This window comes from Petromyzon marinus, chromosome 48, assembly GCF_048934315.1.
Source record: "Petromyzon marinus isolate PM22_M1 ecotype Great Lakes invasive population chromosome 48, UKy_Petmar_22M1.pri1.0, whole genome shotgun sequence".
In the NCBI taxonomy this organism is placed as follows: Eukaryota; Metazoa; Chordata; class Hyperoartia; order Petromyzontiformes; family Petromyzontidae; genus Petromyzon; species Petromyzon marinus.
In genome coordinates, this window is record NC_133714.1 from 9357117 (window position 1) to 9501295 (window position 144179).

The following is a 144179-nucleotide window of genomic DNA, read 5'->3' on the forward strand; positions in this document are numbered from 1 at the left end:
GTGTGTCTGTGTCTGTGTGTGTCTGTGTGTGTCTGCCTGTCTCTGTCTGTGTGTGTGTCTGTGTGTGTGTTTGTGTGTGTGCCTGTCAGTGTGTCTGTGTGTGTGTCTGTGTGTGTGTCTGTTTGTGTGTGTCTGTGTGTGTGTCTGTATTTCTGTGTGTGTGTGTCTGTGTGTGTCTGTGTGTGTGTCTGTCTGTGTGTGTGTCTGTGTGTGTGTCTGTGTGTGTGTATGTCTGTGTGTGTCTGTGTGTGTGTTTGTGTGTGTGTGTCTGTGTGTGTAGCAGTTAGCGCGCTGCGCTATGAACCTGGCGACCCGGGTTCGATTCCAGCACACGGTCAACACCAGTGACGATTATCTGAACCGGTCCCAGGCCTACCCTAGGTCGACTCAGCCTCAAATGAGTACCTGGTGCGGTGTGTAAACATCGTCACTAGGGAGACAAAGGCGGTCGGGCATGGTGCTGGCCACCCACCCCCTCGTGTACCGTTCCGGCCTTCATAGTTGCTCGCTAACGGCACTTGCCCCTAGAGTCTGTTAAGGCTATACGGGGGATCTTTGTCTTTGTCTGTGTATGTGTATATCTGTGTGTGTCTGTCTGTGTGTGTGTCTGCCTGTGCCTGTCTGTGTATGTGTGTCAGTGTGTGTGCCTGTCTGTGTGTGTCTGTGTGTGTGCCTGTCTGTGTGTGTCTGTGTGTGTGCCTGTCTGTGTGTGTCTGTGTGTGTGTGCCTGTCTGTGTGTGTCTGTGTGTGTGTCTGTGTGTGTGTCTGTGTGTGTGTGTGTGTCTGTGTGTGTGTGTCTGTGTGTGTGTCTGTGTGTGCCTGTCTGTGTGTGTCTGTGTGTGTGTCTGTCTGTGTGTGTGTCTGTGTGTATGTCCGGCAAAACAACTCCCTACCTCCTCGCGGTGCCGGACGGGCAACTCTGTCGTGGACAGTGCTGTGGGGGGAGATCCAATTTTGATTGGCTCCTTCCCTCATGGCAAATGTGTCCACCACAGGGGCTAAACGGGGGCTCTGGACGGGTGCGAGGGGCTGGTAACCCCTCCACCTTCATTTAATTACCACGAAACCACGAGTTAAACTGAAATATGTAACTAATAGGCTTGTGCCGGAGGCCCCGGGGGGGCAGGCGTCTATGACGTCTCCTGGCCAAACCCCAATTGGCGGAGCCAGGAGATTGAATATCTACCCTCGGGGCTCCTCCAGAAACAACGAATAGCCACTACGGGTGGCCACGTGGAATGTTCGAACGCTCACTGCGGAGGAGAGGCTGCCACTCTTCTGTCGGGAGCTGGACCGGTACCGCCTGGATCTCTGTGGCATTCAGGAGGTCCGGTGGACCGGCTCTGGCTCCTGCCACCATGAGGGGTGGACAGTTCTCTACTCGGGGCAGCAGACTGCCAACCAACAGGGTGTGGCTCTTCTTTTGAACAAAAGAATGAAGGGGGCGTGGGAGCGTGGCGGTGAGGTGTGGGAAGCTGTAAGCCCCAGGCTACTTTGGGCTCGCCTTCCCATCAACCGGAGGCGAGGAATGGTGGTTGTGGTTACTTATGCCCCCACCGAAGATGAACATCCGTGGAGGGATGCAGGCAAAGCCGATGAGTCAGATGCCTTCTATGACCTCCTGTCACAGGTGCTGGCTAAAGTGGCCCCTCGGGATACAGTCATCATGTTGGGTGACTTCAATGCCCGAGTTGGTCATGATGCTGGCACCTGGTCTAAAGGTATTGGAGGGCATGGGCCAGATTAGCTCAATAACAACGGTAGGAGGCTGCTAGATTTTTGTGCAGCCCATGGACTTGTAATTGCCAACACGCTGTTCCGGCATCGGCGCATCCACACAACATCATGGATGCATGCCGGGTCCAAGCAAGAACATCTCCTGGACTACATAGTGACGGACCAGCGGATGCGAGCCCATGTCCTTGACACCAGGACCTACTGTGGAGCTGATCTGCCCTCTGACCATCGACTAGTCATCTGTAAGATGCGCCTGCCATTCTTCCACTCCGGTGGTGGGTGTACACCCAGGACCCCATTCCAACCTAAAGTGGCTTGGTCTCAGTTATCTGATGAAAGTTGCAAGCGAGAATTTCATCATCGCTTGCGGCTGGGATTGGCATCGTCCCCGACTCCTCCAGATATCGAGGGTAAATGGGCGAGGTTTAGGACTGTGATTCATGCAGCTGCAATGGCTGCTTTGGGTACGCGGTCCAGACCTCCCCAAAGACCCTGGCTGACAGAGAAGGTGTTCAGGATGGTTGAGAAAAGCGACAGGCCCACTGTCATCGGCTTCAGATTCCCACGTCAGAGAATGAGGAGGCTTACCGCAGCCTTCGCTCGGAGGTTCGGAGAGCCGTGAGGCGCTGCAAGGATGGGTGGTGGTCGCGGGTTGCTGAGGAGATGGAGTCTACCTCAGTGGCCCGTGATCACAAATCTCTATTTAACTCCATCAAAAAAGATATCTGCAGCGCCACACTTATTACTATCATTAGGGGAAAAAACGGTGATCCAATCTCCGACCCCCAAGAACAGGTTTGCAGATTAGCTGAGCATTTCTTTGAGGTCCTGGGGGAGGGACAATCCCTCAGCCAGGAAAACATCGTGGCACAAAGTGAGGATGACCCTGATGAGGCTGCGGTACCTCAAATATTGGAAGAAGTCACCCCCTGTGAGTGGCTGGCTGAGGTGCCATCTGTTGAGGAAATACTGAAGGCGATCCGGAGTCTGAGACCAGGAAAGGCAGCGGGCAGAGATGATCTCCCAAGCGAATTGCTGAGGGAGGGTGGCGTTTGTGCACAGACTGCCCTATATGACATCATAACAACAGTCTGGACCACTGGACGGGTTCCGCAGGATTGGAAGGATGCCCTGGTTGTCCCCCTTTTTAAGAAGGGGGACCGCACAGACTGTAACAACTACAGGGGCATCTCACTCCTCAGTGTGCCGGGAAAGGTCCTGGCAAGGATTATTCAACATCGCCTTGCCAGGCACGCTGAGGAGAGGCTTGCGGAGCCCCAACGCGGTTTCAGGAAAGGGCGGTCCTGCACGGATGCCATATTTTCTGTCCGTCTGCTACAGCAGAGGTGTAGGGAATTCCAACAAGACCTACATCTCTGCTTTATTGACCTGGTCAAGGCCTATGATACCATCAGTAGGCCTGGGCTCTGGGTTGTTCTTCGTGCTTTTGGAGTACCTGACCCTTTGCTCACGATCATTAAGGACCTTCATGATGGTGAGCAGGCCCGAGTAAAACTACGTGTCCGGGAGTCAGAGCCATTCCCTGTACACCTTGGGGTGCGACAGGGATGTCCTCTGGCTCCCACATTATTTAACATCTATTTTGACCACGTAGTTCGTTAAGCCTTCAATAGCTGTACCGGGGGAATCTCCATATGGTACAGATATAATGGGAGGCTGATCGATGCCCGGGTGCAGTCAAGGGATGGCTCCCTATTGCTCAACCAAGTTATGTATGCTGATGATTTGGTAGTAGCTGCTCATTCAGAGGAGGAGTTGGAGACGCTGCTGCTGAGACTGGAGCATGCCACTAAGAGGTGGGGCCTTATCATCAGCCCCACCAAAACTAAGCACCTGCCTGGGTATTTTGTACCATCGGACACTCCACCCCTACAACTCCCAATCGGTGATGGGGCAGTTGTGGAGAGAGTGGAGAGTTTCCCATACCTGGGCAGTGTGCTTATGACTGGCTCCAGTTTAACAGCAGAGGTCTCACTCCGAATCAGTCGAGCGGCAATATCTTTTCATCGGTTGCGTAACGCTGTGTGGAAGCTACCTGGTCTGTCGCTCCGCACTAAGCTTCAGGTCTTCTCGGCCACGGTCATTCCCTCCCGTCTCTACGCTTGCGAAACGTGGACCCCCCTAATGGAACATCTTCGCCGGTTAGAAACATTTAGGCTGGCCTGCCTACGATCCATCCTAGGTTTAACCAGACTGGATTGTGTGAGGAGCTCACAAATCCTTGAAAGATCTGGGCAAGGTCCCATCGGTGAGCTCCTCCGGCGGGCAAGGCTGCGATTCCTGGGTCATGTAGCCCGCATGCCCAGCCACCGCATGCCGAAACAGCTTTTGTTCGGCCGGATTGAGGGGGCTAAATGGGCGCGGCACGGGCTAGAGAAGAGATGGAGTGATGTGGTACAGGAGGACGTTGAGCTGAGTGGACTTGCCAATGACTGGTACCAGCGATGTCAAGATCGGCCTCTGTGGAGGAGGCTCGTGAAGGACGCTACTGGGCAGTTGGAGGTAGTTGCCCTCCAACAACAACGGAGGGCGAAGGCGCGACGCTCACAACAACGAGCGGAGCGCCGGGTGGCTGAAGCACAGCGGGTTGGCACAGTAGGGGGCACAGGTGGTGCATCAGCCAGTCATCTCAGTCAGTCGACCCGTGGCACCTGGGTCTGCCCCGTGACCTCCTGCCAGCGGGCGTTCGACACTTCACGTGGCCTCAGGGTGCACATAGCCTGGCACAAGCGTCGTGGTGACGTCACCGTCACCTAGTGGCGAATGGCGGTTGTTGTTGTTGTCTGTGTGTGTGTCTGTCTGTGTGTGTGTCTGTGTGTGTGTTTGTGTGTGTCTGTGTGTGTGTGTCTGTCTGTGTGTGTGTGTGTGGGGGAGCGGTGGTATAGCGGTTAGCGCTACGCTGCGCAAGGAACCCGGCCCACCCGGGTTCGATTCCCGCTCACGGCCAACACCGGTGACGATTATTTGAATCGGTCGTGGGCCTCCCCTAGGTCGACTCAGCCAGAAATGAGTACCTGGTGCGGTGTGTAAACATTGCCACTGGGGAGACAAAGGCGGTCGGGCGTGGTGCTGGCCACCCACCCCCTTCGTGTTGCGTGCCGGCCTTTATAGGTGCTCGCTAACAGCACTTGCCCCAACAGTCTGTTAAGGCTATAGGGGGAAATTTTTCGTGTGAAAGTGAGAGTATGTGTGTGTGGGGAGTGGCAGTTTAATGGTTAGCATGCTGTGCTACCAACCTGGCGAACCGAGTTCGATTCCCGCTAAGAGGCCAAAAACACCGGTCCTGGGCCTCGCCTCGGTCAACGCAGCCTCAAATGAGTACCTGGTGCGGTGTGAAAAACATCGCCACTCGGGAGACAAATGCGGCCGGGCATGGTGCTGATCATTCATCCTCCAGGTGTGCCGTTTCGGCCTTCATAGGTTGTCGAACTTGCCCCAACAGTCTTTTAAGGCGATGCGGGGATCGTTGTCTTTCTCCCTTTGTTTACGTGTTGTATGGGGAGTAGCTTAGCGCACTGCGCTATGAACTGACCACCCACCCCCTCGTGTGCTGTGCCAGCCTTAATAGGTGCTGCTCGCTATCGGCACTGCTCAAGGCTATACGGGGGATCTTTGTCTTGGTACGTGTTTGCATGTGTGTGAGTACCAGCGGTGTCAAGATCGGCCTCTGTGGAGGAGGCTCGTGAAGGATGCTGCTGCTGAGGAGTTGGAGGCAGTCGCCCTCGAGCAACAACGGAGGAGCGACGCTCACAACAACGCCGGGCGGCTAAAACGAAGCAAGTTGGCACAGCCGTAGAGGTAGTGCATCTTGTAAGTCATCTCAGTCAGTCAACCCGTGGCGCCACCTAGGTCTGTCCCGTAACCTCCTGCCAGCAGCAAGCCTTCACGTGATAGTCTCAAAGTGCACCTAGCCTGGCACAAGCACTCTCACCAGTACGTCATTTTTAGATTAAACCTTTAGGGTTTAATTGTACCACGGAACATTGATGCACGGTGTGCTTATTATATTATTATTGTTGTTGTGGATTTCTCTTCTAGATATTTTATACAGGTGCTGTGTACTCATTGTTTTTTTCGGTAAAGTCACCTATGTAGAAATACCATAAAATTATATTAAAACAAATCAATCACGACGTTTCGACCGCAACACAAGCGATCTTCATCAGGTGTAAAAAACAAATAGCGAGGGAGCACATAGGGCGACATCAACGCAACACATAGAGAGCGTTAAACTGCACGGAGGTAAATACAACAAGAAGATGAGAGACGAGAATTCAACAAACCTAAGCAAAATGTATTTATTACGTGCTGTGTATTTCAGTAAATCTGTAATTGTATTGAATATTCCTCTTGGGGCATCAACTCGGTAGCTATACCATTACCAACAGCTACAACTATTTATTTTGTCTTAAGTTGATGCAATGCACGAGCCCCCTGAGGCTGTAATAATATTCGGTTTTAGGTATTTCACTTCAGCTGATAATTTTTTTTTATCAACTTCATGTCAAGCCATCACAACATTCGTACACGGTACAGGTTTTCACATCGCCATTCCGCAACGGTTTGGGGAGTAATTGCGTAGTTCAGACCTTTTGCCAGGCCTACTGGACATCTATGAAAAAAATAGCTTCATAGCTCATCGGATTCCTCCAGGATAACATAACGATTGTGATTCTGCAAATGCCGATGTTAAGACCGAAACAACAGGAGGATTTCTCCACAACTCCGGCTATCGCCTGATGATGCTGGTTGTTGTAATTACCGGCGAAACGTCATGACACTCGAATTGTAAATGTTGTAGTCGGTTCACTCTCCAACACACCGGTGTGCTGTATTCGTAACGGATTTCCACGCTTTGTTTACGTGACAAACCTTACTAATTGACTGTCTTGGGTGGTGAATGGAGATTTCAGTTTCATTTATTAGGTATAGTCCTGTTAGCCATGAGGCTCTTGACTCGGGTGCAACCGCAACAAACAAAAACATGAACAAAGAACATCTTAAAGTGCCGACGCGCAACAGAAACATCCAGGAAAACCAGTAAAATCTTCCAGAAAAAAAGCACCGTATATCAACGCTGTATGCAAAAATTGCAATGGGATGCACGTCGAGCAATAACAACCATAAGACAATTTATATAAAGTTATCAGGCTAACTCCGTACTTCAACAAACATTGCTTAACCGTACGTTTTCAAAATCACCAAAATAAAGCTATAAAAACAATTCAACAGTGACCATAGGAACTGTGATTCAAATTTAACAATAAACGATATCCATAACATGTACGACCAAACTTTGCAGCCAAAGCTGGCAGCATGAGTCACTCCATTTATATTTACGCGATGAACCCCCCCCCCGACCCCCCCCCCCCAAAAAAGCCCTCTCTTTTAGATATTCGGTTTGATTCCATTGAGGATTGTTTGGCACGTGGCAAACGGTAAGCTGTCGGGACCGCCCACTGACATCACACTCGGCCATTGTCGTGTCACGTGTTCACCTCGCAGCCACAGCAGCTGCAGCGCGTGGCAAGCCCCCTGGCGGTCACCCACTCAGACGCCGTCCCCCTGTGGCTGCTGAGATCCGACCGCATGGGACAGACTCCCGTTTGCGTTTCGGTCATCGGCAGCGATGCCGACAATGTTGCGATTTGTGTGGTTTTTTTTTGGAGATTGCAAAGATTTTGTCACGGGATGGAGGAATATCGATGTTATTATTATTATTATCGTGAGATAAAGTATTTGAAGGGGGATTTAGTAAGTGCAAGTCAACTTACTGAAACGCGCATGGAATTTGAAACAGAACTTTCCTGATAAGGGACTTGTTTGCTTTGGGGGGATTTTGAGCACTCTGACCTCAGCGAGGCAAATACTGCATAGCCTTGTCAATCATACCCGACCCGAGCCTGAGCTCACTGCAAACCTTGTTTATGGTATAAATTATACCAAGGGACTGCTTTAGCAATACAGGGACTCCTCTACTTACGAACGAGTTAAGTCCCAGAGGTCTGTTCGTAAGTCGGTTTGTTCGTAAGTCCAATTTTACTTCTGTAGATTCCAAACATGTTGTAGGGCATCCACACTAAACACGGGGAGTGGCTTTAAAAGTTGCATTATCTCCTGTGGATGTAGATGCCACTGGTTCTTCACGTTCTGTAGATGGAGATGCCACTGGTTCTTCACGTTCTGCAGATGTAGATGCCACTGGTACTTCATGTTCTGCAGATGTAGATGTCACTGGTTCTGCACGTTCTGTAGATGTAGATGCCACCAGTTCTTCACGTTCTGTAGATGGAGATGCCACCGGTTCTTCACGTTCTGCAGATGTAGATGTCACTGATTCTTTCACATTCTGCAGATGTAGATGCCACCGGTTCTTAACGTTCTGCAGATGCCACTGGTTCTTCACGTGGCACCTACAAGACATACAGAAAGGTTTGTTCGCATCTCTGAAAGTTAGTAAGTCGAATGCTCGTAAGTAGAGGAGTCCCTGTACAACCTTCTGATTGGGTGGAACCAACCTGTGAGCCCCAGCCCGGAAACACCGTGGAGTGAAACGATTCCATGCACCACGACGGAACATCTGCAATGCGACATTAGGTCCACCCCACTTCGCCTTCTCAATTCAAATTCCTTACGCGGATTCTACCTCACCAGCCGAGAAATAAATCCGCCATTACGCATCCTCATCCTGCCCCAGATGCCTTCCCGACACGATGCAATGATGTGAAGGGGCCTTTTGGTCACCCCGAATATTAAAACAATCCCAATCCGAAACGCAGAACTCGCGTACTGCAACAGAATGACCGCTTCTAGATTTAAAGCTTTTGTGACTGCAAGGATCCATACTCTTTGGTTCTATTCGGTAAAGTCACGTAGGTAAATAACAAAACAACAATAATCACGACGTTTCGGCCACAACACAAGCGACCTTCATCAGGTGAAGGGACGAGCCTGTCTGGAGGACAGCGCTGTCCTCCAGACAGGCTCGTGATTATTGTTGTTTTATTATTTACCTACGTGACTTTACCGAATAGAACCAAAGAATGACCGCTACCACGCATACAGAATATCACCGGCAAGTATTGTTTTTGTCCCGTTACATTTTTTGACAAACCCGATGCATTCACGCCATCATATTTCCATTGCAGAGCAGACGAGGCACAGTGTGTATTTTACTGTCATTTGCTATCAAGCTGCCTGCCTTCTGGGAAACCACCGAGAGAATCGTTATCGCTGCTCGTTCGTTTGTTTGATCGAGATAATGCCATCGGGGGTGGGGAGGGGTGGGGGGGTATGTGGGAGGGAGTGTAAAGATCTGAAACAGTTGTTAAAGAGTCTGGCAAACGCAGGGCACCGCCGCAGACTGGTGAACGCGCTGGTAAGAGTCGACTACTCCCGTGTGCTTTCATTCACGTGCTTCCCGTGTAACGGCATCGCAGCCACGCAAGGCGTCGTGTAGTGAGCAACGTGCACTCAGCGGTGTGGTCCCAAGTACGGTCTATCAAACCCTCGTGGCCGCCACAGCGTGGTGAGGCCTTCGTCCAGCAATGGATTTACAGAGGGCCTTAGCTAACGATTAACGTGCTTCTATTTTTTTTTATTAGTAACCCTCACAGTCGGTTTTCCCTCCATCGGGATCCATACCACGTTGCTCGTCTGCTGCCACTTTGATTCCAGCCGGTGGGGAGAAACACATTTTGACTTCTGCAGGGTAATGAAAACATCTCGCACAGTGGCTCACAGTGGAACGAGAGGGAGGCAACTTTATTTATCGATCTATCAAGAGTTGGCGTTGCGCTGCGGTTGACCAGAATGTAAACTGCATCCTCAGTTGTCGCATGCTGATCGTACTTCTGGCTTCACCCTTCATTTTTAAACTTGCACATAGAGCGTACGACGGTGACATTCTTCTGTTGTTGTGGCGTGCCCGTGATTAAACGAGTGCAGTTGTTGCTGCAATCAGGCGCCCGGTGGCTATCCAAGGCCCAATCGTTCGTAGGGGCTCAGGCGCCGGCTATTACGGGCGGGGTGGATATTGGATACGGGGCCCATGTCGCTCCTTGCAGGAGGGCCCACGGGCCGTGTCAAGGTGTCGCTGTTCAAATGCGCATCAAAGTGGTGCTCACCTCCGCTGCGCCATCCTCAGCAGGTGGTGGAAATTCGACACTTTATCCGCCGCAGAGGGATGATGGGGCTAAGTTCCAACCCTCGACCAGGGTTTGAACTCGCAACCTTCGAAATCGCGAGCACGCTTGCCCGTGCTGCCAACCCCCCGGGGCCACCTCGCGCTATCCGCCCGGTTGCAGGTGCGGGAATTTCACAACTCTCTTGTGTGATCCACCAACCCTAGCGCCCAGAGCGCAGCGTCGCGGGCGGGCGCCACCGCCACAGTAAAGAAAGCGGAGTACAGGAGCCAAACGCACCCAAAACGGTAACTCGCAGGATAAATCATGCAAACAAACGGAGAGCAAACGCGGTTTAATGCTCTTTGGTTCTTTCGGTAAAGTCACGTAGATGAAAAAAAACATGAAAATAACTCAATTAAATCACGACGTTTCGGGCGCAACACAAGCATCCACTCGTGCAGCGCCCGAAACGTCGTGATTGAATTTGATTGACTTTAGTTATTTTCATTTTATTATTTTCACCATTGTTTTTTTTAAATTCTTCATCTGCGTGACTTTACCGAAAGAACCAAAGGACATGGATCTTTGCAATCACGAAAACTTCAAATCTTGAATAAGCGCGGTTTAAGATTAAGAAAACGAGACGCGACGCGCGGTTTGTGCATCTCGGCGAAGTGCTACACGGTCTTGATAAGCGTCCTGAAGCGTCGCGCGTCCGCTGGTGCGTCTCCCTAGGAAGGATGTCGGCACGCGCCGTGAGGAGCATCGTGGCGTGGTGCGCGCTGGTGGCAACCGGCGCGCCTCTCAGCACAGTAGGTGCGAATGTGGGGCAGTGGGAGAAAAAAAAAAAAGAATCGCACGCACAGCACGCACACCGTACGGTCCCCAGTTACGCTCTCTCTATCCACTGGTTGGACTTTTTTTTTTCTCTATATATATGTGGAAAGGACAAATGTTTACCCAAATGTCGTTCGGCTTCAGAACTAAGAAGGGTCCACGGGTTCCCGTTCCTCGTGCTCTCATCGACAGTTGCGAGCATCGCATGCCACAAACCGGCAGACATCGTGCACGGGAGCTGGAGCTGGGTAAACAACACCACCGTCGCGTACTCGTGTCAGCTTGGGTGAGTGGAATTCATGCAACGATCGCGTTGTGCATCTGTGATGGGCCTTGCATCATCGGTACGAGTCTTCCGTAGGACAAGCTGGGCTCCCCGTTGGATTGACTCGGTTACAATGCGGGGCCCAAAGCTACGAATCGTGTAAAATAGATCGTGTCTTCTTTGGTTCTTTCGGTAAAGTTACGTAGAATGAGAATAAAATAATAAAATAAAATAACACAATAAAATTCTCACGACGTTTCGGCCACAACACAAGTGGCCGAAACGTCGTGAGAATTTTATTGTGTTATTTTATTAATTTATTATTTCATTCTCATTCCACGTGACTTTACCGAAAGAACCAAAGATGAATCCTTGCAGTCACGAAAGCTTTAAATCGAAATTTAGATCGTGTCTGTATTCAAGTTCACCAACGTCCATTATACCTGAATGACGGTGCCAGTGTTTGTATCCGAGACAAATGAGCAGGGCCTCTGCCTCTCACCTGCACTGCCACCGCCCTCCCTAGCATCTCACCCAGGCACGGAATAGCGCCGGAGGACGAGAGGGTGGATGGGCGCCGACGTGAGATTAAGTAACTCCGAGTTCGCGACCAGCACGTCGCACCTCGTGGCTTTTGACATTCCTTGAAGCCGCCGGTGTTGGAACCGTCGCCCGCGTGCAGAATGGTCGACGGGACACCTCCTCTACGAGCGGAGGCTTTAAGACGAGCCACGGGAGTGCGATTGTGGCCACGCGACTCAGACAAACATTGGGACTCGTGCAGTAAACCCACGGTGGTTCTGCAAAGGCTTCAGCGGGAGGAGGAGGAGGAAGATCGGAACGACAACGAGCTGTCTCTCTCTCTCTTCTGAAGCCCCCTCGTCGTGGCCAGCAGGAGCACACATCGACTTTGGCATTTAGCTTCTGAACACATCGCCATCGTAGTTAAAAAAAAAATGTTTGAATGTCAAATAGAGAAGTAACAGAGATACCACAATTAATAATGATAATAATAATGATGATGTATTGTGCCCATAGTGAAACTGAAGGTCTCAGAGTGCAATTGCTTTTTGCAGGAATAGGATGACCAATTCATGGAATTGACCAAACTTTCTCAGCTACAAAAACTCCCTGGAAAAGTAAAACATCTTCTTTAGACTTGACAAGGCGTCTCGTGAATTGACGTATAAATGAGCAGCATTGTAATAATGATTTACAACAACAACATTATAAAGTCTTCAGCTTGTCAGCACGGGCGATCGCCCTCGGTGCTGCATGACGCGATGTGCATTGTGTGTGTGTACTGTGTGTGTGCACTGTGTGTGTGTACTGTGTGTGTGTACTGTGTGTGTGTGTACTGTGTGTGTGTACTGTGTGTGTGTGTACTGTGTGTGTGTACTGTGTGTGTGTACTGTGTGTGTGTGTGTACTGTGTGTGTGTACTGTGTGTGTGTGTACTGTGTGTGTGTACTGTGTGTGTGTACTGTGTGTGTGTGTGTACTGTGTGTGTGTGTACTGTGTGTGTGTACTGTGTGTGTACTGTGTGTGTGTACTGTGTGTGTACTGTGTGTGTGTGTACTGTGTGTGTGTACTGTGTGTGTGTGTACTGTGTGTGTGTGTACTGTGTGTGTGTGTACTGTGTGTGTGTACTGTGTGTATGTGTACTGTGTGTGTGTACTGTGTGTGTACTGTGTGTGTGTGTACTGTGTGTGTGTGTACTGTGTGTGTGTACTGTGTGTGTGTACTGTGTGTGTGTACTGTGTGTGCACTGTGTGTGTGTGTACTGTGTGTGTGTACTGTGTGTGTGTGTACTGTGTGTGTGTACTGTGTGTGTGTGTACTGTGTGTGTGTACTGTGTGTACTGTGTGTGTGTACTGTGTGTGTGTACTGTGTGTGTGTGTGTACTGTGTGTGTACTGTGTGTGTGTGTACTGTGTGTGTGTACTGTGTGTGTACTGTGTGTGTGTACTGTGTGTGTACTGTGTGTGTGTGTACTGTGTGTGTGTACTGTGTGTGTACTGTGTGTGTGTGTGTACTGTGTGTGTGTACTGTGTGTGTACTGTGTGTGTGTACTGTGTGTGTGTGTACTGTGTGTGTGTACTGTGTGTACTGTGTGTGCTGTGTGTGTGCTGTGTGCACTGTGTGTGTGTGTACTGTGTGTGTACTGTGTGTACTGTGTGTGTACTGTGTGTGTGTACTGTGTGTGTACTGTGTGTGAGTACTGTGTGTGTACTGTCTGTGTACTGTGTGCTGTGTGTGTACTATGTGTGTACTGTGTGTGTACTGTGTGTGTGTACTGTGTGTACTGTGTGTGTGTACTGTGTGCACTGTGTGTGTGTACTGTGTGTACTGTGTGTGTGTACTGTGTGTATACTGTGTGTGTGTACTGTGTGTTTGTACTGTGTGTACTGTGTGCACTGTGTGTGTACTGTGTGTACTGTGTGTGTGCTGTGTGTATACTGTGTGTGTGTACTGTGTGTGTGTACTGTGTGTACTGTGTGTACTGTGTGCACTGTGTGTGTGTACTGTGTGTACTGTGTGTGTGCTGTGTGTATACTGTGTGTGTACTGTATGTGTGTACTGTGTGGGTGTACTGTGTGTACTGTGTGTGTACTGTGTATGTGTGTGTGTACTGTGTGTGTACTGTGTGTGTGTACTGTGTGTGTACTGTGTGTGTGTACTGTGTGTACTGTGTGTGCTGTGTGTGTGCTATGTGTGTGCTGTGTGTACTGTGTGTGTGTACTGTGTGTGTACTGTGTGTACTGTGTGTGTGTACTGTGTGTGTACTGTGTGTGGGTACTGTGTGTGCGTGTGTACTGTGTGTGTGTACTGTGTGTGTACTGTGTGTACTGTGTGTGTGTACTGTGTGTGTGTGTGTACTATGTGTACTGTGTTTGTACTGTGTGTGTACTGTGTGCTGTGTACTGTGTGTGTACTGTGTTTGTACTATGTGCTGTGTGTGTACTGTGTGCTGTGTGTATACTGTGTGTACTGTATGCTGTGTGTATACTGTGTGTACTGTGTGTGTACTGTGTGTGTGTACTGTGTGTGTGTACTGTGTGTGGGTACTGTGTGTGATGTGTGTGTACTGTGTGTGTGTACTGTGTGTGCTATGTGTGTACTGTGTGTATACTGTGTGTGGGTATTGTGTGTGTACTGTGTGTGGTTACTGTGTGTACTGTGTGTGTACTGTGTGTACTGTGTGTGTACTGTGTGCTGTGTGTGTACTCTGTGTACTGTGTATACTGTGTGTGTGTACTGTGTGTGTACCGTGTGTGGGTACTGTGTGTGTACTGTGTGTGTGTACTGTGTGTGTACTGTGTGTGGTTACTGTGTGTACTGTGTGTGTGTACTGTGTGTGGGTACTGTGTGTACTGTGTGTGTACTGTGTGTGTGTGTACTGTGTGTACTGTGTGTGCTGTGTGTACTGTGTGTGTACTGTGTGTGCACTGTGTGTGGGTACTGTGTGTACTGTGTGTGTACTGTGTGTGGGTACTGTGTGTGGGTACTGTGTGTACTGTGTGTGTACTGTGTGTATACTGTGTGTGTACTGTGTGTACTGTGTGTGTGTACTGTGTGTGTACTGTGTGCTGTGTGTGTACTGTGTGTGTGTACTGTGTGTGTGTACTGTGTGTATACTGTGTGTGTGTGTGTACTGTGTGTATACTGTGTGTGTGTGTACTGTGTGTGTGGGTACTGTGTGTGTGTGTACTGTGTGTGGGTACTGTGTGTGTGTGTACTGTGTGTGAGTACTGTGTGTGTACTGTGTGTACTGTGTGTATACTGTGTGTACTGTGTGCTGTGTGTGTACTGTGTGTACTGTGTGTATACTGTGTGTACTGTGTGTATACTGTGTGTGCTGTGTGTGTACTGTGTGTACTGTGTGTGTACTGTGTGTACTGTGCGCTGTGTGTGTACTCTGTGTACTGTGTGTATACTGTGTGTGCTGTGTGTGTACTGTGTGTGTGTACTGTGTGTGGGTACTGTGTATACTGTGTGTGCTGTGTGTGTACTGTGTGTATGCTGTGTGTACTGTGTGTGGGTACTGTGTGTACTGTGTGTGTACTGTGTGTGTACTGTGTGTACTGTGTGTGTGTACTGTGTGCTGTGTATATACTGTGTGTATGCTGTGTGTACTGTGTGTGGGTACTGTGTGTGTACTGTGTGTGTGTACTCTGTGTACTGTGTGTGTGTACTGTGTGTGGGTTCTGTGTGTACTGTGTGTGTACTGTGTGTGTACTGTGTGTGTGTACTGTGCGTGTACTCTGTGTGTGTGTACTGTGTGTGTACTGTGTGTGTACTGTGTGCTGTGTGTGTACTGTGTGTGTACTGTGTGTGTAATGTGTGTACTGTGTGCTGTGTGTGTACTGTGTGTGTGTACTGTGCGTGTGCTGTGTGTGTACTGTGTGTATGCTGTGTGTACTGTGTGTGAGTACTGTGTGTACTGTGTCTACTGTGTGTACTGTGTGTGTACTGTGTGTGTACTGTGTGCTGTGTGTGTACTGTGTGTACTGTGTGTGCTGTGTGTGTACTATGTACTGTGTGTGTACTGTGTGTGCTCTGTGTGTACTGTGTGTATGCTGTGTGTACTGTGTGTGGGTACTGTGTGTACTGTGTGTGTACTGTGTGTGTGTACTGTGTGTACTGTGTGTGCTGTGTGTGTACTGTGTACTGTGTGTGTACTGTTTTTACTGTGTGTGTACTGTGTGTATACTGTGTGTGCTGTGTGTGTGTACTGTGTGTGGGTACTCTGTGTGTATTGTGTGTGTACTGTGTGTATGCTGTGTGCACTGTGTGTGGGTACTGTGTGTACTGTGTGTACTGTGTTTGTACTGTGTGTGTGTACTATGTGTGCTGTGTATGTACTGTGTGTGTATTGTGTGTGTGTACTGTGTGTGTGTACTGTGTGTGTGTACTGTGTGTGAGTACTGTGTGTGTACTGTGTGTGTGCTGTGTGTGTACTGTGTGTATACTGTGTGTGTACTGTGTGTATACTGTGTGTATACTGTGTGTGCTGTGTGTGTATACTGTGTGTGGGTACTGTGTGTACTGTGTGTGTACTTTGTGTGTACTGTGTGCTGTGTGTGTACTCTGTGTACTGTGTGTATACTGTGTGTGCTGTGTATGTACTGTGCGTGTGTACTGTGTGTGGGTACTGTGTGTACTGTGTGTGCTGTGTGTGTACTGTGTGTATGCTGTGTGTACTGTGTGTGGGTACTGTGTGTACTGTGTGTGTACTGTGTGTGTGTACTGTGTGTACTGTGTGTACCGTGTGCTGTGTATATACTGTGTGTATGCTGTTTGTAATGTGTGTGGGTACTGTGTGTACTGTGTGTGTACTGTGTGTGTGTACTGTGTGTGTGCTGTGTGTGTACTCTGTGTACTGTGTGTGAGTGTGTGTGGGTACTGTGTGTACTGTGTGTGTACTGTGTGTGTACTGTGTGTGTGTACTGTGTGTGTATTGTGTGTGTGTACTGTGTGTGTGTACTGTGTATGTACTGTGTGTGTGTACTGTGTGTGTACTGTGTGTGTACTGTGTGTGTGTACTGTGTGTGTACTGTGTGCTGTGTGTGTACTGTGTGTGTGTGTACTGTGTGTGTGCTGTGTGTGTACTGTGTGTATGCTGTGTTTACTGTGTGTGGTACTGTGTGTACTGTGTGTGTACTGTGTATGTGTACTGTGTGCTGTGTGTGTACTGTGTGTACTGTGTGTGCTGTGTGTGTACTATGTACTGTGTGTACTGTGTGTGCTGTGTGTGTACTGTGTGTGTGCTGTGTGTACTGTGTGTGCGTACTGTGTGTACTGTGTGTGTACTGTGTGTGTGTACTGTGTGTACTGTGTGTGCTGTGTGTGTACTGTGTGTGTACTATGTGTACTGTGTGTGTACTGTGTGTATACTGTGTGTGCTGTGTGTGTACTGTGTGTGGGTACTCTGTGTGTACTGTGTGTGTACTGTGTGTATGCTGTGTGCACTGTGTGTGGGTACTGTGTGTACTGTGTGTACCGTGTGTGTACTGTGTGTGTGTACTGTGTGCTGTGTGTGTACTGTGTGTGTGTATTGTGTGTGTGTACTGTGTGTGTGTACGGTTTGTACTGTGTGTATACTGTGTGTACTGTGTGTGTACTGTGTGTGTACTCTGTGTACTGTGTGTGTATACTGTTTGTACTGTGTATACTGTGTGTACTGTGTGTGTACTGTGTGTGTGTGTACTGTGTGTACTGTGTGTGTACTGTGTGCTGTGTGTGTACTCTGTGTACTGTGTGTATACTGTGTGCTGTGTGTGTACTGTGTCGGTACTGTGTGTACTGTGTGTGTACTGTGTGTGTACTGTGTGTGTGTACTGTGTGTGTACTGTGTGTGGGTACTGTGTGTGGGTAGTGTGTACTGTGTGTACTGTGTGTGTACTGTGTGTGTGTACTGTGTGTACTGTGTGTGTACTGTGTGTGTACTGTGTGTGTGTACTGTGTGTGGGTACTGTGTGTACTGTGTGTGTGTACTGTGTGTGTACTGTTTGTGGGTACTGTATGTACTGTGTGTACTGTGTGGATACTGTATGTGTACTGTGTGGGTACTGTGTGTGCGTACTGTGTGTGTACTGTGTATGTGTACTGTGTGCTGTGTGTGTACTGTGTGTACTGTGTGTGCTGTGTGTGTACTATGTACTGTGTGTACTGTGTGTGCTGTGTGTGTACTGTGTGTGTGCTGTGTGTACTGTGTGTGCGTACTGTGTGTACTGTGTGTGTACTGTGTGTGTGTACTGTGTGTACTGTGTGTGCTGTGTGTGTACTGTGTGTGTACTGTGTGTACTGTGTGTGTACTGTGTGTATACTGTGTGTGCTGTGTGTGTACTGTGTGTGGGTACTCTGTGTGTACTGTGTGTGTACTGTGTGTATGCTGTGTGCACTGTGTGTGGGTACTGTGTGTACTGTGTGTACCGTGTGTGTACTGTGTGTGTGTACTGTGTGCTGTGTGTGTACTGTGTGTGTGTATTGTGTGTGTGTACTGTGTGTGTGTACGGTTTGTACTGTGTGTATACTGTGTGTACTGTGTGTGTACTGTGTGTGTACTCTGTGTACTGTGTGTGTATACTGTTTGTACTGTGTATACTGTGTGTACTGTGTGTGTACTGTGTGTGTGTGTACTGTGTGTACTGTGTGTGTACTGTGTGCTGTGTGTGTACTCTGTGTACTGTGTGTATACTGTGTGCTGTGTGTGTACTGTGTGTGTACTGTGTCGGTACTGTGTGTACTGTGTGTGTACTGTGTGTGTACTGTGTGTGTGTACTGTGTGTGTACTGTGTGTGGGTACTGTGTGTGGGTAGTGTGTACTGTGTGTACTGTGTGTGTACTGTGTGTGTGTACTGTGTGTGTACTGTGTGTGTACTGTGTGTGTGTACTGTGTGTGGGTACTGTGTGTACTGTGTGTGTGTACTGTGTGTGTACTGTTTGTGGGTACTGTATGTACTGTGTGTACTGTGTGGGTACTGTATGTGTACTGTGTGGGTACTGTGTGTGTGTACTGTGTGTGTACTGTGTGTATACTGTGTGTGTACTGTGTGTGCTGTGTGTGTACTGTGTGCTGTGTATACTGTGGGTACTGTGTGTACTGTGTGTGTGTACTGTCTGTACTGTGTGTCTACTGTGTGTGTACTGTGTGTATACTGTGTGTGTGCTGTGTGTGTACTGTGTGCTGTGTGTACTGTGGGTACTGTGTGTACTGTGTGTGTACTGTGTGTGTACTGTGTGTACTGTGTGTGTGTACTGTGTGTGTACTGTGGGGGGCTGGGTGGGGAGGATCTTTGTCTCTGTGGCCCAACTCCCCCAGTGTAAGCAAACATTCTGATTCTCACGGCGCAGATCCCTGCTGGGAGGCCCGGTCACGCGCACGTGCAAGTCAGGCAAGTGGTACCCGACCTACCCGCCCCAATGCACGGGTGAGTGTGCCCGCTGCCAGCCGCACAAGGACCATGGCCAAACGCCACTCTAACGTGGCCTCGTCCGGGCGGTGGCGGTGGCTGCTCACGCGGCTGCCGCTAATCCAGCACAGTGGAGGCGGGCAGGGTAGGTGGATCGCGTAAATGTCGTGAAGACTCCCTTCCCGTGGGCTTCGAGGAGGTGCCATAACCCTGGCCCGCATTGTTCCCCCCGTATGGGATGCAGTGTTGCTCCCTCGCACATATGGAAATCACTAATTGACCGATAACACCTTAGTACATAGAGGACTGCAGAACTTGGGCATTTTTGGCGTCGCATCACCGCATGGCTGCCTTCCTGCCTTCTCACGAGGGCGAAAGGGAGCTGTTCTGCCGCATCCACCACTCGGATCTTTCTCCACCGTCTATGCCACTAGAATTATCCCCACCCGTCTTGTTTTTAGTGTCCCAATTTGTGGGTCCAAATATCCCAAATTTAGAAAATCACCCTCCTCAATCGCTCAAATGTAATTATCCATAGCAATCATTGTCCCCCTCTACATGCAGATGAATTCCCCAGATCCCTCTTGCAATTTGAGACTCATCCCCGATCTCTTGATTTCTCACCTGGCTAAGCAAAATGAAGCTGACCAGTCGGGGCTGGGTCCTCTTGCTCTGTGCCAGACAGACTCGCGCCCGACGCGGGGTGCACTATTGGACGGTCGCGGTCCGGCCAGAGGGGCACTAGGCCGAGAGTGGCTCCGAGTTCTCACCCTGGATCTAGGGGACCCAGCGTCAGGGGAGATGCTGCTCCATACCGCGCATCCGCTTGCAACAGGGTCCTGTCCCTGCAGAGTGCTTGATGCCACCCCACCACCCACCGCCCCCCCCCCCCCCCCCGAGAGCAAAGGGGTAGTACCAACGCCACGACTGAAGTTAAAAAAAAAACCAAGCCGATCGTCTCTCCCGAGTCGTACCGAACAAGTTTCGATGCGGAATTCCAAACGCTGGCTCGGGGTGGTGGCGGTGGTGGGGGTTGGCGGAGAGAGGGCATCGATCGGTGCCGATGTTTTTGTTCGTCTGTTTGTCCTCCTGCTCCTACCCCTCCTCTTGTCCAACAAGTCGTGTGCCAGCGTCCTCCCGTCGACTCAAACGCCGACATGAGCGTGCTGGCGTGGGAGAAGACGTACTTCACCTCCGGGGAGACCGTGAAGTTCACCTGCCATGATCGAAATGAGTACACGCTCTTATGCGACAGGGGCAGGTGGCGGACGATTGGCAGATTCCGAAGGTGCAAAGGTAAATGTAAGGTGAACGTTTTAAAGTGTGAATAATTTTGCGCAGCGTGGCCGCTCGTCATCGAACGAGGACGGTCGCCGCGTCGCGCGCTATCGGATGCCACCGGAGCTGTGCGCTTTTTTAAATCATCGGCGAGATTGAAAGTTCACTTCTAAATTTTAGTTTATTTGCCAGCGTTTGGAATTCCGCATGAAAGCAGCGGAAACTCGTCCGGTCGACGGGGGCGAGACGATCAGCTTGGTTCTTTGACTTCAGTCGCGGCACCGGCACTACCCCTTTGTCCTTGGGGGGGGGGGGTGGGTGGGGTGGCTCAATCAAGGCCGTAGCCATGAAGTCAACATTGGGGGGGACCAAATCTTCCAGGGGGTCTGGGGGGGGGGGTCTAAATTTGAAAACGAATTTCCTGACATTTCCTGCCTAAAATGTTTTTTACCTTGTTCCATGGCAGAGATTAGGGACTAATAAAGTACAACCATAACCACAATCATATGAACAAAAATCTATTTTATAGAAATATATTGGGGGGGGGGGGGACATTTGGAGCATATTTTAGCATATTTGAATATATATTATAATTACGGCCTTAGGCTCAAGGACTCTGCAGGGACAGGACCCCTTGCAAGCTGATGTGCGGCATGGAGCCGCATCTCCCCTGACACTGGGTCCCCCAAATCCAGGGTCAGAATAAAGAGCCACTCCCAGCCTAATGAAGTTCAACGTAACATGCATACACGCCGTTAGAATGATTATTATTAAACTTGATTTGAAGCTTTCGTGACTGCAGGAACTACTCTTTGGTTCTTTAGTTAAAGTCACGTAGAAAGAAAATTAAATAATAGAGTACGACGTTTCGAGTGCAACACAAGCAATCGTCATCAGGTAGAACTACATTCGAGAGAGAGACAAAACACAGACACGGAGACACACAGGCAGACACAAGCAGAGAGAGACAACACAGACACACAGAGGCCTCGACACAGAGGAATTGGATCTCTGTGTGTCTATGTTGTGTGTCTCTCTGTGTCTCTGTGTTGTCTCTGCTTGTGTGTCTGTGCTGTGTGTCTCTCTGTGTGTCTCTCTCTGTGTGTGTCTATGCTGTGTCTCTCTGTGTCTCTGTGTTGTCTCTCTGTGTATGTCTGCTGTGTCTCTGTGTGTCTATTTTGTGTGTCTGTGTTGTCTCTCTCTGCTTGTGTGTCTGTCTGTGTATTTGTGTTGTCTCTGTGTGTCTCTGTGTTGTCTCTGTGTGTCTAAGTTGTGTCTCTCTGTGTGTCTGTTGTGTTTCTCTGTGTGTCTCTGTTATCTCTCTCTGTGTGTCTATGTTGTGTCTCTCTCTCTCTGTGTCTCTGTGTTGTATCTCTCTGCTTGTGTCTCTCTCTGTGTGTCTCTGTGTTGTCTCTCTCTGCTTGTGTATCTGTCTGTGTGTCTATGCTGTGTCTCTCTCTCTCTGTGTGTGTCTCTGTGTTGTCTCTCTCTGCTTGTGTCTCTCTCTGTGTGTCTATTATTGATATATTACCTGGTCTGTTATGCTATATCTATCACGTTAGTTTAGCATTTAAAAATAGTTTAAACTTGTATGTCTGTTGAACTTCTTTCGCACCGTACGTAGCCCACCGTGCCATTCAGAGGTGCGAGCGCCAATCAGACTTGCGGGAACAATAGTATGAAAACAGTCGCCACGAATGTGTCGTGTCAACGATTCAGAGTTTATAGGAGGCACCTTCTTCATGAACACCTCTCACGGCCTCGTCCGTACACTCTCCACAGTGGCTCAGCCGAGCCTGAGCACGACCCGGACCGTCAAACGCTGACGGCGCTCACTGAGGTTGCCGACAACTTCCAGCAGCGCAATGTCTAGTGGAGGCGGCGGCAGCGGAGTCGGCGAGGGTTCCGCGTCATAACGGTGCACGTTCCGCGTCATAACGGTGCACGTTCCGCGTCATAACGGTGCACGTTCCTCGTCATAACGGTGCACGTTCCTCGTCATAACGGTGCACGTTCCTCGTCATAACGGTGCGCGTTCAGCGTCATAACGGTGCACGTTCTACGTCATAACGGTGCACGTTCTACGTCATAACGGTGCACGTTCCTCGTCATAACGGTGCACGTTCTACGTCATAACGGTGCATGTTCCTCGTCATAACGGTGCGCGTTCAGCGTCATAACGGTGCACGTTCTACGTCATAACGGTGCACGTTTCTCGTCATAACGGTGCACGTTCCTCGTCATAACGGTGCACGTTCCTCGTCATAACGGTGCACGTTCCTCGTCATAACGGTGCACGTTCCTCGTCATAACGGTGCGCGTTCAGCGTCATAACGGTGCACGTTCTACGTCATAACGGTGCACGTTCTACGTCATAACGGTGCACGTTCCTCGTCATAACGGTGCACGTTCTACGTCATAACGGTGCATGTTCCTCGTCATAACGGTGCGCGTTCAGCGTCATAACGGTGCACGTTCTACGTCATAACGGTGCACGTTCCTCGTCATAACGGTGCGCGTTCAGCGTCATAACGGTGCGCGTTCCTCGTCATAACGGTGCACGTTCCTCGTCATAACGGTGCACGTTCTACGTCATAACGGTGCATGTTCCTCGTCATAACGGTGCGCGTTCCTCGTCATAACGGTGCGCGTTCAGCGTCATAACGGTGCGCGTTCAGCGTCATAACGGTGCACGTTCCTCGTCATAACGGTGCGCGTTCCTCGTCATAACGGTGCGCGTTCCGCGTCATAACGGTGCACGTTCCGCGTCATAACGGTGCACGTTCCGCGTCATAACGGTGCACGTTCTACGTCATAACGGTGCACGTTCTGCGTCATAACGGTGCACGTTCTGCGTCATAACGGTGCACGTTGCGCGTCATAACGGTGCGCGTTCTACGTCATAACGGTGCACGTTCTGCGTCATAACGGTGCACGTTGCGCGTCATAACGGTGCACGTTCCGCGTCATAACGGTGCACATTCCGCGTCATAACGGTGCGCGTTCCGTGCAATATTGGTGCACGTTCTGCGTATTGTTAGATAAGTGTTCCCTAATGGGATAACCATGTTGTAACGAAAACGCGTTACAGTTGGAACACTGCCATGCGTGAATCGATGATTTAGTCTTTACAGTATTTACAGTGTATACAGTATTTAGTCTATACAGTCTGTACAGTACTTGCAGGCTACGCAGCATGTACAGTATTTACAGTCTATACGAGCCACGCTGGCCGAGTTAACGTACCCGCCCCCATCATTGGCTCAGCCAATGAGAGCGACGTACCCTCTCAGCCAACCAGACCCCCACACCCCTTCGCGATTCGATTATCACGATTCGCAGTACGCGATTAAATAAATAAATGAAGTCAGATTGTTGCTCGGTCGCCCTCGGACGCGTCAAGTGGAGACCGACTGCCGCCACGTGGCAGGTTTCCCTGGGCTTGATCCGGGACCGCAGTGGTTGCTGGCTGTGTGTGCCCTGATGCCAGACATTATCATCCCAGCACTTTTACCAGACTCCACAAATCCCACATTAAGTCATCCTCACACTTCAAAGAGACTCCTCAAATCCCACATTAAGTCATCCCAGTACTTCTACCAGACTCCACAAATCTCACATTAAGTCATCCTCACACTTCTACCAGACTCCTCAAATCCCACATTAAGTCATCCCAGCACTTCTACCAGACTCCACAAATCCCACATTAAGTCATCCTCACACTTCTACCAGACTCCTCAAATCCCACATTAAGTCATCCCAGCACTTCTACCAGACTCCACAAATCCCACGTTGTCATCCTCACACTTCTACCAGACTCCACAAATCCCACATTAAGTCATCCCAGTACTTCTACCAGACTCCTCAAATCCCACATTAAGTCATCCTCACACTTCTACCAGACTCCTCAAATCCCACATTAAGTCATCCCAGTACTTCTACCAGACCCCACAAATCCCACATTAAGTCATCCCAGCACTTCTACCAGACTCCACAAATCCCACATTAAGTCATCCCAGCACTTCAACCAGACTCCACAAATCCCACATTAAGTCATCCTCACACTTCTACCAGACTCCTCAAATCCCACATTAAGTCATCTCTGCACTTCTACCAGTCTCCACAAATCCCACATTAAGTCATCCCAGCACTTCTACCAGACTCCACAAATCCCACATTAAGTCATCCCAGCACTTCTACCAGACTCCACAAATCCCACATTAAGTCATCCCAGCACTTCTACCAGACTCCACAAATCCCACATTAAGTCATCCCAGCACTTCTACCAGACTCCACAAATCCCACATTAAGTCATCCCATCACTTCTACCAGACTCCACAAATCCCACATTAAGTCATCCCAGCACTTCTACCAGACTCCACAAATCCCACATTCAGTCATCCCAGCACTTCTACCAGACTCCACAAATCCCACATTAAGTCATCTCCGCACTTCTACCAGTCTCCACAAATCCCACATTAAGTCATCCCAGCACTTCTACCAGACTCCTGAAATTCCACATTAAGTCATCCCAGCACTTCTACCAGACTCCACAAATCTCACATTAAGCCATCCCAGCACTTCTACCAGACTCCACAAATCCCACATTAAGTCATCCCAGCACTGCTACCAGACTCCACAAATCCCACATTAAGTCATCCCAGCACTTCTACCAGACTCCACAAATCCCACATTAAGTCATCCCAGCACTGCTACCAGATTCCACAAATCCCACATTAAGTCATCCCAGCACTTCTACCAGATTCCACAAATCCCACATTAAGTCATCCCAGCACTGCTACCAGACTCCACAAATCCCACGTTGTCATCCCCGCACCTCTACCAGACTCCTCAAATCCCACATTCAGTCATCCTCACACTTCAAAGAGACTCCACAAATCCCACATTAAGTCATCCCAGCACATGAACCAGACTCCACAAATCCCACATTAAGTCATCTCCGCACTTCTACCAGACTCCACAAATCCCACATTGTCATCCCAGCACTGCTACCAGACTCCACAAATCCCACGTTGTCATTCCCGCACCTCTACCAGACTCCTCAAATCCCACATTCAGTCATCCCAGCACTTGAACCAGACTCCACAAATCCCACATTAAGTCATCCCAGCACTTCTACCAGACTCCACAAATCCCACATTAAGTCATCCCAGCACTTCTACCAGACTCCACAAATCCCACATTAAGTCATCCCAGCACTTCTACCAGACTCCACAAATCCCACATTAAGTAATTCCAGCACTTCAACCATACTCCACAAATCCCACATTAAGTCATCCCAGCACTTCTATCAGACTCCACAAATCCCACATTAAGTCATCCCAGCACTTCTACCAGACTCCACAAATCCCACCCGCCAGTTGTCTAACATATCCGTGTTTTTTGGTGTTGTTATCAGACTCCCAAGATGAATTCAATGCATCCTTGCGTGAGTTTACACGAATATAATTAACCGTTGCCTTCAGTGATCGTACCGGTTGAATGCGCGACACGGAGAGAGACAAACACGGCAAATGATCAGTGAACGTTGAGCGGAAGATGGCTGGACTGTATATTGGTAGCGATTGTGAGATATATTACCAAGTACCTTCCATTAACCAGGGCACAGCAGAGCGTAGGAACGCCGTAGTCACTGGTAGCCTGACATCTATGCCAAGGAAGGCAGATGCAGATTATCGGCAAAATGCGTTTTTGTCAATGAATCTATATATTTTTTTAAAGGAACAAAAATATTCAAAACCTCTATCATGTTTTTTTTTTCAATAGCCGGTTAAACGTAATGGTTTGCCTACTATTTCAAGATTGGCCTTCACCAAAGGAATATGGAATGTCCACCAACGGAAGCGTGTTGAAGCAAACGGTGGACTATTTGCTTAAACACGTTATTATTATTATTAATCCTTGATCGTTTCTGCGTGGATTAAATATCGGCAGTTCTATAGTGTTGACAGATTTTTGTGTACCTACTAAATGTATGGCCCCTTACTCCACGAGTGTGCTTCCCTCCACTGTGTGCAACCAGAGATCACTCCAAGAAGGGGGTCTCAGAGGTAGCTCTGTGATGTCCGCTTCCACGGGCCGTTCGCTGACAACTGCTGTGAGAGATCGGAGTGTGAATACTTTGCCGTGACGTCGATACAACCATGAGAATCAGAAAAAACGACTAGGCAAAGTCAACATACTTCACTCATATTACAGTCCTAAGGTTCTGAAAAGCTCATGTTTGTCATTATGTAATTACTTAACATTTTAATGGTTAATTTCACGTGAGAAAAAAAAACACATGAAGCATCACACAGCCCTTGTGAATCATCAAGTGAAGCAGCATTAATCTGTTTGTTTCATTGCAGTACGATACCTGGAGTGGCTCTTAGGATTTGGAAAAAGGCGAAATTCACTCGGTAATTTTATAAAATACATTATACATTTAATTGAGCAACTTATTTTAGGGCAACCTTTTTTATTCAAAACGGCACCTAATTAGTTATTGTTGTTATTGTTAGTTGTTACAACTGTCAAAATGCTGCATCGTATTTATACTGACATGCACAGTATCTGAAGTGTTAATGATAATAATTTGCGACCTTTAAATTGTAGCTTTTTGTAGCCAATGCAAACAAAAAAAATCCATATTTACTTTTCGGTTAAACCACGTACGAGTTTTATACCAAATATCTTGTCGTCGCCATGTTTGCACATATATTGTTGTTTGTATGTGGACAGTGTATCGATCACATTTTGACCGATACAACTCCTCCTCCGCCACCTCCCTCCACCATCCTCCTCCTCCCTCCACCGTCCTCCTCCCTCTACCATCCTCCTCCTTCCTCCACCATCTTCCTCCTCCTCCCTCCACCATCCTCCTCCTCCACCATCCTCCTCCCTCCACCATCCTCCTCCCTCCACCATCCTCTCTCCACCATCCTCCTCCTCCCTCCACCATCCTATAATGTAGACTGTAGCCTGGTTCTTAATCTGAGTGAGTGTACTGACAGTCTATAATGTAGACTGTAGCAATGGTTATTCGGTTTGGTGAGTGTACTGGCAGTCTATAATGTAGACTGTAGTAATGGTTATTAAGTTTGGTGAGTGTACTGACTCTATAATGTAGACTGTAGCCTGGTTATTAAGCTGAGTGAGTGTACTGGCAGTCTATAATGTAGACTGTAGCAATGGTTATTAAGCTGGGTGAGTGTACTGGCAGTCTATAATGTAGACTGTAGCCTGGTTATTAACCTGAGTGAGCGTACTGGCAGTCTATAATGTAGACTTATTCTTGGTTCTTTCGGTAATAAAAATTAAAATAATAAAAAAAATCCAAACACAAAAACCACGACGTTTTTATCACAACACAAGCGATCGTCTTCAGCAGGAAAGAGGGAGATGGTCACCTAAGGCAACCGTTTATAAAGGTTTAAAAAAATGGGCGTGGCACAAGACCAAGAGTGGGCGGGGCATATGTGCCCTAGGGCCAGAGAGCAGCAATGAGAAGCACGGAACATGCAGTGTCACAAAACGTCTCGGTGTCAGAACGAAGTGGGCGGGGCATATGTGCCCTGGGGTCAGATCACCATAAACCGACACAAATCAAGTCATGACTTGACCTGTGCTCGCATTGACAAGAACACACAAATCAAGTCATGACCCAAAGTGGTTGATGACATCTTTCCAATGATTTCAGGGAGGATGGTTATAAACTAACTAAAAAACTAAAGAAAAGGGGGCGGGTACGTTTCCTCGGCCAGTGCGGCTCGTAAAGACTGTACAGACTCTAAAGGGGCCGTCCATAAATGACGTCACGCACCTGGGGGGGGGGCGGGGGTCAGACATTTGTGACGATGTGTGACGAGGGGGGTGGGGTTGATAAATGTGACGTCACATCAAAATGCACAACTTTAAATAAATATAGACAACACGTTCTACTTAATTAAATAGACTTTTTAAAATAAATGTTTTCTCCTACAACATCAGAGTGCAGCGCCACATTAAATGGGCACTACAATGACAATAGTTTAAAGCGATTTGAAGCATGTTCTTTTTTAAAAATGGAAATATGGTTTTGGAGGGGGGGCAGAGCTTTGTGACGTCATATTTGAGGGCGGGTCTGACTTTTTGTGACGCCGTGTGACGAGGGGGGGGTGGGTCAAAAATCGTCCAAAATCGCGTGACATCATTTATGGACGGCCCCAAAGACTGTATAGACTGTAAGTCCTCACACTAGAACGTGCTGTTGCTGTAACGCGGTTCTTCCTTTTGGGAATGTTTTTTTGCACAACGCAGAACGCACGCCATTGTAACGTGGAACGCGCCACGTTATAACGCGGAACGCGCACCATTATAACGCCATTCATGAGTGGTCGATGACGAACTACTTTCTTGAGCTGCGCGGTGTAGTGATACAATGCGCGGGATGAAACAGTAACGCGTTGGCGTACCCCCAGTTATGTTTCCCACCATCCCACCGTGCGTAGTAGTGGTGGTGGTACGTCGCATGTCGCCAAACTTTATCGCGATATTATTTACGGGGAAATTGTTTTCAAGTGAACGCGGTTTTCGCTTTACTCGGCACTTTTCAGCAACGCATTTACGGGAGAGCGCTCTAACGAATCGGCGTTGTGTGGAGTCGCGCTGAGCGAGGTCTGCCTGTGTTCACAAACGTTTGACTTCATCATCGTGCTCGCTGCCGGTGGACTGAATCGGGTCTCTCGTTCCACCCCCTGTTAAAACTTGGCACCTTAAAGTAGCAACAAAGACGACCCCCTGTGTGCACGTTCGGCCTTCCTGCGACGCAAGTTACAGACCTCTGTGCAATCACAATAACCCAGGTGTTGCTTCCCAACGGGTAGAATTTCTCTGCTCTCACTGACTGGAGGTTAAGGGTGGCCACCTTTCCCCACGTAGACCGAGGCACGGACTTATTTTTCAGTCAGCCTCGCTCGAATGATCAGAACTGTGCATTTAAGACTGCAATAAGGTTGAACACCAGATCTCGGGAGCAAATCAGTTTCTGCCATGCGAACGCAGATGCCAATTCCCGGACTCTCCAGGTCAAATCTAAATAGGAGGTCAACCCAGTCGAAGGAACATACGCCGTATATTTAAGTAAATCCAAGAGTATGGCAGATTTGAGATTGTTTACCTTCTATTTTAGTTGGATATTTATTTTGAAATGAACGTGCTGAATCCACTTCCTGGCTAACCTTGAAAACACAAAATCATAATTTGCGTCACTGTGTGAGAATATGAGTAACAAAATAAATAAGTAAACGATACACCTCATATATGTCACTCCAAATAAAAAAATATATAAAGTTTTTTTTTTTAAACATCCCATCAGCCACAGTGCCTTTGGGCGTGCATATCTTCAGCAGCATTCGTTCCGCAACACTCCAGACCGGTTTTGAGATTCGGTGCCTCATTAGCAGAGTCAGGTTGGCTCGAACCAATGCTGGTACATTTCCAGATGTTTACAGGCAAAGACCCTCCCTGTTAGTTATGGGTTCTCGTTCGACACACATCTATCCGGGCTAATTTTGGCGTACACTTAAACATCAGAGCATGTTTGTTTGCATGTTCACCACAAATACCGTTTCTGGTTAATGCGGACATGATTCCTTGCAAAAAAAGGTTTCTACTTGGTGTTTGAACATCTTAACACCTCTTTTATTGCTAGAAAGGGTAAACCCCTATTATTATATTTACATACGTATACATTGCTATTCATTCAGCCATAACGAGAAGGACAGGGTGGTTTGGAGTACAGAGATGTGCTGCCTAGGGTTGCCATCTCGTCAGGTTTGAACCCGGGCAGTCTGGGAATTGGCATATGTCCTCGGTCGGCGGCAGGAATCCGTTTGTACTGAGATCTGGTAACGATATTGCTGTGTTGAACTTCATAATCACAGTGTATGTGAACAGCTTTGATAGACTTGGGCTTTGAGAAATATGTCTGTGTTTGGTCCACAGTGGACATGGTGACAGCCCTACATGTTCACCCCTCCCATGCCTGTCTCGTGGTTTTCACACGAGGTGGACCTGCTAAGAAGCATCGCCTCCTCTTGTGTTTACAGAAGTGAACTGTGGGACTCTGACCGTAGCCAATGCTGTTTGCACTCAAGAAAAAGTGGCCAAATGCAGCTGCAATGACGGGTGAGCTGAATGTTGCTTCCTCTACCAGTTACGTTTCTAAAGGCCTGAATATGGGAGGCCATTTTCTATTATCAATCTCCTTGTGTCCTGCCACACCAGTCATAGGTTTATCCAGTATCTGACACATGATGTGGCCCAGTCTGTGTCCCTGGCAAGGATCCTTTTCGGCGGATGGCCCTGTGTCTCGCTGGGGTCACGCGTATCAGGTTCGATAGAGTAGCCCAACTTACGGAAGTTGACTTGTGACCTGCCGACTTAAAGGAGATTCAGACATACCTAGCTCAGCGTATCTGGGACTTAACACGATCGTTTTTTTTTACAATCTCCTTGCCCTCGGATTGCAAAACCTGTGCGCTTGAGTTAGTTCCACTTAGATGGATTCTGGTATCAGAGAAGCAAAAGGTGTGGGTTTTTGTAAAGCCTACGGCCTTTTGTGGGACTGTATGGATGCAGGGCTGGATTCAGGTTCTTGTAGGCCCTAGGCACTTGTGTTTCGTAGGCCTTTAGTAATAACTTTCTACAGTTCCTACTGCTGCTGCCGCCACATGTTACTACCGCCGCTGTCACTCCGCATGTTTCACGCGGTACATCGTCCAGCCGCTGGACAGATGTCGTCACTGCTGATACCGTTCATTGTTAAGTCTGTGCCCTCATTCGATGGGAGTGCGCTGTGTTGCTGCAGATAAGCAGATTTTTACTTATTATTATTGCACATTTTTTCGCGGTGAAAAAAATCTCAAAAAGTTCATCTCCGGCGTTAATTTCTCTCACCTTATGAAAAAACAATATTGACATTGACACGACTCTGCCTCTTTGTATGTACACTGTGCCTATCCTTGCTATACAAATATATTTATTCAATAAGATATCTTGGTCAAATTTTTGATCATACAAACAAAGAGAAACGTGGTGAAAATTAGTTTTTCGTAGCCCTTTAAATTTCGTAGGCCCTAAGCACGGTGGCTCCTGTGCCTATTGGATAATACGGCCCTCATAATGTAGATATATAACTTATTTCGCACCGTACATAGCCAACAGTGCTAATCGGAGGTGCGAGAATGGTTGTTTGGAAACACGAGCATCCAATGGGCCCGGGAGACGATTGAGGAGTAATAAGTGCCCCGTGCCACTGTTCGAGGCAAGCGTCACGATTTGCCATTTGCCAGTCGAGCACTCCCACTGCACTTCCGTCCCCGAAGGCTCCAAGTGTGGCCCCAACCTGATCGCAGGTTCCCAATGAAAGCGGGCAACGTAGATGGGTGATTCTGTGGCTCTGTTGTGATGGGCCACGAGTAACGGAATGCTTCTTGCCAAAGATACGTGTTGGTGGGGTCGCCCAACGTCACCTGCCAAGCCAACGGGAGGTGGTCGGATAACCATCCGGAGTGTAAACGTAAGTGACACGCTGAAGGCCCCCAGTCTTCCTGCACGTTGTCTCTAAAGGTGCTTGAGTAACCCCCCCCCCCACACACACATGACAAGTGATGTTGCCCTCTCATTGAGGATCACAAATTAATTATTACTGCTGCTGCTTTCATGCCGTGCAGCAATATTGCTTTTTAAATGAATTCTCATTCAATACATTTGTCGTATAATTTTACTCTTTTTTGTTCACTTAATTTCTGTTCCATTTGGGAACGTTTTGAATTGCATTTACCTTACACACTGCATGTCTTCACGAAACAACGTAGCTACGGACTCTGCTGTAACGGCAGCGCTGAAAACTGGTGGCTATACACCGTTTAAGTATGTGTTTACGGTTTGTTCTGTAGTTTTATAATCCCAACAAACAGACATTCGTGGTAGGATGTCTTGGTTATCTTGTACGTCAATAGCTTTTGTTTCACATTTAACAATTTCATTATATTACTTCAGAGACCAATAATTGTGCTGCATAATAGAATCTCGCGTGTGCTTGCCACCTCGCTGAAGAGTTGTAAATGAGAAGGAAAATAATATGTCCGTTGCATTTGCAGCGAGGGCGTGCAAAGAGCTGCCGCACGTACACGGAAGCCAGAAGGAAGGCGATGGCGGCACAGTTGGGAATACCGTTCACTTCAAGTGCAACGAGGGGTAAGGCCTCGGAGTCTCGAACTTCTCATCTTCTGACTGAAGACACGACGAGCCGGTGGCGAGTGCGGCTTGTCCATCCGTCTGGCGAGTCGCCCCGCCTGTGACCGGGCGCTGTCCAAGCCGGCCCCCGAGGAGCGCCTTGTAACCCCAGGTGCTGCCTCTGCCGCTTTGATGGCACCCGAGGCTTGTGGAGGATAAAGCTACCCATAATCCTGTCTCACTCCCGGAGGGTTTTGGGTCGGGCGAGCATACTCGTTCATGTTAATATCCTACCGGCAACGTCCATCGCTACTTATTCTCATTCCTCACGTGTCAGGGGGACCGTGGCCCTCTGAAAGTCCTCGGAGGACCGCCAGATCCCTTTGTTTAGCTTGTAAAACTGATCGTTTTGCTGGCCATATGGTGCAGGACTCAAAATGTATAATCTCCTTCCGTTCCTCTCTCGAAGCCTCACCACTTCTTCTCCATTGCCCGTTCCCTTCCTCTTCCCTCCCCTCGCCCTCTCCACTCTGTCCCGTCCCTCCCCTGTAGCCCTTCTGTGACCCCCACGTGACCTCTGTCACGGTCACTCATTCCTCGGCATTGTGCCCCTGTCATCTAAATCACTCGATTGCTGTCACCACTTTGAAACTATGTACAGCGCCGGGAGCTAAGGCGCTCGATCGATATCAAATGAGATGATGATATTTTGAAAGAAACACGATTACGTTGACACACTCCGTTGGATTGCAGTTTCAGACTGGAGGGCGAGAGCACGCTCACCTGCCTTGAGACTAAGGAGTGGTCGTCACCGCCTCCTGCGTGCTCCCGTGAGTTACTCACTCTCGCTCTCTCTCTCTCTCTCGTCTCCTTTACAGGGTCTTCCTCACTTCGCATGCGTCGATTGGGCAAATTATCATGGGCTCGTTTAACTAATACGGGCCAAACTGTTGGTCTGAACGTTGAATGCTTCGTACATTTCCAACTGTCATGGTTTTTAATTATATCATCAGGAGCATGGAAATTTGAACCCCGATTACATCTCTCCGTCCCTTCAGCGTTCTGCGGAAAACCACCTCCACAGCGCCACGCGCAGCTTGCCGCAGCTTACGATCGCAGGGGACTCTACCGCGTAGATCAGTACGCCTACTTCTACTGCGATGAGTACTACAGGTCTCCCTCACTTGGCTTTTACCTGACCTGCAAGCAAGAGGGTGAGCGAACGACTTGGGACACGGACCACCGGCGGTGCAACCGTAAGTCATTCAGCTGATGCATTAGCGAGGGTGGACATTTTCACAGATGTTGAATGCTTCAACCTGACAATAGGTGTGTGTTGCATAATATTCACAGCTGTGTTGCACCATTCACCTTGGTCTGCAGCACTGAGCAAATTCTGGAATAACTATCGAACTTGACCCAGGTAAATAATAGACTCCATACTTTGACGCAAAGCTTTCGTGACTGCAGGAATTCATATTCTTGGGGTCCCTCGGTAAAGTCACGCAGATAGGTTCAAAGAAAATAACAAAAAAAATACAAACACCGATTTCAAACCTTTAAAACATCCTGCCTCAGCAGCTTTCCAGCTATTTTTTTCTCCTGATGACGATTGCTTGTGTTGCCATCGAAGCGTCGTAGTTTTTTGTTATTTTTTTGTTACTTTCTTTGAACCTATCTACGTGACTTTACCGAAAGACCCAAGAATATGAACTCCATACTTTGTTCACGCATACAGTACTTTTGTTTCACTCGAATCACGTTCACCCGATGGTTGTGGGCAGAAGTTTATAGAATTAATTGAAGGCTCTCTAACTCGAAATAGCAGGCGCTCTACTGGAACACCTGGACATCAACAGATCATGTCTGGGACTTCCGTTCCCCTGTCCACGTGCGCATACTCAGACTAGCCACACGAGTAGGCCAACATTTTCGGGTGAGTAGTTTACGTAATTTATGATATGCAGTATAGTAATAAAATAGACTGAAATTAACCATTAATGTCGATACATCCATCACCAGGGGAATCGATTACAGTCCTGGATGGGGCACCTGAAACGCATGAATCACAGCATTATACCATTCTACATCTCGGTGGCGAGATGTTAACAACCTCGCCTGATATACAGGAGGTCGTGGGTTCGATCACGACCCTGACGCCTGCATATTTAGAGTTTACACGCTCTCCCCGTGGTCGCGTGGATTTTTCTCCAGGGTCCTCCGGTTTACCCTCCACGTTTGGTAAACGCGCGTTTAGAGTTTTCGGATGCTGTACATTTCCACACGATAAGCCGCTTCGTTGAGCTATCATTTGTGGCCAGGTCGCTTCTGAAAAAAACAGCCACACAGCTCAGTGGGGCCCTTCCCTGGTAAAATAAAAAGTCAATTTTAGTTTACCACCAAGTCCTTGCAGCAAAGAAACAACTGTACTGTATCTTGATTTGAAGCTTTCGTGACTGCAGGAATCCATACTCTTTGGCTATTTCGGTAAAGTCACCTACGTGGCTTTACCGAAAGAACCAAAGAATTGGACTGTATCATGGGACCTCCTTTGCCAGGACCAAAATATGAGAATAGGTTTTTCCCCTTTTTTCTGGCAACAAAACAGCTGTGTTAAGATGTTAAAACACCAAATTGAAACCTTTTACAAGGAATCATGTCTGCATTAGCCACAATGCTTGTGGTCAGAATGCAAACAAAAAACACACTCTAATAATATGATGCATTGTCTTTGAAACTGATTGGTCGACACCAGAGACAGCTTTCTTTTGAGCCTCGTCTCAAACGGTGTTAGACCAGAGGGCACCTTAACACCTGTTTTGTTGCCAGTAAAAAGGGGAAAAACCTATTTTCAACTATACTGTATTTATGCTGATTTATGGGCCATGATTGACTAGAAAGGCTCCATTACATGCCACCACTTTTAAATATAGGTGCATCGAAGTCGCAGTGTTTGATATGGGTTGCTGCGCGGCATTTGAAGGTGTCAACAAAGTTACGTGTGGGAGAGTTGCATCCAGCTCACCTTCACGCGAGCCACAGCTCAGCGGAGCAGAGTCACCGTAATTCTCTCCGACCCCATTGAGAGCCCCGCAGTTGCCATCACATCGCACGACTGCATCACACCCTCGGTTAGCACGGTTGGCCACGTACGGCGCGCAAGAAGTTCAACATACATCCACGCACGCACGCATCGCTTTGAGTGCACGCGGGTGCTTCAGGAACCCGGGTAGCATCCACGCTTCTCTCGTTCTGTTCACAGGTGAGGAATGCGAGCGCCCTGATAAGATTTCCAACGGGAAGTGGGAGGGAAACGTCACCATTGGCAGCAGCATCACCTACTCGTGCGACGAGCAGTGAGTGGAGCTGCTTTGAATTCACAGTGCGTGAAGCACTGCTTTGCAAAATATATTCAGCCAGTTGTGCAGCGGAACTCCCTTCATCTGGATTCGTAGGGGTTTCGCTGTGGGCGCTTTCTCGTGACCTTGTTCATTTATTCAAATGTGACGCAGTCTATCTGAGCTCTAACCAATGGAGTTGCACTTGCTTACGATTTGTGGGAGACCAACCCCGATTAATTATTGCAACAACGGGAAGACGGCGGTGGCACTTCCGTGACACTGCCCCGTTCGCGGGAAGACGTCGGTGCCGCTGCCGGGTCCCTTGCTCTTATCCACACTGGGGGGGGAATGTCTTTGCCGATGATCCCAAATCACCCGTGCCCTCATCCGTGCGATGGCTCGGACAATGCCGAGAACGTAGCACTCCGGGGGAAACTCTTCCAGAGGACTTGTCTTGGCTGAGGCGTGCATCGTGCAATACGTTTGCTGCCACTCGTGGTCATTTCCTCGAGTCCAGGGGGGACGTCAACCTGCAGCCCCGTGACGTCGTTTGTTAAGGAGCCCCGCCATCTCGTATTCACCCCACGGTGCGTTGCGGCTCTTGAAATATTGAGTTTGTTTTGTTACCGAATTCGAGAACAAAAATGTCGCTTCTCGTTGTTTTGCTTGCTGACCCCTGGGCCAATCAAAGCAAAGGCTCAGCTGAAGGTTTGTTGTCTTCCCCGCACATTCAAATAAGCACGGTCGGCTATGTACGGTGCGAAAGAGGTTCAACATACATACACACATATGTACATCTGAGTTGAAGTAATTTATGGACACTCTAAAATGCGCTGTGGTTGTTGAAAGCGGTGTATAATATCTTAGGCCGTGCTAGACTAGCTGTCACCCTAAGTTAATTCACAATGGCAATATTTACCAGCTGATTATCTGTGTTTGCAAACTAAATATGTCGTGAGACTTTAAGCATTACCCATTTGCATGGAAAGAATGTTAAGGCGAGCTATGCTTCATGTCTCACGATATATTCACCTTCATAAAAACAAGATAGTTCGCTAGCGTATACGATATTGTGTTGGTGAATTAACTTCCAGTAATAATGTTGTTTTAGTTTCAGACTGGGGGGCGAGAGCACGCTCACCTGCCTTGAGACTAAAGAGTGGTCGTCACCCCCTCCTGTGTGCGACCGTGAGTTACTCACTCACTCTTTCGTCTCCTTTACAGGGTCTTCCTCACTTTACATGCACCAATTTCCTTTTGGCGTCATCTGGTCGAGCACCAATTGGGTCGAGGCTCAAAAGAAAGCCGTCCCTTGGTGTGGACCAATCAGTTTCAAGGACAATGCATATATTATCATAGTATGTTTTTTGTTTGCATTTTGACTGCAGGTATTGTGGTTAATGCAGACGTGAATCCTTGTAAAAAAGGTTTCAGTTTTGTTGCCAGAAAAAAGGGGAAAAAACCCTATTATTACATGTTGGTACTGGCAAAGGAAGTCTAATGATGAATCATAAACTCATTTACGAATACGGGCCAAACTGTTCTGAACGTTCACTGCAGTACATTGCCAACGGTTTGGTTTTGAATGACATTATCAGGAGGGAGTGGTAAGATTACATCTCTCCGTCCCTTCAGCGTTCTGCGGAAAACCACCTCCACAGCGCCACGCGCAGCTTGCCACAGCTTACGATCGCAGGGGACTCTACCGCGTAGATCAGTACGCCTACTTCTACTGCGATGAGTACTACAGGTCTCCCTCACTTGGCTTTTACCTGACCTGCAAGCAAGAGGGTGGCCGAACGACTTGGGACACGGACCACCGGCGGTGCAACCGTAAGTCATTCAGCTGATGCATTAGAGAGGGAGTCCACTCTGGCATTGACATTTAAATGCTCCAGCGCTACATTGCGGGAGCTGAAATAATGTTTAAGTCTCGGTTCTTCCATTCGTTGTGGCCTGCAACACGGTGCATAGATAGTTGCAGCACGGCCTGCAACTTGCAACGTTGTTCAGCATCACGTTTTTACTGCTGATCAATCATCAGGGTCGTGATTTGTTGACATCACAAGGTCTTGATAGGATCACAGTGGCAACTATAGGCAACGAGATGGTGCAGTTTTCTGAATTGAACGTGTGAGGTTTTTGAATAATTTTAACAATACACAATATCAGCGATGTAGTTGTTTTATACAATGCCATATTAAAGTAATGTATCGTTCGGTATGTGAAGCTGTCAACAAAGTAACGCGTGGAAGAGTTGCATCCAGCTCACCTTCATGCGAGCCACGGCTCAGCGGAGCAGAGTCACCGTAATTCTCTCCGACCTCATTGAGCCCCCCGCAGTTGCCATCATATCGCACGACAGCATCACGCCTCCGATTAGCACGGTTGCAGTGCCGGATTAAGCTAGTGCGGGGCCTGTAGCATTATGTTATGAAGGGGCCTTAAATAAAAAAAAAACACGTAAATATTCAAACACACATTTTTAACTTGCATAGTAAAGTAATTGTATTTTTTCATTTGCTATACAGCCAGATAATATGACAAACCGCTAGCCTTAAACACCCAGTCGTTCATAAAAGTTGAAGGCGGTATAGTGCTATAGTAATAGAGCAAGGGCAGAATCGCTGAACCGGAGTTGATAGCTTGAAAGCGTTTAGCGCGGGGCCCTTGAAAGTGCGGGGCCCGCAGCTACTACTTGTGTAGCTACTACATGTGTGGCTACTACATATGTAGCTACTTTTGCTACTACGATAATCCGGCACTGCACTGTTGGCCACGTACGGTGTGAAAGACGTTCAACATACATCCACGCACGCATCACTTTGAGTGCACGCGGGTGCTTCAAAAGAAGTTCAACATACTCGCATCACGTTGAGGTGCTTCAAGAACGCGGTAGCATCCACGCTTCTCTCGTTCTGTTCACAGGTGAGGAATGCGAGCGCCCTGATGAGATTCCCAACGGGAAGTGGGAGGGAAACGCCACCACTGGCAGCAGCATCACCTACTCGTGCGACGAGCAGTGAGTGGAACGCTCGGTGCACACAATCTCGGTCCCGTCGTTAGTCCCGCACGCCTCTGAACGATGATTCCGTTTGCCCGTCGTGTTTAGCTTCACGCTGCAGGGCAACAGAACTCTGGTCTGCCTCCACAATAAACGGTGGTCGTCATCGCCCCCCGCATGTAAACGTGAGTACCCGCTCTTGTCTCCTTTACAAGAGCTTCAGTTCACTTCAAATAACCCCGTTCCTGTTAGCCCCAAGCACCACGAACTCACGTACGACGACCAGGTTAACTGTCCTTCAGTACGTTTCCAACTGAGTGCCATCCATTCAGTACGTACGCATGGGGGGGGGGGGGGTAACCCAAATGCGTTCGCTTGCATATGGGGGGGGGGGCTACTGACAATGGACGCATAGGAAACGGGGGGGGGGGTGGGGGTGAAGCCTCGATAATAATTTGTCTACATTGGCCTTCGAATGAGTTATATAGTCCGGCGGTGGACTATCTGTTTGCTTAAACACATTGATAGTATTCATCTTTGATCGTTTCTGCATGGATTGAATATCGGCCGTTCTATAGGAATCGGGTGTGGGGGGGGGGGGTGGGGGGAGCATCAGGCGTACGTACGTAGGTGGGGGGTGTAAAAAGTCCGCGTGCGTACAGGGAGGGGGGGATGGGTCAAGTTTTGACAGATTTTCGCGTGCCTACTAAATGGATGGCCCCCTGTTTGGTTTTGTATCGGGAGCATGGAAAGTGACCCCATGGCTACGTTTCTCCGTCTCTTCAGCGTTCTGCGGCAAGCCACCTCCACAGCCTCACGCGAAGCTTTCTTCAGCGTATGCCCACAAACAGCAGTACTTGGAAAACCAGACAGTCTACTTTGACTGCGACGAGGACTACAAGTCTCCGTCAGATGGGTTTGACTTGTACTGCAGAAGAAAGGGTGACCTGACGGCTTGGGACACGGACCACAAGCGGTGCAACCGTAAGTGATGCAGCGGATGGATTGGCGGAGGACGTCCACTCTGGCATTGATGTTTAAATGCTACAGCGCTACATTGCGGGAGCTGAGATAATGTTTACGTTTTTTCCATTCATCGTGGGCTGCAACACGGTGCAGAGAGAGTTGCATCACGGGCTGCAACTTGCATCATTGTTCAGCATCACGTTTTTACTGCTGCCCATTCAACAGGGCTGTGATTGGTTGACATCGCAAGGTCTTGATAGGATCACAGTGGCAACTATAGGCAACGAGATGGTGCGGTTTTCCGAGTGAACGTGTGACGTTTTTGAATAATTAGACGATAAATAATATCAGCAATGTAGTTATTTTATTCGTTGCCATATTAAAGTAATGTCTATCGATCAGTATTTGAAGATGTCAACAAAGTTACGTGTGGGAGAGTTGCATCCAGCTCACCTTCACGCGAGCCACGGCTCAGCGGAGCAGAGTCACCGTAATTCTCTCCGACCTCATTGAGCCCCCCGCAGTTGCCATCACATCGCACGACAGCATCACACCTCCGATTAGCACGGTTGGCTACGCACCATGCAAAAGAAGTTCAACATACTCGCATCACGTTGAGGTGCTTCAAAAACGCGGTAGCATCCACGCTTCTCTCGTTCTGTTCACAGGTGAGGAATGCGAGCGCCCTGATGAGATTCCCAACGGCAAGTGGGAGGGAAACGTCACCACTGGCAGCAGCATCACCTACTCGTGCGACGAGCAGTGAGTGGAACGCTCGGTGCACACAATCTCGGTCCCGTCGTTAGTCCCGCACGCCTCTGAACGATGATTCTGTTTGCCCGTCGTGTTTAGCTTCACGCTGCAGGGCAACAGAACTCTGGTCTGTCTCTACAATAAACGGTGGTTATCATCGCCCCCCGCATGTAAACGTGAGTACCCGCTCTTGTCTCCTTTACAAGAGCTTCACTTCACTTCAAATAACCCCCGTTCCTATTAGCCCCAAGCACCACGAACTCACGTACGACGACCAGGTTAACTGTCCTTCAGTACGTTTGGTTTCGTATCGGGGGCATGGGAAGTGATCCCACGGCTGCGTTTCTCCGTCTCTTCAGCGTTCTGCGGCAAGCCACCTCCACAGCCTCACGCGAAGCTTTCTTCAGCGTATGCCCACAAACAGCAGTACTTGGAAAACCAGACAGTCTACTTTGACTGCGACGAGGACTACAAGTCTCCGTCAGATGGGTTTGACTTGCACTGCAGAAGAAAGGGTGACCTGACGGCTTGGGACACGGACCACAAGCGGTGCAACCGTAAGTGATGCGGCGGATGGATTGGCGGAGGACGTCCACTCTGGCACAAAGTTCACGTCTTACACGCTCGTAGGTGAAGAAAGGGACGTTTCGGCAGGCAAACATGGGCCCTCTTAATTCATGACGCACATTCTGGCTGCAGTTTGCACGTATGTCGTAATGTGTGTATGTTGAACTTCTTTTGCATCGTTCGTGATAATATAATTGGAGGCGCAGGGGAAGGACAACACACTAAGCGCAAAAAGCGGTTTTAAAGAAATTGATTTTCAATCTAGATGGCTTAAAAATGCGTAGCTCCAGTGGCTTCCGAAAATCGGAAGCTTCATTGTCATCTATGTGAATGTTTTTTTTTTACTTTTTATTGGCACAGAGGTGTAATTGGTCAAACTCTTCAATATCAATGATTCACTTTTGATTCTTTTCTTCGGTAACGCCACATAGTGACCTGGCAAAAATCGACGTCGTGAGACCTTCCACCACCCGGCGCATAGCCAACCTAATTAGTCATGCGCGCAAGCGTTTAAAGGGACAACTATTGTTGTTCATTATTGTAAGGTGACGAACAATTCCCATGACCAGATGTAGCAACGAGATGTGATGGTTCACTCAAAACTATGCAAAGGTTGTATTTAGGAGAAGATCCAGGAAGTCAGAATGTAACCTGACCTGGCTTCTTAAATTGGTGTCATGACCTCACAGGGACAACCAATCTGATGTAAAGGCTATGTACGGTGCGAAAGAATATCATGGGACCTGTTTTGTTTGCCAGTATCAAGGTATGGCAAAATAAAGATAGGTTTTACCATTTCTGGCAATAGAACAAGTATTAAAATGTTCGAACGCCAAATAGAAACCTTTTTGCAAGGAATCATGTCTGAATTAATCGCACACGGTGCTTGTGGTGATCATGCGAACAAACATTCTCTGGTAATTTTCGCCTTTTGGCGTTCTCCGGCCTGACTTGACGCTGGTGCCACCAGGCCATAGGTAAGGCTATCTTTGGTGCAGGCCAGTCAGTGCGAAAGAAGTTCAACATACGTACGTACAGTTTAACACGTTAGGCTTTCGCGACCAATATTATTCATAATAAAGGTTTTTGGGTTAGATCGCATTACTTATAAATGTGTCGTAACCCTCCACCACCCGACACGGCCAATCAGCAAAAAAAGTGTCACGTTGACAAAAGACAAAATAGTTCACTACTTTAGCCCACCGGTGTGTTGAAGAGTGAATCCACAACATTTACAATATTCATATTCTTAGCTCTTTCGGTAAAGTCACGTTGAAGGGAAACACTAAAATAATAAAATATATAAAACAATAAAAATTCTCACGACGTTTCGACCATAACACAAACGGTCGTCATCAGGTGTGTCGGTGTGTCGGTTTGCAACCGACACACCTGATTACAACCGTTTGTGTTATGGTCGAAACGTCGTGAGAATTTTAATTGTTTTATATATATTTTATTATTTTAGTGTTTCCCTTCAACGTGACTTTACCGAAAGAGCTAAGAATATGAATTACTGCAGTCACGAAAGCTTTAAATCAAAATTTAACATTTACAATGTTTGAAAAACCCAAAAGCCTTTATTATGAATACGTACACACATGCAGTATTCCCCTCTTTTGGAGGGTCTATTGTTCTAGAATGTTTCAGTTATGAGCAGACTCAACTATATTTTGTACAGAATCTCATCTCTATAACCTTTTTATAACGTATTTAGACTTCACATACCTCACAACTAGCTGTATATATTATATGCGCATTCATTTTGATGAATGTCTTATCTGGATTAATTCCATATGCAAATAGCCAGCATTCATTTTTATTTTATTTTATTTACTAAAACATTTGACCTGTAAAGTCTCTTTTATATGGCACGTCTCTAGTTTTTGCAAGGAGTGTTTCATACAATTTGTACTTGCATACTTTATATTTAGTACCTCGCTTAGCTTCCCTATAATTTGCCCTGCTATCGGTTATTGTATTTTGCGTTTGTTGTTGTAACTTTCTGACCCCGTGCCCCTACTGGACGCCTGTGAAAAAGTGCTTCATAGCTCCTCGAATTCTTCCTGCAGCCTAAATAAAGATTCTGATTCTGTGTCTAGGGTGGCAATTGAACGTACGCACGTTGAACTTCTTTCACACCGTGCGTAGCCAACTGTGCTCATCGGAGGTGCGGGAAAAATTAAAACCCACCCGTTTCGCAATTTTCGTTTCTTGCAACTTTTTTTCCTCCCCGTCAGCATCCACGTGCGGCACGCCCCCTGACCAACCTCACGCGAAGGTGAAGATTCCCACCGGGCATGTCCGCGGCCGCCGATACGACGTCCATGAGTACGTCTATGTCGACTGCGACGATCGCTTCAAGAGCCTCGCCCACGGATACTACATGTTCTGTAAAAAGGACGGCAGCGGCGCAGCCGGGTGGGTCGTGGACAGTTACCTCGGGTGCACACGTGAGTACGCTCCCGTGCGTCACCTCGCGGCCAGCGCGGACAAGCGTGACGCGATGCCGCCGCCTCGCTGGTTGCTTGCGACGCAACGGGGCGCGAGAAAAAACGGCGGCGGCGGCGGCGGGCTGCTTGACTGTCGCGCGGAGGAAACGACGGTGTCGGCATTTCGGTCGACGGGAACGTACGCGAACTTGCCGAGTCCATCGGTGTTCAGATTCCCTCAAACGCCGAGGGCAGATTGCACCGACGGCGTGCCACCGGCTGGCGTCGCCGAGCACCACGCGACCCCACCCGCCCTCCGCGGTATATTTAAAAAACTAAAAAGTGGACGAGGCGCTCCCTTTCCCTGTATCCTCACCTCGACATAGGGCAAAAGTATTTTTGTTATCAGAGGCCACCAGCCACACGGCCTTGTGGGTGTGCGTAACTTCAGCAGCATTGCTTCAACACAATCGAATGCCGGACCGCTTTCAACATTCAGGTCTGGTTCCTTAATTCTGCTGCTTATATTGGCCACAACAACGATGACTCCACTGGCGAAGCCAGTAGGGGGGGCGGGGGGTGGGGGGGGTGGCACGTGCCCCCCCAATGATCCGATCGAAATCCCTAATTTCGATCAGATCATTGGGGTTTATTAGTAATAAATCGGCATTTTGCGACCCCCCACTGCCACTGTGTAGCATATTATTACGTGCCAGGGACTCTATAAATTGATGATAATACAATAGTCTGAGTCCATAATTGTCAATAAGTAATGGCAAAGAAGTTATAAGTGACTCAGAATTGTGCGCAGTTGTGTATACAGAGTACACGACTTCCCTGAAGGCATCAACACCTTCAGCAAGCGCGATGCGGATCACACAGCGCGGTTCGAATTCGACCCTCGATCCATGGCTACTCCATTGCCACACACGCGTCGAATAAAAAGCAAGGGACAACTCCTTACTTACTAACAACTCCTTACTAACAAGTCCTTACTTACTAACAACTCCTTACTAACAACTCCCTACTTACTACAACTCCTTACTAACAACTCCTTACTAACAACTCCCTGCTTACTAACAACTCCTTACTAACAACTCCTTACTTACTAACAACTCCTTACTAACAACTCCTTACTTACTAACAACTCCTTACTTCCCACCAACTCCTTACATACTAACAACTCCTCTATCATTTTTCATTGCCGGAGGGGCTGCCCCCCCTACCTGAAAATCCTGGCTCCGCCATTGGATGGCTCACAATTGTTTTGCGGCGTATTTCAGAGCAGTCAGCAAAAAGCTAAAGATCCTCGCTTGCTCTCGGTGACAGTAAAAAGATAGTAGGCAGGTTTTTATTTTCGTTGCATGGATGGTCAAGTACGCCGTCACTTGTTGGTACCAATCTCATCCACGCGCTCCTCTTTCTGTCTCTCAATGTAATTAACAAAGCATGCATCGCTACAGCTCACTCGCCACCTACTGGATTATTCCTTCCCCGTATACACACTCCTCTTGTTCTCAAACGAGCACTGTTTTTTTTTCTTACTCCCGTTACCCGGGTGCTGCTGCGGGGTCCACTTTCTGCCCCGCCTCCTTCCCCCCCCCCCACTTCTCTCTCCCCCACCCCCCTACTACCGAGGCCTACTATAAAACCTCGTGCCACGGCAGATCTCTCGCCTACTTCAGCAGTTTCTTCTCGCCGTGGTTGTCCCAACCTGATGACGATTTGCTTGTGCTGCGATCGAAACGTCGTGATCTGTTATTGTTCTACCTACGCGGTGACTTTACCGAAAGAACTACAGAGTGTGGATTCCGTGCGGTCGCGAAAGCTTCAAATCGAGATTGAGCCACCGCTTTCCTCTTCCGTGCACCTTTGACCCACCAGCCGAGCTGTGTTATGCGCCCGGGGAAGTTGAGCACGGGTTCTGGACCGGAAACATCACTGTCGGGAGCTCCATCGAGTTCTCGTGTCAAAAACAGTGAGTGAGTGATGCGTCGTTAAGCCCCCAGAACGCCCGACACAGCCAATCGGTAAGGGTTTGTCACGCAAACAGAACGTGCCAATTCGTTACTAGTGCAGCACACCGGTGTGTTGGAGAGCAAACGAATTGTGAATGTTGTAGTGGGGTTACTCTCCAACACACCGGTGTGCTGTACTAGTAACGGATTTGGGCGTTTTGTTTACGTGACAAACCTTACTAATTGGCTGTGTCGGGTGGTGGCGGGTTTAACGACACATTTATATATTCACGCGATTTCACACAAAAAAACCTGTATAATGGATACTATTGGTCGCGAAAGCCCACGTGTTCAACGTCTCTTATCTTAACGTAATTTATAGAGTGCCTTAACCGAGGCGCTTTACAAAGAATTAGCAATGGTACAATGCGCGTGAATGTAATGGAGGAGAAGAGGCGAATGAAATAGACGGGAGGAAGCAATGGTGGCGAATCTGTGACGCGTGAATTTGGTGAAAGCGAAATTGATGACAGTAGATGATGATGAATGGATTGGATGAATGGGGTTAACGAGTGGTAGCCACGCCATGAGAATATGAAGCGGGAACAGTGACGGTGGTGGTGGTTATGAGGTGGAGATTAAGGGGGGGGGAAGGTGGGGTGAGTTGGGAACAATAAGTGTGAGTTCTGAGTGGGAAAGTGGAAACGAGTGAGCCAAGGTGGCTGCTTAATGTGGAGGGGAAGTTGGTTCCGGTGAAGGGGGCGCGAGAGGAGAGGAAGAGCGAACGCGCGGATTGAGCCCTCGATTCGTTGTCCATGCTCGTGTACCGCTGCCGACGCAGCAGCAGCAGCAGCATCGCCCGACGATTTCTTTCACTTCTTCTCCAGCTTCACCTTGCGCGGAGCCAGCAGGCTGACCTGTGATTCAACCACGAAGAAATGGTCATCGACAGCTCCGCGCTGCGAGCGTGAGAAACCGCCGTTAAATCCTCCACCTTTCAAAATGCGCGTGGGCCTCGGACCTCACGGGGCGCACGCACGCACATGCACGCACACGCACGGGGATGGTGCAGAGGAGCGAGGTGCGTGCGTGCTTGTGACGAGAGAATCCGCGTCCGCTTTAAGACGAAAGAGAAGGGGAAGCTCTTGAGCCTGGACCTAACGGTGAAGTCGGCAGTGCGGGAGACCGGGGGAAGAGGGTTCTAGACTGTAGGGACGGCAGAGGAGAAGGGGTTTTTATCGAGTGGAGTTTGACCGAGGGCTTTACCAGCAGACGCGGGTTGATGGAGTCGGGTTAGATGCCAGGCAAGGGCGTAAGCCGCAGCAAGACCGCGTCCATCTCAAACTGGGTGGTGTTTTGGCTGCGCACGCCACTCGCAAGCAGAAGTTAAATCAATGAGCCCACAAGCAGAAGTTAAATCAATGAGCCCACGTCCGTCTGTCCGTCTGTCCAAAAGTCAAAGTAAAACATAATTCCTGTGGGCTTTGGGACCAATGTTGTGGGTTAGATCGCGTAAATATAAATGAGTACAGATTGCAAATGGTGTGGTACTCAGATTGTTAATGTTGTGGATTTGCTCTCAAACACAACCGGTGTGCTGTACTAGTAACGAATTGGCACGTTCTGTTTACGTGACAAACCTTACTAATTGGCTGTGGCGGGTGGTGGCGGGTTTCACGACACGTTTATAATTACGCGATCTAACCAAAAAAACTTCTATCGTGGTGGATATTGGTGGCGAGAGTCTCCTACTAGGTGTTAAACTGGCTTCAACCTTCATGGTCCCATCGGCAGTGCCAGGCATATTAAACAAACAGTGCTGAGTCGGCACTGGCCTTTGGCACCAGGTGTTGCACGTCGTCATCCGTGGGGACCGTTTCTCAGCAGAACAACCAGATTTGAGGTGAAAATAACTCGTGAGCAAAGGTGTGAGTTTAAATAGCAGCCAGAGGTTCAATTCGGCCCATCATCATCATCACACTGGCGTCAACAAAATGAGTCACCATTTGTGGGAAGTATATGGAGGTCTTACTTTGAGTCGGGAGGTGGATTCCACGGCCCCCACCATAGGAATGTGGGATTTCCACAGTTGGCCTAGAGCTGTAAAGTGATGAGCATAGCTTCGCGCTGGTGTTGCGTGGGAGATGCTTTCGCTTGTGACTCTGACCGGTAAGATTGATCCAGGAGTGTAACTGTGGCCTTCTGGATTTGAAGTTTTCGTGACTGCAGGGATCCATATAGTCTTTGGTTCTTTCGGTAAAATCACGTGGGTAGAAAACAAAGTAAATTAAATCACGACGTTTCGGGCGCAACACAAGCGTCCGTCATCAGGTGGGACAACCACAGCAGGCAACAACTGCTGAAGTGGGCAAAAGGACTGCCGTAACACGAGGCTATATAGGCAAGAGAGGGGGGGAGGGGCCAGGGAGGAGAGACAGAGAGAGAGGGGGGGGGAGTGGAGAGCTGCCGAGTGAAGAGCAGCTGGAAGGGATTAAAGGGAATTGATGGGGGGTGGGGAGGGGAAGAGAGCGGGGCTGGGAGTGGGGGAGCTGAGGCAAAGCAAAAGGAGATGCGGATATGAAGGCAGCAACCATAAAGCATTTAAGGTTTTACCTGGTTAATAACATCCTTCCAATGATTGCTCAACGTGTACCCATCTTCTCGGTTGAAGTTACGTCTATGTTTATATATATGGATGGCTTCATGAACAAACCTTTGATAGTAGCCCGACGGCTTGTAGAGTGACTTGGTCTCGGAAAAAAAACAATATCACGAGAGCCCACAGCGTTATAGCAGTGGTCAGCCACGGCGGAGGAGTTAGTTCTGCCATATTTCAGATCTGCCTTGTGTTACGGCAGTCCTTTTGCCCACTTCAGCAGTTGTTGCCTGCTGTGGTTGTCCCACCTGATGACGGACGCTTGCGTTGCGCCCGAAACGTCGTGATTCAATTTATTTTGTTTTATCGTCATTTGACTTTACCGAAAGAACCAAAGAGTGTGGCCTTCTCTCACAACAGATAAAGCGGCCGTGGCGTCTTTCATTCACAGAGACCTCCAACGCAACGCAGAGTAGCAACCACGGCGTGGGTGAGACACCTCGCCAAGGCGGCCCCGCTGGAGGCCCAACTCAGAATACGTCGTCGCCAACGCACGAGGGTAAGGTGCCATCCTAGCTACGCAGCAGAGCTGCGGATGAGACTCTTGTCGCTATCCGTGCACACACGCACACACACGTCCGTTTCGCTTCAAGAGCCGCATTACAGCTGCAGAGTGCTCCGTGTGTGCGTTTCGAGTCTTTTCTTTTTTAATCCGAAAACATATTGAAACCTTGCCGAGTTAATCTTTCTCTCTCCGCAGCCAGCAGCACGGCGCAGGTTCATCTTCCCTGGGGTAAAACTGTGTCACCCAATCAACCCAGGCCAACCAATCAATCCTTGCCATCCAATTAACCCAGGCCAGCCAATCAACCCATGCCAGCCAATCAACCCAGGCCAGCCAATCAACCCATATCACCCAATCAACCCAGGACAGCCAATCAATCCTTGCCACCCAATCAACCCATGCCAGCCAATCAACCCAGGTCAGCCAATCAACCCATGCCACCCAATCAACACAGGCCAGCCAATCAACCCATGCCAGCCAATCAACCCAGGCCAGCCAATAAACCCATGTCACCCAATCAACCCAGGCCAGCCAATCAACCCATGCCACCCAATCAACCCATGCCACCCAATCAACCCAGGCCAGCCAATCAACCCATGCCACCCAATCAACCCATGACACCCAATCAACCCAGGCCAGCCAATCAACCCATGCCACCCATTCAACCCTCGCCACCCAATCAACCCAGGCTACCCAAGCAAGTCCACGAGGAAGCAGGCCCAGACATTTAACGTCTTTTGTCGCCGTCTCGGTCCAGAGGGAACTGCAAACCTCAGACGCACAGCGGCAGTGCGCGGACGATGGACGCGGCTCCTTTCCCCGTTGTCGGGGCGTTGCATTTAAACTTCCGCGATTAACTCGACGTTCCCCACGTTGGTGATTGCCTGAAACGTTCTAACGGTGTTTAACACGCCGCGCAGTCGCACGCGGGAAGCAAAAGTGTCCGTCGTGTGAAGGCAGTGCGTCAATAAATGAAGTGCGCAACCTCTGCTCGGATTGACAATTGTCGGCGCAGGTGGCTTCTGCTGAACTGATTTGAATGTGAATTGGTAATCCAGACCCAGTTACAGGCGGATAAACGGAAGCTGCGATGCTTTTGTTTCACCGTAGCTGGCCTGTAACATTGCAGGGTTCAAGTTTAATTTTCTTTAGCCCATGAAAGAGTCCGGGAAAGAGTCTCATTTGCAAGAGGAAACCTGGGTCACAAAAAAACCGACAAAGAGCAACAACATAAATAAAACAGAGTACACCTGCGGAGGGAGCGTGCCAAGCGTGGCGTCGCCACCCACGACACTCGCTGGCGAGGATAACGGGCGCGCGTTACTTATAGCGGGTGGACCGGCGGTGGCGTCTGAAGCGGTTTAAACGTCGCGCTGATGCTGGGGGAAAGCGACGGAAGAAATTTAAAGGGACCCTAAAAGTGACACAAAATCAGCAGACGGCAGAAGGATGCGACAGCGTGTTTGATGAGGGAGCGCACACTGATTTATTTATCAGCTTCTGAGCAAAGGGGCGTTGGGAAGGAATTCCGACTGGAGCGGTGCAGGAGAATGAGCAAATGTGACGCAAATGCGTCTTAAGCAATTGTACAGTTCGGGCCGTTCATTCATTCATCTTACAAGGTAAGGCCCTCTGAGCTACAGAACTCTTTTTTTCGGAATCGACCTGGCCACAAATTATAGCTCAACGAAGTGGCTTACCAGCCAAAAACTCTAAACGAGTGATGTTCACTCTAAATGTGGAGAGGAAAACCGGAGGACCCGGAGAAAAATCCACGCGACCACGGGAAGACGGACTCGGAAACTCCAAATATACAGTAAGTGTCAGGGTCGGAATCTAATCCACGACCCCCTGCATACCAGGCGAGGTAGTTAACATCTTGCCACCGGCCCAGATGGTTACTCTGGTCAGAGCACTTGACTCCCAATCTGAAGTTGGTGAGCACAAATCCCAGTGGGGTCACCTGACACTATCTTCCCTGCCTTGGGTCAAAAAAGTGTTACTCAGAGACCTTGTGATATGGTTCTCGCTGGCAGAATGTGGAGCTTGCACCTAGAGCCCCATTGTTATTTGACAGCAGGAAGACACTTTGACCCGGCCGTGAGGGTTTAGCATTGTCGCGTTTCAGTGCGACACGTGTCTGATGCGCGTAACATTCTTTTAATTTATTGGTGACGAGCTACAACCCGAGCGGCTCTCTCCTGTGACGTCAGCGTGGAGCGTGACCAATGGGAGTGGCGCGTAGCAAATCGTTGCTCGCCGTCGCGGAGCATTCTGGGTGATACGTTTAATAGATCACGCGCATAGGCCGATAGATAAAACACGTAAATATATTAATGTGGGAACACGGAGCTTTTGCGTTCTCTCGACTTGATTACTGACCGGGGTTTCTGGGTGAGGTCGCTGGGTTCGACTCCAGCTCGTTCAGAACGCAGCTGCGAGGGTTGCTACGCGCCACAGGGGGCGTCCATAAATGACGTCACGCACCTAAGGGGGGGAGGGGTCATATATTTGTGACGATGTGTGACGAGGGGGGGTGGTTTGAGAAATGCAAGACTCCTACAACATCGGACTGCAGCGCCACATTAAATACGCACTAGAATGACAATAGTTTTAAGCAATTTGAAGCATGTTTTATTTTCAAAATGGAAATTTGTTTTTTGGCGTCAAAAATCGTCCAAAATCGCGTGACGTCATTTATGGACGGCCCCCTTGTCTCTGCGCTGGCTTACCGGTCAAGTACCGAGTGAACTATGAGATCCTCAGTGGGTAGTTGACCCCACAACATTTGCAGTGACTGAGCCCATAGTCATTCTGAGACCTTGGGATCGCCACGCTCAGTGTTCCGAGTTGAAGTCTCTCTTTCCTGGGGTGATCGGGATTTTGCCAGCGCAGCTTGCAAAGGTTTTGGAATCGGCCTCTTACTCCCCACAGTCCTAGCCGCTAACCAGTGCCGGATTCAGCTCGTGCCGGTCCTGTAGAATGTTATAAAGGGGTTTTAAATAAATAAATAAACACTTATTAAAACACAATTTTTTTTACTTGCATTGTAAAGCAATTGGATTTTTTCATTTGCTATACAGACAGATAATACGACGAATCGCTAAGCTAAAACACCCAGTCGTTCATAAAAGTTGAAGGCGGTATAGTACTATAGTAATAGAGCAAGTGCAGAATCGCTGAACCGGAATTGATGGCTTGAAAGCATTTAGCGCGGGGCCCTTGAAAGTGCGGGGCCCACAGCTACTACACATGTGTAGTACTACACGTCATTTATGGACGGCCCCCTTGACACATGTGTAGTAGCTACTACACATTATCGTAGTAGCAAAAGCTGCTACACATGTAGCAGCTGCTACACGTGTCGTAGCTACACATGTGTAGCAGCAGCTACTAGGATAAATAATCCGGCACTGCCGCTTACCCTGGTAGGTTCTGTTTATTTCTTGGTCTTATATGAACAGCGGTCGCATTGGTTATCTACGGATGAAAAATGCGCCTATTTTACAAAATGTAAATTATTGTAATGTTTATTCATGGGATGTGTTTTTGTTGTTGTTGTTATTAAGAAAGTTACGGCAGCGGGGCGCAGTCGTTCCGGGGGGGGGGGGGGGGGCGATTGCAGAGACTTTAATCCCGCGAGCTAAACCCCCGCAGTCCCCTCGCGCGTCACCAGAGGTCGCATTGGTCCCTCGACACAGCAGCCCTCTCTCTCTCTTTGTTTTCGATCAGAGGAAACATGAAGATGCTCGGTGGAGTCGACACTTTGCTTCGTTCATCATTTCGGTTTTTTTTGTTTTGTCATCTGTTGGAGCAATCAATTTCAAGGACAATGCATACATTATCAGAGTGTGTTTTTTTTTGTTTGCATTCTGACTGCAGGTATTGCGGTTAATGTGGACATGATTTCCTCGTTAAAAAAAGGTTTCAGTTTTGTTGCCAGAAAAAAGGGTAGAAAAAAAACCCCTATTATTACTTACACTATAATTTTTTTGAAAAATGCATTACTTATGTTGGAAGGGCAGGTGTGGGTAAGGAGGCGCTTTGTCCACTTATTTATTGTATTACTTGTGTCATCCCGAGCCGCGTTCATGATTAGTTCTGTGTTGTGCGTTGCATAGTTGCGTGTCAAACTGGGACCCATGTGTAGTAGAGTGGAGGGCCCTTGCCTAGAGACATCTGGGCAATCCACCACCATTGGTACTGGTAGGAACCTCCTGGCTATTACACCACCAGCCCACAGGGAATTATTGTGTCCGTCCGTCGTGCATCCAAAAATGGGAGGGGTTGGGCTGGGTGGAGAGGGGAGGGTGGGGAGGGGCTGGGTGGGGGGTGTGGAACTGCGTGGGGAGGGGCTGGTCACCCCGTGGTGCCCTTATAAAACTCAACGTTTAACCTACTGGCCATTGACCGAGCAACCCAACGTTCCTACCAGCTCCCTCCGCAGGAATGTGTTAAGCGAGCCTAACTCTGCTGCTGATGTGACACTGAATGTCGAATCAGGTCTAGAAATTGTTTCCCCTTGTGCTGTGAACGAATGCTGCTGAAATTGTGCACTCACAGAAGGCCACGTTGCTGATGTCCTGTGTAAAGAGAGATTTGTATTTCCTATGCGAAGGGTCGTATGGGAAGGAGGATTGTTGTCACTTCCGTTTAAGTGTCGGCTCAACCCATAATTCCAGCCAAACAGTGGTGGTGTTGTGGACAGACCGGTCTCTGCCATGTGACTGTGGAATTTCCGTCGCTTTACTCGTGAGCGGCAGAGATGCGGCGCCCCACCTACCCCCCCCCCCCCCCTTGTTCAACTGAGCCCGAGTGGAGCGTCGTGTCGAGCCCACCCCGCCGTGGCGACTCCACATTCACGGCGGCTAAGTCCAGATGCGTTGTGACACGCGCACGTAGACACGACTCACTGTCAGCAGAGACGCGTCAGCAAGTGCAGCGGTGAAATGTAAAATGCTAAAAATCTGGTTTTCAACAAAGACGCTTTGATTTAACAAAAAAAACAACACTAGAAAAAAAATATGCGCCGGTAATGATATGATTTGCGATAGGGCAGAAAAGCCACAGCGGAATTCCTGCATTGTAAGTTCTTATCGGCAGGCAGACAGAGAGAGAGAGTTGCCTGCGCCCACGTGTTCGTGTTTGGTCTGCCCAGAGCCCAGAGTACGCACCCCACACGCACCCCACACACGAGTTGAACCCGGGGCTGTTGCGGGGCTGCTGTGCAACCTGGGGTGGAAGCACCCCGCTCCTAATCGCAGCCAGTTGTGACCGATGATCCAGCGCTCGCTGATGCACTCCGGTCACTCGATCGCTCATCGGCGGCCAGTCGCCTCCTCATCGCTCTTCCGTCGCTACCACCGCCGTGGTTACCCTGGACATGATTCATTCATTCCTCCACCCGTGTTGAGGATTTGGTCTACCAGACACTGCACCTCCGATTGTCGCGTTTGGCTACGTACGGTGCGAAGGAAGTTCAACATACGGCACGCACACACACACACGCTGACCGTGTCATGCCATCTGTCACACTGTGTTCAACCACCACAGTGAAGGTCATAGCAGCACCGATCCACTCAGGGAATGAGTGAGGGCCACGTGGTTTAGTGCCGCGTGAGTGTCTAACATGTTGAGGGTTTCTTGGTTCCGGAGAGACGCTGTGGATGGGTGAGGATTGCCGGTCCAGGCCAGGTGCCGCGCGGACCGCTTCTCCCCCATTTGTCAAGGGCAAAGGTGAGTCCCGTGGGGGGCCTCGTGATTTATGTTGGTGCCCGAGTGGTCACCGGGGTTGAACCGCTCCTGTCGCCCCCTATAAGGCCTGCGGCTGAACAATTTCACACAAAAGCCGCATTCTCGTGCATGCGTGCGTGCGGATACACACACATACACACATATATACATACACACATAAAAACAAAGATCCCCCGTATAGCCTTAACAGACTGTAGGGGCAAGTGCTGTTAGCGAGCACCCATGAAGGCCACAACGGTACACGAGGGGGTGGGTGGCCAGCACCACGCCCGACCGCCTTTGTCTCTCTAGTGGCGATATTTACACACCGCACCAGGTACTCATTTGAGGCTGAGTCGACCTAGGGGAGGCCCGGGGCGGTAAAGATAATCGTCACTGGTGTTGGCCGTGAGCGGGAATCGAACCCGGGTCGCCAGGTGCATAGCACAGCGCGCTAACCGCTACACTACCGCTCCCCACATACACACATACAAAGACAAAGATCCCCCGTATAGCCTTAACAGACTGTAGGGGCAAGTGCTGTTAGCGAGCACCTCACACACATACACGCACATACACACATACATACACATACATACAACAACCGCCATTCGCCACTAAGTGGCGGTGACGTCACCACGACGCTTGTGCTAGGCCATGTGCACCTTGAGAACACGTGAAGTGTCGAACGCCCGCGGGCAGAAGGTCACGGGGCAGACCCAGGTGCCACGGGTCGACTGACTGAGATGACTGGCTGGTGCACCACCTGTGCCCCCTACTGTGCCAACCTGCTGTGCTTTAGCCACCCGGCGCTCCGCTCGTTGTTGTGAGCGTTGCTCCTCCGCCCTCCGTTGTTGTTGGAGGGCGACTGCCTCCAACTGCCCTGTAGCAGCGTGCTTCACGAGCCTCCTCCACAGAGGCCGATCTTGACACCGCTGGTACCAGTTATTGGCAAGTCCACTCAGCTCCACGTCCTCCTGTACCACATCACTCCATCTCTTCTCTAGCCCGTGCCGCGCCCGTTTAGCCCCCTCGATCCGGCCGAACAAAAGCTGTTTCGGCATGCAGTGGCTGGGCATGCGGGCTATATGACCCAGCCAACGCAGCCTTGCCTGCCGGAGGAGCTCACCGATGGGACCTTGCCCAGATCTTTCAAGAATTTGTGAGCTCCTCACACAATCCAGCCTGGTTAAACCCAGGATGGATCGTAGGCAGGCTAGCCTAAATGTTTCTAACCGGCGAAGATGTTTCATTAGGGGGGGTCCACGTTTCGCAAGCGTAGAGAAGGGAGGTAATGACCGTGGCCGAGAAGACCTGAAGCTTAGTGCGGAGCGACAGACCAGGTAGCTTTCACACAGCGTTACGCAACCGATGAAAAGATATTGCCGCGCGACTGATTCGGAGTGAGACCTCTGCTGTTAAACTGGAACTGGTCATAAGCACACTGCCCAGGTATGGGAAACTCTCCACTCTCTCCACAACTGCCCCATCACCGATTGGGAGTTGTGGGGGTGGAGTGTCCGATGGTACAAAATACCCAGGCAGGTGCTTAGTTTTGGTGGGGCTGATGGTAAGGCCCCATCCCTTAGTGGCACGCTCCAGTCTCAGCAGCAGCGTCTCCAACTCCGCCTCTGAATGAGCAGCTATTACCAAATCATCGGCATACATAACGTGGTTGAGCAATAGGGAGCCATCCCTTGACTGCACCCGGGCATCGATCAGCCTCCCATTATATCTGTACCATATGGAGATTCCCCCGGTACAGCTATTGAAGGCTTCACGAACTACGTGGTCAAAATAGATGTTAAATAATGTGGGAGCTAGAGGACATCCATGTCGCACCCCAAGGTGTGCAGGGAATGGCTCTGACTCCCGGCCACGTAGTTTTACCCGGGCCCGCTCACCATCATGAAGGTCCTTAATGATCGTGAGCAGAGGGTCAGGGACTCCAAAAGGACGAGGAACAACCTAGAGCCCAGGCCTACTGATGGTATCATAGACCTTGACCAGGTCAATAAAGCAGAGATGTAGGTCTTGTTTGAATTCTCTACACCTCTGCTGTAGCAGACGGACAGAAAATATGGCATCTGTGCAGGACCGCCCTTTCCTGAAACCGCATTGGGGCTCCGCAAGCCTCTCCTCAGCGTGCCTGGCAAGGTGATGTTGAATAATCCTTGCCAGGACCTTTCCCGGCACACTGAGGAGTGAGATTCCCCTGCAGTTGTTACAGTCTGTGCGGTCCCCCTTCTTAAAGAGGGAGACCACCAGGGCATCCTTCCAATCCTGTGGAACCCGTCCAGTGGTCCAGATTGTTGTTATGATGTCATATAGGGCAGTCTGTGCACAAACGCCACCCTCTCTCAGCATTTCGCTTGGGAGATCGTCCCTACTGGTGCCTTTCCTGGTCTCAGACTCCGGATCGTCTTCAGTACTTCCTCAACAGATGGCACCTCAGCCAGCCACTCACAGGGGGTGACTTCTTCCAATATTACGAGGCATTGCAGCCTCAGCAGGGTCATCCCCACTTTGATCCACGATGTTTTCCTGGCTGAGGGATTTCCCCTCCCCCAGGACCTCACAGAAATGCTCAGCAAATCTGTTCTTGGGGGTCGGAGATTGGATCACTGTTTTTTCCCCTAATGATGGTAATAGGTGTGGCACTGCAGGTTACTTTTTTGATGGAGTTAAATAGAGATTTGTGATCGCGGGCCACTGAGGCAGACTCCATCTCCTCAGCAACCCGCGACCACCACCCATCCTTGCAGTGCCTCACGGCTCTCCGAACCTCCAAGCGAAGGCTGCGGTAAGCCTCCTCATTCTCTGACTTGGGATTCTGTAGCCGATGACAGTGGGCCTGTCGCTTTTTCTCAACCATCCTGAACACCCCCTCTGGCAGCCAGGGTCTCTGGGGAGGTCTGGACCACGTACCCAAAGCAGCCATTGCAGCTGCATGAGTCACAGTCCTAAACCTCGCCCATTTACCCTCGACATCAGGAGGAGTGGGGGACGATGCCAACCCCAGCCGCAAGCGATGATGAAATTCTCGGCGGCAACTTTCATCAGATAACTGAGACCAGGCCACTTTAGGTTGGAATGGGGTCCTGGGTGTACACCTACCACCGGAGTGGAAGAATGGCAGGCACATCTTACAGATGACTAGTCGATGGTCAGAGGGCAGACCAGCTCCACGGTAGGTCCTGGTGTCAAGGACATGGGCTCGCATCCGCTGGTCCGTCACTATGTAGTCCAGCAGATGTTCTTGCTTGGACCCGGCATGCATCCATGATGTTGTGTGGATGCACCGATGCCGGAACAGCGTGTTGGTAATTACAAGCCCATGGGATGCACAAAAATCTAGCAGCCTCCTACCGTTGTTATTGAGCTGATCTGGCCCATGCCCTCCAATCACTCCAGACCAGGTGCCAGTATCATGACCAACTCGGGCATTGAAGTCACCCAACATGATGACTCTATCCCGAGGGGCCACTTTAGCCAGCACCTGTGACAGGAGGTCATAGAAGGCATCTGACTCATCGGCTTTGCCTGCATCCCTCCACGGATGTTCATCTTCGGTGGGGGCATAAGTAACCACGACCACCATTCCTCGCCTCCGGTTGAGGGGACGGCGAGCCCAAAGTAGCCTGGGACTTACAGCTTCCCACACCTCACCGCCACGCACCCACGCCCCCTTCAATCTTTTGTTCAAAAGAAGAGCCACACCCTGTTGTTTGGCAGTCTGCTGGCCCGAGTAGAGGACTGTCCACCCCTCATGGTGGCAGGAGCCAGAGCCGGTCCACCGGACCTCCTGAATGCCACACAGATCCAGGCGGTACCGATCCAGCTCCCGACAGAGGAGTGGCAGCCACACATACACACACACATACACACATACACAACAACAACCGCCATTCGCCGCTAAGTGGCGGTGACGTCACCACGATGCTTGTGCCAGGCCATGTGCACATACACACACACATACACACAAACACATACACACATGCATACATACACAAACACACACATACACATACATACACACATATATACACTCGCTCCACCGCGAGCCCCGTCGTGTGACGCACGGAGATGGTTCAAAAAGGTCACGTGTTCTGACTCGGAAAGAAATGAGCGGCTCTGGTGAGTCTTGTTGCGTCACTACAACACGTGGTCTTCTGACTTCACTCATTTGTCAGAGGTTGGGCGGGGGGGACACTTTCGCCGATAAGACGTCATCAGTGTGAGGTCCGCCACGCATTTGGAACCATTGTTGGGTTTGACAGCATCACGATGATGATGTTGATGATGATGGGGGTCACGTTGAAGGGAAACAATAAAATAATAAAATATATATAAAACAATAAAACGTGACTTTTCCGAAAGAGCTAAGAATATGAATTACTGCAGTCACGAAAGCTTTAAATCAAAAGATGATGGGGGTGTTTTCCCCATTTGTGTATCGTCCTGGACAGCACGTCTGGAGCCGCACTCAAGGCCACCAGGGCCTAGCAATGAAGAACACCGCTCTACACGGACGCCTTGAAGTGCAGAGTGCTTGGTCCATCATCATCATCATCACGATCGTCATCGATGTCCCAAGGATGACATCCTCAGGAGAACGTTTCGTCTCGCTCCACAAACACTCGGAGCTCCCGTCGCTTCGCCGTCACCACAACAAGGGTCACTTCTGCCCGGAGCGACGCTGTGACTCTGGACACACCCGCTGGAGCCATTGGGAGCGAAGTTTCGGTGAATTCGGGATTTTCGTCGTCTTCTTCTTAACATTCCCTTTGATTTCCCCAACATCGTCGGATTTGTTCGCAGAATGTTTGAGATGTCCCTATTTGTCATTGCAGGAATATCATACCTAATCAGTCGCATCGAATGTTATTAATAGCATCATGGGGTCTATGGTAAAACAAAAACATCTATAAATCCTGCTTGCTCAAGTGATCCGTTAGCCATTTAACTTTGCAATAATTGTACGATCGCTGACTTTTCAAATACCTTACTCTCGTCTTTAAATATCTCCGTGGCCTCTCCCCACATCATCTCGCCTCTCTCATCTCTCTCTGTCACCCCTCCTCTGTGCCAAATCTCGTTTCCGATCGGTCTCCCTCCTTGCACCGCACCACTGGAATCAACTTCCCCTGTACATTGACTCAGCACTGCCCATAGACTCAGCACTGCCCACAGACTCAGCACTGCCCACAGACTCAGCACTGCCCACAGACTCAGCACTGCCCACAGACTCAGCACTGCCCACAGACTCAGCACTGCCCATAGACTCAACACTGCCTATAGACTCAACACTGCACCATAGACTCAGCACTGCCCATAGACTCAGCACTGTCCATAGACTCAGCGCTGCCCATAGACTCAGCGCTGCCCATAGACTCAGCACTGCCCATAGACTCAACACTGCCCATAGACTCAGCACTGCTCATAGACTCAGCACTGCCCATAGACTCAGCACTGCCCATAGACTCAGCACTGCCCTTAGACTCAGCACTGCCTATAGACTCAGCACTGCCCATAGACTCAGCACTGCTCATAGACTCAACACTGACCATAGACTCAGCACTGCCCATAGACTCAACACTGCCCACAGACTCAGCACTGCCCACAGACTCAGCACTACACCATAGACTCAGCACTGCCCATAGACTCAGCACTACACCATAGACTCAGCACTGCCCATAGACTCAGCACTGTCCATAGACTCAGCACTGCCCATAGACTCAGCACTACACCATAGACTCAGCACTGCCCATAGACTCAGCACTGTCCATAGACTCAGCACTACACCATAGACTCAGCACTGCCCATAGACTCAGCACTGCCCATAGACTCAGCACTGCCCATAGACTCAGCACTATACCATAGACTCAGCACTGCCCATAGACTCAGCACTGCCCATAGGCTCAGCACTGCCCATAGACTCAGCACTACACCATAGACTCAGCACTGCCCATCGACTCAGCACTGGTGACCCCACGTATCCTCTGCTACGGTCACTCAAGCAATGCCGCTGCCATATAAATCACTCGATTTTTGTTTCCGATTTGAACAATGCCATAGAGCGCCTTCAGCTAAGACGCTCTGTAAATATAAAATAAGATAAGAATGTGACCCGGAGTTCGTCACGCGACCACGATGGCTTTAAAGCGTCCAACAATGAACCGGACAGAGATGTGGTCACCCTCCTCCAAAGCAACGGACCCTGAACCCGACCTTCACCTTCTCCTGCAGCGCAGTTCCGTGTGAGGCCCACGACGTCTCGACCCTCCACCTCCATGGCTCCAGCTGCCACCGAGTGATGTCGCTCCCCCCCCCCCATCATTGCGCAGCATCATGGGCGATGTGGTGGCTGTGCACGTGGTCTGTCACCCTAAGCGCTGTGGGGGGGCAGGGACGGTTTGATGAATCACCGCGCAGACGACGCGAAGTTCACTTTTCCGTGGGTGTCAGGGCGGACTCCGCGGGCTCCGTCTGTAAGGTATAGAGCGTTTCCCCCTCGCACCACGCGTGCGTTTTCTCTGCGTGCTCGGGTTTCCTCCAACACGTGTAAACACTCATTAACCGGCCGATAGCATCTTGCTATATAGAGGACCGCAGAGTTTGGGCTCGCCTGTGGTTCCTTACTCGCGGCTCCCAGTCGTTCTGGATCTCCGAGAGAGCGAGAGAAAACTGTGCACGCGTTAGCAAATTAAAATTATTAAATTGAAAACAACAACAACAACAAGCTGCGGCGTTTTGTCACACGGCTTTCTGGCAATTCATGGGCCGTTTGTTTTCGCGAAAGCCCTGACTGCTTGCGAGACCGAGATTGCTTGTTTAGACAAACGTTGCCGAATTCACATCAGTGTGGAAATCCAATAGGCTGATGGATTGTTACGTAACAGAGGTATATTCATTCAATGTTTAATGCACTACCGTGGCTATGACTTAACGGTGGTTGCGTTAATCTGTGTAACAATACAGGCGAGAGTGGTAATACGAACGTGGGGTTATTAAACGACAGCCGGTAAAACAGGTAACCGTTTTCGGGAATCGGTTACCGGTTCCCACGGTCAGGAACCGGTTCACCGTCCCCGGTGTTGATTTCCACACGTGTTGGCCAGTAATGCGACAAGACTGCAGATTTGAGCGAACCGAGTGAGGGAGCGGGGTGGGGGGGCGCAAGGCGATGGGACTGCGTGGCTGGGGCCACCGACACGAGCAGAGGACGACGAGGAGGAGCAGGTGGAGCAAGAGGAGGTGGAGGAGGAGGTGGTGGAGGAGGACGAGGTGGAGCAGGAGGAGGTGGAGGACGAGGTGGAGCAGGAGGAGGTGGAGGACGAGGTGGAGCAGGAGGAGCAGCAGGAGGAGGTGGATGACGAGGTGGAGGTGAAGGAGCAGGAGGAGGTGGATGACGAGGTGGAGGTGAAGGAGCAGGAGGAGGTGGATGACGAGGTGGAGGTGAAGGAGCAGGAGGAGGTGGATGACGAGGTGGAGGTGAAGGAGCAGGAGGAGGTGGATGACGAGGTGGAGGTGAAGGAGCAGGAGGAGGTGGATGACGAGGTGAAGGAGGAGATGGAACTCGTGGCCTCGATCCCGCCTGCACCAGCGAGACGCGTCGCGTGCCCCAGGGGGACAGCGGCGCCCTCGGGACGTCATTCTCGCCGGCTGAGTGCTTGACGCGGCAGGGTGATGTCAGTCGCGCAGGCACAAGAAGCATTTACAGTTTAACACGTGGTGGTGGTGGTGGTGATGGTGGTGGTGATGGAGGTGATGGTGGTGGTGGTGGTGGTGATGGTGGTGTTGGTGGTGGTGGTAGGTGGTGATGGTGGTAGGTGGTGGTGGTAGGTGGTGGTGGTGGTGATGGTGGTGGTGGTGGTAGGTGGTGATGGTGGTAGGTGGTGGTGGTAGGTGGTGGTAGGTGGTGATGGTGGTAGGTGGTGATGGTGGTGGTGATGGTGATGGTGGTGATGGTGATGGACGTGGTGGTGGACGTGGTGGTGGTGGTAGGTGGTGGTGGTGATGGTAGGTGGTGTTGGTGGTGGTGGTAGGTGGTGATGGTGGTAGGTGGTGGTGGTGGTGGTGGTAAGTGGTGGTGGCGGTGGTAGCAGTAGGGCTTTCGCGACCAATGTTATCCATAATAAAGAGGGTTTTTATTTTATTTTGGGGTTAGATCGCATAAAAATCAATGTGTCATTAAACCCGCCGCCACCCGACACAGCCAATTAGTAAGGTTTGTCGCGTTAAACTAAACGTGCCAATTCGTGTGTTTGGCGAATAAAGCCGCAACATTGACAATTCGATTGCCGTGACGTTTCGCCGGTGACTACAGCAACCAGCATCATCAGGCAACTGCCAGAATTGTGAAGACGTCTTCCTGTTTCGATCCATCGTATAACATGAGCTATCACGTTAATCTGAGAAGTGGCACCTATTATAATTATCGTTTGGGGTTATTCACAGTCGATGTATGTGCAATGTGTTGTGCTGATACTATGTGGATAATATGCAGCAACATATTATTGGCTGCTCAAACCTAATAAACACGCAGTGGAATGCTTGTTCTGCATGTCGAGTTTGTTGTTAGGGATTTCCAGTCACTCGCGGGGTTCCGCAGCACGCAGTCTCACAGCTCTCCTGACGCACGCGGCCGGGTTCGCATCCCGGGTCAGGGAGTCGTCAGCTCGGCCCATCAGCCCTTCGCGTCGGGTCGGTAAATTGAGTGACCACTTTTTGGGGAAGGCGACCGGAGATTGGTAAAGTGAATATCGAGTTAGGGTCAGGCGACAGAGGCCTCGTGGAGACTCCAGGGTAGCTGCGTCAAGGCAGACCTCGGCTTAGAAAATTAAATGAGATACGAGCACAGAAAGAATGTTCACGGCCACAGCCAACTTCCGCAAACACCAAACATGGCACATGTCGCCGAGGTGATCTTCCAATCTAATCTTACATTTAGAGAGACGCCTTACCTCAAGGTCCTTGGCACAGTTTGAACGAAAAGCAAACGACGGTGACGGAATTAGAATGCTGTTTGTGGTCGGGACCTGCGCGGGGTTGAGGAATTGGTGACCGCTTGGGGTAGGGGATGGACGGGAAGGAGTGGAGGGGGTGAGGTGAGAGGGAAGAGAATGGTGGCGATAGAGAAGAGGGGCGACGCTGTTGCGTCGCGACTCAAAGCAGCGAATGTGAGAACCGGTCAAAGGTGGCTTCAGCGGTGGAGATAGGGGGAAGGGACTGCGAGTTCAATCCCGGTTGAGGGTTGACTCAAACCCATCATCGTACATCCGGGGCGTCGAGAAAATGCATCCCGCTTTTATCCGAAGAAGTCACCTGTAAGTTGTCAATTGGATAGACCTGCCCCCGCCATAGGAATGTCGAACTTCCACCGCTGGCTCAGGGCTGTTAACGGGAGATGAGTTGTCCATTGGATAGACCTGCCCCCGCCATAGGAATGTCGAACTTCCACCAATGGCTCAGGGCTGTTAACGGGAGATGAGTTGTCCATTGGATTAACCTGCCCCCGCCATAGGAATGTCGAACTTCCACCGCTGGCTCAGGGCTGTACACGGGAGACGAGTTATCCATTGGATAGACCTGCCCCCGCCATAGGAATGTCGAACTTCCACCGCTGGCTCAGGGCTGTACACGGGAGATGAGTTGACCATTGGATAGACCTGCCCCCACCATAGGAATGTCGAACTTCCACCGCTGGCTTAGGGCTGTACACGGGAGACGAGTTGTCCATTGGATAGACCTGCCCCCGCCATAGGAATGTCGAACTTCCACCGCTGGCTCAGGGCTGTTAACGGGAGATGAGTTGTCCATTGGATAGACGTGCCCCCGCCATAGGAATGTCGAACTTCCACCGCTGGCTCAGGGCTGTTAACGGGAGATGAGTTGTCAATTGGATAGACCTGCCCCCGCCATAGGAATGTCGAACTTCCACCGCTGGCTCAGGGCTGTACACGGGAGACGAGTTGTCCATTGGATAAACCTGCCCCCGCCATAGGAATGTCGAACTTCCACCGCTGGCTCAGGGCCGTACACGGGAGACGAGTTGTCCATTGGATAGACCTGCCCCCGCCATAGGAATGTCGAACTTCCACCGCTGGCTCAGGGCCGTACACGGGAGACGAGTTGACCATTGGATAGACCTGCCCCCGCCATAGGAATGTCGAACTTCCACCGCTGGCTCAGGGCCGTACACGGGAGACGAGTTGTCCATTGGATAGACCTGCCCGCGCCATAGGAATGTCGAACTTCCACCGCTGGCTCAGGGCTGTAAACGGGAGACGAGTACCGCAGGAAATCACTTCGGCTCCAAGAAACGTAAGCAAGCTAAGAGGCTCGTCCGTCGAGACTTTGTCGTCCGTAGCGAGTGCGTTGGAAGGGGAGCAAGCGAAGTCTGTTCAACGCCTCGACATGCCGAGGTCGGCATAGCCCGGGCGAGTCCTGGTAGCGCAGTCTTCGCGTCACGTGACCGCTGCCTTCCCGTTCGCCCCGTGGCTTCCTGCTCGCCCGCCCCCGAGTGACCGTGAACTTTTGCTCGACGATGTACGCCGTGCCCCAGTGAGGAGGTAACGATGCCTCGGTCATTTTTTTTTGGTTTCCACTCGAAACGAGATGCCACAGCTCCGGCACGATGACTAAAACGAACTCGGCGGACAGTTCGGCATCCTTCCTTCGCAGATCCGTCTCTACACACGCACACACACACAAACCCATTAAGCAAATACATTCGTGTCGTCTCGTATTTGCTTACGCAGGGACGGAGCGGAGGCGGATTCGGTGAGAGGGCGCGCTTAGTAGCGCCGTGCGCTGAACGTCGCCAGCCTCTGCGTGTGTGGCGACGCGCGGAGCTCCAACAGCGAGGCCTCTCTCGCCCCCCGCGGCCGCTTGCCGACAGGGAGAAACAAAGGATGCGAGGCGACGCGGAGGAGATAGTGCCTTTGGAATGCAACGGTGTGTCTGGCTGGTTTGATTTTATTTGTATTCTGTTGCCACAGATATGTGGCGGGGTGCCAAAGGCGATCCTGAAGCACGTGCGCGCGTGGCTCACGCACGCAGCCACGCGCGCGCGCCGGGGCTCGATGGCGCAAGAGGCATCGGTCGGACAGAAAAAAGAATACAGCGCTCCGTCAAGGATGTGGGATAGAATAGTTTGAGCGTGAATTGAGCGTGAATTGAGCGTGAATTGAGCGTGAATTGAGCGTGAATTGAGGGTGAATTGAGCGTGAATTGAGCGTGAATGGAGCGTGAATTGAGCGTGAATTTAGCGTGAATTGAGCGTGAATTGAGCGTGAATTGAGCGTGAATTGAACGTGAATTGAGCGTGAATTGAGCGTTAATTGAGAGTGAATTGAGCGTGAATTGAGCGTGAATTGAGCGTGAATTGAGCGTGAATTGAGCGTGAATTGAGGGTGAATTGAGCGTGAATGGAGCGTGAAATGAGCGTGAATTTAGCGTGAATTGAGCGTTAATTGAGCGTGAATTGAGCGTGAATTGAGCGTGAATTGAACGTGAATTGAGCGTTAATTGAGAGTGAATTGAGCGTGGATTGAGCGTGAATTGAGCGTGAATGGAGCGTGAATGGAGCGTGAATTGAGCGTGAATGGAGCGTGAATTGAGCGTGAATTGAGCGTGAATTGAGTGTGAATTGAGCGTGAATTGAGCGTGAATTGAGCGTGAATGGAGCGTGAATTGAGCGTGAATTGAGCGTGAATTGAGCGTTAATTGAGCCTGAATTGAGCGTTAATTGAGAGTGAATTGAGCGTTAATTGAGCGTGAATTGAGCGTGAATTGAGCGTGAATGGAGCGTGAATTGAGCGTGAATTGAGCGTGAATTGAGCGTTAATTGAGAGTGAATTGAGCGTTAATTGAGCGTGAATTGAGCGTGAATTGAGCGTGAATGGAGCGTGAATTGAGCGTGAATTGAGTGTGAAATGAGCGTGAATTGAGCCTGAATTGAGCGTTAATTGAGAGTGAATTGAGCGTGAATTGAGCGTGAATGGAGCGTGAATTGAGCGTGAATTGAGCGTGAATTGAGCGTGAATTGAGCGTCAATTTAGCGTGAATGGAGCGTGAATTGAGCGTGAATTGAGCGTGGATTGAGCGTGAATTTAGCGTGGATTGAGCGTGAATTGAGCGTAGATTGAGCGTGAATTGAGCGTGGATTGAGCGTGAATTGAGCGTGGATTGAGCGTGAATTGAGCGTGAATTGAGCATTAATGGAGCGTGAATTGAGCGTGAATTGAGCGTGAATTGAGCGTGAATTGAGCGCGAATGGAGCGTGAATTGAGCGTGAATTGAGAGTGAATTGAGCGTGAATGAGCGTGAATTGAGAGTGAATGGAGCGTGAATTGAGCCTGAATTGAGCGTTCATTGAGCGTGAATTGAGCGTCAATTTAGCGTGAATGGAGCGTGAATGGAGGGTGAATTGAGCGTGAATTGAGCGTGAATTGAGCCTGAATTGAGCGTTAATTGAGAGTGAATTGAGCGTGAATTGAGCGTGAATTGAGCGTGAATTGAGCGTGAATTGAGCGTGGATTGAGCGTGAATGGAGCGTGAATTGAGCGTGAATTGAGCGTGAATTGAGCGTGAATTGAGCGTGAATGGAGAGTGAATTGAGCGTGAATGAGCGTGAATTGAGAGTGAATGGAGCGTGAATTGAGCGTGAATTGAGCCTGAATTGAGCGTTAATTGAGAGTGAATTGAGCGTTAATTGAGCGTGAATTGAGCGTCAATTTAGCGTGAATTGAGCGTGAATTGAGCGTGAATTGAGCGTGAATTGAGCATTAATGGAGCGTGAATTGAGCATGAATGGAGCGTGAATTGAGCGTGAATGGAGCGTGAATTGAGCGTCAATTGAGCGTCAATTTAGCGTGAATTGAGCGTGAATTGAGCGTGAATTGAGCGTGAATGGAGCGTGAATGGAGCGTGAATTGAGCGTTAATTGAGCGTTAATTGAGAGTGAATTGAGCGTGGATTGAGCGTGAATTGAGCGTGAATTGAGCGTGAATTGAGCGTGAATGGAGCGTGAATGGAGCGTGAATTGAGCGTGAATTGAGTGTGAATTGAGCGTGAATTGATCGTGGATTGAGCGTGAATGGAGCGTGAATTGAGCGTGAATGGAGCGTGGGTGATTGGGTGAGTGAGTGGGTGAGTGGGTGGGTGAGTGGGTGGGTGAGTGAGTGGGTGAGTGGGTGAGCGTGTGGTGAGTGAATAGGTGGGTGAGTGAGTGGGTGAGCGGGTGAGCGGGTGGTGAGTGAGTGGGTGAGTGAGTGGGTGAGTGGGTGAGCGGATGGGTGAGTCGGTGAGTGAGTGAGTGGGTGGGTGAGTGAGTGGATGAGTGGGTGAGTGAGTGGGTGAGTGAGTGGGTGAGTGGGTGAGTGAGTGGGTGAGTGAGTGGGTGAGTGGGTGGATGAGTCAGTGGATGAGTGGATGGGGGTGTGAGTGGTTAAGTGGGTGAGTGAGTGGGTGAGCGGATACGTGAGTGGATGAGTGGGTGAATGGATGGGTGAGTGAGTGGTTGAGTAAGTGGGCGAGTGAGTGGATGAGTGAGTGGATCAGTGAGTGAGTGGGTGAGTGGATGGGTGAGTGAGTGGTTACGTGGGTGAGTGAGTGTCTGAGTGTGTTGTTATGATCTGCAGCAGTGTGGTGGTTGAACAGCGTGTGGATGAGACGACAAAGTCTGACAGACCGCGTGGGTGAAGGAATCAACGAGCTCCAACAGCGAGGCCTCAGTACAATGACAATAGTTTAAAGCGAGTTGAAGCACGTTTTATTCTTTTTTGGGTGGGGGGGGGGCAGAGCTTTGTGACGTCATATTTGAAAGGGGCTCTGACTATTTGTGACGCCGTGTGACGAGAAGGGGGGGGGGGGTCAAAAATTGTCGAAAATCGCGTGACGTCATTTATGGACGGCTCCTAATTCTGTGTTGTTATAACTCGACGTGAGTGGTAATCTTGTTTATAACTCGATGTGAGTGGTAATCTTGTGTGGTTATAACTCGATGTGAGTGGTAATCTTGTGTGGTTATAACTCGATGTGAGTGGTAATCTCGTGTGGTTATAACTCGATGTGAGTGGTAATCTTGTGTGGTTATAACTCGATGTGAGTGGTAATCTTGTGTGGTTATAACTCGATGTGAGTGGTAATCTTGTGTGGTTATAACTCGATGTGAGTGGTAATCTTGTGTGGTTATAACTCGATGTGAGTGGTAATCTTGTGTGGTTATAACTCGATGTGAGTGGTAATCTTGTGTGTTTATAACTCGATGTGAGTGGTAATCCTGTGTGTTTATAACTCGACGTGAGTGGTAATCTTGTGTGGTTATAACTCGATGTGAGTGGTAATCTTGTCTGGTTATAACTCGATGTGAGTGGTAATCTTGTGTGGTTATAACTCGATGTGAGTGGTAATCTTGTGTAGTTATAACTCGATGTGAGTGGTAATCTTGTGTGGTTATAACTCGATGTGAGTGGTAATCTTGTGTGGTTATAACTCGATGTGAGTGGTAATCTTGTGTGTTTATAACTCGATGTGAGTGGTAATCCTGTGTGTTTATAACTCGACGTGAGTGGTAATCTTGTGTGGTTATAACTCGATGTGAGTGGTAATCTTGTGTGGTTATAACTCGATGTGAGTGGTAATCTTGTGTGTTTATAACTCGATGTGAGTGGTAATCCTGTGTGTTTATAACTCGACGTGAGTGGTAATCTTGTGTGGTTATAACTCGATGTGAGTGGTAATCTTGTGTGGTTATAACTCGATGTGAGTGGTAATCTTGTGTGTTTATAACTCGATGTGAGTGGTAATCCTGTGTGTTTATAACTCGACGTGAGTGGTAATCTTGTGTGGTTATAACTCGATGTGAGTGGTAATCTTGTGTGGTTATAACTCGATGTGAGTGGTAATCTTGTGTGTTTATAACTCGATGTGAGTGGTAATCCTGTGTGTTTATAACTCGACGTGAGTGGTAATCTTGTGTGGTTATAACTCGATGTGAGTGGTAATCTTGTGTGGTTATAACTCGATGTGAGTGGTAATCTTGTGTGTTTATAACTCGATGTGAGTGGTAATCCTGTGTGTTTATAACTCGACGTGAGTGGTAATCTTGTGTGGTTATAACTCGATGTGAGTGGTAATCTTGTGTGGTTATAACTCGATGTGAGTGGTAATCTTGTGTGGTTATAACTCGATGTGAGTGGTAATCTTGTGTGTTTATAACTCGATGTGAGTGGTAATCCTGTGTGTTTATAACTCGACGTGAGTGGTAATCTTGTGTGGTTATAACTCGATGTGAGTGGTAATCTTGTGTGGTTATAACTCGATGTGAGTGGTAATCTTGTGTGGTTATAACTCGATGTGAGTGGTAATCTTGTGTGTTTATAACTCGATGTGAGTGGTAATCCTGTGTGTTTATAACTCGACGTGAGTGGTAATCTTGTGTGGTTATAACTCGATGTGAGTGGTAATCTTGTGTGGTTATAACTCGATGTGAGTGGTAATCTTGTGTGTTTATAACTCGATGTGAGTGGTAATCCTGTGTGTTTATAACTCGACGTGAGTGGTAATCTTGTGTGGTTATAACTCGATGTGAGTGGTAATCTTGTGTGGTTATAACTCGATGTGAGTGGTAATCTTGTGTGTTTATAACTCGATGTGAGTGGTAATCCTGTGTGTTTATAACTCGACGTGAGTGGTAATCTTGTGTGGTTATAACTCGATGTGAGTGGTAATCTTGTGTGGTTATAACTCGATGTGAGTGGTAATCTTGTGTGGTTATAACTCGATGTGAGTGGTAATCTTGTGTGTTTATAACTCGATGTGAGTGGTAATCCTGTGTGTTTATAACTCGACGTGAGTGGTAATCTTGTGTGGTTATAACTCGATGTGAGTGGTAATCTTGTGTGGTTATAACTCGATGTGAGTGGTAATCTTGTGTGGTTATAACTCGATGTGAGTGGTAATCTTGTGTGTTTATAACTCGATGTGAGTGGTAATCCTGTGTGTTTATAACTCGACGTGAGTGGTAATCTTGTGTGGTTATAACTCGATGTGAGTGGTAATCTTGTGTGGTTATAACTCGATGTGAATGGTAATCTTGTGTGGTTATAACTCGATGTGAGTGGTAATCTTGTGTGGTTATAACTCGACGTGAGTGGTAATCTTGTGTGGTTATAACTCGATGTGAGTGGTAATCTTGTGTGGTTATAACTCGACGTGAGTGGTAATCTTGTGTAGTTATAACTCGATGTGAGTGGTAATCTTGTTTGTTTATAACTCGACGTGAGTGGTAATCTTGTGTGATTATAACTCGATGTGAGTGCTAATCTTGTCTGGTTATATCTCGATGTGAGTGGTAATCTTGTCTGGTTATAACTCGATGTGAGTGGTAATCCTGTGTGGTTATAACTCGACGTGAGTGGTAATCTTGTGTGGTTATAACTCGATGTGAGTGGTAATCTTGTGTGGTTATAACTCGATGTGAGTGGTAATCTTGTGTGGTTATAACTCGATGTGAGTGGTAATCTTGTGTGGTTATAACTCGATGTGAGTGGTAATCTTGTGTGGTTATAACTCGACGTGAGTGGTAATCTTGTGTGGTTATAACTCGATGTGAGTGGTAATCTTGTGTGGTTATAACTCGATGTGAGTGGTAATCTTGTGTGTTTATAACTCGATGTGAGTGGTAATCCTGTGTGTTTATAACTCGACGTGAGTGGTAATCTTGTGTGGTTATAACTCGATGTGAGTGGTAATCTTGTGTGGTTATAACTCGATGTGAGTGGTAATCTTGTGTGTTTATAACTCGATGTGAGTGGTAATCCTGTGTGTTTATAACTCGACGTGAGTGGTAATCTTGTGTGGTTATAACTCGATGTGAGTGGTAATCTTGTGTGGTTATAACTCGATGTGAGTGGTAATCTTGTGTGGTTATAACTCGATGTGAGTGGTAATCTTGTGTGTTTATAACTCGATGTGAGTGGTAATCCTGTGTGTTTATAACTCGACGTGAGTGGTAATCTTGTGTGGTTATAACTCGATGTGAGTGGTAATCTTGTGTGGTTATAACTCGATGTGAGTGGTAATCTTGTGTGGTTATAACTCGATGTGAGTGGTAATCTTGTGTGTTTATAACTCGATGTGAGTGGTAATCCTGTGTGTTTATAACTCGACGTGAGTGGTAATCTTGTGTGGTTATAACTCGATGTGAGTGGTAATCTTGTGTGGTTATAACTCGATGTGAGTGGTAATCTTGTGTGGTTATAACTCGATGTGAGTGGTAATCTTGTGTGGTTATAACTCGACGTGAGTGGTAATCTTGTGTGGTTATAACTCGATGTGAGTGGTAATCTTGTGTGGTTATAACTCGACGTGAGTGGTAATCTTGTGTAGTTATAACTCGATGTGAGTGGTAATCTTGTTTGTTTATAACTCGACGTGAGTGGTAATCTTGTGTGATTATAACTCGATGTGAGTGGTAATCTTGTCTGGTTATATCTCGATGTGAGTGGTAATCTTGTCTGGTTATAACTCGATGTGAGTGGTAATCCTGTGTGGTTATAACTCGACGTGAGTGGTAATCTTGTGTGGTTATAACTCGATGTGAGTGGTAATCTTGTGTGGTTATAACTCGATGTGAGTGGTAATCTTGTGTGTTTATAACTCGATGTGAGCGGTAATCCTGTGTGTTTATAACTCGACGTGAGTGGTAATCTTGTGTGGTTATAACTCGATGTGAGTGGTAATCTTGTGTGGTTATAACTCGATGTGAGTGGTAATCTTGTGTGGTTATAACTCGATGTGAGTGGTAATCTTGTGTGGTTATAACTCGATGTGAGTGGTAATCTTGTGTGGTTATAACTCGACGTGAGTGGTAATCTTGTGTGGTTATAACTCGATGTGAGTGGTAATCTTGTGTGGTTATAACTCGACGTGAGTGGTAATCTTGTGTGTTTATAACTCGATGTGAGTGGTAATCCTGTGTGTTTATAACTCGACGTAAGTGGTAATCTTGTGTGGTTATAACTCGATGTGAGTGGTAATCTTGTGTGGTTATAACTCGATGTGAGTGGTAATCTTGTGTGGTTATAACTCGATGTGAGTGGTAATCTTGTGTGGTTATAACTCGATGTGAGTGGTAATCTTGTGTGGTTATAACTCGACGTGAGTGGTAATCTTGTGTGGTTATAACTCGATGTGAGTGGTAATCTTGTGTGGTTATAACTCGACGTGAGTGGTAATCTTGTGTAGTTATAACTCGATGTGAGTGGTAATCTTGTTTGTTTATAACTCGACGTGAGTGGTAATCTTGTGTGATTATAACTCGATGTGAGTGGTAATCTTGTCTGATTATAACTCGACGTGAGTGGTAATCTTGTGTGGTTATAACTCGATGTGAGTGGTAATCTTGTGTGGTTATAACTCGACGTGAGTGGTAATCTTGTGTGTTTATAATTCGATGTGAGTGGTAATCTTGTGTGGTTATAACTCGATGTGAGTGGTAATCTTGTGTGTTTATAACTCGATGTGAGTGGTAATCTTGTGTAGTTATAACTCGATGTGAGTGGTAATCTTGTGTGTTTATAACTCGATGTGAGTGGTAATCTTGTGTAGTTATAACTCGATGTGAGTGGTAATCTTGTGTGTTTATAACTCGATGTGAGTGGTAATCCTGTGTGTTTATAACTCGACGTGAGTGGTAATCTTGTGTGGTTATAACTCGATGTGAGTGGTAATCTTGTGTGGTTATAACTCGATGTGAGTGGTAATCTTGTGTGTTTATAACTCGATGTGAGTGGTAATCCTGTGTGTTTATAACTCGACGTGAGTGGTAATCTTGAGTGGTTATAACTCGATGTGAGTGGTAATCTTGTGTGGTTATAACTCGATGTGAGTGGTAATCTTGTGTGGTTATAACTCGATGTGAGTGGTAATCTTGTGTGTTTATAACTCGATGTGAGTGGTAATCCTGTGTGTTTATAACTCGACCTGAGTGGTAATCTTGTGTGGTTATAACTCGATGTGAGTGGTAATCTTGTGTGGTTATAACTCGATGTGAGTGGTAATCTTGTGTGGTTATAACTCGATGTGAGTGGTAATCTTGTGTGTTTATAACTCGATGTGAGTGGTAATCCTGTGTGTTTATAACTCGACGTGAGTGGTAATCTTGTGTGGTTATAACTCGATGTGAGTGGTAATCTTGTGTGGTTATAACTCGATGTGAGTGGTAATCTTGTGTGGTTATAACTCGATGTGAGTGGTAATCTTGTGTGGTTATAACTCGACGTGAGTGGTAATCTTGTGTGGTTATAACTCGATGTGAGTGGTAATCTTGTGTGGTTATAACTCGACGTGAGTGGTAATCTTGTGTAGTTATAACTCGATGTGAGTGGTAATCTTGTTTGTTTATAACTCGACGTGAGTGGTAATCTTGTGTGATTATAACTCGATGTGAGTGCTAATCTTGTCTGGTTATATCTCGATGTGAGTGGTAATCTTGTCTGGTTATAACTCGATGTGAGTGGTAATCCTGTGTGTTTATAACTCGACGTGAGTGGTAATCTTGTGTGGTTATAACTCGATGTGAGTGGTAATCTTGTGTGGTTATAACTCGATGTGAGTGGTAATCTTGTGTGTTTATAACTCGATGTGAGTGGTAATCCTGTGTGTTTATAACTCGACGTGAGTGGTAATCTTGTGTGGTTATAACTCGATGTGAGTGGTAATCTTGTGTGGTTATAACTCGATGTGAGTGGTAATCTTGTGTGGTTATAACTCGATGTGAGTGGTAATCTTGTGTGTTTATAACTCGATGTGAGTGGTAATCCTGTGTGTTTATAACTCGACGTGAGTGGTAATCTTGTGTGGTTATAACTCGATGTGAGTGGTAATCTTGTGTGGTTATAACTCGATGTGAGTGGTAATCTTGTGTGGTTATAACTCGATGTGAGTGGTAATCTTGTGTGTTTATAACTCGATGTGAGTGGTAATCCTGTGTGTTTATAACTCGACGTGAGTGGTAATCTTGTGTGGTTATAACTCGATGTGAGTGGTAATCTTGTGTGGTTATAACTCGATGTGAGTGGTAATCTTGTGTGGTTATAACTCGATGTGAGTGGTAATCTTGTGTGGTTATAACTCGACGTGAGTGGTAATCTTGTGTGGTTATAACTCGATGTGAGTGGTAATCTTGTGTGGTTATAACTCGACGTGAGTGGTAATCTTGTGTAGTTATAACTCGATGTGAGTGGTAATCTTGTTTGTTTATAACTCGACGTGAGTGGTAATCTTGTGTGATTATAACTCGATGTGAGTGCTAATCTTGTCTGGTTATATCTCGATGTGAGTGGTAATCTTGTCTGGTTATAACTCGATGTGAGTGGTAATCCTGTGTGGTTATAACTCGACGTGAGTGGTAATCTTGTGTGGTTATAACTCGATGTGAGTGGTAATCTTGTGTGGTTATAACTCGATGTGAGTGGTAATCTTGTGTGTTTATAACTCGATGTGAGTGGTAATCCTGTGTGTTTATAACTCGACGTGAGTGGTAATCTTGTGTGGTTATAACTCGATGTGAGTGGTAATCTTGTGTGGTTATAACTCGATGTGAGTGGTAATCTTGTGTGGTTATAACTCGATGTGAGTGGTAATCTTGTGTGGTTATAACTCGATGTGAGTGGTAATCTTGTGTGGTTATAACTCGACGTGAGTGGTAATCTTGTGTGGTTATAACTCGATGTGAGTGGTAATCTTGTGTGGTTATAACTCGATGTGAGTGGTAATCTTGTGTGTTTATAACTCGATGTGAGTGGTAATCCTGTGTGTTTATAACTCGACGTGAGTGGTAATCTTGTGTGGTTATAACTCGATGTGAGTGGTAATCTTGTGTGGTTATAACTCGATGTGAGTGGTAATCTTGTGTGTTTATAACTCGATGTGAGTGGTAATCCTGTGTGTTTATAACTCGACGTGAGTGGTAATCTTGTGTGGTTATAACTCGATGTGAGTGGTAATCTTGTGTGGTTATAACTCGATGTGAGTGGTAATCTTGTGTGGTTATAACTCGATGTGAGTGGTAATCTTGTGTGTTTATAACTCGATGTGAGTGGTAATCCTGTGTGTTTATAACTCGACGTGAGTGGTAATCTTGTGTGGTTATAACTTGATGTGAGTGGTAATCTTGTGTGGTTATAACTCGATGTGAGTGGTAATCTTGTGTGGTTATAACTCGATGTGAGTGGTAATCTTGTGTGTTTATAACTCGATGTGAGTGGTAATCCTGTGTGTTTATAACTCGACGTGAGTGGTAATCTTGTGTGGTTATAACTCGATGTGAGTGGTAATCTTGTGTGGTTATAACTCGATGTGAGTGGTAATCTTGTGTGGTTATAACTCGATGTGAGTGGTAATCTTGTGTGGTTATAACTCGACGTGAGTGGTAATCTTGTGTGGTTATAACTCGATGTGAGTGGTAATCTTGTGTGGTTATAACTCGACGTGAGTGGTAATCTTGTGTAGTTATAACTCGATGTGAGTGGTAATCTTGTTTGTTTATAACTCGACGTGAGTGGTAATCTTGTGTGATTATAACTCGATGTGAGTGGTAATCTTGTCTGGTTATATCTCGATGTGAGTGGTAATCTTGTCTGGTTATAACTCGATGTGAGTGGTAATCCTGTGTGGTTATAACTCGACGTGAGTGGTAATCTTGTGTGGTTATAACTCGATGTGAGTGGTAATCTTGTGTGGTTATAACTCGATGTGAGTGGTAATCTTGTGTGTTTATAACTCGATGTGAGTGGTAATCCTGTGTGTTTATAACTCGACGTGAGTGGTAATCTTGTGTGGTTATAACTCGATGTGAGTGGTAATCTTGTGTGGTTATAACTCGATGTGAGTGGTAATCTTGTGTGGTTATAACTCGATGTGAGTGGTAATCTTGTGTGGTTATAACTCGATGTGAGTGGTAATCTTGTGTGGTTATAACTCGACGTGAGTGGTAATCTTGTGTGGTTATAACTCGATGTGAGTGGTAATCTTGTGTGGTTATAACTCGACGTGAGTGGTAATCTTGTGTGTTTATAACTCGATGTGAGTGGTAATCCTGTGTGTTTATAACTCGACGTAAGTGGTAATCTTGTGTGGTTATAACTCGATGTGAGTGGTAATCTTGTGTGGTTATAACTCGATGTGAGTGGTAATCTTGTGTGGTTATAACTCGATGTGAGTGGTAATCTTGTGTGGTTATAACTCGATGTGAGTGGTAATCTTGTGTGGTTATAACTCGACGTGAGTGGTAATCTTGTGTGGTTATAACTCGATGTGAGTGGTAATCTTGTGTGGTTATAACTCGACGTGAGTGGTAATCTTGTGTAGTTATAACTCGATGTGAGTGGTAATCTTGTTTGTTTATAACTCGACGTGAGTGGTAATCTTGTGTGATTATAACTCGATGTGAGTGGTAATCTTGTCTGATTATAACTCGACGTGAGTGGTAATCTTGTGTGGTTATAACTCGATGTGAGTGGTAATCTTGTGTGGTTATAACTCGACGTGAGTGGTAATCTTGTGTGTTTATAATTCGATGTGAGTGGTAATCTTGTGTGGTTATAACTCGATGTGAGTGGTAATCTTGTGTGTTTATAACTCGATGTGAGTGGTAATCTTGTGTAGTTATAACTCGATGTGAGTGGTAATCTTGTGTGTTTATAACTCGATGTGAGTGGTAATCTTGTGTAGTTATAACTCGATGTGAGTGGTAATCTTGTGTGTTTATAACTCGATGTGAGTGGTAATCTTGTGTGGTTATAACTCGATGTGAGTGGTAATCTTGTGTGTTTATAACTCGATGTGAGTGGTAATCTTGTGTAGTTATAATTCGATGTGAGTGGTAATCTTGTGTGGTTATAACTCGATGTGAGTGGTAATCTTGTGTGGTTATAACTCGATGTGAGTGGTAATCTTGTGGGGTTATAACTCGATGTGAGTGGTAATCTTGTGTAGTTATAACTGGATGTGAGTGGTAATCTTGTGTGTTTATAACTCGATGTAAGTGGTAATCTTGTGTGGTTATAACTCGATGTGAGTGGTAATCTTGTGTGGTTATAACTCGACGTGAGTGGTAATCTTGTGTGTTTATAACTCGATGTGAGTGGTAATCTTGTGTGGTTATAACTCGATGTGAGTGGTAATCTTGTGTGTTTATAACTCGATGTGAGTGGTAATCTTGTGTGGTTATAATTCGACGTGAGTGGTAATCTTGTGTGTTTATAACTCGATGTGAGTGGTAATCTTGTGTGGTTATAACTCGACGTGAGTGGTAATCTTGTGTGGTTATAACTCGATGTGAGTGGTAATCTTGTGTGGTTTTAACTCGATGTGAGTGGTAATCCTATGTGGTTATAACTCGACGTGAGTGGTAATCTTGTGTTGTTATAACTCGATGTGAGTGGTAATCTTGTCTGGTTATAACTCGATGTGAGTGGTAATCTTGCGTGTTTATAACTCGATGTGAGTGGTAATCTTCTGTGGTTATAACTCGACGTGAGTGGTAATCTTGTGTTTATAACTCGATGTGAGTGGTAATCTTGTGTGGTTATAACTCGATGTGAGTGGTAATCTTGTATGGTTATAACTCGATGTGAGTGGTAATCTTGTGTGGTTATAACTCGACGTGAGTGGTAATCTTGTCTGGTTATAACTCGATGTGAGTGGTAATCTTGTGTGGTTATAACTCGACGTGAGTGGTAATCTTGTGTGTTTATAACTCGATGTGAGTGGTAATCTTGTGTGTTTATAACTCGATGTGAGTGGTAATCTTGTGTGTTTATAACTCGATGTGAGTGGTAATCTTGTGTGTTTATAACTCGATGTGAGTGGTAATCTTGTGTGGTTATAACTCGACGTGAGTTGTAATCTTGTGTGTTTATAACTCGATGTGAGTGGTAATCTTATGTGGTTATAACTCGATGTGAGTGGTAATCTTGTGTAGTTATAACTCGATGTGAGTGGTAATCTTGTGTGGTTATAACTCGATGTGAGTGGTAATCTTGCGTGGTTATAACTCGATGTGAGTGGTAATCTTGTGTGGTTATAACTCGATGTGAGTGGTAATCTTGTGTGGTTATAACTCGATGTGAGTGGTAATCTTGTGTGTTTATAACTCGATGTGAGTGGTAATCTTGTGTGGTTATAATTCGACGTGAGTGGTAATCTTGTGTGTTTATAACTCGATGTGAGTGGTAATCTTGTGTGGTTATAACTCGACGTGAGTGGTAATCTTGTGTGTTTATAACTCGATGTGAGTGGTAATCTTGTGTGGTTATAACTCGATGTGAGTGGTAATCTTGGGTGTTTATAACTCGATGTGAGTGGTAATCTTGTGTAGTTATAACTCGATGTGAGTGGTAATCTTGTGTAGTTATAATTCGATGTGAGTGGTAATCTTGTGTGGTTATAACTCGATGTGAGTGGTAATCTTGTGTGGTTATAACTCGATGTGAGTGGTAATCTTGTGTGTTTATAACTCGATGTGAGTGGTAATCTTGTGTAGTTATAACTCGATGTGAGTGGTAATCTTGTGTGGTTATAACTCGATGTGAGTGGTAATCTTGTGTGGTTATAACTCGATGTGAGTGGTAATCTTGTGTGGTTATAACTCGATGTGAGTGGTAATCTTGTGTGTTTATAACTCGATGTAAGTGGTAATCTTGTGTGGTTATAACTCGATGTGAGTGGTAACCTTGTGTGGTTATAACTCGACGTGAGTGGTAATCTTGCGTGTTTATAACTCGATGTGAGTGGTAATCTTGTGTGGTTATAACTCGATGTGAGTGGTAATCTTGTGTGTTTATAACTCGATGTGAGTGGTAATCTTGTGTGGTTATAATTCGACGTGAGTGGTAATCTTGTGTGTTTATAACTCGATGTGAGTGGTAATCTTCTGTGGTTATAACTCGACGTGAGTGGTAATCTTGTGTGTTTATAACTCGATGTGAGTGGTAATCTTGTGTGGTTATAACTCGATGTGAGTGGTAATCTTGTGTGGTTATAACTCGATGTGAGTGGTAATCTTGTGTGGTTATAACTCGACGTGAGTGGTAATCTTGTCTGGTTATAACTCGATGTGAGTGGTAATCTTGCGTGGTTATAACTCAACATGAGTGGTAATCTTCTGTGTTTATAACTCGATGTGAGTGGTAATCTTGTGTGGTTATAACTCGACATGAGTTGTAATCTTGTGTGTTTATAACTCGATGAGAGTGGTAATCCTGTGTTTATAACTCGACGTGAGTGGTAATCTTGTGTGGTTATAACTCGATGTGAATGGTAATCTTGTGTGTTTATAACTCGATGTGAGTGGTAATCTTGTGTGTTTATAACTCGATGTGAGTGGTAATCTTGTGTGGTTATAACTCGATGTGAGTGGTAATCTTGTGTGTTTATAACTCGATGTGAGTGGTAATCTTGTGTGGTTATAACTCGATGTGAGTGGTAATCTTGTGTGGTTATAACTCGATGTGAGTGGTAATCTTGTGTGTTTATAACTCGATGTGAGTGGTAATCCTGTGTGTTTATAACTCGACGTGAGTGGTAATCTTGTGTGGTTATAACTCGATGTGAGTGGTAATCTTGTGTGGTTATAACTCGATGTGAGTGGTAATCTTGTGTGGTTATAACTCGATGTGAGTGGTAATCTTGTGTGTTTATAACTCGATGTGAGTGGTAATCCTGTGTGTTTATAACTCGACGTGAGTGGTAATCTTGTGTGGTTATAACTCGATGTGAGTGGTAATCTTGTGTGGTTATAACTCGATGTGAGTGGTAATCTTGTGTGGTTATAACTCGATGTGAGTGGTAATCTTGTGTGGTTATAACTCGACGTGAGTGGTAATCTTGTGTGGTTATAACTCGATGTGAGTGGTAATCTTGTGTGGTTATAACTCGACGTGAGTGGTAATCTTGTGTAGTTATAACTCGATGTGAGTGGTAATCTTGTTTGTTTATAACTCGACGTGAGTGGTAATCTTGTGTGATTATAACTCGATGTGAGTGCTAATCTTGTCTGGTTATATCTCGATGTGAGTGGTAATCTTGTCTGGTTATAACTCGATGTGAGTGGTAATCCTGTGTGGTTATAACTCGACGTGAGTGGTAATCTTGTGTGGTTATAACTCGATGTGAGTGGTAATCTTGTGTGGTTATAACTCGATGTGAGTGGTAATCTTGTGTGTTTATAACTCGATGTGAGTGGTAATCCTGTGTGTTTATAACTCGACGTGAGTGGTAATCTTGTGTGGTTATAACTCGATGTGAGTGGTAATCTTGTGTGGTTATAACTCGATGTGAGTGGTAATCTTGTGTGGTTATAACTCGATGTGAGTGGTAATCTTGTGTGGTTATAACTCGATGTGAGTGGTAATCTTGTGTGGTTATAACTCGACGTGAGTGGTAATCTTGTGTGGTTATAACTCGATGTGAGTGGTAATCTTGTGTGGTTATAACTCGATGTGAGTGGTAATCTTGTGTGTTTATAACTCGATGTGAGTGGTAATCCTGTGTGTTTATAACTCGACGTGAGTGGTAATCTTGTGTGGTTATAACTCGATGTGAGTGGTAATCTTGTGTGGTTATAACTCGATGTGAGTGGTAATCTTGTGTGTTTATAACTCGATGTGAGTGGTAATCCTGTGTGTTTATAACTCGACGTGAGTGGTAATCTTGTGTGGTTATAACTCGATGTGAGTGGTAATCTTGTGTGGTTATAACTCGATGTGAGTGGTAATCTTGTGTGGTTATAACTCGATGTGAGTGGTAATCTTGTGTGTTTATAACTCGATGTGAGTGGTAATCCTGTGTGTTTATAACTCGACGTGAGTGGTAATCTTGTGTGGTTATAACTCGATGTGAGTGGTAATCTTGTGTGGTTATAACTCGATGTGAGTGGTAATCTTGTGTGGTTATAACTCGATGTGAGTGGTAATCTTGTGTGTTTATAACTCGATGTGAGTGGTAATCCTGTGTGTTTATAACTCGACGTGAGTGGTAATCTTGTGTGGTTATAACTCGATGTGAGTGGTAATCTTGTGTGGTTATAACTCGATGTGAGTGGTAATCTTGTGTGGTTATAACTCGATGTGAGTGGTAATCTTGTGTGGTTATAACTCGACGTGAGTGGTAATCTTGTGTGGTTATAACTCGATGTGAGTGGTAATCTTGTGTGGTTATAACTCGACGTGAGTGGTAATCTTGTGTGGTTATAACTCGATGTGAGTGGTAATCTTGTGTGGTTATAACTCGACGTGAGTGGTAATCTTGTGTGTTTATAACTCGATGTGAGTGGTAATCTTGTGTGGTTATAACTCGATGTGAGTGGTAATCTTGTGTGTTTATAACTCGATGTGAGTGGTAATCTTGTGTGGTTATAATTCGACGTGAGTGGTAATCTTGTGTGTTTATAACTCGATGTGAGTGGTAATCTTGTGTGGTTATAACTCGACGTGAGTGGTAATCTTGTGTGGTTATAACTCGATGTGAGTGGTAATCTTGTGTGGTTTTAACTCGATGTGAGTGGTAATCCTATGTGGTTATAACTCGACGTGAGTGGTAATCTTGTGTTGTTATAACTCGATGTGAGTGGTAATCTTGTCTGGTTATAACTCGATGTGAGTGGTAATCTTGCGTGTTTATAACTCGATGTGAGTGGTAATCTTCTGTGGTTATAACTCGACGTGAGTGGTAATCTTGTGTTTATAACTCGATGTGAGTGGTAATCTTGTGTGGTTATAACTCGATGTGAGTGGTAATCTTGTATGGTTATAACTCGATGTGAGTGGTAATCTTGTGTGGTTATAACTCGACGTGAGTGGTAATCTTGTCTGGTTATAACTCGATGTGAGTGGTAATCTTGTGTGGTTATAACTCGACGTGAGTGGTAATCTTGTGTGTTTATAACTCGATGTGAGTGGTAATCTTGTGTGTTTATAACTCGATGTGAGTGGTAATCTTGTGTGTTTATAACTCGATGTGAGTGGTAATCTTGTGTGTTTATAACTCGATGTGAGTGGTAATCTTGTGTGGTTATAACTCGACGTGAGTTGTAATCTTGTGTGTTTATAACTCGATGTGAGTGGTAATCTTATGTGGTTATAACTCGATGTGAGTGGTAATCTTGTGTAGTTATAACTCGATGTGAGTGGTAATCTTGTGTGGTTATAACTCGATGTGAGTGGTAATCTTGCGTGGTTATAACTCGATGTGAGTGGTAATCTTGTGTGGTTATAACTCGATGTGAGTGGTAATCTTGTGTGGTTATAACTCGATGTGAGTGGTAATCTTGTGTGTTTATAACTCGATGTGAGTGGTAATCTTGTGTGGTTATAATTCGACGTGAGTGGTAATCTTGTGTGTTTATAACTCGATGTGAGTGGTAATCTTGTGTGGTTATAACTCGACGTGAGTGGTAATCTTGTGTGTTTATAACTCGATGTGAGTGGTAATCTTGTGTGGTTATAACTCGATGTGAGTGGTAATCTTGGGTGTTTATAACTCGATGTGAGTGGTAATCTTGTGTAGTTATAACTCGATGTGAGTGGTAATCTTGTGTAGTTATAATTCGATGTGAGTGGTAATCTTGTGTGGTTATAACTCGATGTGAGTGGTAATCTTGTGTGGTTATAACTCGATGTGAGTGGTAATCTTGTGTGTTTATAACTCGATGTGAGTGGTAATCTTGTGTAGTTATAACTCGATGTGAGTGGTAATCTTGTGTGGTTATAACTCGATGTGAGTGGTAATCTTGTGTGGTTATAACTCGATGTGAGTGGTAATCTTGTGTGGTTATAACTCGATGTGAGTGGTAATCTTGTGTGTTTATAACTCGATGTAAGTGGTAATCTTGTGTGGTTATAACTCGATGTGAGTGGTAACCTTGTGTGGTTATAACTCGACGTGAGTGGTAATCTTGCGTGTTTATAACTCGATGTGAGTGGTAATCTTGTGTGGTTATAACTCGATGTGAGTGGTAATCTTGTGTGTTTATAACTCGATGTGAGTGGTAATCTTGTGTGGTTATAATTCGACGTGAGTGGTAATCTTGTGTGTTTATAACTCGATGTGAGTGGTAATCTTCTGTGGTTATAACTCGACGTGAGTGGTAATCTTGTGTGTTTATAACTCGATGTGAGTGGTAATCTTGTGTGGTTATAACTCGATGTGAGTGGTAATCTTGTGTGGTTATAACTCGATGTGAGTGGTAATCTTGTGTGGTTATAACTCGACGTGAGTGGTAATCTTGTCTGGTTATAACTCGATGTGAGTGGTAATCTTGCGTGGTTATAACTCAACATGAGTGGTAATCTTCTGTGTTTATAACTCGATGTGAGTGGTAATCTTGTGTGGTTATAACTCGACATGAGTTGTAATCTTGTGTGTTTATAACTCGATGAGAGTGGTAATCCTGTGTTTATAACTCGACGTGAGTGGTAATCTTGTGTGGTTATAACTCGATGTGAATGGTAATCTTGTGTGTTTATAACTCGATGTGAGTGGTAATCTTGTGTGTTTATAACTCGATGTGAGTGGTAATCTTGTGTGGTTATAACTCGATGTGAGTGGTAATCTTGTGTGTTTATAACTCGATGTGAGTGGTAATCTTGTGTGGTTATAACTCGATGTGAGTGGTAATCTTGTGTGGTTATAACTCGATGTGAGTGGTAATCTTGTGTGTTTATAACTCGATGTGAGTGGTAATCCTGTGTGTTTATAACTCGACGTGAGTGGTAATCTTGTGTGGTTATAACTCGATGTGAGTGGTAATCTTGTGTGGTTATAACTCGATGTGAGTGGTAATCTTGTGTGGTTATAACTCGATGTGAGTGGTAATCTTGTGTGTTTATAACTCGATGTGAGTGGTAATCCTGTGTGTTTATAACTCGACGTGAGTGGTAATCTTGTGTGGTTATAACTCGATGTGAGTGGTAATCTTGTGTGGTTATAACTCGATGTGAGTGGTAATCTTGTGTGGTTATAACTCGATGTGAGTGGTAATCTTGTGTGGTTATAACTCGACGTGAGTGGTAATCTTGTGTGGTTATAACTCGATGTGAGTGGTAATCTTGTGTGGTTATAACTCGACGTGAGTGGTAATCTTGTGTAGTTATAACTCGATGTGAGTGGTAATCTTGTTTGTTTATAACTCGACGTGAGTGGTAATCTTGTGTGATTATAACTCGATGTGAGTGCTAATCTTGTCTGGTTATATCTCGATGTGAGTGGTAATCTTGTCTGGTTATAACTCGATGTGAGTGGTAATCCTGTGTGGTTATAACTCGACGTGAGTGGTAATCTTGTGTGGTTATAACTCGATGTGAGTGGTAATCTTGTGTGGTTATAACTCGATGTGAGTGGTAATCTTGTGTGTTTATAACTCGATGTGAGTGGTAATCCTGTGTGTTTATAACTCGACGTGAGTGGTAATCTTGTGTGGTTATAACTCGATGTGAGTGGTAATCTTGTGTGGTTATAACTCGATGTGAGTGGTAATCTTGTGTGGTTATAACTCGATGTGAGTGGTAATCTTGTGTGGTTATAACTCGATGTGAGTGGTAATCTTGTGTGGTTATAACTCGACGTGAGTGGTAATCTTGTGTGGTTATAACTCGATGTGAGTGGTAATCTTGTGTGGTTATAACTCGATGTGAGTGGTAATCTTGTGTGTTTATAACTCGATGTGAGTGGTAATCCTGTGTGTTTATAACTCGACGTGAGTGGTAATCTTGTGTGGTTATAACTCGATGTGAGTGGTAATCTTGTGTGGTTATAACTCGATGTGAGTGGTAATCTTGTGTGTTTATAACTCGATGTGAGTGGTAATCCTGTGTGTTTATAACTCGACGTGAGTGGTAATCTTGTGTGGTTATAACTCGATGTGAGTGGTAATCTTGTGTGGTTATAACTCGATGTGAGTGGTAATCTTGTGTGGTTATAACTCGATGTGAGTGGTAATCTTGTGTGTTTATAACTCGATGTGAGTGGTAATCCTGTGTGTTTATAACTCGACGTGAGTGGTAATCTTGTGTGGTTATAACTCGATGTGAGTGGTAATCTTGTGTGGTTATAACTCGATGTGAGTGGTAATCTTGTGTGGTTATAACTCGATGTGAGTGGTAATCTTGTGTGTTTATAACTCGATGTGAGTGGTAATCCTGTGTGTTTATAACTCGACGTGAGTGGTAATCTTGTGTGGTTATAACTCGATGTGAGTGGTAATCTTGTGTGGTTATAACTCGATGTGAGTGGTAATCTTGTGTGGTTATAACTCGATGTGAGTGGTAATCTTGTGTGGTTATAACTCGACGTGAGTGGTAATCTTGTGTGGTTATAACTCGATGTGAGTGGTAATCTTGTGTGGTTATAACTCGACGTGAGTGGTAATCTTGTGTAGTTATAACTCGATGTGAGTGGTAATCTTGTTTGTTTATAACTCGACGTGAGTGGTAATCTTGTGTGATTATAACTCGATGTGAGTGGTAATCTTGTCTGGTTATATCTCGATGTGAGTGGTAATCTTGTCTGGTTATAACTCGATGTGAGTGGTAATCCTGTGTGGTTATAACTCGACGTGAGTGGTAATCTTGTGTGGTTATAACTCGATGTGAGTGGTAATCTTGTGTGGTTATAACTCGATGTGAGTGGTAATCTTGTGTGTTTATAACTCGATGTGAGTGGTAATCCTGTGTGTTTATAACTCGACGTGAGTGGTAATCTTGTGTGGTTATAACTCGATGTGAGTGGTAATCTTGTGTGGTTATAACTCGATGTGAGTGGTAATCTTGTGTGGTTATAACTCGATGTGAGTGGTAATCTTGTGTGGTTATAACTCGATGTGAGTGGTAATCTTGTGTGGTTATAACTCGACGTGAGTGGTAATCTTGTGTGGTTATAACTCGATGTGAGTGGTAATCTTGTGTGGTTATAACTCGACGTGAGTGGTAATCTTGTGTGTTTATAACTCGATGTGAGTGGTAATCCTGTGTGTTTATAACTCGACGTAAGTGGTAATCTTGTGTGGTTATAACTCGATGTGAGTGGTAATCTTGTGTGGTTATAACTCGATGTGAGTGGTAATCTTGTGTGGTTATAACTCGATGTGAGTGGTAATCTTGTGTGGTTATAACTCGATGTGAGTGGTAATCTTGTGTGGTTATAACTCGACGTGAGTGGTAATCTTGTGTGGTTATAACTCGATGTGAGTGGTAATCTTGTGTGGTTATAACTCGACGTGAGTGGTAATCTTGTGTAGTTATAACTCGATGTGAGTGGTAATCTTGTTTGTTTATAACTCGACGTGAGTGGTAATCTTGTGTGATTATAACTCGATGTGAGTGGTAATCTTGTCTGATTATAACTCGACGTGAGTGGTAATCTTGTGTGGTTATAACTCGATGTGAGTGGTAATCTTGTGTGGTTATAACTCGACGTGAGTGGTAATCTTGTGTGTTTATAATTCGATGTGAGTGGTAATCTTGTGTGGTTATAACTCGATGTGAGTGGTAATCTTGTGTGTTTATAACTCGATGTGAGTGGTAATCTTGTGTAGTTATAACTCGATGTGAGTGGTAATCTTGTGTGTTTATAACTCGATGTGAGTGGTAATCTTGTGTAGTTATAACTCGATGTGAGTGGTAATCTTGTGTGTTTATAACTCGATGTGAGTGGTAATCTTGTGTGGTTATAACTCGATGTGAGTGGTAATCTTGTGTGTTTATAACTCGATGTGAGTGGTAATCTTGTGTAGTTATAATTCGATGTGAGTGGTAATCTTGTGTGGTTATAACTCGATGTGAGTGGTAATCTTGTGTGGTTATAACTCGATGTGAGTGGTAATCTTGTGGGGTTATAACTCGATGTGAGTGGTAATCTTGTGTAGTTATAACTGGATGTGAGTGGTAATCTTGTGTGTTTATAACTCGATGTAAGTGGTAATCTTGTGTGGTTATAACTCGATGTGAGTGGTAATCTTGTGTGGTTATAACTCGACGTGAGTGGTAATCTTGTGTGTTTATAACTCGATGTGAGTGGTAATCTTGTGTGGTTATAACTCGATGTGAGTGGTAATCTTGTGTGTTTATAACTCGATGTGAGTGGTAATCTTGTGTGGTTATAATTCGACGTGAGTGGTAATCTTGTGTGTTTATAACTCGATGTGAGTGGTAATCTTGTGTGGTTATAACTCGACGTGAGTGGTAATCTTGTGTGGTTATAACTCGATGTGAGTGGTAATCTTGTGTGGTTTTAACTCGATGTGAGTGGTAATCCTATGTGGTTATAACTCGACGTGAGTGGTAATCTTGTGTTGTTATAACTCGATGTGAGTGGTAATCTTGTCTGGTTATAACTCGATGTGAGTGGTAATCTTGCGTGTTTATAACTCGATGTGAGTGGTAATCTTCTGTGGTTATAACTCGACGTGAGTGGTAATCTTGTGTTTATAACTCGATGTGAGTGGTAATCTTGTGTGGTTATAACTCGATGTGAGTGGTAATCTTGTATGGTTATAACTCGATGTGAGTGGTAATCTTGTGTGGTTATAACTCGACGTGAGTGGTAATCTTGTCTGGTTATAACTCGATGTGAGTGGTAATCTTGTGTGGTTATAACTCGACGTGAGTGGTAATCTTGTGTGTTTATAACTCGATGTGAGTGGTAATCTTGTGTGTTTATAACTCGATGTGAGTGGTAATCTTGTGTGTTTATAACTCGATGTGAGTGGTAATCTTGTGTGTTTATAACTCGATGTGAGTGGTAATCTTGTGTGGTTATAACTCGACGTGAGTTGTAATCTTGTGTGTTTATAACTCGATGTGAGTGGTAATCTTATGTGGTTATAACTCGATGTGAGTGGTAATCTTGTGTAGTTATAACTCGATGTGAGTGGTAATCTTGTGTGGTTATAACTCGATGTGAGTGGTAATCTTGCGTGGTTATAACTCGATGTGAGTGGTAATCTTGTGTGGTTATAACTCGATGTGAGTGGTAATCTTGTGTGGTTATAACTCGATGTGAGTGGTAATCTTGTGTGTTTATAACTCGATGTGAGTGGTAATCTTGTGTGGTTATAATTCGACGTGAGTGGTAATCTTGTGTGTTTATAACTCGATGTGAGTGGTAATCTTGTGTGGTTATAACTCGACGTGAGTGGTAATCTTGTGTGTTTATAACTCGATGTGAGTGGTAATCTTGTGTGGTTATAACTCGATGTGAGTGGTAATCTTGTGTGTTTATAACTCGATGTGAGTGGTAATCTTGTGTAGTTATAACTCGATGTGAGTGGTAATCTTGTGTAGTTATAATTCGATGTGAGTGGTAATCTTGTGTGGTTATAACTCGATGTGAGTGGTAATCTTGTGTGGTTATAACTCGATGTGAGTGGTAATCTTGTGTGTTTATAACTCGATGTGAGTGGTAATCTTGTGTAGTTATAACTCGATGTGAGTGGTAATCTTGTGTGGTTATAACTCGATGTGAGTGGTAATCTTGTGTGGTTATAACTCGATGTGAGTGGTAATCTTGTGTGGTTATAACTCGATGTGAGTGGTAATCTTGTGTGTTTATAACTCGATGTAAGTGGTAATCTTGTGTGGTTATAACTCGATGTGAGTGGTAATCTTGTGTGGTTATAACTCGACGTGAGTGGTAATCTTGCGTGTTTATAACTCGATGTGAGTGGTAATCTTGTGTGGTTATAACTCGATGTGAGTGGTAATCTTGTGTGTTTATAACTCGATGTGAGTGGTAATCTTGTGTGGTTATAATTCGACGTGAGTGGTAATCTTGTGTGTTTATAACTCGATGTGAGTGGTAATCTTCTGTGGTTATAACTCGACGTGAGTGGTAATCTTGTGTGTTTATAACTCGATGTGAGTGGTAATCTTGTGTGGTTATAACTCGATGTGAGTGGTAATCTTGTGTGGTTATAACTCGATGTGAGTGGTAATCTTGTGTGGTTATAACTCGACGTGAGTGGTAATCTTGTCTGGTTATAACTCGATGTGAGTGGTAATCTTGCGTGGTTATAACTCAACATGAGTGGTAATCTTCTGTGTTTATAACTCGATGTGAGTGGTAATCTTGTGTGGTTATAACTCGACATGAGTTGTAATCTTGTGTGTTTATAACTCGATGAGAGTGGTAATCCTGTGTTTATAACTCGACGTGAGTGGTAATCTTGTGTGGTTATAACTCGATGTGAATGGTAATCTTGTGTGTTTATAACTCGATGTGAGTGGTAATCTTGTGTGTTTATAACTCGATGTGAGTGGTAATCTTGTGTGGTTATAACTCGATGTGAGTGGTAATCTTGTGTGTTTATAACTCGATGTGAGTGGTCATCTTGTGTGGTTATAACTCGACGTGAGTGGTAATCTTGTGTGGTTATAACTCGATGAGAGTGGTAATCTTGTGTGGTTATAACTCGATGTGAGTGGTAATCTTGTGTGGTTATAACTCGACGTGAGTGGTATCTTGTGTGGTTATAACTCGATGTGAGTGGTAATCCTATGTGGTTATAACTCGACGTGAGTGGTAATCTTGTGTTGTTATAACTCGATGTGAGTGGTAATCTTGTGTGGTTATAACTCGATGTGAGTGGTAATCTTGTGTGGTTATAACTCGATGTGAGTGGTAATCTTGTGTGGTTATAACTCGATGTGAGTGGTAATCTTGTGTGTTTATAACTCGATGTGAGTGGTAATCCTGTGTGTTTATAACTCGACGTGAGTGGTAATCTTGTGTGGTTATAACTCGATGTGAGTGGTAATCTTGTGTGGTTATAACTCGATGTGAGTGGTAATCTTGTGTGTTTATAACTCGATGTGAGTGGTAATCCTGTGTGTTTATAACTCGACGTGAGTGGTAATCTTGTGTGGTTATAACTCGATGTGAGTGGTAATCTTGTGTGGTTATAACTCGATGTGAGTGGTAATCTTGTGTGGTTATAACTCGATGTGAGTGGTAATCTTGTGTGTTTATAACTCGATGTGAGTGGTAATCCTGTGTGTTTATAACTCGACGTGAGTGGTAATCTTGTGTGGTTATAACTCGATGTGAGTGGTAATCTTGTGTGGTTATAACTCGATGTGAGTGGTAATCTTGTGTGGTTATAACTCGATGTGAGTGGTAATCTTGTGTGTTTATAACTCGATGTGAGTGGTAATCCTGTGTGTTTATAACTCGACGTGAGTGGTAATCTTGTGTGGTTTTAACTCGATGTGAGTGGTAATCTTGTGTGGTTATAACTCGATGTGAGTGGTAATCTTGTGTGGTTATAACTCGATGTGAGTGGTAATCTTGTGTGGTTATAACTCGACGTGAGTGGTAATCTTGTGTGGTTATAACTCGATGTGAGTGGTAATCTTGTGTGGTTATAACTCGACGTGAGTGGTAATCTTGTGTAGTTATAACTCGATGTGAGTGGTAATCTTGTTTGTTTATAACTCGACGTGAGTGGTAATCTTGTGTGATTATAACTCGATGTGAGTGGTAATCTTGTCTGGTTATATCTCGATGTGAGTGGTAATCTTGTCTGGTTATAACTCGATGTGAGTGGTAATCCTGTGTGGTTATAACTCGACGTGAGTGGTAATCTTGTGTGGTTATAACTCGATGTGAGTGGTAATCTTGTGTGGTTATAACTCGATGTGAGTGGTAATCTTGTGTGTTTATAACTCGATGTGAGTGGTAATCCTGTGTGTTTATAACTCGACGTGAGTGGTAATCTTGTGTGGTTATAACTCGATGTGAGTGGTAATCTTGTGTGGTTATAACTCGATGTGAGTGGTAATCTTGTGTGGTTATAACTCGATGTGAGTGGTAATCTTGTGTGGTTATAACTCGATGTGAGTGGTAATCTTGTGTGGTTATAACTCGACGTGAGTGGTAATCTTGTGTGGTTATAACTCGATGTGAGTGGTAATCTTGTGTGGTTATAACTCGACGTGAGTGGTAATCTTGTGTGTTTATAACTCGATGTGAGTGGTAATCCTGTGTGTTTATAACTCGACGTAAGTGGTAATCTTGTGTGGTTATAACTCGATGTGAGTGGTAATCTTGTGTGGTTATAACTCGATGTGAGTGGTAATCTTGTGTGGTTATAACTCGATGTGAGTGGTAATCTTGTGTGGTTATAACTCGATGTGAGTGGTAATCTTGTGTGGTTATAACTCGACGTGAGTGGTAATCTTGTGTGGTTATAACTCGATGTGAGTGGTAATCTTGTGTGGTTATAACTCGACGTGAGTGGTAATCTTGTGTAGTTATAACTCGATGTGAGTGGTAATCTTGTTTGTTTATAACTCGACGTGAGTGGTAATCTTGTGTGATTATAACTCGATGTGAGTGGTAATCTTGTCTGATTATAACTCGACGTGAGTGGTAATCTTGTGTGGTTATAACTCGATGTGAGTGGTAATCTTGTGTGGTTATAACTCGACGTGAGTGGTAATCTTGTGTGTTTATAATTCGATGTGAGTGGTAATCTTGTGTGGTTATAACTCGATGTGAGTGGTAATCTTGTGTGTTTATAACTCGATGTGAGTGGTAATCTTGTGTAGTTATAACTCGATGTGGGTGGTAATCTTGTGTGTTTATAACTCGATGTGAGTGGTAATCTTGTGTAGTTATAACTCGATGTGAGTGGTAATCTTGTGTGTTTATAACTCGATGTGAGTGGTAATCTTGTGTGGTTATAACTCGATGTGAGTGGTAATCTTGTGTGTTTATAACTCGATGTGAGTGGTAATCTTGTGTAGTTATAATTCGATGTGAGTGGTAATCTTGTGTGGTTATAACTCGATGTGAGTGGTAATCTTGTGTGGTTATAACTCGATGTGAGTGGTAATCTTGTGGGGTTATAACTCGATGTGAGTGGTAATCTTGTGTAGTTATAACTGGATGTGAGTGGTAATCTTGTGTGTTTATAACTCGATGTAAGTGGTAATCTTGTGTGGTTATAACTCGATGTGAGTGGTAATCTTGTGTGGTTAGAACTCGACGTGAGTGGTAATCTTGTGTGTTTATAACTCGATGTGAGTGGTAATCTTGTGTGGTTATAACTCGATGTGAGTGGTAATCTTGTGTGTTTATAACTCGATGTGAGTGGTAATCTTGTGTGGTTATAATTCGACGTGAGTGGTAATCTTGTGTGTTTATAACTCGATGTGAGTGGTAATCTTGTGTGGTTATAACTCGACGTGAGTGGTAATCTTATGTGGTTATAACTCGATGTGAGTGGTAATCTTGTGTGGTTTTAACTCGATGTGAGTGGTAATCCTATGTGGTTATAACTCGACGTGAGTGGTAATCTTGTGTTGTTATAACTCGATGTGAGTGGTAATCTTGTCTGGTTATAACTCGATGTGAGTGGTAATCTTGCGTGTTTATAACTCGATGTGAGTGGTAATCTTCTGTGGTTATAACTCGACGTGAGTGGTAATCTTGTGTTTATAACTCGATGTGAGTGGTAATCTTGTGTGGTTATAACTCGATGTGAGTGGTAATCTTGTATGGTTATAACTCGATGTGAGTGGTAATCTTGTGTGGTTATAACTCGACGTGAGTGGTAATCTTGTCTGGTTATAACTCGATGTGAGTGGTAATCTTGCGTGGTTATAACTCAACATGAGTGGTAATCTTGTGTGTTTATAACTCGATGTGAGTGGTAATCTTGTGTGTTTATAACTCGATGTGAGTGGTAATCTTGTGTGTTTATAACTCGATGTGAGTGGTAATCTTGTGTGTTTATAACTCGATGTGAGTGGTAATCTTGTGTGGTTATAACTCGACGTGAGTTGTAATCTTGTGTGTTTATAACTCGATGTGAGTGGTAATCTTATGTGGTTATAACTCGATGTGAGTGGTAATCTTGTGTAGTTATAACTCGATGTGAGTGGTAATCTTGTGTGGTTATAACTCGATGTGAGTGGTAATCTTGCGTGGTTATAACTCGATGTGAGTGGTAATCTTGTGTGGTTATAACTCGATGTGAGTGGTAATCTTGTGTGGTTATAACTCGATGTGAGTGGTAATCTTGTGTGTTTATAACTCGATGTGAGTGGTAATCTTGTGTGGTTATAATTCGACGTGAGTGGTAATCTTGTGTGTTTATAACTCGATGTGAGTGGTAATCTTGTGTGGTTATAATTCGACGTGAGTGGTAATCTTGTGTGTTTATAACTCGATGTGAGTGGTAATCTTGTGTGGTTATAACTCGATGTGAGTGGTAATCTTGTGTGTTTATAACTCGATGTGAGTGGTAATCTTGTGTAGTTATAACTCGATGTGAGTGGTAATCTTGTGTAGTTATAATTCGATGTGAGTGGTAATCTTGTGTGGTTATAACTCGATGTGAGTGGTAATCTTGTGTGGTTATAACTCGATGTGAGTGGTAATCTTGTGTGTTTATAACTCGATGTGAGTGGTAATCTTGTGTAGTTATAACTCGATGTGAGTGGTAATCTTGTGTGGTTATAACTCGATGTGAGTGGTAATCTTGTGTGGTTATAACTCGATGTGAGTGCTAATCTTGTGTGGTTATAACTCGATGTGAGTGGTAATCTTGTGTGTTTATAACTCGATGTAAGTGGTAATCTTGTGTGGTTATAACTCGATGTGAGTGGTAATCTTGTGTGGTTATAACTCGACGTGAGTGGTAATCTTGCGTGTTTATAACTCGATGTGAGTGGTAATCTTGTGTGGTTATAACTCGATGTGAGTGGTAATCTTGTGTGTTTATAACTCGATGTGAGTGGTAATCTTGTGTGGTTATAATTCGACGTGAGTGGTAATCTTGTGTGTTTATAACTCGATGTGAGTGGTAATCTTGTGTGGTTATAACTCGACGTGAGTGGTAATCTTGTGTGGTTATAACTCGATGTGAGTGGTAATCTTGTGTGTTTATAACTCGATGTGAGTGGTAATCCTATGTGGTTATAACTCGACGTGAGTGGTAATCTTGTGTTGTTATAACTCGATGTGAGTGGTAATCTTGTCTGGTTATAACTCGATGTGAGTGGTAATCTTGTGTGTTTATAACTCGATGTGAGTGGTAATCTTCTGTGGTTATAACTCGACGTGAGTGGTAATCTTGTGTGTTTATAACTCGATGTGAGTGGTAATCTTGTGTGGTTATAACTCGATGTGAGTGGTAATCTTGTGTGGTTATAACTCGATGTGAGTGGTAATCTTGTGTGGTTATAACTCGACGTGAGTGGTAATCTTGTCTGGTTATAACTCGATGTGAGTGGTAATCTTGCGTGGTTATAACTCAACATGAGTGGTAATCTTCTGTGTTTATAACTCGATGTGAGTGGTAATCTTGTGTGGTTATAACTCGACGTGAGTTGTAATCTTGTGTGTTTATAACTCGATGAGAGTGGTAATCCTGTGTTTATAACTCGACGTGAGTGGTAATCTTGTGTGGTTATAACTCGATGTGAATGGTAATCTTGTGTGTTTATAACTCGATGTGAGTGGTAATCTTGTGTGTTTATAACTCGATGTGAGTGGTAATCTTGTGTGGTTATAACTCGATGTGAGTGGTAATCTTGTGTGTTTATAACTCGATGTGAGTGGTCATCTTGTGTGGTTATAACTCGACGTGAGTGGTAATCTTGTGTGGTTATAACTCGATGAGAGTGGTAATCTTGTGTGGTTATAACTCGATGTGAGTGGTAATCTTGTGTGGTTATAACTCGACGTGAGTGGTATCTTGTGTGGTTATAACTCGATGTGAGTGGTAATCCTATGTGGTTATAACTCGACGTGAGTGGTAATCTTGTGTTGTTATAACTCGATGTGAGTGGTAATCTTGTGTGGTTATAACTCGATGTGAGTGGTAATCCTATGTGGTTATAACTCGACGTGAGTGGTAATCTTGTGTTGTTATAACTCGATGTGAGTGGTAATCTTGTCTGGTTATAACTCGATGTGAGTGGTAATCTTGTGTGTTTATAACTCGATGTGAGTGGTAATCTTGTGTGGTTATAACTCGACGTGAGTGGTAATCTTGTGTGTTTATAACTCGATGTGAGTGGTAATCTTGTGTGGTTATAACTCGATGTGAGTGGTAATCTTGTGTGGTTATAACTCGATGTGAGTGGTAATCTTGTGTAGTTATAACTCGATGTGAGTGGTAATCTTGTGTAGTTATAATTCGATGTGAGTGGTAATCTTGTGTAGTTATAACTCGATGTGAGTGGTAATCTTGTGTGGTTATAACTCGATGTGAGTGGTAATCTTGCGTGGTTATAACTCGATGTGAGTGGTAATCTTGTGTGGTTATAACTCGATGTGAGTGGTAATCTTGTGTGGTTATAACTCGATGTGAGTGGTAATCTTGTGTGTTTATAACTCGATGTGAGTGGTAATCTTGTGTGGTTATAATTCGACGTGAGTGGTAATCTTGTGTGTTTATAACTCGATGTGAGTGGTAATCTTGTGTGGTTATAACTCGACGTGAGTGGTAATCTTGTGTGTTTATAACTCGATGTGAGTGGTAATCTTGTGTGGTTATAACTCGATGTGAGTGGTAATCTTGTGTGTTTATAACTCGATGTGAGTGGTAATCTTGTGTAGTTATAACTCGATGTGAGTGGTAATCTTGTGTAGTTATAATTCGATGTGAGTGGTAATCTTGTGTGGTTATAACTCGATGTGAGTGGTAATCTTGTGTGGTTATAACTCGATGTGAGTGGTAATCTTGTGTGTTTATAACTCGATGTGAGTGGTAATCTTGTGTAGTTATAACTCGATGTGAGTGGTAATCTTGTGTGGTTATAACTCGATGTGAGTGGTAATCTTGTGTGGTTATAACTCGATGTGAGTGCTAATCTTGTGTGGTTATAACTCGATGTGAGTGGTAATCTTGTGTGTTTATAACTCGATGTAAGTGGTAATCTTGTGTGGTTATAACTCGATGTGAGTGGTAATCTTGTGTGGTTATAACTCGATGTGAGTGGTAATCTTGTGTGGTTATAATTCGACGTGAGTGGTAATCTTGTGTGTTTATAACTCGATGTGAGTGGTAATCTTGTGTGGTTATAACTCGACGTGAGTGGTAATCTTGTGTGGTTATAACTCGATGTGAGTGGTAATCTTGTGTGTTTATAACTCGATGTGAGTGGTAATCCTATGTGGTTATAACTCGACGTGAGTGGTAATCTTGTGTTGTTATAACTCGATGTGAGTGGTAATCTTGTCTGGTTATAACTCGATGTGAGTGGTAATCTTGTGTGTTTATAACTCGATGTGAGTGGTAATCTTCTGTGGTTATAACTCGACGTGAGTGGTAATCTTGTCTGGTTATAACTCGATGTGAGTGGTAATCTTGCGTGGTTATAACTCAACATGAGTGGTAATCTTCTGTGTTTATAACTCGATGTGAGTGGTAATCTTGTGTGGTTATAACTCGACGTGAGTTGTAATCTTGTGTGTTTATAACTCGATGTGAGTGGTAATCCTGTGTTTATAACTCGACGTGAGTGGTAATCTTGTGTGGTTATAACTCGATGTGAATGGTAATCTTGTGTGTTTATAACTCGATGTGAGTGGTAATCTTGTGTGTTTATAACTCGATGTGAGTGGTAATCTTGTGTGGTTATAACTCGATGTGAGTGGTAATCTTGTGTGTTTATAACTCGATGTGAGTGGTAATCTTGTGTGGTTATAACTCGACGTGAGTGGTAATCTTGTGTGGTTATAACTCGATGAGAGTGGTAATCTTGTGTGGTTATAACTCGATGTGAGTGGTAATCTTGTGTGGTTATAACTCGACGTGAGTGGTATCTTGTGTGGTTATAACTCGATGTGAGTGGTAATCCTATGTGGTTATAACTCGACGTGAGTGGTAATCTTGTGTTGTTATAACTCGATGTGAGTGGTAATCTTGTCTGGTTATAACTCGATGTGAGTGGTAATCTTGTGTGTTTATAACTCGATGTGAGTGGTAATCTTGTGTGGTTATAACTCGACGTGAGTGGTAATCTTGTGTGTTTATAACTCGATGTGAGTGGTAATCTTGTGTGGTTATAACTCGATGTGAGTGGTAATCTTGTGTGGTTATAACTCGATGTGAGTGGTAATCTTGTGTAGTTATAACTCGATGTGAGTGGTAATCTTGTGTAGTTATAATTCGATGTGAGTGGTAATCTTGTGTGGTTATAATTCGATGTGAGTGGTAATCTTGTGTGGTTATAACTCGATGTGAGTGGTAATCTTGTGTGTTTATAACTCGATGTGAGTGGTAATCTTGTGTGGTTATAACTCGATGTGAGTGGTAATCTTGTGTGTTTATAACTCGATGTAAGTGGTAATCTTGTGTGGTTATAACTCGATGTGAGTGGTAATCTTGTGTGGTTATAACTCGACGTGAGTGGTAATCTTGCGTGTTTATAACTCGATGTGAGTGGTAATCTTGTGTGGTTATATCTCGATGTGAGTGGTAATCTTGTGTGTTTATAACTCGATGTGAGTGGTAATCTTGTGTGGTTATAATTCGACGTGAGTGGTAATCTTGTGTGTTTATAACTCGATGTGAGTGGTAATCTTGTGTGGTTATAACTCGATGTGAGTGGTAATCTTGTGTGTTTATAACTCGATGTGAGTGGTAATCTTGTGTGGTTATAACTCGATGTGAGTGGTAATCTTGTGTGTTTATAACTCGATGTGAGTGGTAATCTTGTGTAGTTATAACTCGATGTGAGTGGTAATCTTGTGTAGTTATAATTCGATGTGAGTGGTAATCTTGTGTGGTTATAACTCGATGTGAGTGGTAATCTTGTGTGGTTATAACTCGATGTGAGTGGTAATCTTGTGTGTTTATAACTCGATGTGAGTGGTAATCTTGTGTAGTTATAATTCGATGTGAGTGGTAATCTTGTGTGGTTATAACTCGATGTGAGTGGTAATCTTGTGTGGTTATAACTCGATGTGAGTGCTAATCTTGTGTGGTTATAACTCGATGTGAGTGGTAATCTTATGTGTTTATAACTCGATGTAAGTGGTAATCTTGTGTGGTTATAACTCGATGTGAGTGGTAATCTTGTGTGGTTATAACTCGACGTGAGTGGTAATCTTGCGTGTTTATAACTCGATGTGAGTGGTAATCTTGTGTGGTTATAACTCGATGTGAGTGGTAATCTTGTGTGTTTATAACTCGATGTGAGTGGTAATCTTGTGTGGTTATAATTCGACGTGAGTGGTAATCTTGTGTGTTTATAACTCGATGTGAGTGGTAATCTTCTGTGGTTATAACTCGACGTGAGTGGTAATCTTGTGTGGTTATAACTCGATGTGAGTGGTAATCTTGTGTGGTTATAACTCGATGTGAGTGGTAATCTTGTGTGTTTATAACTCGATGTGAGTGGTAATCTTCTGTGGTTATAACTCGACGTGAGTGGTAATCTTGTGTGTTTATAACTCGATGTGAGTGGTAATCTTGTGTGGTTATAACTCGATGTGAGTGGTAATCTTGTGTGGTTATAACTCGATGTGAGTGGTAATCTTGTGTGGTTATAACTCGACGTGAGTGGTAATCTTGTCTGGTTATTACGCGATGTGAGTGGTAATCTTGCGTGGTTATAACTCAACATGAGTGGTAATCTTGTGTGTTTATAACTCGATGTGAGTGGTAATCTTGTGTGGTTATAACTCGACGTGAGTTGTAATCTTGTGTGTTTATAACTCGATGTGAGTGGTAATCCTGTGTGTTTATAACTCGACGTGAGTGGTAATCTTGTGTGGTTATAACTCGATGTGAATGGTAATCTTGTGTGTTTATAACTCGATGTGAGTGGTAATCTTGTGTGTTTATAACTCGATGTGAGTGGTAATCTTGTGTGGTTATAACTCGATGTGAGTGGTAATCTTGTGTGTTTATAACTCGATGTGAGTGGTAATCTTGTGTGGTTATAACTCGACGTGAGTGGTAATCTTGTGTGGTTATAACTCGATGTCAGTGGTAATCTTGTGTGGTTATAACTCGATGTGAGTGGTAATCTTGTGTGGTTATAACTCGACGTGAGTGGTATCTTGTGTGGTTATAACTCGATGTGAGTGGTAATCCTATGTGGTTATAACTCGACGTGAGTGGTAATCTTGTGTTGTTATAACTCGATGTGAGTGGTAATCTTGTGTGGTTATAACTCGATGTGAGTGGTAATCCTATGTGGTTATAACTCGACGTGAGTGGTAATCTTGTGTTGTTATAACTCGATGTGAGTGGTAATCTTGTCTGGTTATAACTCGATGTGAGTGGTAATCTTGTGTGTTTATAACTCGATGTGAGTGGTAATCTTGTGTTGTTATAACTCGACGTGAGTGGTAATCTTGTGTGTTTATAACTCGATGTGAGTGGTAATCTTGTGTGGTTATAACTCGATGTGAGTGGTAATCTTGTGTGGTTATAACTCGATGTGAGTGGTAATCTTGTGTGGTTATAACTCGACGTGAGTGGTAATCTTGTCTGGTTATAACTCGATGTGAGTGGTAATCTTGCGTGGTTATAACTCAACATGAGTGGTAATCTTGTGTGTTTATAACTCGATGTGAGTGGTAATCTTGTGTCGTTATAACTCGACGTGAGTTGTAATCTTGTGTGTTTTTAACTCGATGTGAGTGGTAATCCTGTGTGTTTATAACTCGACGTGAGTGGTAATCTTGTGTGGTTATAACTCGACGTGAGTGGTAATCTTGTATGTTTATAACTCGTTGTGAGTGGTAATCTTGTGTGTTTATAACTCGATGTGAGTGGTAATCTTGTGTGGTTATAACTTGACGTGAGTGGTAATCTTGTGTGGTTATAACTCGATGTGAGTGGTAATCTTGTGTGGTTATAACTCGATGTGAGTGGTAATCTTGTTTGGTTATAACTCGACGTGAGTGGTAATCTTGTGTGGTTATAACTCGATGTGAGTGGTAATCCTATGTGGTTATAACTCGACGTGAGTGGTAATCTTGTGTTGTTATAACCCGATGTGAGTGGTAATCTTGTGTGGTTATAACTCGATGTGAGTGGTAATCCTATGTGGTTATAACTCGACGTGAGTGGTAATCTTGTGTTGTTATAACTCGATGTGAGTGGTAATCTTGTCTGGTTATAACTCGATGTGAGTGGTAATCTTGTGTGGTTATAACTCGATGTGAGTGGTAATCTTGTGTGGTTATAACTCGATGTGAGTGGTAATCTTGTGTGGTTATAACTCGATGTGAGTGGTAATCTTGTGTGGTTATAACTCGACGTGAGTGGTAATCTTGTGTGGTTATAACTCGATGTGAGTGGTAATCTTGTGTGGTTATAACTCGACGTGAGTGGTAATCTTGTGTAGTTATAACTCGATGTGAGTGGTAATCTTGTTTGTTTATAACTCGACGTGAGTGGTAATCTTGTGTGATTATAACTCGATGTGAGTGGTAATCTTGTCTGATTATAACTCGACGTGAGTGGTAATCTTGTGTGGTTATAACTCGATGTGAGTGGTAATCTTGTGTGGTTATAACTCGACGTGAGTGGTAATCTTGTGTGTTTATAACTCGATGTGAGTGGTAATCTTGTGTGGTTATAACTCGATGTGAGTGGTAATCTTGTGTGTTTATAACTCGATGTGAGTGGTAATCTTGTGTAGTTATAACTCGATGTGAGTGGTAATCTTGTGTGTTTATAACTCGATGTGAGTGGTAATCTTGTGTAGTTATAACTCGATGTGAGTGGTAATCTTGTGTGTTTATAACTCGATGTGAGTGGTAATCTTGTGTGGTTATAACTCGATGTGAGTGGTAATCTTGTGTGTTTATAACTCGATGTGAGTGGTAATCTTGTGTAGTTATAATTCGATGTGAGTGGTAATCTTGTGTGGTTATAACTCGATGTGAGTGGTAATCTTGTGTGGTTATAACTCGATGTGAGTGGTAATCTTGTGGGGTTATAACTCGATGTGAGTGGTAATCTTGTGTAGTTATAACTGGATGTGAGTGGTAATCTTGTGTGTTTATAACTCGATGTGAGTGGTAATCTTGTGTGGTTATAACTCGATGTGAGTGGTAATCTTGTGTGGTTATAACTCGACGTGAGTGGTAATCTTGTGTGGTTATAACTCGACGTGAGTGGTAATCTTGTGTGTTTATAACTCGATGTGAGTGGTAATCTTGTGTGTTTATAACTCGATGTGAGTGGTAATCTTGTGTGTTTATAACTCGATGTGAGTGGTAATCTTGTGTGTTTATAACTCGATGTGAGTGGTAATCTTGTGTGTTTATAACTCGATGTGAGTGGTAACCTTGTCTGGTTATAACTCGATGTGAGTGGTAATCTTGTGTGTTCATAATTCGATGTGAGTGGTAATCTTGTCTGGTTATAACTCGATGTGAGTGGTAATCTTGTCTGGTTATAACTCGATGTGAGTGGTAATCTTGTGTGGTTATAACTCGATGTGAGTGGTAATCTTGTGTGTTTATAACTCGATGTGAGTGGTAATCTTGTGTGTTTATAACTCGATGTGAGTGGTAACCTTGTCTGGTTATAACTCGATGTGAATGGTAATCTTGTGTGTTCATAACTCGATGTGAGTGGTAATCTTGTCTGGTTATAACTCGATGTGAGTGGTAATCTTGTGTGTTCATAACTCGATGTGAGTGGTAATCTTGTCTGGTTATAACTCGATGTGAGTGGTAATCTTGTCTGGTTATAACTCGACTTGAGTGTTAATCTTGTGTGTTTATAACTCGATGTGAGTGGTAATCTTGTGTGGTTATAACTCGATGTGAGTGGTAATCTTGTGTGTTTATAACTCGATGTGAGTGGTAATCTTGTGTGTTTATAACTCGATGTGAGTGTTAATCTTGTGTGTTTATAACTCGACGTGAGTGGTAATCTTGTGTGTTTATAACTCGATGTGAGTGGTAATCTTGTGTGTTTATAACTCGATGTGAGTGGTAACCTTGTCTGGTTATAACTCGATGTGAATGGTAATCTTGTGTGTTCATAACTCGATGTGAGTGGTAATCTTGTCTGGTTATAACTCGATGTGAGTGGTAATCTTGTGTGTTCATAACTCGATGTGAGTGGTAATCTTGTCTGGTTATAACTCGATGTGAGTGGTAATCTTGTCTGGTTATAACTCGACGTCAGTGTTAATCTTGTGTGTTTATAACTCGATGTGAGTGGTAATCTTGTGTGGTTATAACTCGATGTGAGTGGTAATCTTGTGTGTTTATAACTCGATGTGAGTGGTAATCTTGTGTGTTTATAACTCGATGTGAGTGTTAATCTTGTGTGTTTATAACTCGACGTGAGTGGTAATCTTGTGTGGTTATAACTCGATGTGAGTGGTAATCTTGTGTGGTTATAACTCGACGTGAGTGGTAATCTTGTGTGTTTATAACTCGATGTGAGTGGTAATCTTGTGTGGTTATAACTCGATGTGAGTGGTAATCTTGTGTGTTTATAACTCGATGTGAGTGGTAATCTTGTGTAGTTATAACTCGATGTGAGTGGTAATCTTGTGTGTTTATAACTCGATGTGAGTGGTAATCTTGTGTAGTTATAACTCGATGTGAGTGGTAATCTTGTGTGTTTATAACTCGATGTGAGTGGTAATCTTGTGTGGTTATAACTCGATGTGAGTGGTAATCTTGTGTGTTTATAACTCGATGTGAGTGGTAATCTTGTGTAGTTATAATTCGATGTGAGTTGTAATCTTGTGTGGTTATAACTCGATGTGAGTGGTAATCTTGTGTGGTTATAACTCGATGTGAGTGGTAATCTTGTGGGGTTATAACTCGATGTGAGTGGTAATCTTGTGTAGTTATAACTGGATGTGAGTGGTAATCTTGTGTGTTTATAACTCGATGTAAGTGGTAATCTTGTGTGGTTATAACTCGATGTGAGTGGTAATCTTGTGTGGTTATAACTCGACGTGAGTGGTAATCTTGTGTGGTTATAACTCGACGTGAGTGGTAATCTTGTGTGTTTATAACTCGATGTGAGTGGTAATCTTGTGTGTTTATAACTCGATGTGAGTGGTAATCTTGTGTGTTTATAACTCGATGTGAGTGGTAATCTTGTGTGTTTATAACTCGATGTGAGTGGTAATCTTGTGTGTTTATAACTCGATGTGAGTGGTAACCTTGTCTGGTTATAACTCGATGTGAGTGGTAATCTTGTGTGTTCATAATTCGATGTGAGTGGTAATCTTGTCTGGTTATAACTCGATGTGAGTGGTAATCTTGTCTGGTTATAACTCGATGTGAGTGGTAATCTTGTGTGGTTATAACTCGATGTGAGTGGTAATCTTGTGTGTTTATAACTCGATGTGAGTGGTAATCTTGTGTGTTTATAACTCGATGTGAGTGGTAACCTTGTCTGGTTATAACTCGATGTGAATGGTAATCTTGTGTGTTCATAACTCGATGTGAGTGGTAATCTTGTCTGGTTATAACTCGATGTGAGTGGTAATCTTGTGTGTTCATAACTCGATGTGAGTGGTAATCTTGTCTGGTTATAACTCGATGTGAGTGGTAATCTTGTCTGGTTATAACTCGACGTGAGTGTTAATCTTGTGTGTTTATAACTCGATGTGAGTGGTAATCTTGTGTGGTTATAACTCGATGTGAGTGGTAATCTTGTGTGTTTATAACTCGATGTGAGTGGTAATCTTGTGTGTTTATAACTCGATGTGAGTGTTAATCTTGTGTGTTTATAACTCGACGTGAGTGGTAATCTTGTGTGGTTATAACTCGATGTGAGTGGTAATCTTGTCTGGTTATAACTCGACGTGAGTGTTAATCTTGTGTGTTTATAACTCGATGTGAGTGGTAATCTTGTGTGGTTATAACTCGATGTGAGTGGTAATCTTGTGTGTTTATAACTCGATGTGAGTGGTAATCTTGTGTGGTTATAACTCGATGTGAGTGTTAATCTTGTGTGTTTATAACTCGACGTGAGTGGTAATCTTGTGTGTTTATAACTCGATGTGAGTGTTAATCTTGTGTGTTTATAACTGGATGTGAGTGGTAATCTTGTGTGGTTATAACTCGATGTCAGTGTTAATCTTGTGTGGTTATAACTCGATGTCAGTGTTAATCCTGTGTGGTCACGTCGCCATGTTGCTGGGTGCCATCTCAGGAGGTGTCTTGAGTGAAACCCAGCTCCCAGTTGTATAATTCTTTCAACAACACACACACACACGAAAATATATTGATCTTCCTTCCATTATTCATTCCACTTGCGCTACGAGGGGGCAACGAGAAAAATAATCCATTTGGTAATCTCACAAAACGCGGCGTCCCGCGTTCCGCTGGATGGCCGCGTGAGATCTGTTTCACGGGACAATTTATTACAAAAAGTCCTTCCAAGTCGCCTTCTGCACCCAGACTGGAGGTTGTTTTTTTTATTGTTGGTTAGATCGCGCAAATAAACGCGCCACCACCCGACACGGCCAATTGGTAAGGTTTGTCAAGTAAACAAAACGTGCCAAAATCGTTACTAGTACAGCACACCGGTGCGTTGGAGAGTATCCCCCACTACAACATTTACAATTCGAGTACGACGTTTCGCCAGTCATTACAACCAGCATCATCAGGCTGACAGCCAGAGCTGTTCATCCGTTACACTACAGGGGGCGCACTCACGCACAAACTCTACTATGCTAAACTAGAAATCTAACGATTGTTTCTTTTACCAGGCAATGCCCACTGAGCTACGTAGATCTTTTTTTTTCAGAAGCGACCTGGCCACAAATGATAGCTCAACGAAGTGGCGTGTCACGTGAACATCTTTTGCAGCCAAAGTCTCTTAAACGCGTGATGATGTTGATTGTAAATGTGGTGGGAAAAACCGCGGAACACCAGAAGAAAAATCCACGTGACCAACGAGGAGAGAGAGATACACGCAAACTGCAAATATGAATACTGTTTGGTTCTTTCGGTAAAGTCACGTAGATATAAAATATGTATTTATTTTATTGTCTACCTACTAGGTGACTTTACCGAAAGAACCAAAGAGTATGGATCCCTGCAGTCACGCAAACTTCAAATCTACAAATATTCAGCAGGCGTCAGAGTCGGGATCGAACCCATGACCTCCTGCATACCAGGCAAGGTAGTTAACATCTCGCCACTGATTGTCGCATGCTAGGTACACTGATATTTCAAACGATCAGAGCCCTACATCAGCCAAATGAAGTGGAATGCAACTTTAGAATGGTTATTTACGAGTCATCGGTGGCTAGGCTGAGACTATCAGCCTCACTGAGCTGAATCTTGGCCAGCTGAACCCCACTCACTCTGAGCCCAGGTCTCTTGTGCACGGGTCTGGGAGCAGAGTTCTGAACCTCCGAGAGCACCTGGCCACTTCCAATTGCGGGATTAAAGCACGTAGAATTGGGATTAAAGCACGTAGAATTCATAACGTTTCTGACCCAGCTGGCGGTCAGGCGTGGGCAAGGGGGATAGCCCAATAAACGCCTGCGCGTTCTGGGGGAGGGATGCACCTCTGGGACTCTTGTCTGAAATCCGCAATCTGTTATTCGAACGGTGGCAGAAAAACAATCACTTTCAAATGTCTCCAGGCGAGAACCTGGCTGTGTGAAAAAACGCGATGGTGGTGGTGGCGGCATCGTTCTGGCGTTGAGATCCACGCGCGCTTGGGAAACATCCGAAATTTAACTCACGAACACTGCCTCGCAACACAAACCAGTCCAACATCAGATAATCACGAGCGTTGTAGCGGAGATTATAAGCAACACGATGAATGACACGGACGTAATGCCTCTTTCTCTCCACAACACATTCCTGCGGAGGGAGCTGGTAGGAACGTTGGGTTGCTCGGTCAATGGCCAGGGTCAACGGCACCACGTGGTGTATTCCACAAATATGCCCGACTGTGAGGGCGGGCACAAGCCAGCGTGAGTAGGTTAAACGTTGAGTTTTATAAGGGCACCACGGGGTGACCAGCCCCTCCCCATCCAGCACCACCCCTCCCACCCCCCACCCAGCCCCACCCTCCCCACCCAGCCCCTCTCCACCCAGCCCCTCCCCACGCAACCTCTCCCCACCCAGCCCCACCCAGCCCATCCCCACCCAGCCCCTCCCCACCCTCCCCACCCAGCCCCTCCCCACCCAGCCCCTCCCCACCCTCCCCACCCAGCCCCTCCCCACCCAGCCCCTCCCCACCCTCCCCACCCAGCCCCTCCCCACCCAGCCCCTCCCCACCCTCCCCACCCAGCCCCTCCCCACCCAGCCCCTCCCCACCCTCCCCTCTCCACCCAGCCCCACCCCTCCCATTTTTGGATGCACGACGGACGGACACAATAATCCCCTGTGGGCTGGTGTAATAACCAGGAGGTTCCTACCAGTATAAGTGCTGTTTACACATCCCATCAGCTGCACGGTTTACCGGGAGTGCATCACTTCGGCAGGATCGCTTCAACGCAAGCACAACTGTGGATCCGTTTCGATATTCAGTGTCTCATCAGCAGCAGCGGGCAGGCTTTGCTTGTACCGATGCCGGCGAACTGGCAGATGGTTATACACGTTCGCTGCTTGACATGTTTCTGTGGATGGACAGATGATGTTGAAGGTGTTACGGTCTGAGGATTTATTTCCTGCCACGACACCGTCCACTGACAAGTCCCTGACTATGTTATTATTACTCATTGGTTTTTTCGGTAAAGTCACGTATGTAGAAATACCATGAAATTATATTAAAATAAATCAATCACGACGTTAATTCATTATTATGTTATTATTTGGGTCTTTCGGTAAAGTCACGTAGGTAGGTTCAAAGGAAATAAACAAGCTAGGACGTTTCCTTATCCCTTACTAATTGGCTGTGTCGGGTGGTGGAGGGTTCGGACACATTTATATTTACGCGATGTCACCCAAAAAGCTTCATTATGAATATAACATTGGTCGTGAAAGCGTGTTAAGCTTCGCTTTCTCTCCACGTGGCGACGTCTTCCTCCGAGCGTCTGTCACTTCCCTCACCCCTCTCTCTCTCTCCACATTCAAGGATTCAACTTCGCTCGCTCCCACCTCCTCGTTGGGAACTCCTCGTCAGCCTGTTCTCCTCCTCTCCCCCCCTCTCTCTCTCTGTCTCAACCATCAAGGTCTGAGCGTTCTCCTCCAGCATCGTCTTGCCACTTTATGATTCTCTCGCAACTTCTCACTCCATCGACTCCGACGTCGCCGCCGCCTTCACTCTGCGTCTCAAATTCTTTGTTCCTTCCCCGCACGATCCGTCCTGACTCAACACCCGACAGATGCCCGGAATTCCAACCCAAGCCCAGGGCGTGCTCTTGCTGTGACTCTGGCAACAACGACAACAACAACAGCAACAGCAGGGCCGCAGAGAGCCACCTGGCCAGAATGTCAAAAATTATCTAAATCTTCTCTCCCCCCCCCTCTCTCTCTCACCCCCCTCTCTCCCCCCCCCTCTCTCTCTCGCCCCCCCTCTCTCTCGCCACCCTCTCTGCTCTCCCCTCTCTCTCACCCCCTCTCTCCCCCCCTCTCTCTCTCGCCCCCCCCCCTCTCTCTCGCCCCCCTCTCCCCCCTCCCCTCTCTCTCGCCCCCCTCTCTCCCCTCTTCTCTCTCTCTCTCCCCTCTCCCCCCTCCTCTCTCCCCCCTCTCTCCCCCCCTCTCTCTCTCGCCCCCCTCTCGCCCCCCTCTCTCCCCCCCCTCTCTCTCCCCCCCTCTCTCTCTCGCCCCCCCTCTCTCTCTAACCCCCCTTCCCTTTATTTTTGTATATTTTACGATCAGAGGAAACAACAAGAAGATGCTCGGTGTAGTCGGCACTTTGCTTCGTTCATTATTTCGGTTTTTTTGTTTTTTCCATGCTTTGCTTTATGTAACCCCCCTTCCCCCCTTTTAAATGAAATATTTCACAAAAGACTTCACGCTCTGCTCTCCTCCTTCTTACCCCTTCCCTCTCTCTCTCTCTACTCCCTCTCTCTCTCTCTACCCCCTCTCTCCCTACTCCATGTCTGTGTTCCTCCTGTTTTCTATGTAATATTTGTAAAAAGAAATTGTTTTAACTACGACAAGTGCTGCATCTGCACGCAGCCCTTCTCGCAGTCCTACAGCCTCCGACGGGTAGCTCAGATCTGCATGCAGAACTCTCCGTCTTCCGCTACCGAGCACGCTGCCTCTTCCCCTCTCTCTCCCCCGTCTCTCTCGCCCCCCTCTCTCTCGCCCCCCCTCTCTCTCTCGCCCCCCCTCTCTCTCGCACCCCCCTCTCTCGCCCCCCTCTCTCTCGACCCCCCCTCTCTCGCCCCCCTCTCTCCCTCCCCCTCTCGCCAGTCCCCCCTCTCTCTCGCTCTCGCCCCCCCCCCACCTCTCTCTCGCCCCCTCTCTCTTGCCCCCCTCTCGCCAGTCCCCCCTCTCTCTCGCTCTCTCGCCCCCCCCTCTCGCCCCCCTCTCTCTCGCCCCCTCTCTCCCTCCCCCTCTCGCCAGTCCCCCCTCTCTCTCGCTCTCTCGCCCCCCCCCCCCTCTCTCGCCCCCCCCCTCTCTCGCCCCCTTCTCTCTCGCCCCCCCCCCCCCATCTCTCTCTTTCGCCCACCCCCCCCTCTCTCACTCTTCGTCCGCCGCTCATAAACAGCAAAGATTTCTGAGGCTGCCTTGGCGGGGCCCCGGGGGAAGTGAAAGGGGGTGGGGGGCGTTGCGTGCGACGGGGCCTGGGTTGGAGCCCCGGGCAAGGGCGAAACCCCCCATCGCGATGTTTTGCGGTTTGCGAGTCAAAGCGGCCGGTGTCGTCTCGTCCTGCCCCGCCGCGTGCTCGACTCTCACCGACAGCGATCGAGTTACCGGCCCCGGCGGCAAATGTCACGCGCGCTGCGTCAGAGACCGCGCGCAAACGCCAGCCACGTTGCGAGCATCGTCCGCGAAAGAAAGAGAGAGAGAGAGGATTTTTTTTTAAAAGGAGACTTGTAGAGAATGTTGTTTTGACGTCCTTTTGAAAGATACCTGGGCACGCATCGCGTTACACGCGTCACACGGCTTGGGTTTCTTATCGGTTCGTCAGCGGACGAATGCTTCGGCTCTGTACAGGCAGAGTGCTCACACGATATCAAGCCTCAGCTGCAGCACCACAACGCCGTCACACACACGCGCAGAGCCAAGGATCTAACCTATCCCTCTCTCTCTCTGCGTCTGTCCCACTTTGTATCTGCCGCTTATATCGTGTCTCTCGGTCTCTCCCCACCTCTCTGTGTCCATACATCTCTCCTCCGTGTCTCTCCGTGTCTCACCTTCCTGTAAAACGTCAATCGTTGCCGATGTCTCGAATAGTCCTGGGTGTCCACACTGCCCACTGCCCACCCCAATGTTTAAGCGAAGACCAATCGCCTCCATCTCTCCAGCGTCTTGACACGCTTTCGGTATTTAGATGGCAATTGCACATTCACTTTGATAATTGGTGCAGTGGAACTTGTTGGATGAAAGTGTGCAAGTTGCAGATCACAGGAAGCGTCACCAACCTTTTTGCCGCTTCTTCACCCGTCAAGATCAGGCTCTGCTTCTGCCACAATGTGACCAGTCTGTTCGAGGCAATCGGAATCGCCTGTAACCAGTAATGAGCGGCGCCTCTTCATTGACAGCTCATCCAGGAGCCTCAAAGCCCTGCTGCTCCATAATGGTAACAAGTACCCGTCTCTTCCCCTGGCTCACTCGGTGCACCTCGAAGAGGATTACAACAGCATCAAGACCTTGCTGGGCGCCTTGAAGTATGATGAGTACGGCTGGGAGGTCATCGGAGACTTCAAAATGGTGGCATTCCTGATGGGTCTCCAAGGCGGTTTTACCAAGTTTCCCTGCTATCTTTGCCTTTGGGACAGCAGGGACACCAAGGCGCACTACCACAGAAGGGACTGGCCAGAGCTGACCGAGTTCTCTGTGGGGAGGAACAACGTCAAGTGGGAATCACTGGTGGACCCCCGGAAGGTGCTGATGCCACCACTGCACATTAAATTGGGCCTCGTGAAACAATTTGTCAGAGTTATTCTTGGTTCTTTCGGTAAAGTCACGTGGATAGAAAAATAATAATAAAATAAAACAATAATACATATCAAATAATAAAAGCAAAAAAATACACGATATTTCGATCGTAACACAAGCGGGCTTGTATTATTTTTATTTTAAATTTTATTTATTTTTATTATTTTTTTATTTTACCGAGAGAACCAAGAATATGAAGTCGTGCAGTCACGAAAGTTTTAAGTGAAAATTTTAATATGTCAGAGCTGTAGATAAGGAGTCGGCAGCCTTCAAGTACCTTCAATACTTCTAAGCTGTCTGAGGCAAAGGTCAAAGCCGGTGTCTTCGTCAGACCACAGATAAAGAAGATCCTGGAGTGCAGTGAATTCCCCAAGAAGCTCACTAGTAAGGAGAAAGCTGCTTGGACCAGCTTTGTCGCAGTGGTTCGTGGCTTCCTGGGCAATAACAAGGTCGAAAACTATGCGAAGCTGGTTGAGACTGGTGAAGAACTACAGCACAGTGGGCTGTAGGATGTCCCTCAAAGTCCATATCCTTGATGCTCATCTTGATAAATTCAAGGAGAGCATGGGAGCGTGCTCGGAGGAGCAAGGCGAGCGCTTCCACCAGGATATACTGGACTTTGAATGCCGTTACCAAGGACAGTATAACGAGAACATGATGGGAGGCTACGTTTGGGGGCTGATTCGTGAAAGTGATTTAGATTATAATCGTAAATCTAGAAAAACTACTCACTTCTAAATCTTTTGTCGTCATTTTTGTCGTATAAATACATGTCATTTTTATTCAGATGTTTTATTTATTTATTTAAAGTTTTCGTGACTGCAGGGATTCATATTCTTGGTTCTTTCAGTAAAGTCACGTAGAAGGGAAACAATAAAATAATAAAAATATAAAACAATAAAATTCGCACGAGGTTTCGACTGCAACACAAGCAATCATCATCAGGTGTGAAAACCACAACAATAAATTTTGAAAAAAGTGACGTTTTTTATTTTCTTGATAACTTTATGTGAACGAAAATGCACAAATTCGCCCGTTTTCTCATTGAAAAAAGGTAAATTTCAAAATATCACTGACCTGGTCACAAAAGGAAAGTTTGTGGGGGAAAATATCAATTTTCTATTCTTTTAAGCATTAAGCAATTACGAAATAACACTTACTACCCAGGAACAAAAATTGCGTTACATATCGTAAGTCATGGGACAGACCCAGCAGGTGCCATGGTGTGACCGACTGAAATTACTGGCAAATGCACCGCTGTGCACCCTACTATTTATCCACCCGGCGCTCCGCTCGTTGTTGTGAGCGTCACCCCTCTGCCCTCCGTCCTTGTTGGAGGGCGACTGCCTCCACCTGCCCAGTAGCAGCAGCAGCGTCCTTCACGAGCCTCCTCCACAGTGAGCAACACGGACGCCACGCCTGGCCACAGAGCCTCCCTCCCTGCCCGAGCTTACACTGCTCGTCCTGATGAGAGCGGTGGATGGGGAAGCAGCTGTGATGGGGAGCGGCCTCTCCTTGCGGAACAAGCCGGAGACGCGCCGTGTGTGTGTGTTGGTGTTCACGTAGGAGAAGTGTTTAGCGCGCTGCGCCATGAATAGTTGCATTTCTGGCCACGGCTAAGGGGCCGTCCATAAATGACGTCACGCACCTGGGGGGGGAGGGGCTATACATTTATGACGATGTGTGACGGGGGAGGTGTTTGGGAAATATGACGTCACGTCATAATGCGCAACTTTAAATAAATATAGACAACACGTTCTACTTAATTAAACAAACATTTTACTAAATGTTTTCTCCTACAACATCAGAGTGCAGCACCACATTAAATACGCACTACAATGACAATAGTTTAAAGCGATTTGAAGAATGTTTCATTTTGGGGGGGGGGGGGGGGGAAAGACTTCGCTAGAGGAACGTCAAAAAAAACCCTTAGAGCGATCGGCGCTTGAAGATGCACGAGGCCACGCCCGCTGTCACGAGGCCACGCCCGCTGTCACAAGACCACGCCCGCTGCCACGAGGCCACGCCCGCTGTCACGAGGCCACGCCCGCTGCCACGAGGCCACGCCCGCTGACACGAGGCCACGCCCGCTGTCACGAGGCCACGCCCGCTGCCACGAGGCCACGCCCGCTGTCACGAGGCCACGCCCGCTGTCACGAGGCCACGCCCGCTGCCACGAGGCCACGCCCCACCCACCCGCCGCACGTGGGCTCCTCCCCGGCCATCGCCTTTGTTTGCGGAAACGGCCGCGTGAGTTGAGGATCGACTCATTGAGTGGAGCGAGGCGGAGCGGGAGGCTGCGCGTGAGAGTAGTGGTCCAGAGTGACGGGCGGGTGAGTGGCTGGGCGAGTGAGTGGCTGGGCGGGTGAGTGGCTGGGTGGGCGAGTGAGTGGCTGGGTGGGCGAGTGAGTGGCTGGGTGGGCGAGTGAGTGGCTGGGTGGGCGAGTGAGTGGCTGGGTGGGCGAGTAAGTGGCTGGGTAGGCGAGTGAGTGGCTGGGTGAGTGAGTGAGTGGCTGGGCGGGTGAGTGGCTGGGCGAGTGAGTGGCTGGGCGGGTGAGTGGCTGGGTGGGCGAGTGAGTGGCTGGGTGGGCGAGTGAGTGGCTGGGTGGGCGAGTGAGTGGCTGGGTGGGCGAGTGAGTGGCTGGGTGGGCGAGTAAGTGGCTGGGTAGGCGAGTGAGTGGCTGGGTGAGTGAGTGGCTGGGCGGGTGAGTGGCTGGGCGAGTGAGTGGCTGGGTGGGCGAGTGAGTGGCTGGGTGGGCGAGTGAGTGGCTGGGTGGACGAGTGAGTGGCTGGGCGAGTGAGTGCCTGGGTGGGTGAGTGGATGAGTGGCTGGGTGGGTGATTGAGTGGCTGGGTGGGTGATTAAGTGGCTGGGTGGGTGAGTGAGTGGCTGGGTGGGTAAGTGAGTGGCTGGGTGGGCGAGTGAGTGGCTGAGTGAATGAGTGGCTGAGTGAGTGAGTGGCTGGGCGGGTGAGTGGCTGTGTGAGTGGCTGGGTGGGTGGTGAGTGGCTGGGCGAGTGAGTGGCTGGGCGAGTGAGTGGCTGGGAGAGTGAGTGGCTGGGCGAGTGAGTGTCTGGGTGAGTGGCTGAATGGGTGGGTGAGTGTCTGGGTGAGTGGGTGAGTGGCTGGGCGAGTGAGTGGCTGGGCGAGTGAGTGGCTGGGCGAGTGAGTGTCTGGGCGAGTGAGTGTCTGGGTGAGTGCCTGAGTGGCTGAGTGTCTGGGTGAGTGGGTGGGTGGGTGAGTGTCTGGGCGAGTGAGTGTCTGGGCGAGTGTTTGGGTGGGTGAGTGTCTGGGCGAGTGAGTGGGTGAGTGTCTGGGCGGGTGAGTGTCTGGGTGGGTGAGTGTCTGGGTGAGTGGCTGAGTGGCAGAGTGGGTGGGTGAGTGTCTGGGCGAGTGAGTGTCTGGGTGAGTGTCTGGGCGAGTGTCTGGGCGAGTGAGTGTCTGGGTGAGTGTCTGGGCGAGTGAGTGTCTCGGTGGGACGGGGCCACGGAACTTTTCCGCCCACCCCCGAGATGCGAGGCGACGGCCGGGGGGGGTTTGAGATGCAGGCTTGTGACGAGACGACCATGAGTGCGTGAGACGAGACGACCATGAGTGCGTGAGACGAGACGACCATGAGTGCGTGAGACGAGACGACCATGAGTGCGTGAGACGAGACGACCATGAGTGCGTGAGACGAGACGACCATGAGTGCGTGAGACGAGACGCGATGTGTGCGTGGGGCTGCCTGGGGTCTGCGCCGCCACCACTGCGCCTCCTCCTTCTCCTCCTGCTGCTGCTCGAGACGACGATGGCGGTGACGGTGGTGGTGGCGATGTCCACGCGAGACCAGACAGCAGGTGACCACAGTGTGTGTGTCTGTCTGTGTGTGTCTGTCTGTGTGTGTCTGTCTGTGTCTGTCTGTGTGTGTCTGTGTGTCTGTCTGTGTGTGTCTGTGTGTCTGTCTGTGTGTGTGCCACCCTGTGTGTGTGTGTGTCTGTGTGTGTCTGTGTGTCTGTCTGTGTGTGTGTCTGTCTGTGTGTGTCTGTGTGTCTATCTGTGTGTGTGTCTGTCTGTGTGTGTCTGTGTGTGTCTGTCTGTGTGTGTGTCTGTGTGTTTGTGTGTGTCTGTGTGTGTGTCTGTCTGTGTATGTCTGTGTGTCTATCTGTGTGTGTCTGTCTGTGTGTGTCTATCTGTGTGTGTGTCTGTCTGTGTGTGTCTGTCTGTGTGTGTCTTTCTGCGTGTGTCTGTCTGTGTGTCTGTGTGTGTGTCTGTGTGTGTCTATCTGTGTGTGTCTGTGTGTGTCTGTGTGTGTCTATCTGTGTGTGTCTGTGTGTGTGTTTCTGTGTGTGTATGTCTGTCTGTGTGTGTGTCTGTCTGTGTGTGTCTGTGTGTGTGTGTCTATGTGTGTCTGCGTGTGTATATGTGTGTGTGTCTATATGTGTCTGCGTGTGTCTATGTGTGTCTGTCTGTCTGTCTGTGTGTTTGTCTGTGTGGGTGTCTATGTGTGTCTGTGTGTCTGTGTGTGTGTCTGTCTGTGTGTGTGTGTGTGGAGAGCGGTGGTACAGTGGTTAGCGCTACGCTGCGCGATGAACCCCGGCCACCCGGGTTCGATTCCCGCTCACGGCCAACATCACCGGTGACGATTATCTGAACCGGTCCTGGGCCTCCCCTAGGTCGACTCGGCCTCAAATGAGTACCTGGTGCGGTGTGTAAACATCGCCACTGGGGAGACAAAGGCGGCCGGGCGTGGTGCTTGCCACCCACCCCTCGTGTACTGTTCCGGCCTTTATAGGTGCTCGCTAACAGCACTTGTCCCTACAGTCTGTTAAGGCTACACGGGGGATCTTTGTGTCTGCACTACAAAGATCTGGACAAAGTCCCATCGGTGAGCTCCTCCGGCAGGCAAGGCTGCGTTGGCTGGGTCATGTAGCCCGCATGCCCAGCCACCACCGCATGCCGAAACAGCTTTTGTTCAGCCAGATAGAGAGGGCTAGACGGGCGCGGCACGGGCTGGAGAAGAGATGGAGTGATGTGGTACAGAAGGACGTGGAGCTGAGTGGACTTGCCGATGACTGGTGCCAGCGGTGTCAAGATCGGCCTCTGTGGAGGAGGCTCGTGAAGGACGCTGCTACCGGGCAGTTGGAGGCAGTCGCCCTCCAAAAACGGAGGGCGGAGGAGCGACGCTCACAACAACGAGCGGAGCGCCGGGTTGCTAAAGCACAGCAAGTTGGCACAGTAGGGGGCACAGGTGGTGCATCGGCCAGTCATCTCAGTCGGTCGACCCGTGGCACCTGCTGGGTCTGCTCCGTGACCTCCTGCCAGAGGGGCTGTTCGACACTTAACGTGGCCTCAACGTGCACCTAGCCTGGCACAAGCGCCGTGGTGACGTCGCCGCCACTTAGTGGCGAATGGCGGTTGTTGTGATGGGAGGGTAGCGGTTAGCGCCCTGCGCTACGGACTTGGCGACCCGAGTTCGATTCCCGCTCACGCCGTAGTTTGTGCGGTGCGTAGTAAACCTCGCCACTGGGGGAGACAAAGGCGGCCGGGCGTGGTGCTGGCCACCCACCCCCTCGCGTGCCACAGTGCCGGCCTTCACAGGCGCTGCTCGCTAACAGCACTTGCCCCGACAGCCTGTTACAGGCTACACGGGGGATCTTTGTGTGTGCAGCGGTCTAAGAGTCTTAATAGGCGCTCGCAATCGGCGCTTGCCCAGCTCCACGAGGTATGTATGATCTTTGTTGTGTACGTGATGTCTGCGTGTCTACGTGTGTGCCATGCCGGGGTTGTTCGCGTGAAGGTATGCGAGTGTGTGTGTGAGTACGCGTGCTTGCGGTGTGTGTGTGTGGTGTGGGGAGCGGTGGTGTAGCGGTTAGCGCTGCGAAACTGGCCACCCGGGTTCGATTCCCGCTCACGGCCAACGCCAGCGACGATTATTATCAGAACCGGTCCCGCGTCTCGCCTAGGTCGACTCGGCCTCAAATGAGTACCTGGTGCGATGTGTAAGCATCGTCACTAGGGAGACAAAGGCGGCCGGGCGTGGTGTTGGTCACCCCACCCCCTCGTGTGCCGTGCCGGCCTTCATAGGTGCTACTCGCTAACAGCACTTGCCCCGACAGCCTGTTAAAGGTTACACGGGGGATCTTTGTGTGTGTCTGTGAATGTGCGTGGGTGGCTATGTGAATGTGTGTGTGTGAATGTGTGTGTTTGTGTCTGTCCCTGTGTGAATCTGTGTACCGTGGTGACGCGCGCGCGCGCGCGCGTTTGTGTGTGTGTGTGTTTGAGCGGTGTGTACTGCGTGTGTACCCCTGCCTATTTAAATGCTCGTGTGAGCATACCCTAGGTCAACTCGGCCTTAAATGAGTACCTTGAGTGAACAGCATGAGTGCTCCGGAGACAAATTTGACCGGGCATGGCCACACCACCGCCGTGCTGGACTTAATAGGCGCTCGCTAACAGCAGTTGCACGTGGGAGCGCTGGTCTTTGTGTCCGCTAGATCGCGGTCACCTCGGGTTGATTCCTGCGCGTGGCGCGCAACGCTGACGACGACAGACGTGAATCTAAATCTGGCGTGTACATCCCCCAGGTCCGCTCAGACTGAAACGCGCGATCCTGGTGCAGTGTGTTTGGTGCCGTCACCCACCCGTCCCCTCGCGCTGCAGCCTCAGTAGGCGCTCGCTAACTCACGGGGGGAGATGTTTGTCTCTCCGTCTCGCGAAGCAGGCATGCACCTGAGGGTGTGTCCGTGCGTGTCTCGCTATCTGTGGGGGGTGACGTCTGCGCGTGTCTGTGTGAATCTGTGCGTGTTTGTGTCCATGCCCTCCAGCCTCGTTGATTCCTCCTGCCGCGTTGAGGTCTGCCAGACTGTTGCGCCTCTTCATTCACCGCCGCGTTCAACCACCACGCCACTCGCACACTCAACCACCACGCCACTCACACACTCAACCACCACGCCACTCACACACTCAACCACCACGCCACTCACACACTCAACCACCACGCCACTCACACACTCAACCACCACGCCACTCACACAGTCAGCCACCACACCACTCACACACTCAACCACAACACCACTCACACACTCAACCACAACGCCACTCACACACTCAACCACCACGCCACTCACACACTCAACCACCACACCACTCACACACTCAACCACAACGCCACTCACACACTCAACCACCACGCCACTCACACACTCAACCACCACGCCACTCACACAGTCAGCCACCACACCACTCACACACTCAACCACCACGCCACTCACACACTCAACCACCACGCCACTCACTCAACCACCACGCCACTCACACACTCAACCACAACACCACTCACACACTCAACCACAACGCCACTCACACACTCAACCACCACGCCACTCACACACTCAACCACCACACCACTCACACACTCAACCACAACGCCACTCACACACTCAACCACCACGCCACTCGCACACTCAACCACCACGCCACTCACACAGTCAGCCACCACACCACTCACACACTCAACCACCACGCCACTCACTCAACCACCACGCCACTCACACACTCAACCACCACGCCACTCACTCAACCACCACGCCACTCACACACTCAACCACCACGCCACTCACACACTCAACCACCACGCCACTCACACACTCACACACCAACCCACTCACACACTCAACCACCAACCCACTCACACACTCAACCACCACGCCACTCACACACTCAACCACCACGCCACTCACACACCCAACCACCACGTCACTCACACACTCAACCACCACGCCACTCACACACTCAACCACCACACCACTCACACACTCAACCACCATGCCACTCACACACTCAACCACCACACCACTCGCACACTCAACCACAACACCACTCGCACACTCAACCACCACGCCACTCACACACTCAACCACCACGCCACTCACACACTCAACCACAACACCACTCACACAACCACCACGCCACTCACACACTCAACCACCACGCCACTCACACACTCAACCACAACGCCACTCACACACTCAACCACCACACCACTCGCACACTCAACCACCATCCCACTCACACACTCAACCACCACGCCACTCACACACTCAACCACCACGCCACTCACACACTCAACCACCACGCCACTCACACACTCAACCACCACACCACTCACACACTCAACCACAACACCACTCGCACATTCAACCACCACACCACTCGCACACCAACCCACTCACACACTCAACCACCACGCCACTCACACACTCAACCACCACGCCACTCACACACTCAACCACCACGCCACTCACACACTCAACCACCACGCCACTCACACACTCAACCACCACGCCACTCACACACTCAACCACCACGCCACTCACACACTCAACCACCACGCCACTCACACACTCAACCACCACGCCACTCACACACTCAACCACCATGCCACTCACACACTCAACCACCACGCCACTCACACACTCAACCACCACGCCACTCACACACTCAACCACCACACCACTCACACACTCAACCACCACGCCACTCACACACTCAACCACCACGCCACTCACACACTCAACCACCACGCCACTCACACACTCAACCACCATGCCACTCACACACTCAACCACCACGCCACTCACACACTCAACCACCACGCCACTCACTCAACCACAACACCACTCACACACTCAACCACCACACCACTCACACACTCAACCACAACGCCACTCACACACTCAACCACCACGCCACTCACACACTCAACCACAACACCACTCACACACTCAACCACCACACCACTCACACACTCAACCACAACACCACTCGCACATTCAACCACCACACCACTCGCACACCAACCCACTCACACACTCAACCACCACGCCACTCACACACTCAACCACCACGCCACTCACACACTCAACCACCACGCCACTCACACACTCAACCACCACGCCACTCACACACTCAACCACCACGCCACTCACACACTCAACCACCACGCCACTCACACACTCAACCACCACGCCACTCACACACTCAACCACCATGCCACTCACACACTCAACCACAACACCACTCACACACTCAACCACCACGCCACTCACACACTCAACCACCACGCCACTCACACACTCAACCACCACACCACTCGCACATTCAACCACCACACCACTCGCACACCAACCCACTCACACACTCAACCACCATGCCACTCACACACTCAACCACCACACCACTCACACACTCAACCACAACGCCACTCACACACTCAACCACCACGCCACTCACACACTCAACCACAACACCACTCACACACTCAACCACCACACCACTCACACACTCAACCACAACACCACTCGCACATTCAACCACCACACCACTCGCACACCAACCCACTCACACACTCAACCACCACGCCACTCACACACTCAACCACCACGCCACTCACACACTCAACCACCACACCACTCACACACTCAACCACCACACCACTCACACACTCAACCACCACGCCACTCACACACTCAACCACCACGCCACTCACACACTCAACCACCACGCCACTCACACACTCAACCACCACGCCACTCACACACTCAACCACCACGCCACTCACACACTCAACCACCATGCCACTCACACACTCAACCACAACACCACTCACACACTCAACCACCACGCCACTCACACACTCAACCACCACGCCACTCACACACTCAACCACCACACCACTCGCACATTCAACCACCACACCACTCGCACACCAACCCACTCACACACTCAACCACCATGCCACTCACACACTCAACCACAACACCACTCACACACTCAACCACAACACTACTCACACACTCAACCACCACACCACTCACTCAACCACCACGCCACTCACACACCACGCCACTCACACACTCAACCAATCACCCACCCACTCAGCCACGCACTCACCTCACCGCAGGTCACCTCCCTTCTCTTTCTGCTTCTTGCCTTGCACCGTTCCGCTTTGGAATTCCCTCTCCATCCTCTCTTTTCCCCAAGCTCTCGTGCAACAATCGCATTGCCCCTTTGAAGAAATGCGTTCTTGCCCTCTGTTCAAAACAGAGGGCGCTTTTTCTTCCACGCGTCCGTGTGCGACGGAGACCTCCGCTTCCACGCTGCTGGGCCTGCAGTCTGCAACAGCCTTCCCCCGAGGGCAGTCACCCACCTTTCTCTGCGTTCCAATCTTCAGACGTCCCCCACCACCCCCCCCCGCCCCGTGTCTCTGTGTGCGAAGGTAGAGTCCGAGGTGTTTGTTTATCCGCGTTTCTCAGCGGCCGAGCGAGCGAGCGAGCGGTCCGCAAGTCACAGGGATTGTGAGTTCCAATCCCGGTTTGGTCGCCCATTCGGGGCCGTCGTTCCTGCGGCGTCCCTCTGGACGAGCGCCACTTTTTGAGGAGTCACTTGGGTTGCTTTATGGGATGACTCTGCCCTGCCATAGGCACGTGGAATTTCCCCCCCCCGCGGACTCGGGGACGAGATGAGAACGATGGGCACCGGCTCAAAGCTCACCTGAGCGGGGAAACCGCTCGGGATTTGTTTTGAAAGCCTCGCCGAGTCTCGAGGCTTGGTTTCCCGGAGGGTCCCGGTCAGTCGGGGATGTTTGTTCCTTGGGTTCAATCGGCTGTCGGCGGTGAGCAGCGTGAGAGACGCGGAGGCCACACCGCTCCCTCCTGCCAGGCCCCCGTGCGGGATGCGCGCCCACACCGATGGGCTCACGTCGGCAGGTGTCGGGGGGTGGTGGGGAGCGGTGGCGCAGCGGTTAGCGCTACGCTGCGCCGTGAAACACGGCGCAGCGAGGTCTGAACCGGACCCGCTCTGCCCCCCCCCCCGGCTCATCCACCCGCGATGAGCAGCGTGGTAAAGTACGGTCAAATAACCCCCAGAAACAAACACGACGCGGGGTTACCCTCATCCGGCAGCGGCGGAACGAGGCCCGCGAATTATATCTTTACGCGATTGTCACGCGCGGCCGCAAGGCCTGAACGCTGCGTGACGAGAGGGGAGACGGTGGCTTGGATGGCGGGGTGGGGAGGAGGAGGAGGAGGAGGAAGGGATTGCGTTGGGGTGGAGGGTTTTGGTGGAAGAGGGTTGGGATGGAGGAGCGCTCTGTGCACGGGGAAGTGTTTCTGTCGGAACGGAGACGCTCGGTCGGAGAGAGAGAGAGGGCGCAGACGAGGAGCGTCTGGAACCCTGGACTTGACAAGAGGCAAGGGAGTCGGGGCAGGAGGGAGTTCCTCTCCGTGAGCAGCAGAGGAGGGTAGACCGCCTGGGGAGTGGAGTGAGATGAGAGGGAACTGGAGTGAGATGAGGGGGGAGTGGAGTGAGATGAGAGGGGAGTGGAGTGAGATGAGGGGGGAGTGGAGTGAGATGAGAGGAGAGTAGAGTGAGATGAGTGGAGTGAGATGAGAGGGGAGTGGAGTGAGATGAGAGGGGAGTGGAGTGAGATGAGGGGGGAGTGGAGTGAGATGAGAGGGGAGTGGAGTGAGATGAGAGGGGAGTGGAGTGAGAGGGGAGGGGAGTGGAGTGAGATGAGAGGGGAGTGGAGTGAGATGCAGTGTAAACAACTTAATTCATTGTCAGCTGAATTTAAATGCAGGAACATTCTGTCCGGGGCTCCACAAGAAAAAAACAAAGTTCTCGTCGGAACTCATGAATGAAGTAACAACGCTTGATGCTTCATTCATCTTATTCCTTCATCAACCCACGAGTCAGAGGGGGAGGCCTCCCTGCATCAGCGGATAGAGCCTGGCTCACGCTCGCATTACATTCCCCCAGGTGAAACAAAGGCGTCTTGATTCTGATTCCTAGCCCGGATAGTTCAAGTGTTCGGGTTGCCCAGGGGGTGGGGGTGGGACTCAAAAATCACAAGAAACAGAAATATGACCAACAACAAGAAGCTCTCCTCGCACGACGAGGAATCGAACACTCTTCACAGAACAGAATTCCCCGCGGTGCAAATCGGCTTGGGCAGAATCACCAACCACGTCGGAACACAACAACACAGATTACAGAACTCGGTTACAGAAACCTCTGTAGGACACTAATATGTAAACAAACGACGATGCGTATTTATCAGTGTGTGTCACGTGCGAAGTGACCGCGGTAGTAGCTGTAGGAGAGTGAAGGGGAGGTGACTGACGGCCCGCCGGGGAGCGAGCGAGTGTGGGAGTGCTGGATCGCCGTGCCCCTGCGTGGCGAGCGATTTGAGTTCCAGCTCTGAGCTGGCAGCGTTGTAGCCTGGCGGTGGACGGTGGATGCGCTTTGCTCGGGACTGAACGAGCCGTGCGATGTGGTTATTGTTGTTGCCGTTGTGACCATTGTTGTTGTCGTGGTTGTTGTTGTGATCTTCGTCATCGTCATTGATGCTCCGCCTCGCGTCTTCCCGCGCAGCCTCGGTGCCGGCCCGCGCGTCTCGCTGCGCGGGCCGCGCGTGCAACCCGCCGCTGGGCAACCTGGCGCAGGGCCGCAGCCTCTCCACCCTCACGCAGTGCGGCCTCAACGGCTCCGAGCCGGCCTGCGTGTCGGCGGGCGGCTCGCCGGAGCGCCGCTCCGTCCGGCGGCCCGAGGTCGGCGCCGGTCGCCGCCGCCGCCGCCGCCGCCTCGGCGAGACGGAGACGGAGGAGGGGGGGGAGGAGGAGGAGGGGGCGGCCGCGTGCCGGCGCGGGCCGTGCGACGCGGTGTGCGACGCGCGGGCCGGCGGCGGTGCCGCGCGGGGCCCCTCGGCCATGGCCGACTCGCCGTTCGCCCGCCCGCGCTCGTGGTGGCAGTCGGCGGGCGGCGCGAGGGCCGACGAGGTGCGGCTCGACCTGGGCGGGGAGTTCCTCTTCACCCACATGGTCGCCATCTTCCGCTCGAGCCGCCCGGCCGCCATGCTGCTGGAGCGCTCGCGCGACGGCGGCGCCAGCTGGGCGCCGCTCAAGTTCTACGCGGCCGACTGCCGCGCCGAGTTCGCGCTCGCCGACGACGTGGACGAGCCGGGCGCCGTGTGCACGTCGCGCTACTCGCAGGCGCGGCCGTGCACGGGCGGGGAGGTGGGACGCGCACGCACACACGCACGCACGCACGCACACACGCACGCACACACGCACGCACGCACACACGCACACACACACACACACGCACACACACACACGCACACACACACACACGCACACACACACGCGACACGCACACACACGACACGGACAGAGGTCCCCCGGATAGCGTCCGGCGTGTGCTGTTAACGAGCAGCCACCTGCCGATTAGCACGGCTGGCTGCGTACGGCGTGAAAGAAGTTCAACGTACGTACGGGGCAAAAAGTGACGAAGGGGTGGTTTTGTCAGTACTGCCACGGCCGCCTTTGTCTCCCTGCTAGTTTATTAGCTTGAGGCTGAACTTACGTAGAGAATTGCCCAGGACTGGTTCGGCTGTAACTCGCCGTTGATGTCCCGGAATCAAGCTCGTGTCTCGGTGCGTGATCCACTTCACCAGTGCACCACCCCTCGCATGCACACAAAATAAAAAAAAGATCCCCCGTATAGCCTGTGCAGACTGTTGGGGCAAGTGCTGTTCGCGAGCACCGATGGAGGTCGACACGGCACACGAGGGGGGAGGGTGGTCGGCATCTCGCCCCGGCCGCCTTTGTCTCCCGCGTGGCGATTTATATCGCACCAGGTACTGATTTGAGGGCTGAGTCGACCTAGTGAGGCCCGGGACTGGTCCAGGTAATCTTCACTGGTGCTGGAATCGAACTCGGGTGGCCAGGCTTGTAGTGTAGCGTGCTCACCACTGCACTAACAATCCCATGCACACACGCACACGTGAGCATGCACGCAGATGCACACAAGTATCACGTGCAACAGTGTCCCTGTTTATCGGCGTGTCAGTTCACGTGCTGTTCGTGTGATTTATCATTATTATGATTATTATAGGACAGCGGGGTGGTCGGCGGTACACCAATGGCATTATGAACATCAGGTTCGTATGGTCAACCATCCCTCCGTGGTCTATCAAGAGAGTACTTTCAAGTTGAATTGTCAACAACTGCCATCCTGCGGTGTAGCCTGATCTCCCCCCCCACCCTGCCCCGCCATGGAAATGTGGACAATCCAGCCCCGGCCGAGGAATGCCGATGGGGGGGGTGGGGGGGGGTGGGGGGGGGCAGCGACCACGCGGAGTGGCGGTGGTGGCGGTTGTGGTGGCGGTGACGGCTGTGGCGGCAGTGGTGGCGGTGGCGGCGGTGGTGGCGGTTGTTGCGGTTGTGGCGGTGGCGGCGGTGGTGGCGGTTGTGGCGGCAGTGGTGGCGGTGGCAGCGGTGGTGGCGGCTGCTGGAGCGCCGAGGCTCCGCGAGTGACGAGGGGCTTTGTGCGCGGTGACAAAGGCGGTCGGCGCTCCTTGGGGGAACGTCGCTCATCGTGGCGCGCGGCCCTGGCACCGCTCCAGCGCGGCGGCGGCGGCGGCGGCTACGGTGACGATGATGGAGAGTGCGTCGGGGTCGGCGGCAAACGGAATGTCGCGTAGATGGCAAAGGCGCGGCGCTCCGTTTGCGATGGCGCGGCGTTCCGTTCTGGGCACCGGGCCTGTGGTGGAAATTCCGCATTCCCATGGCAGGGTCCGCTGACCTACAAAAAGCGGGTGGCGACACGTTTAATGAAAGCTGGGGGTGGGGGCGGGGGGGGTTGGTGGAGTTCACTCCTTGCCACGATGCCAACTCCGTGACTTTTAGGTTATGGGTCGTTGGAGCCCACCGCTCGCCGAGGCTGTGGGTTGGTTAATGCCTCGATTGTTGTTCGGCGACGACACGGACAGACGGAGGCGTGAATGGGCGAGCGTCCGCTCGAAGCGACCGCGCTCGGTCTGAATGCGGCGGCGTTTCCGAGAGCAGGCCGTGGTCAGCGTCGCGCGAGCGACTCTGCCAAAGTTTCCGTTTTCCCAGCGCGCCGGCGGAATGCTAACGTGGCGACGGCTAAAAATATGAGGCAGTGAAAATAAAGCGAGCGGGGGTTTGTTTTTTCTCTCTCTCTCTCGCTCTCGCTCTCTTTTTCTCCTGCTTTAATTCCAACCCTGAGAAAGTAAATATTTGCCTTCCTTTGAAGCAAATTAAACTCGCGAGAGCAAGCGCGGAGCGAGCCGCGGGGGTTTGCCGCGGCTCGCTCCGCACGCCCCGCTCTGGGCCCTGTGGCCGGCCAAAGGAGGACGGGAGACGCTTGGTGCGATGGTTGCGATGGGCGCGATTGGGCGCGATGGGCGCGACGGGGAATCTTCCCGGAGGCTGGGGGCGAGGACTCCCGACCGCCTGCTGCCGCGAGTCCAAAGTCGACCTGTCCCACGATAAAAACCGCCCGCGGGCGGAGCGGCGGTGCCGCCCGGTTTTTGCGGCACGCGTGCCGTGCGGGCTTCCCCGGTTCCGCCGCCGCCACTCGGGGTTGTCGCGTCTCGCCGGGATGCCCCCCCCCCTCCCCACCGCCCCCCCGCGCTTGTCCCGCGTGCGGAGCGCGGCGGCGGCGTTCAACTCACAGGCGGGCGGGCCGGCGGGGGGGCGAGGGGGCGAGGAGAGCGACGGAGTGGCAGCCGAGAGGAGAATTTATTTTCACGCGCAATTTTATTTCTTAAACGCGATCCCGCGCTGCCGGGGGCAGAACGGAGGCAGCAGGCCGGGGGGGGGGGGGGCGTTTTGAGGAACTTGCAGCCGTGGGGTCGAAGCGGCGGTGACCTCGTTGACCCCAAATCCGGCGGTGGCGACCGTCGCGCCCCCGCTTGGGTTCTCCGCTCAGGAGCTGTCCCCGTCGCGTCTGTCCCCGTCGCGTCTGTCCCCGTAGCGTCTGTCCCCGTAGCGTCTGTCCCCGTAGCGTCTGTCCCCGTCGCGTCTGTCCCCCTCGACTTCGCTACATTCGCTGCACGAGCCCAATTCGGCGTGCCTGCCTTTTTTGTGCTTGTTTCACTCTCCCGCGTATTGTTGTATTTCACGAGATTACCGGTGGTGCAGAGAGCAGGATGTTGACCGCCCCGAGTACTAATCCAGGCCCGTTTAAGACGAAGCGCGGCGCGGCGCGTCTGGAGGGAGCCGCGGGAACGAGCGTTGTTGACGGCCGCCGCGAGAGGCGGAGGAGGAGGGGGGGCCGCCGCCTCTGTGGTGTGGTTGGCTTCGCAGCGTCTCTGCTCGGCTCCTCACCCGGCTCCTGGCTTTGCCCCGTGGTTCGCTTCGCTCGGCACCGTCGGGCCACCACTCGCCCAAGCCGTTCAACGGCCAGCAACAAAGAGCATTGATCAAAGTTGCAACGGACGGGAGCGTCAACGCGTTTCTGAAATTGAACCGGAGTGTTGTTGTGGTTGGGAGACATTGGGGGGGGGGGGGGGAGAGACGATGACGATGATGGAAGGAGGAAATTCCAAGGTGGAGAAGTTCGAGAGAAGTGTGGTAACCAGTGGTGGGTAGGTGGATGGGCAGGCGGGCGGGCGAGTGGGAGCAGTAGTGCGGTGGTTCACGCTCTGTGCTACAAATCCGCACCTCCGATGAGCACGGTTGGCTATGCACGGTGAGAAAGAAGTTCAGCATATGTACGTGCAACCTGGTGAGCCAAGTTCGAGTCCCGCTCATGGGTAAGGGAGGAGTGGCGGGGGATGGGGGAGGGGCATAGGGATCCGCGTACCCAGGGACCGATGGCCGTACCAACGGTACTGTACAGCACGCGTACCGTGGTTCTCGTGCGTTGTCCTGCGCGCCACACTTACACCACACTTACACCACGCGTACACCACACTTACACCACACTTACACCACACACCACGCTTACACCACACTTACACCACACTTACACCACGCGTACACCACACTTACACCACACTTACACCACGCGTACACCACACTTACACCACGTGTACACCACACTTACACCACGCGTACACCACACTTACACCACACTTACACCACGCGTACACCACGCGTACACCACGCGTACACCACGCGTACACCACGCGTACACCACGCGTACACCACACGTACACCACGTGTACACCACGCTTACACCACACTTACACCACGCGTACACCACGCGTACACCACGCTTACACCACGCGTACACCACGCGTACACCACACTTACACCACGCGTACACCACGCATACACCACGCGTACACCACGCTTACACCACACTTACACCACGCGTACACCACGCGTACACCACACTTACACCACGCGTACACCACGCATACACCACGCGTACACCACGCTTACACCACACTTACACCACGCGTACACCACGCGTACACCACACTTACACCACGCGTACACCACGCGTACACCACGCGTACACCACGCGTACACCACGCGTACACCACACTTACACCACACTTACACCACGCGTACACCACGCGTACACCACACTTACACCACGTGTACACCACACTTACACCACGTGTACACCACACTTACACCACGTGTACACCACACACCACGCTTACACCACGCTTACACCACACACCACGCTTATACCACACTTACACCACGCGTACACCACACACCACGCGTACACCACACACCACGTGTACACCACACTTACACCACACTTACACCATACTTACACCACACACCACACTTACACCACGCGTACACCACACACCACGCGTACACCACGCGTACACCAGCATGCGTGAGACGTGCATACGCCGCACAGGGCCGCGTTGTGACCTTAAACGCCTCTGCGCTGAGAGGTCGCGGCAGGCCGCGCGGGGTCGGAGGTTAACGAGCGTGGCCGCAGCGAACACGACGGGGCCGCACTGTCCCATCGCGAGCGAGCCAGGAGGAGCCAGGTGTGAGCCAGGTGCGAGCCAGGAGGGAGCCAGGTGTGAGCCAGGTGAGAGCCAGGTGTGAGCCAGGTGGGAGCCAGGTGGGAGCCAGGTGTGACACAGGTGTGAGCCAGGTGGGAGCCAGGTGTGACACAGGTGAGAGCCAGGAGGGAGCCAGGTGTGAGCCAGGTGTGAGCCAGGAGGGAGCCAGGAGGGAGCCAGGTGTGAGCCAGGTGGGAGCCAGGTGAGAGCCAGGTGGGAGCCAGGTGCGAGCCAGGTGTGAGCCAGGTGAGAGCCAGGAGGGAGCCAGGAGGGAGCCAGGAGGGAGCCAGGTGTGAGCCAGGAGGGAGCCAGGTGTCAGCCAGGAGGAGCCAGGTGGGAGCCAGGTGTGACACAGGAGGGAGCCAGGAGGGAGCCAGGTGTGAGCCAGGAGGGAGCCAGGAGGGAGCCAGGTGTGAGCCAGGTGGGAGCCAGGTGAGAGCCAGGTGTGAGCCAGGAGGGAGCCAGGAGGGAGCCAGGTGTGACACAGGTGTGAGCCAGGTGTGACACAGGTGAGAGCCAGGTGGGAGCCAGGTGTGACACAGGTGTGAGCCAGGTGGGAGCCAGGTGTGACACAGGTGTGAGCCAGGTGTGACACAGGTGAGAGCCAGGTGTGAGCCAGGTGTGAGCCAGGAGGGAGCCAGGAGGGAGCCAGGTGTGAGCCAGGTGTGAGCCAGGAGGGAGCCAGGTGGGAGCCAGGTGGGAGCCAGGTGAGAGCCAGGTGAGAGCCAGGTGTGAGCCAGGTGGGAGCCAGGTGAGAGCCAGGTGTGAGCCAGGAGGGAGCCAGGTGCGAGCCAGGTGAGAGCCAGGTGTGAGCCAGGTGGGAGCGCCTCTCAGTGGGGCCCAGGGAGAGGCGGAGAGGCGGAGTGAACGGAGAGCAGAGAGGGATCATGTGGGGGGGGGGGGGGGTGGCTGTCGGGAGCTGAGCGCTGTGACGCACACACTCGCGAACACACTCGCTCGCTCACACAAAAACAGATCCCCCATATAGCCTTAACAATCTGTAGGGGCAAGTGCTGTTAGCGAGCAACTATGAAGGCTGGAACGTACACGAGGGAGTGGGTGGCCAACACCACGCCCGGCCGCCTTTGTCTCCCTAGCGGCGATGGTACTCATTTGAGGCTGAGTCGACCTAGGGGAGGCCCAGGACCGGTTCAGATAATCGTCACTGGTGTTGGCCGTGGGCGGGAATCGAACCTGGGTCGCCAGGTTCATAGCGCATCGCGCTCACCGCTAACACACTCGCACTCTCGCTCGCACACACACACTCACATCCCCTTAAACTTACTAAAGCATACACACTCACACTCTCTCGTACGCATGCATACAGACACAACCCTGTAAATCAGGGGTGGGGAACGTCCGGCCCACAGGCCGTATGAGGCCCACAGGCCGTATGAGGCCCACGGGCCGTATGAGGCCCGAGAAATCATTTGGTCTCTGGCCCTGCCAAGGCAACCGCAGGCGGGACTCGAAATTCAACAAATCTAGGAGAGCAAACCTGGAAAAGCAGTTGCGAGTAACAACATCGTCAACACCAGCTAACATCGTCAACACCAGCTAACATCGTCAATACCAGCTAACATCGTCAATACCAGCTAACATCATCAACACCCGCTAACATCATCAATACCAGCTAACATCATCAATACCAGCTAACATCATCAATACCAGCTAACATCGTCAATACCAGCTAACATCATCAACACCCGCTAACATCATCAATACCAGCTAACATCATCAACACCCGCTAACATCATCAATACCAGCTAACATCATCAATACCAGCTAACATCGTCAATACCAGCTAACATCATCAACACCCGCTAACATCATCAATACCAGCTAACATCATCAATACCAGCTAACATCATCAATACCAGCTAACATCATCAATACCAGCTAACATCATCAATACCAGCTAACATCATCAACGCCAGCTAACATCGTCAACGCCAGCTAACATCATCAATACCAGCTAACATCATCAACGCCAGCTAACATCGTCAACGCCAGCTAACATCGTCAACGCCAGCTAACATCGTCAACACCAGCTAACATCGTCAATACCAGCTAACATCGTCAATACCAGCTAACATCGTCAACACCACCTAACATCATCAACACCAGCCAACATCATCAACACCAGCCAACATCATCAACACCAGCCAACATCATCAATACCAGCCAACATCAATACCAGCCAACATCATCAATACCAGCCAACATCATCAATACCAGCTAACATCATCAATACCAGCTAACATCGTCAATACCAGCTAACATCGTCAATACCAGCTAACATCATCAACACCAGCTAACATCATCAACACCAGCTAACATCATCAATACCAGCTAACATCGTCAATAGCCAGCCAACATCATCAACACCAGCTAACATCATCAATACCAGCTAACAACATCAATACCAGCCAACATCATCAACACCAGCTAACATCGTCAATACCAGCTAACATCATCAACACCAGCTAACATCATCAATACCAGCTAACATCATCAACACCAGCTAACATCATCAATACCAGCTAACATCGTCAACACCAGCTAACAACATCAATACCAGCTAACATCATCAATACCAGCTAACATCATCAATACCAGCTAACATCATCAACACCAGCTAACAACATCAACACCAGCTAACATCATCAATACCAGCTAACATCATCAATACCAGCTAACATCATCAATACCAGCTAACATCATCAATACCAGCTAACATCGTCAACACCAGCTAACATCATCAACACCAGCTAACATCATCAATACCAGCTAACATCATCAATACCAGCTAACATCGTCAATACCAGCTAACATCATCAATACCAGCTAACATCAACACCAGCTAACATCATCAATACCAGCTAACATCGTCAATACCAGCTAACATCATCAATACCAGCTAACATCATCAACACCAGCTAACAACATCAACACCAGCTAACATCATCAATACCAGCTAACATCATCAATACCAGCTAACATCATCAATACCAGCTAACATCATCAATACCAGCTAACATCATCAACACCAGCTAACATCATCAATACCAGCTAACATCGTCAATACCAGCTAACATCGTCAATACCAGCTAACATCGTCAACACCAACTAACATCATCAATACCAGCTAACATCATCAACACCAGCTAACATCATCAATACCAGCTAACATCGTCAATACCAGCTAACATCGTCAACACCAGCTAACATCATCAATACCAGCTAACATCGTCAACACCAGCTAACATCGTCAATACCAGCTAACATCGTCAATACCAGCTAACATCGTCAACACCAGCTAACATCATCACCACGCCTCGCCAAAGATAAGCAGTTCCAGCCCATCGCATTAGGGGCGAGTTAATTAAATGTTTGACCAAATATAACGGGCTAATTTTTAAGTTGATATTTTTGTATGGCCCGCGAATGATGTTATATAAATATCCAAATGGCCCTTGGCAGAAAACAGGTTCCCCACCCCTGCTGTAAAGCCAAGGTGCTGTTCGTGAGCACCTATGGTTTCCCAGTGCCGGTATTTACATACCACACCAGGTACTCATTCATGTTAAAGTCTAACACACATTAACTCACGCCCACCCTCCCTCCCTACTGAACAAAAGACAGGGACCCCCCATATAGCCTCAAATAAACTGTTCGTGCAACTGCTCTTCGCGAGCACCTGTGAAGGCCGGAACGGCGGTGGTGTGGCCCTGCCCGGTCAACTTTGTCTCCGGAGCACTGATGCTGTTTGCTCACGGTGGTAGGTACTCATTCAAGGCTGAGATGACCCTAGGGTATGTTCACACGAACATTTAAATAGGCAGGGGTACGCACACACACATACACACTACACACCACTCAAACACACACACACGTCACCACAGTACACAGATTCACACAGGGACAGACAGACACAACAACAACCGCCATTCGCCACTAAGTGGTGGTGACGTCACCACGACACTTGTGCCAGGCTATGTGCAGCTGGAGGCCACGTGAAGTGTCGAACGCCCGCTGGCAGGAGGTCACGGGGCAGACCCAGATGCCACAGGTCGACTGACTGAGACGACTGGCTGATGCACCACCTGTGCCCCCTACTGTGCCAACTTGCTTTAGCCACCCGGCGCTCTGTTCGTTGTTGTGAGCATCGCTCCTCCGCCAACTGCCCAGTAGCGTCCTTTACGAGCCTCCTTCACAGAGGCCGATCTTGACACCGCTGGTACCAGTCATCGGCAAGTACATTCAGCTCCACGTCCTCCTGTACCACATCACTCCATCTCTTCTCTAGCCCGTGCCATGCCCGTTTAGCCCCTTCGATCCAGCCGAACAAAAGCTGTTTAGGCATCTGGTAGCTGGGCATGCGGGCTACATGACCCAGCCAACGCAGTCTTGCCTGCCGGAGCAGCTCACCGATGGGACTTTGTCCACATCTTTCAAGGATTTGTGAGCTCCTCACAAAATCCAGCCTGGTTAAACCCAGGATGGATCGTAGGCAGGCCAGCCTAAATGTTTCTAACCGGCGAAGCTGTTCCATTAGGGGTGTTCACATTTCGCAAGCGTAGAGAAGGGAGGGAATGACCGTGGCCGAGAAGACCCAAAGCTTCGTGCGGAGTGATAGACCAGGTAGCTTCCACACAGCGTTACGCAACTGATGAAAAGATAATGCCGCTCGACTGATTCGGAGTGAGACCTCTGCTGTTAAACCCGAGCCGGTCATGAGCACACTGCCCAGGTATGGGAAACTCTCCACTCTCTCCACAACTGCCCCATCACCGATTGGGAGTTGTGGGGGTGGAGTGCCCAATGGTACAAAATACTTAGGCAGGTGCTTCGTTTTGGTGGGGCTGATGGTAAGGCCCCACCTCTTAGTGGCACACTCCAGTTTCAGCAGCAGCGCCTCCAACTCCTCCTCTGAGTGAGCCGCAATTACCAGGTCATCGGCATACATAACAGGGTTGAGCAATAGGGAGCCATCCCTTGATCGCACCCGGGCATCGAGCAGCCTCCCATTGTATCTGTACCAGATGGAAATTCCTCCGGTACAGCTACTGAAGGCTTCACGAACTACGTGGTCGAAATAGATGTTAAATAATGTTGGAGCCAGAGGACATCCCTGTCACACCCCAAGGTGAACAGGGAATGGCTCCAACTCCCGGCCGCGCAGTTTTTTCCCGGGGCCCGCTCACCATCATGAAGGTCCTTAATGATCGTGACACAAACACACACATTCACACACACACATTCACATAGCCACCCACGCACATTCACAGACACACACAAAGATCCCTCGTGTAACCTTTAACAGACAATTGAGACAAGTGCTGTTAGCGAGCGCCTATGAAGGCCGGCACGGCACACGAGGGGGTGGGGTGAGCAACACCACGCCCGGCCGCCTTCACTCACCTACCCACCCACCCACCCACTGACCACACTGACGGTCACAACAACTCATCCACCCACCGCACCGCAGGTCAGCTCACTCTTCTTCCCGCTTGTTCCCTCGCGCCGCTCCGCTTGGGGATTCCCATCACCGACCCTCTTCCCCCCCCCCCCCCCCCAAGCTCTTCTCGCTATCGCCCGTGACTCAAATCACGCGCCCTGCCGTTCTGAGGCTTTTGGGCCTGTGCCTCGTCATCGCTGCTAATAACTTGGCGCCGTCGGTGCTCGCGCCCAGCTCGTGGTGCAGGGCGATTGGCAGCGACGTCGCCGGCGTAACCCCGATTGAGCAATCGGCGGTGTCGTTCTTCACGAAGCTTTGACCGGCGTTAGCCAGGGCGTCCGGCCGTGTTCGAACCGCGTACGGGCGCAGCAAGCGGCGAACTCGCCTCCGCCGGGCAGCGTCGCGACAACCTCCCTCCCTCCACCCCCCCCCCGTCCATCCCTCCGTTGCCCCTTCACTCCCTCCGCGCTACGTGCAGGTGATCTTCCGGGCCGTGACCCCGTCGCGACCCCTGGATGACCCGTTCGGCCCCGGTGCCCGCCGGCGCCTCGGCGTCACCAACCTGCGGCTGCGCCTGCTCAGGCGGCAGGAGTGCCGGCGCTGCCCGGCGCCGCCGTCCCGCGTCGCCGGTGGCGGCGAGGGCGCCGACTCGAGCCCCGGTCACTTTGCCGTCTACGACCTGATCCTGCGCGGGAGCTGCCTGTGCCACGGCCACGCGGAGCGCTGCGAGCCGGCACCCGGCACCGGCACCGGCAGCGGCAGCGGCAGCAGCGGCAGCCTCGTCTCCGTGAGTGTGGAGACGCCTTGCGTGTGCGAGTGTGTGTGTGTGAGTGTGTGTGTGTGCGAGTGTGAGTGTGTGTGTGTGAGTGTGTGTGCGGAGCGATAGTGTAGCGGTTAGCGCGCTGCGCTATGAACCTGGCGACCCGGGTTCGATTCCCGCTCACGGCCAACACCAGTGACGATTATCTGAACCGGTCCCGGGCCTCCCCTAGGTCGACTCAGCCTCAAATGAGTACCTGGTACGGTGTGTAAACATCGCGACTGGGGAGACAAAGGCGGTCGGGCGTGGTGCTGGCCACCCACCCCCTCGTGTACCGTTCCGGCCTTCATAGGTGCTCGCTAACAGCACTTGCCCCTACAGTCTGTTAAGGCTATACGGGGGATCTTTGTCTTTGTTTTGTGCGAGTGTGTGTGACTGCACGCGAGTGGTGCGAGTGTGTGTGTGCGAGTGCGCGAGTGTGTGCGCGTGTGAGTGTGTGTGTGAGTGTGTGTGAGTGTGTGTGAGTGTGTGAGTGTGTGTGTGAGTGTGTGTGTGTGTGAAAGTGCGCGAGTGTGTGCGCGTGTGAGTGTGTGTGCGAGTGTGTGTGTGCGAGTGTGTGTGCAAGTGTGTGTGAGTGTGTGTGAGTGTGTGTGCGAGTGTGTGTGACTGCACGCGAGTGGTGCGAGTGTGTGTGAGTGTGTGTGCGAGTGTGTGTGAGTGTACAAGCGCGCGCGAGTGGTGCGAGTGTGTGTGTGTTCGAGAGTGTGTGTGTGAGTGTGTGCGAGTGCGCGTGAGTGTGCGAGTGCGTGAGACGCGTGTGTGAGCGCAGCCCAGCGTGTGTGTGTGTCCGTGGTGCAGGTGCACGGCCGCTGTGTGTGCCACCACCACACGGAGGGGCAGCACTGCGAGCGCTGCCGCCCCATCTACAACGACCGGCCCTGGCAGCCCGGCAATGGCCGGACCGGGGAGCCCAACGAGTGCCAGAGTACGCACACACACGCAGACATGCACACACACGCACACACACGCACACATGCACACACACGTGTACATCTGCTGTATTGTCTGTGGCTACATCTTCTATTCGGACAGGGCCTCAGCGGTAGAGCGAGCGGCTCATAAGGGTTGTGAGTTCACATCCTAGTTGAGAGTTAACTCGGCCCTCCCTCCCTCCCTCCCTCCCACCCTCCCTCCCTCCCTCCCTCCCTCCCTCCCTCCCTCCCTCCCTCCCCCCCCATCTCCCCTCCCCCCCCCGTCCCCGCAGAGTGCCACTGTAACGGCCATGCGGACAGCTGCCACCTGGACCGCACGCTGTGGGAGGCATCTGGGAACCGCAGCGGCGGCGTGTGCGACGGCTGTCGCCACCACACCGAGGGGCGGCACTGCCACCGCTGCAAGCCGGGTTTCTACCGGCACCCGGCGGAGAGCGGCACCTCCCCGCGCACGTGCCGAGGCACGGCACGCCGTCACCGCCGTCACCGCCGTCACCGCCGTCACCGCCATCACCGCCGTCACCGCCGTCACCGCCGTCACCTCTGCGCAATCACCTTCGTCGGTCTCTCTTCTTCGCGTGGACGCTGACGGCCTCGAGGCCGGGCGGCGGACTTCTCCCGCTCCTTCCTCTTTCTGTCTTCTTATTTCTCGCACCTTGAGTGGACCGCGCGCCCGTCCGGGGTGTCAGCCGACGCGTTGTCCACGGGCGAGGCGATCGCTCCACGCAGGCCTCCGCTGCTCTCTGCCAACTCCGGCTGCTCCTCCCATCCTTCCGCCTCCGTTTGGGTTCGGGTTTGGGTCAGGCCTCCTCCTCCTCCTGCGTGGACGGCCACATCCCCTGCGCTAACGCCCCCTCGTTGGTTGAGCAATCGCCCGAATCGCGCCGCTGATTTCACCATTTCAGTTTGAGTTTTTTTTTCTTCGCAACGTAATCGAAGGGCTTGACAAAGTCGGTTTTGTTAGCAAGACGAGATGTTCCATCCTCGAGGGATTTTCCAGGTAAAATATAAAAACACAATGTGGAATTATAGGGTTTTTCCCCTTTTTTCTGGCAACAAAACTGAAACCTTTTTTACAAGGATTCATGTCTGGATTAACCACAATACCTGCAGTCAAAATGCAAACAAAAAAACATACTGTGATACTATATGCATTGTCCTTGAAACTGATTGGTCCACACCAAGTCAAAGCTCAAAAGAAAGCCGTGGTGTGGACCAATCAGTTTTAAGGACAATGCATATATTATCATAGTATGTTTTTTGTTTGCATTTTGACTGCAGGTATTGTGGTTAATGCAGACATGAATCCTTGTAAAAAGGTTTCAGTTTTGTTGCCAGAAAAAAGGGGAAAAACCCTATTATTACATTTTGGTACTGGCAAAGGAGGTCTAATGATGTACCATGTGGAATAGTTTTTTTTTAAATGTTTTCAACAACGTGGTTTTGTTGCTTACTCTCGTTGAGGTTTAAGAAAAGCTTCTGGAGACGGTCCTGGCCCACGGTAGCAGGACAACATTGTTTGAGTTGTTGACGTCCTGTTCTGGACTTGCTACGCCATACAACAGGGCCACCAGTTGGGAACGTTGTAGGCCTCCAGTCTCTTCACGCGATCGTCGTCATCATCATCGTCATCACTATCGTCATCATCACCGTCGCCAAGTCAAGGTTTCTCCATCCTGATATGAGCCTTTCATGCTGCTCACCTCCACTGACGGGTCCTAAACACGTGTTGGAAATTCCACACTCGTGGCGGTTGTGGCGGTTGTGGCGATGGTGGCGGTGATGGCCGTGGTTGCGATGTTGGTAGGTGATTGTTGTGGTGATGGTGGTGTTGGCGGTGGCGGTAATGTTTGTGATCGCGGTGGTGACGTCGGTGGTTGTGGGAGAGCCATGGTGGCGGGGGCTGTGAGAGCCGTTCTCGCGGGCCGAGCGTTGACTGATGTCACGTCACGCGGCGGCATCGTCCGTGGCGACGTCCCGACCGTGACCCCGTGCGACTGAAGCGTCGTGAGCAGCCGGGATAAAGGGTTCCCTCCTCCCCCCCCCTCCTCCACCCGCAGCCTGCGACTGCCACCCGTTGGGCGCGCTCACGAACCAGCGGCAGGCGAGCTGCGACCCCGGCACGGGATACTGCTTCTGCAAGCCCGGCGTGGGGGGGCGGCACTGCGACCGGTGCATGATGGGATACTGGGGCTTCGGCGAGGGCGGCTGCATCCCGTGCCACTGTGCGGGCTCCTGCGATCCACACACGGGCACCTGCACCGAGGGGTGATGCACGCTCACTCGCGCTCCCTTACACACTCGCCTAAGCTCGCCCGCGCTCGCCCGCGCACGGTCACCATCGCTCGCTCACACTCAGCCCGCGCTCGCACACTCACGGTCACCATCGCTCGCTCACACTCAGCCCACGCTCGCACACTCACGGTCACTATCGCTCGCTCACACTCAGCCCACGCTCGCACACTCACGGTCACTATCGCTCGCTCACACTCAGCCCACGCTCGCACACTCACGGTCACTATCGCTCGCTCACGCTCAGCCCACGCTCGCACACTCACGGTCACCATCGCTCGCCCACGCTCAGCCCGCGCTCGCACACTCACGGTCACTATCGCTCGCTCACACTCAGCCCACGCTCGCACACTCACGGTCACTATCGCTCGCTCACACTCAGCCCACGCTCGCACACTCACGGTCACTATCGCTCGCTCACACTCAGCCCACGCTCGCACACTCACGGTCACTATCGCTCGCTCACGCTCAGCCCACGCTCGCACACTCACGGTCACTATCGCTCGCTCACACTCAGCCCGCGCTCGCACACTCATGGTCACCATCGCTCGCCCACGCTCAGCCCGCGCTCGCACACTCACGGTCACTATCGCTCGCTCACGCTCAGCCCACGCTCGCACACTCACGGTCACCATCGCTCGCTCACACTCAGCCCACGCTCGCACACTCACGGTCACTATCGCTCGCCCACGCTCAACTGCGGGACAACTGTCCCAATCTCACCGACCGCCGGATGCGTGTACTGTGCGGCGGCTTGGTTTATGAATCGGAACGACGGGTAGAGGCGGAGCGTGGGGGGGTCGCGCGCGGCCAGAAGCCAGCGGTGAGGAAGCTCCTCGGTCCCGCACAGGAAAGTCAGCGCCAGTTCCTGCTCAAACGAGCGGCGGGCGTCACTCGGTTCCACGAGCAACCCTGAAGCCAAAGGCGGAACGTCCACATTCGGTGCCCTGCGCCTGTTGCGGAAGGCAGAGTTTTTTTTTTTTCAAGTTTATTTATTTTGGTATAGCCCTGGTGAGCCATTCGGCTCTTGAATCGGGGGCAACCGCAACAAACAAAAAAAACAAAAAGACGAGCAAGAAAAACATCTTAAAGTGACTTTGTGTTGACTGTGCAAACAGAAAATCCATGAAAAAAACAGCAAAATATTCCTGAAAAAAAGCACCATACACCAACGCTGTGTGACAAAAAAACCCCAGTGGGATGCAAGTCAAAAAACAACAACAACAACCGCGGGGGGGGGAGGGGAGGGGGTGAGTTCTCGGCCCATTGGGAGACGACGCAGGCACCACTTTGACGTCACCCCCCAATCCCCCCCGCCCCGCCCCGCCCACTCCCCCCCCCCCCCCCCCACTCTGCCGCCCGCAGGTTCGACGCAGAGCCCCGCCACGAGGTGCCCGTTGGCGGGCGCATCCCCGACCTCGTCCCCTACTCGCCCAATCGGCACGCGGCCAAGGCAGGCTGGGAGGACGAGCAGCAGGGCTTCTCGGCCGCACGAGATCCGGGTGAGCGACCGGAGGGCGGCGGCGGCGGCGGCGCCGCTGCAAACGCTTCCCGCGGCAGGAAGGGCCTGGCTCCGATTTGCCGTCCCGGGCGCCTTCCCGTGGGCGAACCCCAGGCGGCACGTGCCGGGAGCCGCTGTGCGTCGGGCTGCGTGAGGCCGTATCGAGCCCGGCGCACGGGGAGGGATTTGAAATCTCCGATTGGTGGCGTTGGGACGTGGTGCGTTTGCAGGGAGCGTGAGAGTAAATGGTCGTGCCCGCGGTGCGAGTGATCTCCCTGTCCCCCTGTCGCGCAGGGAAGTGCCTGTGTAAAGACAGGACCATAGCGAGCGTGGAGGAGTTCTGTGCGATGAAATACACGTACGGTAAGAGAGCCGTGACAACACTTGGCCGGACAGTCTGTGTGAGCTACACGGGGGACCTTTGTGTGTGTGTGTGTGTGTACGCGCGTGTGGTAGCGTAGCGGATGGCGTGCTGCGCTACGAACCCAGCGACCCGACTTCGATACCCGCTGATGGCCGTCGCCGGTGATGATTATTTGATCCAGTTCTGGGCCTCCCCTAGGTCCACTCGGTCTCAAATGAGTACCCGGTGCGGTGTCAAAACATCGCCGGGCGTGTTCTTGGCCTCCCACCCCCTCGTGCGCCGTGGCGGCCTTCACAGGTGCCACTCGCTAACGGCTCTTGCCCCAACAGTCTTACCGAGGCTACACGTGTGTTCTCCGTCTCCGCGCAGTGCTGAAGGCGCGCGTGCTCTCGGCGCACGACCGCGGCTCGCACGCCGAGGTGAACGTGAAGGTGGACAAGGTGCTGCGGGGCGCCCGCCGGCGCGGCGACTCCCCGGGCGGCACGCTGTACCCCGAGTCGTGGACCCACCGCGGGTGCACGTGTCCCGTGCTCAACCCGGGTGAGTCCCTCGCCCCCGCCCCGTCTCGCCGTCACGTGTTCCGCCGCCGCTGGCTTCGACGCACAGCGACGCGGACCCTCCGCGGCCCGCGTCGCGAAGCCGCCGCTCGCGCTCCCGGCAGGCCGTGGGCGAGGCGTCGCTCTCCCCCGCCCTCGCCGACGCTCGCGAACGCGCGGCAACGTCCCGACGGGAGCCCGGCCGAGGTGGGGGGGGGGGAGGGAGCGGTCCGGCGACTTGGCACCGCGGCAGCGAGGAGGAATGGGAGCGGGTGGCGGCGGTGCGCGCGGATTAAACATTAATCCGTTCGAAAGCCCGTGAATTCCTCGCCGAGGACGCGGCACAAACGGGCCGAGTGTTGACGCGACTCGCCTGGAGCCCGCCGGTCGGTGGCGGCGGCGGCGGCGGCGGCGGCGGCGGCGGCGGGGGGGAATCTGCCGCTCCGTGGCGGACTGCGCCAAGTTCTGGCACGGCCGTGAAAGTTTCCCGCAACTCTTGAGCACCTCTTGTCCGAGAGGCGCGGAGAGGGGGGGCGGAGGAGAAGGCGGGGAACGGGGGGGGGGGGGGGATGGCCGTTGAGTCGAACTCGGTGCGGCTCGCCGGCGCGTGCAGCGCTTAGTCTCGCGCGGAACCGTGGTGACGTTCCTCTCCAGCGAGCCATCCCTCGCGAGTCATCGTGGAGTCGCGGGCTCTCCCAAGGGGCGACGCACTTCACCGGCGAGCGTCGCTCGCCCTCGCCTCGTTTGAAATCTCCCCGCGTCCGCTCCGTCCGAACGGCCGAACGTTTCGGCTCGTTCTCAATAAGGCGTGAGTTACGGCACGCAGGGCGATGCTCCTTTGCACGGCCGAGCAGAGGGGGAGCGAGTCTGCCCGTAAAGAGTCCGGCACTCAGTCCGCGATCGAAACCTCGTGGTCGTCTCGCCGCACGCCTCGCTCCGCCGCCGACGCCGGCACCACGCGGCGCTCTCTCGCGTCTCACTCCCTCCCTCCCTCCCTCTCTGTCCGTTTCGATACAGGCACGGACTATTTAATCGCCGGTCAGGAGGACTTGAAAACCAAGCGGCTGGTCGTCGACCTCAACAGCTACGTCAAGCCGTGGAAGAGCAGCGTGGCCAAGGAGGTGATGGCCTTCCTGAGGGCCGGCTGCCCCAAGGCCTAAGGGCGACCGTGCCGCTCTTGCGGAGGGATTCGCCGTCGACGCCCCGGACGGAATCCTCCCCTTGAAACGTTCCCGAGACCGCGCGTGCGTGCGGCCCGCTGGTTCCGCTCGGCACCGAGGCAACACGCGGTGCCGGGCGGACGCGGGGGTGGGGAGCGCCGAGCCACGGCCGCCGCGGGGGAGTTGCGAGCTCCTGGTGGCGTGAGCCGCTCGTTGGCGGCTCGCTCGGGGCTCGTTAGCGGCTCGCCGGCGTTGGTGCTGCTGGGGGGGGGTGGGGAGCCTGTGGCGTCCCCGCGTGCGCTCGCCGCCACCACCGCCACCGCCGCCGCCTCTCGGCCTCAACTCCAGAGCGCGAAAAGACGGTGGAGAAATCCGCCCGCTTCCCCCCCAACCGCCACGGGAACGTGGAATTACCACCACGGCTGGGTCGGAGCCGCCGATGGAGAACCAGCGCGGTCCTGCGAGACATTTGACCTTGACTTCTCGGCCGCCGCAGCCTCGCTGGACGTCCACGAGAGGCCCCTCCACGGAGGCCCGGGGGTGGGGGGGGGTCACCGCTTGGGACGCCGGGCAGCGGCTGGTCGGGGAGACGGCGAGAAATCACCAGCCCCGGGGCCTCTCGCTCGGGGTGTGAATTTCACCAGAACTATTGGGGCGTCGGTGGAATCTCCCGGGCGATGACGTGTTGGCGAGGATCGCCGGAGGAAGCTCGTGTCTGCGATGAGTTGGAGGAGGAGCAGCCCTTGCCGTGGTGGGAGCGCTGGAACGGTTTCTCAGAGCACTTTGCCCCACTGTGCCGGTCTCATGAAGGCCACGGGGAGCGGTCGATGCTCGTGAACACGAAGGAAGCGTCGCAGCGTGTCGAGAGACACGGGGAGGTGGAGTAGAGACACGGGGGGTGGAGGAGAGAGACACGGGGAGATGGAGTAGAGACACAGGGGGTGGAGTAGAGAGACACTGGGAGGTGGAGTAGAGACACGGGGAGGTGGAGTAGAGACACGGGGAGTGGAGTAGAGAGACACTGGGAGGTGGAGGAGAGAGACACGGGGAGGTGGAGGAGAGACACGGGGGGGTCTAGAGACACGGGGGGGTCGAGTTTTAGAGACATGGGGGGGTCGAGTAGAGAGATACGGGGGGGTGGAGTTGAGAGACACGGGGGGGGGGTGGAGGAGAGAGACATGGGGAGGTGGAGTGGAGAGACATGGGGGGTGGAGGAGAGAGACACGGGGAGGTGGAGGAGAGAGACACGGGGAGGTGGAGTGGAGTAGAGAGACACGGGGGAGTGAAACGGAGAGACACGGGGGGGGGGGGGGGGGGGTGGAGGAGAGGGACACCCCGAGGCACCTCGAGGACGGCACCCCAGGGCCTTCCACCTGCAGGTCCCCTCCCTTGGGGCCACCACTCTCAGCCCTAGCCGGCTACTTGACCTGCGGCTCTCGTTCATCCGGCTCACGGCCAGTGGCCCGGACGGATCACTCCCTCGCCTAAGAGCCCTCTGATGGGGTGGATTCGGATCGATGCCGGTTGATGCGATGTCTCTCCCGTACTCGTCTAACACCGACTGCAACCTTTCACCGATCTCGGCGTCCTCACCTCCCACGCCCATCCCACCACCACCACCACCAACTTCCCCTCTCGCCCCACCACTTCCTGTCACTCGCCCTGTCGCTCGCCCCCTCTACCCCCCCTCCGCCCCCCCCCAGACCCCCAGCCCCCCCGCTGGGGTCTTGGTGGGGCCGGGGTTGCCAGGCTTCTCCCTCGCCACCGGCTCACGGGAGGGGTGGTGGGGGGGGGGGGGGGCGTGGTGGTGTGGCCCAGTCAGGGACGCGGCACCAAAGAGACACGAGGAGGAGGGGGAGAGACACGGGGAGGAGGAGAGAGACACGGGGAAGAGACACGGGGAGGAGGAGAGAGACACGGGGAGGAGGAGACACGAGGAAGAGACACGGGGAGGAGGAGAGAGACACGAGGAGGAGGGGGAGAGACACGGGGAGGAGGAGAGAGACACGGGGAGGAGGAGAGAGACACGGGGAGGAGGAGAGAGACACGGGGAGGAGGAGAGAGACACGGGGAGGAGGAGAGAGACACGGGGAGGAGGAGAGAGACACGGGGAGGAGGAAAGAGACACGGAAAGGAGAGACACGGATGCAGCGGCACACCCAGAGGTGGCACCCAGGACATTCTCCCTCATCAGTGGAGATGGGTGCCGCGTGCGTGCCCGCGTGCGTGCGTGCCCGCGTGCGTGCGTGCCCGCGTGCGTGCGTGCCCGCGTGCGTGCGTGCCCGCGTGCGTGCGTGCCCGCGTGCGTGCGTGCCCGCGTGCGTGCGTGCCCGCGTGCGTGCGTGCCCGCGTGCGTGCGTGTGCATGCCCGCGTGTTTCGCTGGGAGACGGCGGTTCCACCGAGCTGTGAGCCTGGCCCGGGACGAGTTTGAAACGGCTCTTCCCTGCGTGGCACACTGGGGAACAAACGGGTTGGTTTTTAAACATCAAGGAAATTTGTTTTTCACTTGATAACAAAAAAAAAAGTATTTTGCCTGCAGGTGTCATTTAAATGTACCCGGGCCGCTGGACTGCCGTGATTTGTGTAATTCAGTGGAACGGCGACGAGCATCGGTTTCTGTTCGGCACGCTCCCTAAAAGCGCAGTCACCCATGCGATTGTGTATGCAACAATCATCAGTTACGTTTGAACGAATCCATCCGCTAAATATGGACAAGTTAAAATGCATTAATCCCAGGGATGCCTCATGTGTGCCCTTTTACGTCACGTTATTATTTGTTGTGTCGATGTTCAATGGGAGGGCTGCATTTCTCTTGTTACGGCTCTCTAAGAATTCTGAACCCTGTGCGCATGGCTACAGAAAGGTCCCCCCGAGTTGCTAAGGCCATTCACCTGTGGTGTTCGCGAGCACCTATTAAGGGCGACGGTG

At 49.4% G+C, this 144179-nt stretch overlaps 2 protein-coding genes across 2 annotated transcripts; both read left to right on the forward strand.

Annotated features, from left to right (window-relative positions):
- Positions 1-9069: 9069 nt before the first annotated feature.
- On the forward strand, positions 9070-49571 carry LOC116952766 (sushi, von Willebrand factor type A, EGF and pentraxin domain-containing protein 1-like). The gene is made up of 26 exons (XM_032972391.2): positions 9070-9136; positions 10620-10700; positions 10914-11007; positions 18842-18918; positions 20020-20196; positions 25598-25627; positions 26550-26600; positions 30270-30348; positions 31665-31741; positions 32325-32421; positions 33154-33230; positions 33459-33656; positions 35663-35756; positions 36853-36929; positions 37377-37574; positions 38670-38763; positions 38854-38930; positions 39532-39729; positions 40380-40473; positions 40564-40640; positions 40824-41021; positions 43272-43484; positions 45348-45441; positions 46309-46388; positions 48469-48576; positions 48778-49571. The coding sequence occupies exons 2-26, from the start codon at positions 10625-10627 to the stop codon at positions 48867-48869; spliced, it is 2727 nt and encodes a 908-aa protein (XP_032828282.2). The 5' UTR covers positions 9070-9136; positions 10620-10624; the 3' UTR covers positions 48870-49571.
- A 62960-nt stretch (positions 49572-112531) lies between these two features.
- NTN4 (netrin 4) lies at positions 112532-142317 on the forward strand. Its single transcript, XM_076074520.1, has 10 exons — positions 112532-114193; positions 122769-123409; positions 134124-134432; positions 135264-135390; positions 135670-135858; positions 137458-137665; positions 139055-139191; positions 139485-139553; positions 139924-140094; positions 141108-142317. The coding sequence occupies exons 1-10, from the start codon at positions 114064-114066 to the stop codon at positions 141248-141250; spliced, it is 2124 nt and encodes a 707-aa protein (XP_075930635.1). The 5' UTR covers positions 112532-114063; the 3' UTR covers positions 141251-142317.
- Positions 142318-144179: the final 1862 nt, after the last annotated feature.

What these genes read in the sequence shown, in the direction of transcription:
- NTN4 (XM_076074520.1), top strand. Translation starts at nt 114,064, where the DNA reads ATGTGTGCGTGGGGCTGCCTGGGGTCTGCGCCGCCACCACTGCGCCTC. An exon ending in ACGGGCACCTGCACCGAGGG is followed by an intron (nt 137,666 to 139,054) that starts GTGATGCACGCT and finishes TGCCGCCCGCAG; the next exon opens with GTTCGACGCAGAGCCCCGCC. An exon ending in TGCGATGAAATACACGTACG is followed by an intron (nt 139,554 to 139,923) that starts GTAAGAGAGCCG and finishes GTCTCCGCGCAG; the next exon opens with TGCTGAAGGCGCGCGTGCTC.
- LOC116952766 (XM_032972391.2), top strand. Translation starts at nt 10,625, where the DNA reads ATGTCGGCACGCGCCGTGAGGAGCATCGTGGCGTGGTGCGCGCTGGTG. An exon ending in ACCTACTCGTGCGACGAGCA is followed by an intron (nt 35,757 to 36,852) that starts GTGAGTGGAGCT and finishes ATGTTGTTTTAG; the next exon opens with TTTCAGACTGGGGGGCGAGA. An exon ending in GGACCACAAGCGGTGCAACC is followed by an intron (nt 39,730 to 40,379) that starts GTAAGTGATGCA and finishes TTCTGTTCACAG; the next exon opens with GTGAGGAATGCGAGCGCCCT.